Source organism: Schistocerca nitens, unplaced genomic scaffold (genome assembly GCF_023898315.1).
Source record: "Schistocerca nitens isolate TAMUIC-IGC-003100 unplaced genomic scaffold, iqSchNite1.1 HiC_scaffold_363, whole genome shotgun sequence".
NCBI classification, from domain to species: Eukaryota; Metazoa; Arthropoda; class Insecta; order Orthoptera; family Acrididae; genus Schistocerca; species Schistocerca nitens.
Genome location: NW_026045897.1, coordinates 7,243,628 through 7,387,806, shown reverse-complemented (window position 1 = coordinate 7,387,806; position 144,179 = coordinate 7,243,628).

Here is a 144,179-nt window from a genome sequence, read left to right as displayed (position 1 = left end):
AAAGTAAAACTGATGACACAGGAAACGCTCAAAGCATAGACTGTAGGAGACTTAGTCTTCCTGTACTTAAGTCGGCATTGTGTCTCTTATATCTAATTCCGAAGCAATTTCTGTGTTTCATCGTCAATGGGAAAGTCCAAGGGATACAATAAACCTGCAGAGGTGCATCGGAATGTAAAACTAGTGACGCAGGAAACGCTCGAAAACATAGACAGTAGGAAGACTCAGTCTTCCTGTACTTAAGTTGGCATTGAGTATCTTATATTTAATTCCGATGCAATTTCTGTGTTTCATCGTCAATGGGAAGGTCCAAGGGATACAGTAAACCTTCACAGGTGCATCGGAATGTAAAACTGGTGACACAGGAAACGCTCAAATCATAGACAGTAGGAAGACTCAGTCTTCCTGTACTTAAGTCGGCATTATGTCTCTTATGTTTATTTCGGATGAAATATCTGTGTTTCATCGTCAATGGGAAGGTCCAAGGTATATAGTTAACAAGCAGAGGTGCATCGGAAAGTAAAACTGATGACACAGGAAACGCTCAAAACATAGACAGTAGGAAGACTCAGTCTTCCTGTACTTAAGTCTGTATTGTGACTCTTATATTTAATTCCGATGGAATTTCTGTGATTCATCGTCACTGTGAAGGTCCAAGGGATACAGTAAACCTGCACAGGTGCATCGGAATGTAAAACTGTTGAAACGGGAAACGCTCAAAACATACACAGTAAGAAGACCCAGTCAACCGGTTCTTAAGTCGGCACTGTGTCTCTAATATTTAATTCCGATGCAATTTCTGTGTATCATCGTCAATGGGAAGGTCCAAGGGATACAGTAAACCTGCAGAGGTGCATCAGAATGTAAAACTGGTGACACAGGAAACGCTCAAAACATAGACAGTAGGAAGACTCAGTCTTCCTGTTCTTAAGTCGGCATTGTGTCTCTTATATTTAATTCCGATGCAATTTCTGTGTTTCATCGTCAATGGGAAGGTCCAAGGGATACAGTAAACCTGCAAGGGTGCATCGGAATGTAAAACTAGTGACACAGGAAACGCTCAAAACATAGACAGTAGGAAGACTCAGTCTTCCTGTTCTTAAGTCGGCATTGTGTCTCTTATATTTAATTCCGATGCTATTTCTGTGTTTCATCGTCACTGTGAAGGTCCAAAAGATACAGTAAACCTGCAGAGGTGCATCGGTATGTAAAACTGGTGACACAGGAAACGCTCAAAACATAGACAGTAGGAAGACTCAGTCTTCCTGTTCTTAAGTCGGCATTGTGTCTCTTATATTTAATTCCGATGCTATATCTGTGTTTCATCGTCACTGTGAAGGTCCAAAAGGTACAGTAAACCTGCAGAGGTGCATCGGAATGTAAATTTGTTGACACGGGAAGCGCTCAAAAGATACACAGTAAGAAGACCCAGTCATCCGGTTCTTAAGTCGGCACTGTGCCTCTAATATTTAATTCCGATGCAATTTCTGTGTTTCATCGTCAATGGGAAGTTCCAATGGATACAGTAAACCTGCAGAGGTGCATCGGAATTTAAACCTGGTGACACAGGAAACGCTGAAAACATAGACCGTAAGAAGACTCAGTTTTCATGTACTTAAGTCGGCGTTGTGTCTCTTATATATAATTCCGATGCAATTTCTGTGTTTCATCGACAATGGTAAGGTCCATAGGGTTACAGTTAACAGGCAGAGGTGCATCGGAATGTAAAACTGGTCACACAGGAAACGCTCAAAACATAGACAGTAGGAAGACTCAGTCTTCCTGTACTTAAGTCTGCATTGTGACTCTTATATTTAATTCCGATGCAATTTCTGTGATTCATCGTCCCTGTGAAGGTCCAAGGGATACAGTAAACCTGCACAGGTGCATCGGAATGTAAAACTGTTGACACGGGAAACGCTCAAAACATACACAGTAAGAAGACCCAGTCATCCGGTTCTTAAGTCGACACTGTGTCTCTAATATTTAATTCCGATGCAATTTCTGTGTTTCATCGTCAATGGGAAGTTCCAAGGGATACAGTAAACCTGCAGAAGTGCATCGGAATTTAAACCTGGTGACACAGGATACGCTCAAAACATAGACCGTAAGAAGACTCAGTTTTCATGTACTTAAGTCGGCGTTGTGTCTCTTGTATATAATTCGTATGCAATTTCTGATTTTCATCGTCAATGGGAAGGTCCAAGGGATACAGTAAACCTGCAGAGGTGCATCGGAATGTAAAACTAATGACACAGGAAACGCTCAAATCATAGACAGTAGGAAGACTCAGTCTTCCTGTACTCAAGTCGGCATTGTGTATCTTATATTTAATTCCGATGCAATTTTTGTGTTTCAACGTCAATGGGAATGTCCAAGGGATACAGTAAACCTGCAGAGGTGCATCGGAATGTAAATCTGGTGACACAGGGAACGCTCAAAACATAGACAGTAGGAAGACTCAGTCTTCCTGTACTTAAGTCGGCATTGTGTCTCTTATATTTAATTCCGATGCGATTTCTGTGTTTCATCGACAATGGGAAGGTCCAAGGGATACAGTAAACAGGCAGAGGTGCATCGGAATGTAAAACTGGTGACACACGAAACGCTCAAAACATAGACCGTAAGAAGACTCAGTTTTCTTGTACTTAAGTCGGCGTTGTGTCTCTTATATTTAATTCCGATGCGATTTCTGTGTTTCATCGTCAATGGGAAGGTCCTAGGGATACAGTAAAGCTGCAGAGGTGCATCGGAATGTAAAACTCGTGACACAGGAAACGCTCAAAGCATAGACAGTAGGAAGACTCAGTCTTCCTGTACTTAAGTCGGCATTGTGTCTCTTACATTTAATTCCGATGCGATTTCTGTGTTTCATCGACAATGGGAAGGTCCAACGGATACAGTAAACCTGCAGAGGTGCATCGGAATGTAAAACTCGTGACACAGGAAACGCTCAAATCATAGACAGTAGGAAGACTCAGTCTTCCTGTACTGAAGTCGGCATTGTGACTTTTATATTTATTTCCGATGAAATTTCTGTATTTCATCGTGAATGGGATGTCCAAGGGATATAGTAAACCTGCAGAGGTGCAACGGAAAGTAAAACTGATGACACAGGAATCGCTCAAAGCATAGACTGTAGGAGACTTAGTCTTCCTGTACTTAAGTCGGCATTGTGTCTCTTATATTTAATTCCGATGCAATTTCTGTGTTTCATCGTCTCTGTGAAGGTCCAAGGGATACAGTAAACCTGTAGAGGTGCATCGTAATGTAAAACTGGTGACACAGGAAACGCTCAAATTATAGACAGTAGGAAGACTCAGTCTTCCTGTACTTAAGTCGGCATTGTGTCTCTTATATTTAATTCCGATGCAATTTCTGTGTTTCATCGTCAATGGGAAGGTCCAAGGGATACAGTAAACCTGGAGAGGTGCATCAGAATGTAAAACTGGTGACACAGGAAAAGCTCAAAAAAAAAAAAAAACAGTAGGAAGACTCAGTCTTCCTGTACTTAAGTCGGCATTGTGTCTCTTATATATAATTCCGATGCAATTTCTGTGTTTCATCGTCAATGGAAAGGTCCAAGGGATACAGTAAACCTGCAGAGGTGCATCGTAATGTAAAACTAGTGACACAGGAAACGCTCAAACATTGACAGTAGGAAGAGTCAGTCTTCCTGTACTTAAGTCGGCATTGTGTCTCTTACATTTAATTCCGATGTAATTTCTGTGTTTCATCGTCAATGGGAAGGTCCAAAAGATACAGTAAACCTCCAGAGGTGCATCGGTATGTAAAACTGGTGACACAGGAAACGCTCAAAACATAGACAGTAGGAAGACTCAGTCTTCCTGTTCTTATGTCGGCATTATGCCTCTTATATTTAAAACCGATACAATTTCTGTGCTTCATCGTCAATGGGAAGGTCCAAGGGATACAGTAAACCTGCAGAAGTGCATCAGAATGTAAAACTGGTGACACAGGAAACGCTCAAAACATAGACAGTAGGAAGACTCAGTCTTCCTGTACTTAAGTCGGCATTGTGTCTCCTATATTTAATTCCGGTGCGATTTCTGTGTTTCATCGACAATGGGAAGGTCCAAGGGATACAGTAAACCGGCAGAGGTGCATCGGAATGTAAAACTGGTAACACAGGAAACGCTCAAAACATAGACCGTAAGAAGACTCAGTTTTCTTGTGCTTAAGTCGGCGTTGTGTCTCTTATATTTAATTCCGATGCAATTTCTGTGTTTCATCGTCAATGTGAAGGTCCAATGGATACAGTAAACCTGCAGAGGCAGATCGGAATGTAAAACTGGTGACACAGGAAACGCTCAAAACATAGACAGTTGGACGACTCAGTCTTCCTGTACTTAAGTCGGCATTGAGTGTCTTATATTTAATTCCGATGCAATTTCTGTGTTTCATCGTCAATGGGAAGGTCCAATGGATACAGTAAACCTGCAGAGGTGCATCAGAATGTAAAACTGGTGACACAGGAAACGCTCAAAACATAGACAGTAGGAAGACTCAGTCTTTCTGTACATAAGTCGGCATTGTGTCTCTTATATTTAATTCCGATGCGAATTCTGTGTATCATCGTCAATGGGAAGGTCCAAGGGATACAGTAAACCTGCAGAGGTGCATCAGAATGTAAAACTGGTGACACAGGAAACGCTCAAAAAATGGACAGTAGGAAGACTCAGTCTTCCTGTACTTAAGTCGGCATTGTGTCTCTTATATTTAATTCCGATGCAATTTCTGTGTTTCATCGTCAATGGGAAGGTCCAAGGGATACAGTAAACCTGCAAGGGTGCATCGGAATGTAAAACTAGTGACACAGGAAACGCTCAAAACATAGACAGTAGGAAGACTCAGCCTTCCTGTTCTTAAGTCGGCATTGTGTCTCTTATATTTAATTCCGATGCTATTTCTGTGTTTCATCGTCACTGTGAAGGTCCAAAAGATACAGTAAACCTGCAGAGGTGCATCGGTATGTAAAACTGGTGACACAGGAAACGCTCAAAAAATGGACAGTAGGAGGACTCAGTCTTCCTGTACTTAAGTCGGCATTGTGTCTCTTATATTTAAATCCGATGCAATTTCTGTGTTTCATCATCAATGGGATGGTCCAAGGGATACAACAAACCTGCAGAGGTGCATCGGAATGTAAAACTAGTGACGCAGGAAACGCTCAAAACATAGACAGTAGGAAGACTCAGTCTTCCTGTACTTAAGTCGGCATTGAGTCTCTTATATTTAATTCCGATGCAATTTCTGTGTTTCATCGTCAATGGGAAGGTCCAAGGGATACAGTAAACCTTCACAGGTGCATCGGAATGTAAAACTGGTGACACAGGAAACGCTCAAATCATAGACAGTAGGAAGACTCAGTCTTCCTGTACTTAAGTCGGCATTATGTCTCTTATGTTTATTTCCGATGAAATTTCTGTGTTTCATCGTCAATGGGAAGGTCCAAGGTATATAGTTAACAAGCAGAGGTGCATCGGAAAGTAAAACTGATGACACAGGAAACGCTCAAAACATAGACAGTAGGAAGACTCAGTCTCCCTGTACTTAAGTCTGCATTGTGACTCTTATATTTAATTCCGATGCAATTTCTGTGATTCATCGTCACTGTGAAGGTCCAAGGGATACAGTAAACCTGCACAGGTGCATCGGAATGTAAAACAGTTGACACGGGAAACGCTCAAAACATACACAGTAAGAAGACCCAGTCATCCGGTTCCTAAGTCGACACTGTGTCTCTAATATTTAATTCCGATGCAATTTCTGTGTTTCATCGTCAATGGGAAGTTCCAAGGGATACAGTAAACCTGCAGAAGTGCATCGGAATTTAAACCTGGTGACACAGGATACGCTCAAAACATAGACCGTAAGAAGACTCAGTTTTCATGTACTTAAGTCGGCGTTGTGTCTCTTATATATAATTCCGATGCAATTTCTGATTTTCATCGTCAATGGGAAGGTCCAAGGGATACATTAAACCTGCAGAGGTGCATCGGAATGTAAAACTGATGACACAGGAAACGCTCAAATCATAGACAGTAGGAAGACTCAGTCTTCCAGTACTCAAGTCGGCATTGTGTATCTTATATTTAATTCCGATGCAATTATTGTGTTTCAACGTCAATGGGAAGGTCCAAGGGATACAGTAAACCTGCAGAGGTGCATCGGAATGTAAAACTGGTGACACAGGGAACGCTCAAAACATAGACAGTAGGAAGACTCAGTCTTCCTGTACTTAAGTGGGCATTGTGTCTCTTATATTTAATTCCGATGCGATTTCTGTGTTTCATCGACAATGGGAAGGTCCAAGGGATACAGTAAACAGGCAGAGGTGCATCGGAATGTAAAACTGGTGACACACGAAACGCTCAAAACATAGACCGTAAGAAGACTCAGTTTTCTTGTACTTAAGTCGGCGTTGTGTCTCTTATATTTAATTCCGATGCGATTTCTGTGTTTCATCGTCAATGGGAAGGTCCTAGGGATACAGTAATGCTGCAGAGGTGCATCGGAATGTAAAACTCGTGACACAGGAAACGCTCGAAACATAGACAGTAGGAAGACTCAGTCTTCCAGTACTTAAGTCGGCATTGTGTCTCTGATATTTAATTCCGATGCGATTTCTGTGTTTCATCGACAATGGGAAGGTCCAAGGGATACAGTAAAGCTGCAGAGGTGCATCGGAATGTAAAACTCGTGACACAGGAATCGCTCAAAACATAGACAGTAGGAAGACTCAGTCTTCCTGTACTGAAGTCGGCATTGTGTCTCTTATATTTAATTCCGATGCAATTTCTGTGTTTCATCGTCAATGGGAAGGTCCAAGGGATACAGTAAACCTGGAGAGGTGCATCAGAATGTAAAACTGGTGACACAGGAATAGCTCAAAAAAAAAAAAAAAAAAAAAATGGAAGACTCAGTTTTCATGTACTTAAGTCGGCATTGTGTCTCTTATATATAATTCCGATGCAATTTCTGTGTTTCATCGTCAATGGGAAGGTCCAAGGGATACAGTAAACCTGCAGAGGTGCATCGGAATGTAAAACTAGTGACACAGGAAACGCTCAAACATAGACAGTAGGAAGACTCAGTCTTCCTGTACTTAAGTCGGCATTGTGTCTCTTATATTTAATTCCGATGTAATTTCTGTGTTTCATCGTCAATGGGAAGGTCCAAGGGATACAGTAAACCTGCAAAGGTGCATCGGAATGTAAAACTAGTGACACAGGAAACGCTCAAAACATAGACAGTAGGAAGACTCAGTCTTCCTGTTCTTAAATCGGCATTGTGTCTCTTATATTTAATTCCGATGCAATTTCTGTGTTTCATCGTCACTGTGAAGGTCCAAAAGATACAGTAAACCTGCAGAGGTGCATCGGTATGTAAAACTGGTGACACAGGAAACGCTCAAATCATAGACTGTAGGTAGACTCAGTCTTCCTGTACTTAAGTCGGCATTGTGTCTCCTATATTTAATTCCGGTGCGATTTCTGTGTTTCATCGACAATGGGAAGGTCCAAGGGATACAGTAAACCGGCAGAGGTGCATCGGAATGTAAAACTGGTAACACAGGAAACGCTCAAAACATAGACCGTAAGAAGACTCAGTTTTCTTGTGCTTAAGTCGGCGATGTGTCTCTTATATTTAATTCCGATGCAATTTCTGTGTTTCATCGTCAATGGGGAGGTCCAATGGATACAGTAAACCTGCAGAGGCAGATCGGAATGTAAAACTGGTGACACAGGAAACGCTCAAAACATAGACAGTAGGACGACTCAGTCTTCCTGTACTTAATTCGGCATTGAGTCTCTTATATTTAATTCCGATGCAATTTCTGTGTTTCATCGTCAATGGGAAGTTCCAATGGATACAGTAAACCTGCAGAGGTGCATCAGAATGTAAAACTGGTGACACAGGAAACGCTCAAAACATAGACAGTAGGAAGACTCAGTCTTCCTGTACTTAAGTCGGCATTGTGTCTCTTATATTTAATTCCGATGCAATTACTGTGTTTCATCGTCAATGGGAAGGTCCAAGGGATACAATAGACCTGCAGAAGTGCATCGGAATGTAAAACTAGTGACGCAGGAAACGCTCAAAACATAGACAGTAGGTAGACTCAGTCTTCCTGTACTTAAGTCTGCATTGTGACTCTTATATTTAATTCCGATGCAATTTCTGTGATTCATCGTCACTGTGAAGGTCCAAGGGATACAGTAAACCTGCACAGGTGCATCGGAATGTAAAACTGTTGACACGGGAAACGCTCAAAACATACACAGTAAGAAGACCCAGTCATCGGGTTCTTAAGTCGGCACTGTGTCTCTCATATTTAATTCCGATGCAATTTCTGTGTTTCATCGTCAATGGGTAGTTCCAAGGGATACAGTAAACCTGCAGAGGTGCATCGGAATTTAAACCTGGTGACACAGGATACGCTCAAAACATAGACCGTAAGAAGACTCAGTTTTCATGTACTTAAGTCGGCGTTGTGTCTCTTATATATAATTCCGATGCAATTTCTGATTTTCATCGTCAATGGGAAGGTCCAAGGGATACAGTAAACCTGCAGAGGTGCATCGGAATGTAAAACTGATGACACAGGAAACGCTCAAATCATAGATAGTAGGAAGACTCAGTCTTCCTGTACTCAAGTCGGCTTTGTGTATCTTATATTTAATTCCGATGCAATTTTTGTGTTTCAACGTCAATGGGAAGGTCCAAGGGATACAGTAAACCTGCAGAGGTGCATTGGAATGTAAAACTGGTGACACAGGGAACGCTCAAAACATAGACAGTAGGAAGACTCAGTCTTCCTGTACTGAAGTCGGCATTGTGTCTCTTATATTTATTTCCGATGAAATTTCTGTATTTCATCGTGAATGGGAAGTCCACGGGATATAGTAAACCTGCAGAGCTGCATCGGAAAGTAAAACTGATGACACAGGAAACGCTCAAAACATAGACTGTAGGAGACTTAGTCTTCCTGTACTTATGTCGGCATTGTGTCTCTTATATTTAATTCCGATGCAATTTCTGGGTTTCATCGTCACTGTGAAGGTCCAAGGGATACAGTAAACCTGTAGAGGTGCATCGTAATGTAAAACTGGTGACACAGGAAACGCTCAAATTATAGACAGTAGGAAGACTCAGTCTTCCTGTTCTTATGTCGGCATTGTGCCTCTTATATTTAATTCCGATACAATTTCTGTGTTTCATCGTCAATGGGAAGGTCCAAGGGATACAGTAAACCTGCAGAAGTGCATCAGAATGTAAAACTGGTGACACAGGAAACGCTCAAATCATAGACAGTAGGAAGACTCAGTCTTCCTGTACTTAAGTCGGCATTGTGTCTCCTATATTTAATTCCGGTGCGATTTCTGTGTTTCATCGATAATGGGAAGGACCAAGGGATACAGTAAACCGGCAGAGGTGCATCGGAATGTAAAACTGGTAACACAGGAAACGCTCAAAACATAGACCGTAAGAACACTCAGTTTTCTTGTGCTTAAGTCGGCGTTGTGTCTCTTATATTTAATTCCGATGCAATTTCTGTGTTTCATCGTCAATGTGAAGGTCCAAGGGATACAGTAAACCTGCAGAGGTGCATCAGAATGTAAAACTGGTGACACAGGAAAAGCTCAAAAAAAAAAAAAAAACAGTAGGAAGACTCAGTCTTCCTGTACTTAAGTCGGCATTGTGTCTCTTATATGTAATTCCGATGCAATTTCTGTGTTTCATCGTCAATGGGAAGGTCCAAGGGATACAGTAAACCTGCAGAAGTGCATCGGAATGTAAAACTAGTGACACAGGAAACGCTCATACATAGACAGTAGGAAGACTCAGTCTTCCTGTACTTAAGTCGGCATTGTGTCTCTTATATTTAATTCCGATGCAATTTCTGTGTTTCATCGTCAATGGGAAGGTCCAAGGGATACAGTAAACCTGCAAAGGTGCATCGGAATGTAAAACTAGTGACACAGGAAACGCTCAAAACATAGACAGTAGGAAGACTCAGTCTTCCTGTTCTTAAGTCGGCATTGTGTCTCTTATATTTAATTCCGATGCTATTTCTGTGTTTCATCGTCACTGTGAAGGTCCAAAAGATACAGTAAACCTGCAGAGGTGCATCGGTATGTAAAACTGGTGACACAGGAAACGCTCAAAACATAGACAGTAGGAGGACTCAGTCTTCCTGTTCTTATGTCGGCATTGTGCCTCTTATATTTAATTCCGATACAATTTCTGTGTTTCATCGTCAATGGGAAGGTCCAAGGGATACAGTAAACATGCAGAAGTGCATCAGAATGTAAAACTGGTGACACAGGAAACGCTCAAACATAGACAGTAGGAAGACTCAGTCTTCCTGTACTTAAGTCGGCATTGTGACTCCTATATTTAATTCCGGTGCGATTTCTGTGTTTCATCGACAATGGGAAGGTCCAAGGGATACAGTAAACCGGCAGAGGTGCATCGGAATGTAAAACTGGTAACACAGGAAACGCTCAAACATAGACCGTAAGAAGACTCAGTTTTCTTGTGCTTAAGTCGGCGTTGTGTCTCTTATATTTAATTCCGATGCAATTTCTGTGTTTCATCGTCAATGGGAAGGTCCAATGGATACAGTAAACCTGCAGAGGCAGATCGGAATGTAAAACTGGTGACACAGGAAACGCTCAAAACATAGACAGTAGGACGACTCAGTCTTCCTGTACTTAAGTCGGCATTGAGTCTCTTATATTTAATTCCGATGCAATTTCTGTTTTTCATCGTCAATGGGAAGGTCCAATGGATACAGTAAACCTGCAGAGGTGCATCAGAATGTAAAACTGGTGACACAGGAAACGCTCAAAACATAGACAGTAGGAAGACTCAGTCTTCCTGTACTTAAGTCGGCATTGTGTCTCTTATATTTAATTCCGATGCAATTTCTGTAGTTCATCGTCAATGGGAAGGTCCAAGGGATACAATAAAGCTGCAGAAGTGCATCGGAATGTAAAACTAGTGACGCAGGAAACGCTCAAAACATAGACAGTAGGAAGACTCAGTCTTCCTGTACTTAAGTTGGCATTGAGTCTCTTATATTTAATTCCGATGCAATTTCTGTGTTTCATCGTCAATGGGAAGGTCCAAGGGATACAGTAAACCTTCACAGGTGTATCGGAATGTAAAACTGGTGACACAGGAAACGCTCAAATCATAGACAGTAGGAAGACCAGTCTTCCTGTACTTAAGTCGGCATTATGACTCTTTTGTTTATTTCCGATGAAATATCTGTGTATCATCGTCAATGGGAAGGTCCAAGGTATATAGGTAACAAGCAGAGGTGCATCGGAAAGTAAAACTGATGACACAGGAAACGCTCAAAACATAGACAGTAGGAAGACTCAGTCTTCCTGTACTTAAGTCTGCATTGTGACTCTTATATTTAATTCCGATGCAATTTCTGTGATTCATCGTCACTGTGAAGGTCCAAGGGATACAGTAAACCTGCACAGGTGCATCGGAATGTAAAACTGTTGACACGGGAAACGCTCAAAACATACACAGAAAGAAGACCCAGTCATCCGGTTCTTAAGTCGGCACTGTGTCTCTAATATTTAATTCCGATGCAATTTCTGTGTTTCATCGTCAATGGGAAGTTCCAAGGGATACAGTAAACCTGCAGAGGTGCATCGGAATTTAAACCTGGTGACACAGGATACGCTCAAAACATAGACCGTAAGAAGACTCAGTTTTCATGTACTTAAGTCGGAGTTGTGTCTCTTATATATAATTCCGATGCAATTTCTGATTTTCATCGTCAATGGGAAGGTCCAAGGGATACAGTAAACCTGCAGAGGTGCATCGGAAAGTAAAACTGATGACACAGGAAACGCTCAAATCATAGACAGTAGGAAGACTCAGTCTTCCTGTACTCAAGTCGGCATTGTGTATCTTATATTTAATTCCGATGCAATTTCTGTGTTTCATCGTCACTGTGAAGGTCCAAAAGATACAGTAAACCTGCAGAGGTGCATCGGAAAGTAAAACTGATGACACAGGAAACGGTCAAACATAGACAGTAGGAAGACTCAGTCTTCCTGTACTTAAGTCGGCATTGTGTCTCTTATATTTAATTCCGATGCAATTTCTGTGTTTCATCGTCAATGGGAAGGTCCAAGGGATACAGTAAACCTGCAAAGGTGCATCGGAATGTAAAACTAGTGACACAGGAAACGCTCAAAACATAGACAGTAGGAAGACTCAGTCTTCCTGTTCTTAAATCGGCATTGTGTCTCTTATATTTAATTCCGATGCTATTTCTGTGTTTCATCGTCACTGTGAAGGTCCAAAAGATACAGTAAACCTTGCAGAGGTGCATCGGTATGTAAAACTGGTGACACAGGAAACGCTCAAAACATAGACAGTAGGAAGACTCAGTCTTCCTGTACTTAAGTCGGCATTGTGTCTCCTATATTTAATTCCGGTGCGATTTCTGTGTTTCATCGACAATGGGAAGGTCCAAGGGATACAGTAAACCGGCAGAGGTGCATCGGAATGTAAAACTGGTAACACAGGAAACGCTCAAAACATAGACCGTAAGAAGTCTCAGTTTTCTTGTGCTTAAGTCGGCGTTGTGTCTCTTATATTTAATTCCGATGCAATTTCTGTGTTTCATCGTCAATGGGAAGGTCCAATGGATACAGTAAACCTGCAGAGGCAGATCGGAATGTAAAACTGGTGACACAGGAAACGCTCAAAACATAGACAGTAGGACGACTCAGTCTTCCTGTACTTAAGTCGGCATTGAGTCTCTTATATTTAATTCCGATGCAATTTCTGTGTTTCATCGTCAATGGGAAGGTCCAATGGATACAGTAAACCTGCAGAGGTGCATCAGAATGTAAAACTGGTGACACAGAAAACGCTCAAAACATAGACAGTAGGAAGACTCAGTCTTCCTGTACTTAAGTCGGCATTGTGTCTCTTATATTTAATTCCGATGCAATTACTGTGTTTCATCGTCAATGGGAAGGTCCAAGGGATACAATAAACCTGCAGAAGTGCATCGGAATGTAAAACTAGTGACGCAGGAAACGCTCAAAACATAGACAGTAGGAAGACTCAGTCTTCCTGTACTTAAGTTGGCATTGAGTCTCTTATATTTAATTCCGATGCAATTTCTGTGTTACATCGTCAATGGGATGGTCCAAGGGATCCAGTAAACCTTCACAGGTGCATCGGAATGTAAAACTGGTGACCCAGGAAGCGCTCAAATCATAGACAGTAGGAAGACTCAGTCTTCCTGTACTTAAGTCGGCATTATGTCTCTTATGTTTATTTCCGATGAAATATCTGTGTTTCATCGTCAATGGGAAGGTCCAAGATATATAGTTAACAAGCAGAGGTGCATCGGAAAGTAAAACTGATGACACAGGAAACGCTCAAAACATAGACAGTAGGAAGACTCAGTCTTCCTGTACTTAATTCTGCATTTTGACTCTTATATTTAATTCCGATGCAATCTCTGTGATTCATCGTCACTGTGAAGGTCCAAGGGATACAGTAAACCTGCACAGGTGCATCGGAATGTAAAACTGTTGACACGGGAAACGCTCAAAACATACACAGTAAGAAGACCCAGTCATCGGGTCCTTAAGTCGGCACTGTGTCTCTAATATTTAATTCCGATGCAATTTCTGTGTTTCATCGTCAATGGGAAGTTCCAAGGGATACAGTAAACCTGCAGAGGTGCATCGGAATTTAAACCTGGTGACACAGGATACGCTCAAAACATAGACCGTAAGAAGACTCAGTTTTCATGTACTTAAGTCGGCGTTGTGTCTCTTATATATAATTCCGATGCAATTTCTGATTTTCATCGTCAATGGGAAGGTCCAAGGGATACAGTAAACCTGCAGAGGTGCATTGGAATGTAAAACTGGTGACACAGGGAACGCTCAAAGCATAGACAGTAGGAAGACTCAGTCTTCCTGTACTGAAGCCGGCATTGTGTCTCTTATATTTATTTCCGATGAAATTTCTGTATTCCATCGTGAATGGGAAGTCCACGGGATATAGTAAACCTGCAGAGCTGCATCGGAAAGTAAAACTGATGACACAGGAAACGCTCAAAACATAGACTGTAGGAGAGTTAGTCTTCCTGTACTTAAGTCGGCATTGTGCCTCTTATATTTAATTCCGATGCAATTTCTGTGTTTCATCGTCACTGTGAAGGTCCGAGGGATACAGTAAACCTGTAGAGGTGCATCGTAATGTAAAACTGGTGACACAGGAAACGCTCAAATTATAGACAGTAGGAAGACTCAGTCTTCCTGATCTTATGTCGGCATTGTGCCTCTTATATTTCATTCCGATACAATTTCTGTGTTTCATCGTCAATGGGAAGGTCCAAGGGATACAGTAAACCTGCAGAAGTGCATCAGTATGTAAAACTGGTGACACAGGAAACGCTCAAAACATAGACAGTAGGAAGACTCAGTCTTCCTGTACTTAAGGCGGCATTGTGTCTCCTATATTTAATTCCGGTGCGATTTCTGTGTTTCATCGATAATGGGAAGGTCCAAGGGATACAGTAAACCGGCAGAGGTGCATCGGAATGTAAAACTGGTAACACAGGAAACGCTCAAAACATAGACCGTAAGAAGACTCAGTTTTCTTGTGCTTAAGTCGGAGTTGTGTCTCTTATATTTAATTCCGATGCAATTTCTGTGTTTCATCGTCAATGGGAAGGTCCAAGGGATACAGTAAACGTGCAGAGGTGCATCAGAATGTAAAACTGGTGACACAGGAAAAGCTCAAAAAAAAAAAAAAAAAAAAAAACAGTAGGAAGACTCAGTCTTCCTGTACTTAAGTCGGCATTGTGTCTCTTATATATAATTCCGATGCAATTTCTGTGTTTCATCGTCAATGGGAAGGTCCAAGGGATACAGTAAACCTGCAGAGGTGCATCGGAATGTAAAACTAGTGACACAGGAGACGCTCAAACATAGACCGTAGGAAGACTCAGTCTTCCTGTACTTAAGTCGGCATTGTGTCTCTTATATTTAATTCCGATGCAATTTCTGTGTTTCATCGTCAATGGGAAGGTCCAAGGGATACAGTAAACCTGCAAAGGTGCATCGGAATGTAAAACTAGTGACACAGGATACGCTCAAAACATAGACAGTAGGAAGACTCAGTCTTCCTGTTCTTAAGTCGGCATTGTGTCTCTTATATTTAATTCCGATGCTATTTCTGTGTTTCATCGTCACTGTGCAGGTCCAAAAGATACAGTAAACCTGCAGAGGTGCATCGGTATGTAAAACTGGTGACACAGGAAACGCTCAAAACATAGACAGTAGGAGGACTCAGTCTTCCTGTTCTTATGTCGGCATTGTGCCTCTTATATTTAATTCCGATACAATTTCTGTGATTCATCGTCAATGGGAAGGTCCAAGGGATACAGTAAACTTGCAGAAGTGCATCAGAATGTAAAACTGGTGACAAAGGAAACCCTCAAAACATAGACAGTAGGAAGACTCAGTCTTCCTGTACTTAAGTCGGCATTGTGTCTCCTATATTTAATTCCGGTGCGATTTCTGTGTTTCATCGACAATGGGAAGGTCCAAGGGATACAGTAAACCGGCAGAGGTGCATCGGAATGTAAAACTGGTAACACAGGAAACGCTCAAAACATAGTTCGTAAGCAGACTCAGTTTTCTTGTGCTTAAGTCGGCGTTGTGTCTCTTATATTTAATTCCGATGCAATTTCTGTGTTTCATCGTCAATGGGAAGGTCCAATGGATACAGTAAACCTGTAGAGGCAGATCGGAATGTAAAACTGGTGACACAGGAAACGCTCAAAACATAGACAGTAGGACGACTCAGTCTTCCTGTACTTAAGTCGGCATTGAGTCTCTTATATTTAATTCCGATGCAATTTCTGTGTTTCATCGTCTATGGGAAGGTCCAATGGATACAGTAAACCTGCAGAGGTGCATCAGAATGTAAAACTGGTGACACAGGAAACGCTCAAAACATAGACAGTAGGAAGACTCAGTCTTCCTGTACTTAAGTCGGCATTGTGTCTCTTATATTTAATTCCGATGCAATTTCTGTGTTTCATCGTCAATGGGAAGGTCCAAGGGATACAATAAATCTGCAGAAGTGCATCGGAATGTAAAACTAGTGACGCAGGATACGCTCAAAACATAGACAGTAGGAAGACTCAGTCTTCCTGTACTTAAGTTGGCCATGAGTCTCTTATATTTAATTCCGATGCAATTTCTGTGTTTCATCGTCAATGGGAAGGTCCAAGGGATACAGTAAACCTTCACAGGTGTATCGGAATGTAAAACTGGTGACACAGGAAACGCTCAAATCATAGACAGTAGGAAGACTCAGTCTTCCTGTACTTAAGTCGGCATTATGTCTCTTATGTTTATTTCCGATGAAATATCTGTGTTTCATCGTCAATGGGAAGGTCCAAGGTATATAGTTAACAAGCAGAGGTGCATCGGAAAGTAAAACTGATGACACAGGAAACGCTCAAAACATAGACAGTAGGAAGACTCAGTCTTCCTGTACTTAAGTCTGCATTGTGACTCTTATATTTAATTCCGATGCAATTTCTGTGATTCATCGTCACTGTGAAGGTCCAAGGGATACAGTAAACCTGCACAGGTGCATCGGAATGTAAAACTGTTGACACGGGAAACGCTCAAAACATACACAGAAAGAAGACCCAGTCATCCGTTTCTTAAGTCGGCACTGTGTCTCTAATATTTAATTCCGATGCAATTTCTGTGTTTCATCGTCAATGGGAAGTTCCAAGGGATACAGTAAACCTGCAGAGGTGCATCGGAATTTAAACCTGGTGACACAGGATACGCTCAAAACATAGACCGTAAGAAGACTCAGTTTTCATGTACTTAAGTCGGCGTTGTGTCTCTTATATATAATTCCGATGCAATTTCTGATTTTCATCGTCAATGGGAAGGTCCAAGGGATACAGTAAACCAGCAGAGGTGCATCGGAAAGTAAAACTGATGACACAGGAAACGCTCAAATCATAGACAGTAGGAAGACTCAGTCTTCCTGTACTCAAGTCGGCATTGTGTATCTTATATTTAAATCCGATGCAATTTCTGTGTTTCATCGTCACTGTGAAGGTCCAAAAGATACAGTAAACCTGCAGCGGTGCATCGGAAAGTAAAACTGATGGCACAGGAAACGCTCAAACATAGACAGTAGGAAGACTCAGTCTTCCTGTACTTAAGTCGGCATTGTGTCTCTTATATTTAATTCCGATGCAATTTCTGTGTTTCATCGTCAATGGGAAGGTCCAAGGGATACAGTAAACCTGCAAAGGTGCATCGGAATGTAAAACTAGTGACACAGGAAACGCTCAAATCATAGACAGTAGGAAGACTCAGTCTTCCTGTTCTTAAGTCGGCATTGTGTCTCTTATATTTAATTCCGATGCTATTTCTGTGTTTCATCGTCACTGTGAAGGTCCAAAAGATACAGTAAACCTGCAGAGGTGCATCGGTATGTAAAACTGGTGACACAGGAAACGCTCAAAACATAGACAGTAGGAGGACTCAGTCTTCCTGTTCTTATGTCGGCATTGTGCCTCTTATATTTAATTCCGATACAATTTCTGTGTTTCATCGTCAATGGGAAGGTCCAAGGGATACAGTAAACTTGCAGAAGTGCATCAGAATGTAAAACTGGTGACACAGGAAACGCTCAAAACATAGACAGTAGGAAGACTCAGTCTTCCTGTACTTAAGTCGGCATTGTGTCTCCTATATTTAATTCCGGTGCGATTTCTGTGTTTCATCGACAATGGGAAGGTCCAAGGGATACAGTAAACCGGCAGAGGTGCATCGGAATGTAAAACTGGTAACACAGGAAACGCTCAAAACATAGACCGTAAGAAGACTCAGTTTTCTTGTGCTTAAGTCGGCGTTGTGTCTCTTATATTTAATTCCGATGCAATTTCTGTGTTTCATCGTCAATGGGAAGGTCCAATGGATACAGTAAACCTGCAGAGGCAGATCGGAATGTAAAACTGGTGACACAGGAAACGCTCAAAACATAGACAGTAGGACGACTCAGTCTTCCTGTACTTAAGTCTGCATTGAGTCGCTTATATTTAATTCCGATGCAATTTCTGTGTTTCATCGTCAATGGGAAGGTCCAATGGATACAGTAAACCTGCAGAGGTGCATCAGAATGTAAAACTGGTGACACAGGAAACGCTCAAAACGTAGACAGTAGGAAGACTCAGTCTTCCTGTACTTAAGTCGGCATTGTGTCTCTTATATTTAATTCCGATGCAATTTCTGTGTTTCATCGTCAATGGGAAGGTCCAAGAGATACAATAAAGCTGCAGAAGTGCATCGGAATGTAAAACTAGTGACGCAGGAAACGCTCAAAACATAGACAGTAGGAAGACTCAGTCTTCCTGTACTTAAGTTGGCATTGAGTCTCTTATATTTAATTCCGATGCAATTTCTGTGTTTCATCGTCAATGGGAAGGTCCAAGGGATACAGTAAACCTTCACAGGTGTATCGGAATGTAAAACTGGTGACACAGGAAACGCTCAAATCATAGACAGTAGGAAGACTCAGTCTTCCTGTACTTAAGTCGGCATTATGTCTCTTATGTTTATTTCCGATGAAATATCTGTGTTTCATCGTCAATGGGAAGGTCCAAGGTATATAGTTAACAAGCAGAGGTGCATCGGAAAGTAAAACTGATGACACAGGAAACGCTCAAAACATAGACAGTAGGAAGACTCAGTCTTCCTGTACTTAAGTCTGCATTGTGACTCTTATATTTAATTCCGATGCAATTTCTGTGATTCATCGTCACTGTGAAGGTCCAAGGGATACAGTAAACCTGCACAGGTGCATCGGAATGTAAAACTGTTGACACGGGGAAACGCTCAAAACATACACAGAAAGAAGACCCAGTCATCCGGTTCTTAAGTCGGCACTGTGTCTCTAATATTTAATTCCGATGCAATTTCTGTGTTTCATCGTCAATGGGAAGTTCCAAGGGATACAATAAACCTGCAGAGGTGCATCGGAATTTAAACCTGGTGACACAGGATACGCTCAAAACATAGACCGTAAGAAGACTCAGTTTTCATGTACTTAAGTCGGCGTTGTGTCTCTTATATATAATTCCGATGCAATTTCTGATTTTCATCGTCAATGGGAAGGTCCAAGGGATACAGTAAACCTGCAGAGGTGCATCGGAAAGTAAAACTGATGACACAGGGAACGCTCAAAACATAGACAGCAGGAAGACTCAGTCTTCCTGTACTGAAGTCGTCATTGTGTCTCCTATATTTATTTCCGATGAAATTTCTGTATTTCATCGTGAATGGGAAGTCCAAGGGATATAGTAAACCTGCAGAGGTGCATCGGAAAGTAAAACTGATGACACAGGAAACGCTCATAACATAGACTGTAGGAGACTTAGTCTTCCTGTACTTAAGTCGGCATTGTGTCTCTTATATTTAATTCCGATGCAATTTCTGTGTTTCATCGTCACTGTGAAGGTCCAAGGGATACAGTAAACCTGTAGAGGAGCATCGTAATGTAAAACTGGTGACACAGGAAACGCTCGAATTATAGACAGTAGGAAGACTCAGTCTTCCTGTACTTAAGTCGGCATTGTGTCTCTTATATTTAATTCCGATGCAATTTCTGTGTTTCATCGTCAATGGGAAGGTCCAAGGGATACAGTAAACCTGCAGAGGTGCATCAGAATGTAAAACTGGTGACACAGGAAAAGCTCAAAAAAAAAAAAAAAAAACAGTAGGAAGACTCAGTCTTCCTGTACTTAAGTCGGCATTGTGTCTCTTATATATAATTCCAATGCAATTTCTGTGTTTCATCGTCAATGGGAAGGTCCAAGGGATACAGTAAACCTGCAGAGGTGCATCGGAATGTAAAACTAGTGACAATGGAAACGCTCAAACATAGACAGTAGGAAGACTCAGTCTTCCTGTACTTAAGTCGGCATTGTGTCTCTTATATTTAATTCCGATGCAAATTCTGTGTTTCATCGTCAATGGGAAGGTCCAAGGGATACAGTAAACCAGCAAAGGTGCATCGGAATGTAAAACTAGTGACACAGGAAACGCCTAAAACATAGACAGTAGGAAGACTCAGTCTTCCTGTTCTTAAGTCGGCATTGTGTCTCTTATATTTAATTCCGATGCTATTTCTGTGTTTCATCGTCACTGTGAAGGTCCAAAAGATTCAGTAAACCTGCAGAGGTGCACCGGTATGTAAAACTTGTGACACAGGAAACGCTCAAAACATAGACAGTAGGAAGACTCAGTCTTCCTGTTCTTATGTCGGCATTGTGCCTCTTATATTTAATTCCGATACAATTTCTGTGTTTTATCGTCAATGGGAAGGTCCAAGGGATACAGTAAACCTGCAGAGGTGCATCAGAATGTAAAACTGGTGACACAGGAAACGCTCAAAACATAGACATTAGGAAGACTCAGTCTTCCTGTACTTAAGTCGGCATTGTGTCTCCTATATTTAATTCCGGTGCGATTTCTGTCTTTCATCGACAATGGGAGGGTCCAAGGGATACAGTAAACCGGCAGAGGTGCATCGGAATGTAAAACTGGTGACACAGGAAACGCTCAAAACATAGACCGTAAGAAGACTCAGTTTTCTTCTGCTTAAGTCGGCGTTGTGTCTCTTATATTTAATTCCGATGCAATTTCTGTGTTTCATCGTCAATGGGAAAGTCCAATGGATACAGTAAACCTGCAGAGGCAGATCGGAATGTAAAACTGGTGACACAGGAAACGCTCAAAACATAGACAGTAGGACGACTCATTCTTCCTGTACTTAAGTCGGCATTGAGTCTCTTATATTTAATTCCGATGCAATTTCTGTGTTTCATCGTCAATGGGAAGGTCCAATGGATACAGTAAACCTGCAGAGGTGCATCAGAATGTAAAACTGGTGACACAGGAAACGCTCAAAACATAGACAGTAGGAAGATTAAGTCTTTCTGTACATAAGTCGGTATTGTGTCTCTTATATTAAATTCCGATGCGAATTCTGTGTTTCATCGTCAATGGGAAGGTCCAAGGGATACAGTAAACCTGCAGAGGTGCATCAGAATGTAAAACTGGTGACACAGGAAACGCTCAAAAAATGGACAGTAGGAAGACTCAGTCTTCCTGTACTTAAGTCGGCATTGTGTCTCTTATATTTAATTCCGATGCAATTTCTGTGTTTCATCGTCAATGGGAAGGTCCAAGGGATACAATAAACCTGCAGAGGTGCTTCGGTATGTAAAACTAGTGACGCAGGAAACGCTCAAAACATAGACAGTAGGAAGACTCAGTCTTCCTGTAATTAAGTCGGCATTGAGTCTCTTATATTTAATTCCGATGCAATTTCTGTGTTTCATCGTCAATGGGAAGGTCCAAGGGATACAGTAAACCTTCACAGGTGCATCGGAATGTAAAACTGGTGACACAGGAAACGCTCAAATCATAGACAGTAGGAAGACTCTGTCTTCCTGTACTTAAGTCGGCATTATGTCTCTTATATTTATTTCCGATGAAATTTCTGTGTTTCATCGTCAATGGGAAGGTCCAAGGGATATAGTTAACAAGCAGAGGTGCATCAGAAAGTAAAACTGATGACACAGGAAACGCTCAAAACATAGACAGTAGGAAGACTCAGTCTTCCTGTACTTAAGTCTGCATTGTGACTCTTATATTTAATTCCGATGCAATTTCTGTGATTCATCGTCACTGTGAAGGTCCAAGGGATACAGTAAACCTGCACAGGTGCATCGGAATGTAAATTTGTTGACACGGGAAACGCTCAAAACATACACAGTAAGAAGACCCAGTCATCCGGTTCTTAAGTCGGCACTGTGTCTCTAATATTTAATTCCGATGCAATATCTTTGTTTCATCGTCAATGGGAAGTTCCAAGGGATACAGTAAACCTGCAAAGGTGCATCGGAATTTAAACCTGGTGACACAGGAATCGCTGAAAACATAGACCGTAAGAAGACTCAGTTTTCATGTACTTAAGTCGGCGTTGTGTCTCTTAAATATAATTCCGATGCAATTTCTGATTTTCATCGTCAATGGGAAGGTCCAAGGGATACAGTAAACCTGCAGAGGTGCATCGGAATGTAAAACTGATGACACAGGAAACGCTCAAATGATAGAGAGTAGGAAGACTCAGTCTTCCTGTACTCAAGTAGGCATTGTGTATCTTATATTTAATTCCGATGCAATTTTTGTGTTTCAACGTCAATGGGAAGGTCCAAGGGATACAGTGAACCTGCAGAGGTGCATCGGAATGTAAAACTGGTGACACAGGGAACGCTCAAAACATAGACAGTAGGAAGACTCAGTCTTCCTATACTTAAGTCGGCATTGTGTCTCTTATATTTAATTCCGATGCGATTTCTGTGTTTCATCGACAATGGGAAGGTCCAAGGGATACAGTAAACCTGCAAAGGTGCATCGGAATGTAAAAGTGGTGACACAGGAAACGCTCAAAACATAGACCGTAAGAAGACTCAGTTTTCTTGTACTTAAGTCGGCGTTGTGTCTCTTATATTTAATTCCGATGCAATTTCTGATTTTCATCGTCAATGGGAAGGTCCAAGGGATACAGTAAACCTGCAGAGGTGCATCGGAAAGTAAAACTGATGACACAGGGAACGCTCAAAACATAGACAGTAGGAAGACTCAGTCTTCCTGTACTGAAGTCGTCATTGTGTCTCCTATATTTACTTCTGATGAAATTTCTGAATTTCATCGTGAATGGGAAGTCCAAGGGATATAGTAAACCTGCAGAGGTGCAACGGAAAGTAAAACTGATGACACAGGAAACGCTCAAAACATAGACTGCAGGAGACTTAGTCTTCCTGTACTTAAGTCGGCATTGTGTGTCTTATATTTAATTCCGATGCAATTTCTGTGTTTCATCGTCAATGGGAAGTTCCAAGGGATACAGTAAACCTGCAGAGGTGCATCGGAATTTAAACCTGGTGACACAGGATACGCTCAAAACATAGACCGTAAGAAGACTCAGTTTTCATGTACTTAAGTCGGCGTTGTGTCTCTTATATATAATTCCGATGCAATTTCTGATTTTCATCGTCAATGGGAAGGTCCAAGGGATACAGTAAACCTGCAGAGGTGCATCGGAAAGTAAAACTGATGACACAGGGAACGCTCAAAACATAGACAGTAGGAAGACTCAGTCTTCCTGTACTGAAGTCGTCATTGTGTCTCCTATATTTATTTCCGATGAAATTTCTGTATTTCATCGTGAATGGGAAGTCCAAGGGATATAGTAAACCTGCAGAGGTGCATCGGAAAGTAAAACTGATGACACAGGAAACGCTCATAACATAGACTGTAGGAGACTTAGTCTTCCTGTACTTAAGTCGGCATTGTGTCTCTTATATTTAATTCCGATGCAATTTCTGTGTTTCATCGTCACTGTGAAGGTCCAAGGGATACAGTAAACCTGTAGAGGAGCATCGTAATGTAAAACTGGTGACACAGGAAACGCTCAAATTATAGACAGTAGGAAGACTCAGTCTTCCTGTACTTAAGTCGGCATTGTGTCTCTTATATTTAATTCCGATGCAATTTCTGTGTTTCATCGTCAATGGGAAGGTCCAAGGGATACAGTAAACCTGCAGAGGTGCATCAGAATGTAAAACTGGTGACACAGGAAAAGCTCAAAAAAAAAAAAAACAGTGGGAAGACTCAGTCTTCCTGTACTTAAGTCGGCATTGTGTCTCTTATATATAATTCCAATGCAATTTCTGTGTTTCATCGTCAATGGGAAGGTCCAAGGGATACAGTAAACCTGCAGAGGTGCATCGGAATGTAAAACTAGTGACAATGGAAACGCTCAAACATAGACAGTAGGAAGACTCAGTCTTCCTGTACTTAAGTCGGCATTGTGTCTCTTATATTTAATTCCGATGCAAATTCTGTGTTTCATCGTCAATGGGAAGGTCCAAGGGATACAGTAAACCAGCAAAGATGCATCGGAATGTAAAACTAGTGACACAGGAAACGCCTAAAACATAGACAGTAGGAAGACTCAGTCTTCCTGTTCTTAAGTCGGCATTGTGTCTCTTATATTTAATTCCGATGCTATTTCTGTGTTTCATCGTCACTGTGAAGGTCCAAAAGATTCAGTAAACCTGCAGAGGTGCACCGGTATGTAAAACTTGTGACACAGGAAACGCTCAAAACATAGACAGTAGGAAGACTCAGTCTTCCTGTTCTTATGTCGGCATTGTGCCTCTTATATTTAATTCCGATACAATTTCTGTGTTTTATCGTCAATGGGAAGGTCCAAGGGATACAGTAAACCTGCAGAGGTGCATCAGAATGTAAAACTGGTGACACAGGAAACGCTCAAAACATAGACATTAGGAAGACTCAGTCTTCCTGTACTTAAGTCGGCATTGTGTCTCCTATATTTAATTCCGGTGCGATTTCTGTGTTTCATCGACAATGGGAGGGTCCAAGGGATACAGTAAACCGGCAGAGGTGCATCGGAATGTAAAACTGGTGACACAGGAAACGCTCAAAACATAGACCGTAAGAAGACTCAGTTTTCTTGTGCTTAAGTCGGCGTTGTGTCTCTTATATTTAATTCCGATGCAATTTCTGTGTTTCATCGTCAATGGGTAAGTCCAATGGATACAGTAAACCTGCAGAGGCAGATCGGAATGTAAAACTGGTGACACAGGAAACGCTCAAAACATAGACAGTAGGACGACTCATTCTTCCTGTACTTAAGTCGGCATTGAGTCTCTTATATTTAATTCCGATGCAATTTCTGTGTTTTATCGTCAATGGGAAGGTCCAAGGGATACAGTAAACCTGCAGAGGTGCATCAGAATGTAAAACTGGTGACACAGGAAACGCTCAAAACATAGACAGTAGGAAGATTAAGTCTTTCTGTACATAAGTCGGTATTGTGTCTCTTATATTTAATTCCGATGCGAATTCTGTGTTTCATCGTCAATGGGAAGGTCCAAGGGATACAGTAAACCTGCAGAGGTGCATCAGAATGTAAAACTGGTGACACAGGAAACGCTCAAAAAATGGACAGTAGGAAGACTCAGTCTTCCTGTACTTAAGTCGGCATTGTGTCTCTTATATTTAATTCCGATGCAATTTCTGTGTTTCATCGTCAATGGGAAGGTCCAAGGGATACAATAAACCTGCAGAGGTGCTTCGGTATGTAAAACTAGTGACGCAGGAAACGCTCAAAACATAGACAGTAGAAAGACTCAGTCTTCCTGTAATTAAGTCGGCATTGAGTCTCTTATATTTAATTCCGATGCAATTTCTGTGTTTCATCGTCAATGGGAAGGTCCAAGGGATACAGTAAACCTTCACAGGTGCATCGGAATGTAAAACTGGTGACACAGGAAACGCTCAAATCATAGACAGTAGGAAGACTCTGTCTTCCTGTACTTAAGTCGGCATTATGTCTCTTATATTTATTTCCGATGAAATTTCTGTGTTTCATCGTCAATGGGAAGGTCCAAGGGATATAGTTAACAAGCAGAGGTGCATCAGAAAGTAAAACTGATGACACAGGAAACGCTCAAAACATAGACAGTAGGAAGACTCAGTCTTCCTGTACTTAAGTCTGCATTGTGACTCTTATATTTAATTCCGATGCAATTTCTGTGATTCATCGTCACTGTGAAGGTCCAAGGGATACAGTAAACCTGCACAGGTGCATCGGAATGTAAATTTGTTGACACGGGAAACGCTCAAAACATACACAGTAAGAAGACCCAGTCATCCGGTTCTTAAGTCGGCACTGTGTCTCTAATATTTAATTCCGATGCAATTTCTTTGTTTCATCGTCAATGGGAAGTTCCAAGGGATACAGTAAACCTGCAAAGGTGCATCGGAATTTAAACCTGGTGACACAGGAATCGCTGAAAACATAGACCGTAAGAAGACTCAGTTTTCATGTACTTAAGTCGGCGTTGTGTCTCTTAAATATAATTCCGATGCAATTTCTGATTTTCATCGTCAATGGGAAGGTCCAAGGGATACAGTAAACCTGCAGAGGTGCATCGGAATGTAAAACTGATGACACAGGAAACGCTCAAATGATAGAGAGTAGGAAGACTCAGTCTTCCTGTACTCAAGTAGGCATTGTGTATCTTATATTTAATTCCGATGCAATTTTTGTGTTTCAACGTCAATGGGAAGGTCCAAGGGATACAGTGAACCTGCAGAGGTGCATCGGAATGTAAAACTGGTGACACAGGGAACGCTCAAAACATAGACAGTAGGAAGACTCAGTCTTCCTATACTTAAGTCGGCATTGTGTCTCTTATATTTAATTCCGATGCGATTTCTGTGTTTCATCGACAATGGGAAGGTCCAAGGGATACAGTAAACCTGCAAAGGTGCATCGGCATTGTAAAAGTGGTGACACAGGAAACGCTCAAAACATAGACCGTAAGAAGACTCAGTTTTCTTGTACTTAAGTCGGCGTTGTGTCTCTTATATTTAATTCGGATGCAATTTCTGTGTTTCATCATCAATGGGAGGGTCCAAGGGATACAGTAAACCTGCAGAGGTGCATCGGAATGTAAAACTCGTGACACAGGAAACGCTCAAAACATAGACAGTAGGAAGACTTAGTCTTCCTGTACTGAAGTCGGCATTGTGTCTCTTATATTTACTTCCGATGAAATTTCTGAATTTCATCGTGAATGGGAAGTCCAAGGGATATAGTAAACCTGCAGAGGTGCAACGGAAAGTAAAACTGATGACACAGGAAACGCTCAAAACATAGACTGTAGGAGACTTAGTCTTCCTGTACTTAAGTCGGCATTGTGTGTCTTATATTTAATTCCGATGCAATTTCTGTGTTTCATCGTCAATGGGAAGTTCCAAGGGATACAGTAAACCTGCAGAGGTGCATCGGAATTTAAACCTGGTGACACAGGATACGCTCAAAACATAGACCGTAAGAAGACTCAGTTTTCATGTACTTAAGTCGGCGTTGTGTCTCTTATATATAATTCCGATGCAATTTCTGATTTTCATCGTCAATGGGAAGGTCCAAGGGATACAGTAAACCTGCAGAGGTGCATCGGAAAGTAAAACTGATGACACAGGGAACGCTCAAAACATAGACAGTAGGAAGACTCAGTCTTCCTGTACTGAAGTCGTCATTGTGTGTCCTATATTTATTTCCGATGAAATTTCTGTATTTCATCGTGAATGGGAAGTCCAAGGGATATAGTAAACCTGCAGAGGTGCATCGGAAAGTAAAACTGATGACACAGGAAACGCTCATAACATAGACTGTAGGAGACTTAGTCTTCCTGTACTTAAGTCGGCATTGTGTCTCTTATATTTAATTCCGATGCAATTTCTGTGTTTCATCGTCACTGTGAAGGTCCAAGGGATACAGTAAACCTGTAGAGGAGCATCGTAATGTAAAACTGGTGACACAGGAAACGCTCAAATTATAGACAGTAGGAAGACTCAGTCTTCCTGTACTTAAGTCGGCATTGTGTCTCTTATATTTAATTCCGATGCAATTTCTGTGTTTCATCGTCAATGGGAAGGTCCAAGGGATACAGTAAACCTGCAGAGGTGCATCAGAATGTAAAACTGGTGACACAGGAAAAGCTCAAAAAAAAAAAACAGTGGGAAGACTCAGTCTTCCTGTACTTAAGTCGGCATTGTGTCTCTTATATATAATTCCAATGCAATTTCTGTGTTTCATCGTCAATGGGAAGGTCCAAGGGATACAGTAAACCTGCAGAGGTGCATCGGAATGTAAAACTAGTGACAATGGAAACGCTCAAACATAGACAGTAGGAAGACTCAGTCTTCCTGTACTTAAGTCGGCATTGTGTCTCTTATATTTAATTCCGATGCAAATTCTGTGTTTCATCGTCAATGGGAAGGTCCAAGGGATACAGTAAACCAGCAAAGGTGCATCGGAATGTAAAACTAGTGACACAGGAAACGCCTAAAACATAGACAGTAGGAAGACTCAGTCTTCCTGTTCTTAAGTCGGCATTGTGTCTCTTATATTTAATTCCGATGCTATTTCTGTGTTTCATCGTCACTGTGAAGGTCCAAAAGATTCAGTAAACCTGCAGAGGTGCACCGGTATGTAAAACTTGTGACACAGGAAACGCTCAAAACATAGACAGTAGGAAGACTCAGTCTTCCTGTTCTTATGTCGGCATTGTGCCTCTTATATTTAATTCCGATACAATTTCTGTGTTTTATCGTCAATGGGAAGGTCCAAGGGATACAGTAAACCTGCAGAGGTGCATCAGAATGTAAAACTGGTGACACAGGAAACGCTCAAAACATAGACATTAGGAAGACTCAGTCTTCCTGTACTTAAGTCGGCATTGTGTCTCCTATATTTAATTCCGGTGCGATTTCTGTGTTTCATCGACAATGGGAGGGTCCAAGGGATACAGTAAACCGGCAGAGGTGCATCGGAATGTAAAACTGGTGACACAGGAAACGCTCAAAACATAGACCGTAAGAAGACTCAGTTTTCTTGTGCTTAAGTCGGCGTTGTGTCTCTTATATTTAATTCCGATGCAATTTCTGTGTTTCATCGTCAATGGGTAAGTCCAATGGATACAGTAAACCTGCAGAGGCAGATCGGAATGTAAAACTGGTGACACAGGAAACGCTCAAAACATAGACAGTAGGACGACTCATTCTTCCTGTACTTAAGTCGGCATTGAGTCTCTTATATTTAATTCCGATGCAATTTCTGTGTTTCATCGTCAATGGGAAGGTCCAATGGATACAGTAAACCTGCAGAGGTGCATCAGAATGTAAAACTGGTGACACAGGAAACGCTCAAAACATAGACAGTAGGAAGATTAAGTCTTTCTGTACATAAGTCGGTATTGTGTCTCTTATATTTAATTCCGATGCGAATTCTGTGTTTCATCGTCAATGGGAAGGTCCAAGGGATACAGTAAACCTGCAGAGGTGCATCAGAATGTAAAACTGGTGACACAGGAAACGCTCAAAAAATGGACAGTAGGAAGACTCAGTCTTCCTGTACTTAAGTCGGCATTGTGTCTCTTATATTTAATTCCGATGCAATTTCTGTGTTTCATCGTCAATGGGAAGGTCCAAGGGATACAATAAACCTGCAGAGGTGCTTCGGTATGTAAAACTAGTGACGCAGGAAACGCTCAAAACATAGACAGTAGGAAGACTCAGTCTTCCTGTAATTAAGTCGGCATTGAGTCTCTTATATTTAATTCCGATGCAATTTCTGTGTTTCATCGTCAATGGGAAGGTCCAAGGGATACAGTAAACCTTCACAGGTGCATCGGAATGTAAAACTGGTGACACAGGAAACGCTCAAATCATAGACAGTAGGAAGACTCTGTCTTCCTGTACTTAAGTCGGCATTATGTCTCTTATATTTATTTCCGATGAAATTTCTGTGTTTCATCGTCAATGGGAAGGTCCAAGGGATATAGTTAACAAGCAGAGGTGCATCAGAAAGTAAAACTGATGACACAGGAAACGCTCAAAACATAGACAGTAGGAAGACTCAGTCTTCCTGTACTTAAGTCTGCATTGTGACTCTTATATTTAATTCCGATGCAATTTCTGTGACTCGTCGTCACTGTGAAGGTCCAAGGGATACAGTAAACCTGCACAGGTGCATCGGAATGTAAATTTGTTGACACGGGAAACGCTCAAAACATACACAGTAAGAAGACCCAGTCATCCGGTTCTTAAGTCGGCACTGTGTCTCTGATATTTAATTCCGATGCAATTTCTTTGTTTCATCGTCAATGGGAAGTTCCAAGGGATACAGTAAACCTGCAAAGGTGCATCGGAATTTAAACCTGGTGACACAGGAATCGCTGAAAACATAGACCGTAAGAAGACTCAGTTTTCATGTACTTAAGTCGGCGTTGTGTCTCTTAAATATAATTCCGATGCAATTTCTGATTTTCATCGTCAATGGGAAGGTCCAAGGGATACAGTAAACCTGCAGAGGTGCATCGGAATGTAAAACTGATGACACAGGAAACGCTCAAATGATTGAGAGTAGGAAGACTCAGTCTTCCTGTACTCAAGTAGGCATTGTGTATCTTATATTTAATTCCGATGCAATTTTTGTGTTTCAACGTCAATGGGAAGGTCCAAGGGATACAGTGAACCTGCAGAGGTGCATCGGAATGTAAAACTGGTGACACAGGGAACGCTCAAAACATAGACAGTAGGAAGACTCAGTCTTCCTATACTTAAGTCGGCATTGTGTCTCTTATATTTAATTCCGATGCGATTTCTGTGTTTCATCGACAATGGGAAGGTCCAAGGGATACAGTAAACCTGCAGAGGTGCATCGGAATGTAAAACTCGTGACACAGGAAACGCTCAAAACATAGACAGTAGGAAGACTTAGTCTTCCTGTACTGAAGTCGGCATTGTGTCTCTTATATTTACTTCCGATGAAATTTCTGAATTTCATCGTGAATGGGAAGTCCAAGGGATATAGTAAACCTGCAGAGGTGCAACGGAAAGTAAAACTGATGACACAGGAAACGCTCAAAACATAGACTGTTGGAGACTTAGTCTTCCTGTACTTAAGTCGGCATTGTGTGTCTTATATTTAATTCCGATGCAATTTCTGTGTTTCATCGTCACTGTGAAGGTCCAAGGGATACAGTAAACCTGTAGAGGTGCATCGTAATGTAAAACTGGTGACACAGGAAACGCTCAAATTATAAACAGTAGGAAGACTCAGTCTTCCTGTACTTAAGTCGGCATTGTGTCTCTTATATTTAATTCCGATGCAATTTCTGTGTTTCATCGTCAATGGGAAGGTCCAAGGGATACAGTAAACCTGCAGAGGTGCACCAGAATGTAAAACTGGTGACACAGGAAAAGCTCAAAAAAAATCAGTAAGAAGACTCAGTCTTCCGGTACTTAAGTCGGCATTGTGTCTCTTATATATAATTCCGATGCAATTTCTGTGTTTCATCGTCAATGGGAAGGTCCAAGGGATACAGTAAACCTGCAGAGGTGCATCGGAATGTAAAACTATTTACACAGGAAACGCTCAAACATAGACAGTAGGAAGACTCAGTCTTCCTGTACTTAAGTCGGCATTGTGTCTCTTATATTTAATTCCGGTGCAATTTCTGTGATTCATCGTCAATGGGAAGGTCCAAGGGATACAGTAAACCTGCAAACGTGCATCGGAATGTAAAACTAGTGACACAGGAAACGCTCAAAACATAGACAGTAGGAAGACGCAGTCTTCCTGTTCTTAAGTCGGCATTGTGTCTCTTATATTTAATTCCGATGCTATTTCTGTGTTTCATCGTCACTGTGAAGGTCCAAAAGATACAGTAAACCTGCAGAGGTGCATCGGTATGTAAAACTGGTGACACAGGAAACGCTCAAAACATAGACAGTAGGAAGACTCAGTCTTCCTGTACTTAAGTCTGCATTGTGACTCTTATATTTAATTCCGATGCAATTTCTGTGATTCATCGTCACTGTGAAGGTCCAAGGGATACAGTAAACCTGCACAGGTGCATCGGAATGTAAAACTGTTGACACGGGGAACGCTCAAAACATACACAGAAAGAAGACCCAGTCATCCGGTTCTTAAGTCGGCACTGTGTCTCTAATATTTAATTCCGATGCAATTTCTGTGTTTCATCGTCAATGGGAAGTTCCAAGGGATACAGTAAACCTGCAGAGGTGCATCGGAATTTAAACCTGGTGACACAGGATACGCTCAAAACATAGACCGTAAGAAGACTCAGTTTTCATGTACTTAAGTCGGCGTTGTGTCTCTTATATATAATTCCGATGCAATTTCTGATTTTCATCGTCAATGGGAAGGTCCAAGGGATACAGTAAACCTGCAGAGGTGCATCGGAAAGTAAAACTGATACACAGGAAACGCTCAAATCATAGACAGTAGGAAGACTCAGTCTTCCTGTACTCAAGTCGGCATTGTGTATCTTATATTTAATTCCGATGCAATTTTTGTGTTTCAACGTCAATGGGAAGGTCCAAGGGATACAGTAAACCTGCAGAAGTGCATCGGAATGTAAAACTGGTGACACAGGGAACGCTCAAAGCATAGACAGTAGGAAGACTCAGTCTTCCTGTACTGAAGTCGGCATTGTGTCTCCTATATTTATTTCCGATGAAATTTCTGTATTTCATCGTGAATGGGAAGTCCAAGGGATATAGTAAACCTGCAGAGGTGCATCGGAAAGTAAAACAGATGACACAGGAAACGCTCAAAACATAGACTGTAGGAGACTTAGTCTTCCTGTACTTAAGTCGGCATTGTGTCTCTTATATTTAATTCCGATGCAATTTCTGTGTTTCATCGTCACTGTGAAGGTCCAAGGGATACAGTAAACCTGTAGAGGAGCATCGTAATGTAAAACTGGTGACACAGGAAACGCTCAAATTATAGACAGTAGGAAGACTCAGTCTTCCTGTACTTAAGTCGGCATTGTGTCTCTTATATTTAATCCCGATGCAATTTCTGTGTTTCATCGTCAATGGGAAGGTCCAAGGGATACAGTAAACCTGCAGAGGTGCATCAGAATGTAAAACTGGTGACACAGGAAAATCTCAAAAAAAAAAACGGTAGGAAGACTCAGTCTTCCTGTACTTAAGTAGGCATTGTGTCTCTTATATATAATTCCGATGCAATTTCTGTGTTTCATCGTCAATGGGAAGGTCCAAGGGATACAGTAAACCTGCAGAGGTGCATCGGAATGTAAAACTAGTGACACAGGAAACGCTCAAACATAGACAGTAGGAAGACTCAGTCTTCCTGTACTTAAGTCGGCATTGTGTCTCTTATATTTAATTCCGATGCAATTTCTGTGTTTCATCGTCAATGGGAAGGTCCAAGGGATACAGTAAACCTGCGAAGGTGCATCGGAATGTAAAACTAGTGACACAGGAAACGCCTAAAACATAGACAGTAGGAAGACTCAGTCTTCCTGTTCTTATGTCGGCATTGTGTCTCTTATATTTAATTCCGATGCTATTTCTGTGTTTCATCGTCACTGTGAAGGTCCAAAAGATTCAGAAAACCTGCAGAGGTGCACCGGTATGTAAAACTTGTGACACAGGAAACGCTCAAAACATAGACAGTAGGAAGACTCAGTCTTCCTGTCCTTATGTTGGCATTGTGCCTCTTATATTTAATTCCGGTGCGATTTCTGTGTTTCATCGACAATGGGAAGGTCCAAGGGATACAGTAAACCGGCAGAGGTGCATCGGAATGTAAAACTGGTGACACAGGAAACGCTCAAAACATAGACCGTAAGAAGACTCAGTTTTCTTGTGCTTAAGTCGGCGTTGTGTCTCTTATATTTAATTCCGATGCAATTTCTGTGTTTCATCGTCAATGGGAAAGTCCAATGGATACAGTAAACCTGCAGAGGCAGATCGGAATGTAAAACTGGTGACACAGGAAACGCTCAAAACATAGACAGTTGGACGACTCATTCTTCCTGTACTTAAGTCGGCATTGAGTCTCTTATATTTAATTCCGATGCAATTTCTGTGTTTCATCGTCAATGGGAAGGTCCAATGGATACAGTAAACCTGCAGAGGTGCATCAGAATGTAAAACTGGTGACACAGGAAACGCTCAAAACATAGACAGTAGGAAGATTAAGTCTTTCTGTACATAAGTCGGCATTGTGTCTCTTATATTTACTTTCGATGCGAATTCTGTGTTTCATCGTCAATGGGAAGGTCCAAGGGATACAGTAAACCTGCAGAGGTGCATCAGAATGTAAAACTGGTGACACAGGAAACGCTCAAAAAATGGACAGTAGGAAGACTCAGTCTTCCTGTACATAAGTCGGCATTGTGTCTCTTATATTTAATTCCGATGCAATTTCTGTGTTTCATCGTCAATGGGAAGGTCCAAGGGATACAATAAACCTGCAGAGGTGCATCGGAATGTAAAACTAGTGACGCAGGAAACGCTCAAAACATAGACAGTAGGAAGACTCAGTCTTCCTGTACTTAAGTCGGCATTGAGTCTCTTATATTTAATTCCGATGCAATTTCTGTGTTTCATCGTCAATGGGAAGGTCCAAGGGATACAGTAAACCTTCACAGGTGCATCGGAATGTAAAACTGGTGACACAGGAAACGCTCAAATCATAGGCAGTAGGAAGACTCTGTCTTCCTGTACTTAAGTCGGCATTATGTCTCTTATATTTATTTCTGATGAAATTTCTGTGTTTCATCGTCAATGGGAAGGTCCAAGGGATATAGTTAACAAGCAGAGGTGCATCGGAAAGTAAAACTGATGACACAGGAAACGCTCAAAACATAGACAGTAGGAAGACTCAGTCTTCCTGTACTTAAGTCTGCATTGTGACTCTTATATTTAATTCCGATGCAATTTCTGTGATTCATCGTCACTGTGAAGGTCCAGGGGATACAGTAAACCTGCACAGGTGCATCGGAATGTAAATTTGTTGACACGGGAAACGTTCAAAACATACACAGTAAGAAGACCCAGTCATCCGGTTCTTAAGTCGGCACTGTGTCTCTAATATTTAATTCCGATGCAATTTCTTTGTTTCATCGTCAATGGGAAGTTCCAAGGGATACAGTAAACCTGCAAAGGTGCATCGGAATTTAAACCTGGTGACACAGGAATCGCTGAAAACATAGACCGTAAGAAGACTCAGTTTTCATGTACTTAAGTCGGCGTTGTGTCTCTTAAATATAATTCCGATGCAATTTCTGATTTTCATCGTCAATGGGAAGGTCCAAGGGATACAGTAAACCTGCAGAGGTGCATCGGAATGTAAAACTGATGACACAGGAAACGCTCAAATCATAGAGAGTAGGAACACTCAGTCTTCCTGTACTCAAGTAGGCATTGTGTATCTTATATTTAATTCCGATGCAATTTTTGTGTTTCAACGTCAATGGGAAGGTCCAAGGGATACAGTGAACCTGCTGAGGTGCATCGGAATGTAAAACTGGTGACACAGGGAACGCTCAAAACATAGACAGTAGGAAGACTCAGTCTTCCTATACTTAAGTCGGCATTGTGTCTCTTATATTTAATTCCGATGCGATTTCTGTGTTTCATCGACAATGGGAAGGTCCAAGGGATACAGTAAACAGGCAGAGGTGCATCGGAATGTAAAAGTGGTGACACAGGAAACGCTCAAAACATAGACCGTAAGAAGACTCAGTTTTCTTGTACTTAAGTCGCCGTTGTGTCTCTTATATTTAATTCCGATGCAATTTCTGTGTTTCATCGTCAATGGGAAGGTCCAAGGGATACAGTAAACCTGCAGAGGTGCACCAGAATGTAAAACTGGTGACACAGGAAAAGCTCAAAAAAAATCAGTAAGAAGACTCAGTCTTCCGGTACTTAAGTCGGCATTGTGTCTCTTATATATAATTCCGATGCAATTTCTGTGTTTCATCGTCAATGGGAAGGTCCAAGGGATACAGTAAACCTGCAGAGGTGCATCGGAATGTAAAACTATTTACACAGGAAACGCTCAAACATAGACAGTAGGAAGACTCAGTCTTCCTGTACTTAAGTCGGCATTGTGTCTCTTATATTTAATTCCGGTGCAATTTCTGTGATTCATCGTCAATGGGAAGGTCCAAGGGATACAGTAAACCTGCAAACGTGCATCGGAATGTAAAACTAGTGACACAGGAAACGCTCAAAACATAGACAGTAGGAAGACGCAGTCTTCCTGTTCTTAAGTCGGCATTGTGTCTCTTATATTTAATTCCGATGCTATTTCTGTGTTTCATCGTCACTGTGAAGGTCCAAAAGATACAGTAAACCTGCAGAGGTGCATCGGTATGTAAAACTGGTGACACAGGAAACGCTCAAAACATAGACAGTAGGAAGACTCAGTCTTCCTGTACTTAAGTCTGCATTGTGACTCTTATATTTAATTCCGATGCAATTTCTGTGATTCATCGTCACTGTGAAGGTCCAAGGGATACAGTAAACCTGCACAGGTGCATCGGAATGTAAAACTGTTGACACGGGGAACGCTCAAAACATACACAGAAAGAAGACCCAGTCATCCGGTTCTTAAGTCGGCACTGTGTCTCTAATATTTAATTCCGATGCAATTTCTGTGTTTCATCGTCAATGGGAAGTTCCAAGGGATACAGTAAACCTGCAGAGGTGCATCGGAATTTAAACCTGGTGACACAGGATACGCTCAAAACATAGACCGTAAGAAGACTCAGTTTTCATGTACTTAAGTCGGCGTTGTGTCTCTTATATATAATTCCGATGCAATTTCTGATTTTCATCGTCAATGGGAAGGTCCAAGGGATACAGTAAACCTGCAGAGGTGCATCGGAAAGTAAAACTGATACACAGGAAACGCTCAAATCATAGACAGTAGGAAGACTCAGTCTTCCTGTACTCAAGTCGGCATTGTGTATCTTATATTTAATTCCGATGCAATTTTTGTGTTTCAACGTCAATGGGAAGGTCCAAGGGATACAGTAAACCTGCAGAAGTGCATCGGAATGTAAAACTGGTGACACAGGGAACGCTCAAAGCATAGACAGTAGGAAGACTCAGTCTTCCTGTACTGAAGTCGGCATTGTGTCTCCTATATTTATTTCCGATGAAATTTCTGTATTTCATCGTGAATGGGAAGTCCAAGGGATATAGTAAACCTGCAGAGGTGCATCGGAAAGTAAAACAGATGACACAGGAAACGCTCAAAACATAGACTGTAGGAGACTTAGTCTTCCTGTACTTAAGTCGGCATTGTGTCTCTTATATTTAATTCCGATGCAATTTCTGTGTTTCATCGTCACTGTGAAGGTCCAAGGGATACAGTAAACCTGTAGAGGAGCATCGTAATGTAAAACTGGTGACACAGGAAACGCTCAAATTATAGACAGTAGGAAGACTCAGTCTTCCTGTACTTAAGTCGGCATTATGTCTCTTATATTTAATCCCGATGCAATTTCTGTGTTTCATCGTCAATGGGAAGGTCCAAGGGATACAGTAAACCTGCAGAGGTGCATCAGAATGTAAAACTGGTGACACAGGAAAATCTCAAAAAAAAAACGGTAGGAAGACTCAGTCTTCCTGTACTTAAGTAGGCATTGTGTCTCTTATATATAATTCCGATGCAATTTCTGTGTTTCATCGTCAATGGGAAGGTCCAAGGGATACAGTAAACCTGCAGAGGTGCATCGGAATGTAAAACTAGTGACACAGGAAACGCTCAAACATAGACAGTAGGAAGACTCAGTCTTCCTGTACTTAAGTCGGCATTGTGTCTCTTATATTTAATTCCGATGCAATTTCTGTGTTTCATCGTCAATGGGAAGGTCCAAGGGATACAGTAAACCTGCGAAGGTGCATCGGAATGTAAAACTAGTGACACAGGAAACGCCTAAAACATAGACAGTAGGAAGACTCAGTCTTCCTGTTCTTATGTCGGCATTGTGTCTCTTATATTTAATTCCGATGCTATTTCTGTGTTTCATCGTAACTGTGAAGGTCCAAAAGATTCAGAAAACCTGCAGAGGTGCACCGGTATGTAAAACTTGTGACACAGGAAACGCTCAAAACATAGACAGTAGGAAGACTCAGTCTTCCTGTCCTTATGTTGGCATTGTGCCTCTTATATTTAATTCCGGTGCGATTTCTGTGTTTCATCGACAATGGGAAGGTCCAAGGGATACAGTAAACCGGCAGAGGTGCATCGGAATGTAAAACTGGTGACACAGGAAACGCTCAAAACATAGACCGTAAGAAGACTCAGTTTTCTTGTGCTTAAGTCGGCGTTGTGTCTCTTATATTTAATTCCGATGCAATTTCTGTGTTTCATCGTCAATGGGAAAGTCCAATGGATACAGTAAACCTGCAGAGGCAGATCGGAATGTAAAACTGGTGACACAGGAAACGCTCAAAACATAGACAGTTGGACGACTCATTCTTCCTGTACTTAAGTCGGCATTGAGTCTCTTATATTTAATTCCGATGCAATTTCTGTGTTTCATCGTCAATGGGAAGGTCCAATGGATACAGTAAACCTGCAGAGGTGCATCAGAATGTAAAACTGGTGACACAGGAAACGCTCAAAACATAGACAGTAGGAAGATTAAGTCTTTCTGTACATAAGTCGGCATTGTGTCTCTTATATTTACTTTCGATGCGAATTCTGTGTTTCATCGTCAATGGGAAGGTCCAAGGGATACAGTAAACCTGCAGAGGTGCATCAGAATGTAAAACTGGTGACACAGGAAACGCTCAAAAAATGGACAGTAGGAAGACTCAGTCTTCCTGTACATAAGTCGGCATTGTGTCTCTTATATTTAATTCCGATGCAATTTCTGTGTTTCATCGTCAATGGGAAGGTCCAAGGGATACAATAAACCTGCAGAGGTGCATCGGAATGTAAAACTAGTGACGCAGGAAACGCTCAAAACATAGACAGTAGGAAGACTCAGTCTTCCTGTACTTAAGTCGGCATTGAGTCTCTTATATTTAATTCCGATGCAATTTCTGTGTTTCATCGTCAATGGGAAGGTCCAAGGGATACAGTAAACCTTCACAGGTGCATCGGAATGTAAAACTGGTGACACAGGAAACGCTCAAATCATAGGCAGTAGGAAGACTCTGTCTTCCTGTACTTAAGTCGGCATTATGTCTCTTATATTTATTTCTGATGAAATTTCTGTGTTTCATCGTCAATGGGAAGGTCCAAGGGATATAGTTAACAAGCAGAGGTGCATCGGAAAGTAAAACTGATGACACAGGAAACGCTCAAAACATAGACAGTAGGAAGACTCAGTCTTCCTGTACTTAAGTCTGCATTGTGACTCTTATATTTAATTCCGATGCAATTTCTGTGATTCATCGTCACTGTGAAGGTCCAGGGGATACAGTAAACCTGCACAGGTGCATCGGAATGTAAATTTGTTGACACGGGAAACGTTCAAAACATACACAGTAAGAAGACCCAGTCATCCGGTTCTTAAGTCGGCACTGTGTCTCTAATATTTAATTCCGATGCAATTTCTTTGTTTCATCGTCAATGGGAAGTTCCAAGGGATACAGTAAACCTGCAAAGGTGCATCGGAATTTAAACCTGGTGACACAGGAATCGCTGAAAACATAGACCGTAAGAAGACTCAGTTTTCATGTACTTAAGTCGGCGTTGTGTCTCTTAAATATAATTCCGATGCAATTTCTGATTTTCATCGTCAATGGGAAGGTCCAAGGGATACAGTAAACCTGCAGAGGTGCATCGGAATGTAAAACTGATGACACAGGAAACGCTCAAATCATAGAGAGTAGGAACACTCAGTCTTCCTGTACTCAAGTAGGCATTGTGTATCTTATATTTAATTCCGATGCAATTTTTGTGTTTCAACGTCAATGGGAAGGTCCAAGGGATACAGTGAACCTGCTGAGGTGCATCGGAATGTAAAACTGGTGACACAGGGAACGCTCAAAACATAGACAGTAGGAAGACTCAGTCTTCCTATACTTAAGTCGGCATTGTGTCTCTTATATTTAATTCCGATGCGATTTCTGTGTTTCATCGACAATGGGAAGGTCCAAGGGATACAGTAAACAGGCAGAGGTGCATCGGAATGTAAAAGTGGTGACACAGGAAACGCTCAAAACATAGACCGTAAGAAGACTCAGTTTTCTTGTACTTAAGTCGCCGTTGTGTCTCTTATATTTAATTCCGATGCAATTTCTGTGTTTCATCGTCAATGGGAAGGTCCAAGGGATACAGTAAACCTGCAGAGGTGCATCGGAATGTAAAACTATTTACACAGGAAACGCTCAAACATAGACAGTAGGAAGACTCAGTCTTCCTGTACTTAAGTCGGCATTGTGTCTCTTATATTTATTTCCGATGAAATTTCTGTATTTCATCGTGAATGGGAAGTCCAAGGGATATAGTAAACCTGCAGAGGTGCAACGGAAAGTAAAACTGATGACACAGGAAACGCTCAAAACATAGACTGTAGGAGACTTAGTCTTCCTGTACTTAAGTCGGCATTGTGTGTCTTATATTTAATTCCGATGCAATTTCTGTGTTTCATCGTCACTGTGAAGGTCCAAGGGATACAGTAAACCTGTAGAGGTGCATCGTAATGTAAAACTGGTGACACAGGAAACGCTCAAATTATAAACAGTAGGAAGACTCAGTCTTCCTGTACTTAAGTCGGCATTGTGTCTCTTATATTTAATTCCGATGCAATTTCTGTGTTTCATCGTCAATGGGAAGGTCCAAGGGATACAGTAAACCTGCAGAGGTGCACCAGAATGTAAAACTGGTGACACAGGAAAAGCTCAAAAAAAAAAAACAGTAAGATAACTCAGTCTTCCGGTACTTAAGTCGGCATTGTGTCTCTTATATATAATTCCGATGCAATTTCTGTGTTTCATCGTCAATGGGAAGGTCCAAGGGATACAGTAAACCTGCAGAGGTGCATCGGAATGTAAAACTATTTACACAGGAAACGCTCAAACATAGACAGTAGGAAGACTCAGTCTTCCTGTACTTAGGTCGGCATTGTGTCTCTTATATTTAATTCCGGTGCAATTTCTGTGATTCATCGTCAATGGGAAGGTCCAAGGGATACAGTAAACCTGCAAAGGTGCATCGGAATGTAAAACTAGTGACACAGGAAACGCTCAAAACATAGACAGTAGGAAGACGCAGTCTTCCTGTTCTTATGTCGGCATTGTGTCTCTTATATTTAATTCCGATGCTATTTCTGTGTTTCATGGTCACTGTGAAGGTCCAAAAGATACAGTAAACCTGCAGAGGTGCATCGGTATGTAAAACTGGTGACACAGGAAACGCTCAAAACATAGACAGTAGGAAGACTCAGTCTTCCTGTACTTAAGTCGGCATTGTGTCTCCTATACTTAATTCCGGTGCGATTTCTGTGTTTCATCGACAATGGGAAGGTCCAAGGGATACAGTAAACCGGCAGAGGTGCATCGGAATGTCAAACTGGTGACACAGGAGACGCTCAAAACATAGACCGTAAGAAGACTCAGTTTTCTTGTGCTTAAGTCGGCGTTGTGTCTCTTATATTTAATTCCGATGCAATTTCTGTGTTTCATCGTCAATGGGAAGGTGCAATGGATACAGTAAACCTGCAGCGGCAGATCGGAATGTAAAACTGGTGACACAGGAAACGCTCAAAACATAGACAGTAGGAAGACTCAGTCTTCCTGTACTTAAGTCGGCATTGTGTCTCTTATATTTAATTCCGATGCGAATTCTGTGTATCATCGTCAATGGGAAGGTCCAAGGGATACAGTAAACCTGCAGAGGTGCATCGGAATGTAAAACTCGTGACACAGGAAACGCTCAAAACATAGACAGAAGGAAGACTAAGTCTTCCTGTACTGAAGTCGGCATTGTGTCTCTTATATTTATTTCCGATGAAATTTCTGTATTTCATCGTGAATGGGAAGTCCAAGTGATATAGTAAACCTGCAGAGGTGCAACGGAAAGTAAAACTGATGACACAGGAAACGCTCAAAACATAGACTGTAGGAGACTTAGTCTTCCTGTACTTAAGTCGGCATTGTGTCTCTTATATTTAATTCCGATGCAATTTCTGTGTTTCATCGTCACTGTGAAGGTCCAAGGGATACAGTGAACCTGTAGAGGTGCATCGTAATGTAAAACTTGTGACACAGGAAACGCTCAAATTATAGACAGTAGGAAGACTCAGTCTTCCTGTACTTAAGTCGGCATTGTTTCTCTTATATTTAATTCCGATGCAATTTCTGTGTTTCATCGTCAATGGGAAGGTCCAAGGGATACAGTAAACCTGCAGAGGTGCATCGGAATGTAAAACTGGTGACACAGGAAACGCTCAAAACATAGACAGTAGGAAGACTCAGTCTTCCTGTACTTAAGTCGGCATTGTGTCTCCTATATTTAATTCCGGTGCGATTTCTGTGTTTCATCGACAATGGGAAGGTCCAAGGGATACAGTAAACCGGCAGAGGTGCATCGGAATGTCAAACTGGTGACACAGGAGACGCTCAAAACATAGACCGTAAGAAGACTCAGTTTTCTTGTGCTTAAGTCGGCGTTGTGTCTCTTATATTTAATTCCGATGCAATTTCTGTGTTTCATCGTCAATGGGAAGGTCCAATGGATACAGTAAACCTGCAGAGGCAGATCGGAATGTAAAACTGGTGACACAGGAAACGCTCAAAACATAGACAGTAGGAAGACTCAGTCTTCCTGTACTTAAGTCGGCATTGTGTCTCTTATATTTAATTCCGATGCGAATTCTGTGTTTCATCGTCAATGGGAAGGTCCAAGGGATACAGTAAACCTTCAGGGATGCATCGAAATGTAAAACTGGTGGCACAGGAAACGCTCAAATCATAGACAGTAGGAAGACTCAGTCTTCCTGTACTTAAGTCGGCGTTGTGTCTCTTATATTTAATTCCGATGCAATTTCTGTGTTTCATCGTCAATGTGGAAGGTCCAAGGGATACGTAAACCTGCAGAGGTGCATCGGAATGTAAAACTCGTGACACAGGAAACGCTCAAAACATAGACAGTAGGAAGACTCAGTCTTCCTGTACTGAAGTCGGCATTGTGTCTCTTATATTTATTTCCGATGAAATTTCTGTATTTCATCGTGAATGGGAAGTCCAAGGGATATAGTAAACCTGCAGAGGTGCAACGGAAAGTAAAACTGATGACACAGGAAACGCTCAAAACATAGACTGTAGGAGACTTAGTCTTCCTGTACTTAAGTCGGCATTGTGTCTCTTATATTTAATTCCGATGCAATTTTTGTGTTTCATCGTCACTGTGAAGGTCCAAGGGATACAGTAAACCTGTAGAGGTGCATCGGAATGTAAAACTGGTGACACAGGAAACGCTCAAATTATAGACAGTAGGAAGACTCAGTCTTCCTGTACTTAAGTCGGCATTGTGTCCCTTATACTTATTTCCAATGCAATTTCTGTGTTTCATCGTCAATGGGAAGGTCCAAGGGATACAGTAAACCTGCAGAGGTGCATCAGAATGTAAAACTGGTGACACAGGAAAAGCTCAAAAAAAAAAAAAAACTGTAGGAAGACTCAGTCTTCCTGTACTTAAGTCGGCATTGTGTCTCTTATATATAATTCCGATGCAATTTCTGTGTTTCATCGTCAATGGGAAGGTCTAAGGGATACAGTAAACCTGCAGAGGTGCATCGGAATGTAAAACTAGTGACACAGGAAACGCTCAATCATAGACAGTAAGAAGACTCAGTCTTCCTGTACTTAAGTCGGCATTGTGTTTCTTATATTTAATTCCGATGCAATTTCTGTGTTTCATCGTCAATGGGAAGGTCCAAGGGATACAGTAAACCTGCAAAGGGGCATCGGAATGTAAAACTAGTGACACAGGAAACGCTCAAAACATAGACAGTAGGAAGACTCAGTCTTCCTGTTCTTAAGTCGGCATTGTGTCTCTTATATTTAATTCCGGTGCAATTTCTGTGATTCATCGTCAATGGGAAGGTCCAAGGGATACAGTAAACCTGCAAAGGTGCATCGGAATGTAAAACTAGTGACACAGGAAACGCTCAAAACATAGACAGTAGGAAGACTCAGTCTTCCTGTTCTTAAGTCGGCATTGTGTCTCTTATATTTAATTCCGGTGCAATTTCTGTGATTCATCGTCAATGGGAAGGTCCAAGGGATACAGTAAACCTGCAAAGGTGCATCGGAATGTAAAACTAGTGACACAGGAAACGCTCAAAACATAGACAGTAGGACGACGCAGTCTTCCTGTTCTTATGTCGGCATTGTGTCTCTTATATTTAATTCCGGTGCAATTTCTGTGATTCATCGTCAATGGGAAGGTCCAAGGGATACAGTAAACCTGCAAAGGTGCATCGGAATGTAAAACTAGTGACACAGGAAACGCTCAAAACATAGACAGTAGGAAGACGCAGTCTTCCTGTTCTTATGTCGGCATTGTGTCTCTTATATTTAATTCCGGTGCAATTTCTGTGATTCATCGTCAATGGGAAGGTCCATGGGATACAGTAAACCTGCAAAGGGGCATCGGAATGTAAAACTAGTGACACAGGAAACGCTCAAACATAGACAGTAGGAAGACTCAGTCTTCCTGTACTTAAGTCGGCATTGTGTTTCTTATATTTAATTCCGATGCAATTTCTGTGTTTCATCGTCAATGGGAAGGTCCAAGGGATACAGTAAACCTGCAAAGGGGCATCGGAATGTATAACTAGTGACACAGGAAACGCTCAAAACATAGACAGTAGGAAGACTCAGTCTTCCTGTTCTTAAGTCGGCATTGTGTCTCTTATATTTAATTCCGGTGCAATTTCTGTGATTCATCGTCAATGGGAAGGTCCAAGGGATACAGTAAACCTGCAAAGGTGCATCGGAATGTAAAACTAGTGACACAGGAAACGCTCAAAACATAGACAGTAGGAAGACGCAGTCTTCCTGTTCTTATGTCGGCATTGTGTCTCTTATATTTAATTCCGATGCTATTTCTGTGTTTCATCGTCACTGTGAAGTTCCAAAAGATACAGTAAACCTGCAGAGGTGCATCGGTATGTAAAACTGGTGACACAGGAAACGCTCAAAACATAGACAGTAGGAAGACTCAGTCTTCCTGTTCTTATGTCGGCATTGTGCCTCTTATATTTAATTCCGATACAATTTCTGTATTTCATCGTCAATGGGAAGGTGCAAGGGATACAGTAAACCTGCAGAGGTGCATCAGAATGTAAAACTGGTGACACAGGAAACGCTCAAAACATAGACAGTAGGAAGACTCAGTCTTCCTGTACTTAAGTCGGCATTGTCTCTCCTATATTTAATTCCGGTGCGATTTCTGTGTTTCATCGACAATGGGAAGGTCCAAGGGATACAGTAAACCGGCAGAGGTGCATCGGAATGTCAAACTGGTGACACAGGAGACACTCAAAACATAGACCGTAAGAAGACTCAGTTTTCTTGTGCTTAAGTCGGCGTTGTGTCTCTTATATTTAATTCCGATGCAATTTCTGTGTTTCATCGTCAATGGGAAGGTCCAATGGATACAGTAAACCTGCAGAGGCAGATCGGAATGTAAAACTGGTGACACAGGAAACGCTCAAAACATAGACAGTAGGAAGACTCAGTCTTCCTGTACTTAAGTCGGCATTGTGTCTCTTATATTTAATTCCGATGCGAATTCTGTGTTTCATCGTCAATGGGAAGGTCCAAGGGATACAGTAAACCTTCAGGGATGCATCGAAATGTAAAACTGGTGGCACAGGAAACGCTCAAATCATAGACAGTAGGAAGACTCAGTCTTCCTGTACTTAAGTCGGCGTTGTGTCTCTTATATTTAATTCCGATGCAATTTCTGTGTTTCATCGTCAATGTGGAAGGTCCAAGGGATACGTAAACCTGCAGAGGTGCATCGGAATGTAAAACTCGTGACACAGGAAACGCTCAAAACATAGACAGTAGGAAGACTCAGTCTTCCTGTACTGAAGTCGGCATTGTGTCTCTTATATTTATTTCCGATGAACTTTCTGTATTTCATCGTGAATGGGAAGTCCAAGGGATATAGTAAACCTGCAGAGGTGCAACGGAAAGTAAAACTGATGACACAGGAAACGCTCAAAACATAGACTGTAGGAGACTTAGTCTTCCTGTACTTAAGTCGGCATTGTGTCTCTTATATTTAATTCCGATGCAATTTTTGTGTTTCATCGTCACTGTGAAGGTCCAAGGGATACAGTAAACCTGTAGAGGTGCATCGGAATGTAAAACTGGTGACACAGGAAACGCTCAAATTATAGACAGTAGGAAGACTCAGTCTTCCTGTACTTAAGTCGGCATTGTGTCCCTTATACTTATTTCCAATGCAATTTCTGTGTTTCATCGTCGATGGGAAGGTCCAAGGGATACAGTAAACCTGCAGAGGTGCATCAGAATGTAAAACTGGTGACACAGGAAAAGCTCAAAAAAAAAAAACTGTAGGAAGACTCAGTCTTCCTGTACTTAAGTCGGCATTGTGTCTCTTATATATAATTCCGATGCAATTTCTGTGTTTCATCGTCAATGGGAAGGTCCAAGGGATACAGTAAACCTGCAAAGGTGCATCGGAATGTAAAACTAGTGACACAGGAAACGCTCAAAACATAGACAGTAGGAAGACGCAGTCTTCCTGTTCTTATGTCGGCATTGTGTCTCTTATATTTAATTCCGATGCTATTTCTGTGTTTCATCGTCACTGTGAAGGTCCAAAAGATACAGTAAACCTGCAGAGGTGCATCGGTATGTAAAACTGGTGACACAGGAAACGCTCAAAACATAGACAGTAGGAAGACTCAGTCTTCCTGTTCTTATGTCGGCATTGTGCCTCTTATATTTAAATCCGATACAATTTCTGTATTTCATCGTCAATGGGAAGGTGCAAGGGATACAGTAAACCTGCAGAGGTGCATCAGAATGTAAAACTGGTGACACAGGAAACGCTCAAAACATAGACAGTAGGAAGACTCAGTCTTCCTGTACTTAAGTCGGCATTGTGTCTCCTATATTTAATTCCGGTGCGATTTCTGTGTTTCATCGACAATGGCAAGGTCCAAGGGATACAGTAAACCGGCAGAGGTGCATCGGAATGTCAAACTGGTGACACAGGAGACGCTCAAAACATAGACCGTAAGAAGACTCAGTTTTCTTGTGCTTAAGTCGGTGTTGTGTCTCTTATATTTAATTCCGATGCAATTTCTGTGTTTCATCGTCAATGGGAAGGTCCAATTGATACTGTAAACCTGCAGAGGCAGATCGGAATGTAAAACTGGTGACACAGGAAACGCTCAAAACATAGACAGTAGGAAGACTCAGTCTTCCTGTACTTAAGTCGGCATTGTGTCTCTTATATTTATTTCCGATGCAATTTCTGTGTTTCATCGTCACTGTGAAGGTCCAAGGGATACAGTAAACCTGTAGAGGTGCATCGTAATGTAAAACTTGTGACACAGGAAACGCTCAAATTATAGACAGTAGGAAGACTCAGTCTTCCTGTACTTAAGTCGGCATTGTGTCTCTTATATTTAATTCCGATGCAATTTCTGTGTTTCATCGTCAATGGGAAGGTCCAAGGGATACAGTAAACCTGCAGAGGTGCATCGGAATGTAAAACTGGTGACACAGGAAACGCTCAAAACATAGACAGTAGGAAGACTCAGTCTTCCTGTACTAAAGTCGGCATTGTGTCTCCTATATTTAATTCCGGTGCGATTTCTGTGTTTCATCGACAATGGGAAGGTCCAAGGGATACAGTAAACCTGCAGAGGTGCATCGGAATGTAAAACTGGTGACACAGGAAACGCTCAAAACATAGACAGTAGGAAGACTCAGTCTTCCTGTACTTAAGTCTGCATTGTGTCTCTTATATTTAATTCCGATGCGAATTCTGTGTTTCATCGTCAATGGGAAGGTCCAAGGCATACAGTAAACCTTCAGGGATGCATCGAAATGTAAAACTGGTGGCACAGGAAACGCTCAAATCATAGACAGTAGGAAGACTCAGTCTTCCTGTACTTAAGTCGGCGTTGTGTCTCTTATATTTAATTCCGATGCGATTTTGTGTTTCATCGTCAATGTGGAAGGTCCAAGGGATACGTAAACCTGCAGAGGTGCATCGGAATGTAAAACTCGTGACACAGGAAACGCTCAAAACATAGACAGTAGGAAGACTCAGTCTTCCTGTACTGAAGTCGGCATTGTGTCTCTTATATTTATTTCCGATGAAATTTCTGTATTTCATCGTGAATGGGAAGTCCAAGGGATATAGTAAACCTGCAGAGGTGCAACGGAAAGTAAAACTGATGACACAGGAAACGCTCAAAACATAGACTGTAGGAGACTTAGTCTTCCTGTACTTAAGTCGGCATTGTGTCTCTTATATTTAATTCCGATGCAATTTTTGTGTTTCATCGTCACTGTGAAGGTCCAAGGGATACAGTAAACCTGTAGAGGTGCATCGGAATGTAAAACTGGTGACACAGGAAACGCTCAAATTATAGACCGTAGGAAGACTCAGTCTTCCTGTACTTAAGTCGGCATTGTGACTCTTATACTTAATTCCAATGCAATTTCTGAGTTTCTTCGTCAATGGCAAGGTCCAAGGGATACAGTAAACCTGCAGAGGTGCATCAGAATGTAAAACTGGTGACACAGGAAAAGCTCAAAAAAAAAAAAAAAAGAAACAGTAGGAAGACTCAGTCTTCCTGTACTTAAGTCGGCATTGTGTCTCTTATATATAATTCCGATGCAATTTCTGTGTTTCATCGTCAATGGGAAGGTCTAAGGGATACAGTAAACCTGCAGAGGTGCATCGGAATATAAAACTAGTGACACAGGAAACGCTCAAACATAGACAGTAGGAAGACTCAGTCTTCCTGTACTTAAGTCGGCATTGTGTTTCTTATATTTAATTCCGATGCAATTTCTGTGTTTCATCGTCAATGGGAAGGTCCAAGGGATACAGTAAACCTGCAAAGGGGAATCGGAATGTAAAACTAGTGACACAGGAAACGCTCAAAACATAGACAGTAGGAAGACTCAGTCTTCCTGTTCTTAAGTCGGCATTGTGTCTCTTATATTTAATTCCGATGCTATTACTGTGTTTCATCGTCACTGTGAAGGTCCAAAAGATACAGTAAACCTGCAGAGGTGCATCGGTATGTAAAACTGGTGACACAGGAAACGCTCAAAACATAGACAGTAGGAAGACTCAGTCTTCCTGTTCTTAAGTCGGCATTGTGCCTCTTATATTTAATTCCGATACAATTTCTGTGTTTCATCGTCAATGGGAAGGTCCAAGGGATACTTTAAACCTGCAGAGGTGCATCAGAATGTAAATCTGGTGACACAGGAAACGCTCAAATCATAGACAGTAGGAAGACTCAGTCTTCCTGTACTTAAGTCGGCATTGTGTCTCCTATATTTAATTCCGGGGCGATTTCTGTGCTTCATCGACAATGGGAAGGTCCAAGGGATACAGTAAACCGGCAGAGGTGCATCGGAATGTAAAACTGGTGACACAGGAAACGCTCAAAACATAGACCGTAGGAAGACTCAGTTTACTTGTGCTTAAGTCGGCGTTGTGTCTCTTATATTTAATTCCGATGCAATTTCTGTGTTTCATCGTCAATGGGAAGGTCCAAGGGATACAGTAAACCTGCAGAGGTGCATCGGAATGTAAAACTATTTACACAGGAAACGCTGAAACATAGACTGTAGGAAGACTCAGTCTTCCTGTACTTAAGTCGGCATTGTGTCTCTTATATTTAATTCCGGTGCAATTTCTGTGATTCATCGTCAATGGGAAGGTCCAAGGGATACAGTAAACCTGCAAAGGTGCATCGGAATGTAAAACTAGTGACACAGGAAACGCTCAAAACATAGACAGTAGGAAGACGCAGTCTTCCTGTTCTTAAGTCGGCATTGTGTCTCTTATATTTAATTCCGATGCTATTTCTGTGTTTCATCGTCACTGTGAAGGTCCAAAAGATACAGTAAACCTGCAGAGGTGCATCGGTATGTAAAACTGGTGACACAGGAGACGCTCAAAACATAGACCGTAAGAAGACTCAGTTTTCTTGTACTTAAGTCGGCGTTGTGTCTCTTATATTTAATTCCGATGCAATTTCTGTGTTTCATCGTCAATGGGAAGGTCCAAAGGATACAGTAAACCTGCAGAGGCAGATCGGAATGTAAAACTGGTGACACAGGAAACGCTCAAAACATAGACAGTAGGAAGACTCAGTCTTCCTGTACTTAAGTCGGCATTGTGTCTCTTATATTTAATTCCGATGCGAATTCTGTGTTTCATCGTCAATGGGAAGGTCCAAGGGATACAGTAAACCTGAAGAGGTGCATCGGAATGTAAAACTCGTGACACAGGAAACGCTCAAAACATAGACAGAAGGAAGACTCAGTCTTCCTGTACTGAAGTCGGCATTGTGTCTCTTATATTTATTTCCGATGAAATTTCTGTATTTCATCGTGAATGGGAAGTCCAAGGGATATAGTAAACCTGCAGAGGTGCAACGGAAAGTAAAACTGATGACACAGGAAACGCTCAAAACATAGACTGTAGGAAACTTAGTCTTCCTGTACTTAAGTCGGCATTGTGTCTCTTATATTTAATTCCGATGCAATTTCTGTGTTTCATCGTCACTGTGAAGGTCCAAGGGATACAGTGAACCTGTAGAGGTGCATCGTAATGTAAAACTTGTGACACAGGAAACGCTGAAATTATAGACAGTAGGAAGACTCAGTCTTCCTGTACTTAAGTCGGCATTGTTTCTCTTATATTTAATTCCGATGCAATTTCTGTGTTTCATCGTCAATGGGAAGGTCCAAGGGATACAGTAAACCTGCAGAGGTGCATCGGAATGTAAAACTGGTGACACAGGAAACGCTCAAAACATAGACAGTAGGAAGACTCAGTCTTCCTGTACTTAAGTCGGCATTGTGTCTCCTATATTTAATTCCGGTGCGATTTCTGTGTTTCATCGACAATGGGAAGGTCCAAGGGATACAGTAAACCGGCAGAGGTGCATCGGAATGTCAAACTGGTGACACAGGAGACGCTCAAAACATAGACCGTAAGAAGACTCAGTTTTCTTCTGCTTAAGTCGACGTTGTGTCTCTTATATTTAATTCCGATGCAATTTCTGTGTTTCATCGTCAATGGGAAGGTCCAATGGATACAGTAAACCTGCAGAGGCAGATCGGAATGTAAAACTGGTGACACAGGAAACGCTCAAAACATAGACAGTAGGAAGACTCAGTCTTCCTGTACTTAAGTCGGCATTGTGTCTCTTATATTTAATTCCGATGCGAATTCTGTGTTTCATCGTCAATGGGAACGTCCAAGGGATACAGTAAACCTTCAGGGATGCATCGAAATGTAAAACTGGTGGCACAGGAAACGCTCAAATCATAGACAGTAGGAAGACTCAGTCTTCCTGTACTTAAGTCGGCGTTGTGTCTCTTATATTTAATTCCGACGCAATTTCTGTGTTTCATCGTCAATGTGGAAGGTCCAAGGGATACGTAAACCTGCAGAGGTGCATCGGAATGTAAAACTCGTGACACAGGAAACGCTCAAAACATAGACAGTAGGAAGACTCAGTCTTCCTGTACTGAAGTCGGCATTGTGTCTCTTATATTTATTTCCGATGAAATTTCTGTATTTCATCGTGAATGGGAAGTCCAAGGGATATAGTAATCCTGCAGAGGTGCAACGGAAAGTAAAACTGATGACACAGGAAACGCTCAAAACATAGACTGTAGGAGACTTAGTCTTCCTGTACTTAAGTCGGCATTGTGTCTCTTATATTTCATTCCGAAGCAATTTTTGTGTTTCATCGTCACTTTGAAGGTCCAAGGGATACAGTAAACCTGTAGAGGTGCATCGGAATGTAAAACTGGTGACACAGGAAACGCTCAAATTATAGACAGTAGGAAGACTCAGTCTTCCTGTACTTAAGTCGGCATTGTGTCCCTTATACTTAATTCCAATGCAATTTCTGTGTTTCATCGTCAATGGGAAGGTCCAAGGGATACAGTAAACCTGCAGAGGTGCATCAGAATGTAAAACTGGTGACACAGGAAAAGCTCAAAAAGAAAAAACTGTAGGAAGACTCAGTCTTCCTGTACTTAAGTCGGCATTGTGTCTCTTATATATAATTCCGATGCAATTTCTGTGTTTCATCGTCAATGGGAAGGTCTAAGGGATACAGTAAACCTGCAGAGGTGCATCGGAATGTAAAACTAGTGACACAGGAAACGCTCAAACATAGACAGTAGGAAGACTCAGTCTTCCTGTACTTAAGTCGGCATTGTGTTTCTTATATTTAATTCCGATGCAATTTCTGTGTTTCATCGTCAATGGGAAGGTCCAAGGGATACAGTAAACCTGCAAAGGGGCATCGGAATGTGAAAATAGTGACACAGGAAACGCTCAAAACATAGACAGTAGGAAGACTCAGTCTTCCTGTTCTTAAGTCGGCATTGTGTCTCTTATATTTAATTCCGGTGCAATTTCTGTGATTCATCGTCAATGGGAAGGTCCAAGGGATACAGTAAACCTGCAAAGGGGCATCGGAATGTAAAACTAGTGACACAGGAAACGCTCAAAACATAGACAGTAGGAAGACGCAGTCTTCCTGTTCTTATGTCGGCATTGTGTCTCTTATATTTAATTCCGATGCTATTTCTGTGTTTCATCGTCACTGTGAAGGTCCAAAAGATACAGTAAACCTGCAGAGGTGCATCGGTATGTAAAACTGGTGACACAGGAAACGCTCAAAACATAGACAGTAGGAAGACTCAGTCTTCCTGTTCTTATGTCGGCATTGTGCCTCTTATATTTAATTCCGATACAATTTCTGTATTTCATTGTCAATGGGAAGGTGCAAGGGATACAGTAAACCTGCAGAGGTGCATCAGAATGTAAAACTGGTGACACAGGAGACGCTCAAAACATAGACCGTAAGAAGACTCAGTTTTCTTGTGCTTAAGTCGGCGTTGTGTCTCTTATATTTAATTCCGATGCAATTTCTGTGTTTCATCGTCAATGGGAAGGTCCAATGGATACAGTAAACCTGCAGAGGCAGATCGGAATGTAAAACTGGTGACACAGGAAACGCTCAAAACATAGACAGTAGGAAGACTCAGTCTTCCTGTACTTAAGTCGGCATTGTGTCTCTTATATTTAATTACGATGCGAATTCTGTGTTTCATCGTCAATGGGAAGGTCCAAGGGATACAGTAAACCTGCAGAGGTGCATCGTAATGTAAAACTTGTGACACAGGAAACGCTCAAATTATAGACAGTAGGAAGACTCAGTCTTCCTGTACTTAAGTCGGCATTGTGTCTCTTATATTTAATTCCGATGCAATTTCTGTGTTTCATCGTCAATGGGAAGGTCCAAGGGATACAGTAAACCTGCAGAGGTGCATCGGAATGTAAAACTGGTGACACAGGAAACGCTCAAAACATAGACAGTAGGAAGACTCAGTCTTCCTGTACTAAAGTCGGCATTGTGTCTCCTATATTTAATTCCGGTGCGATTTCTGTGTTTCATCGACAATGGGAATGTCCAAGGGATACAGTAAACCTGCAGAGGTGCATCGGAATGTAAAACTGGTGACACAGGAAACGCTCAAAGCATAGACAGTAGGAAGACTCAGTCTTCCTGTACTTAAGTCGGCATTGTGTCTCTTATATTTAATTCCGATGCGAATTCTGTGTTTCATCGTCAATGGGAAGGTCCAAGGCATACAGTAAACCTTCAGGGATGCATCGAAATGTAAAACTGGTGGCACAGGAAACGCTCAAATCATAGACAGTAGGAAGACTCAGTCTTCCTGTACTTAAGTCGGCGTTGTGTCTCTTATATTTAATTCCGATGCAATTTCTGTGTTTCATCGTCAATGTGGAAGGTCCAAGGGATACGTAAACCTGCAGAGGTGCATCGGAATGTAAAACTCGTGACACAGGAAACGCTCAAAACATAGACAGTAGGAAGACTCAGTCTTCCTGTACTGAAGTCGGCATTGTGTCTCTTATATTTATTTCCGATAAAATTTCTGTATTTCATCGTGAATGGGAAGTCCAAGGGATATATTAAACCTGCAGAGGTGCAACGGAAAGTAAAACTGATGACACAGGAAACGCTCAAAACATAGACTGTAGGAGACTTAGTCTTCCTGTATTTAAGTCGGCATTGTGTCTCTTATATTTAATTCCGATGCAATTTTTGTGTTTCATCGTCACTGTGAAGGTCCAAGGGATACAGTAAACCTGTAGAGGTGCATCGGAATGTAAAACTGGTGACACAGGAAACGCTCAAATTATAGACTGTAGGAAGACTCAGTCTTCCTGTACTTAAGTCGGCATTGTGTCTCTTATACTTAATTCCAATGCAATTTCTGTGTTTCATCGTCAATGGCAAGGTCCAAGGGATACTGTAAACCTGCAGAGGCGCATCAGAATGTAAAACTGGTGACACAGGAAAAGCTCAAAAAAAAAAAAAAAAAAAACAGTAGGAAGACTCAGTCTTCCTGTACTTAAGTCGGCATTGTGTCTCTTATATATAATTCCGATGCAATTTCTGTATTTCATCGTCAATGGGAAGGTCTAAGGGATACAGTAAACCTGCAGAGGTGCATCGGAATATAAAACTAGTGACACAGGAAACGCTCAAACGTAGACAGTAGGAAGACTCAGTCTTCCTGTACTTAAGTCGGCATTGTGTTTCTTATACTTAATTCCGATGCAATTTCTGTGTTTCATCGTCAATGGGAAGGTCCAAGAGATACAGTAAACCTGCAAAGGGGCATCGGAATGTAAAACTAGTGACACAGGAAACGCTCATAACATAGACAGTAGGAAGACTCAGTCTTCCTGTTCTTAAGTCGGCATTGTGTCTCTTATATTTAATTCCGATGCAATTTCTGTGTTTCATCGTCAATGGGAAGGTCCAAGGGATACAGTAAACCTGCAAAGGGGCATCGGAATGTAAAACTAGTGACACAGGTAACGCTCAAAACATAGACAGTAGGAAGACTCAGTCTTCCTGTTCTTAAGTCGGCATTGTGTCTCTTATATTTAATTCCGATGCTATTACTGTGTTTCATCGTCACTGTGAAGGTCCAAAAGATACAGTAAACCTGCAGAGGTTCATCGGTACGTAAAACTGGTGACACAGGAAACGCTCAAAACATAGACAGTAGGAAGACTCAGTCTTCCTGTACTTAAGTCGGCATTGTGTCTCCTATATTTAATTCCGGTGCGGTTTCTGTGTTTTATCGACAATGGGAAGGTCCAAGGGATACAGTAAACCGGCAGAGGTGCATCGGAATGTAAAACTGGTGACACAGGAAACGCTCAAAACATAGACCGTAGGAAGACTCAGTTTTCTTGTGCTTAAGTCGGCGTTGTGTCTCTTATATTTAATTCCGATGCAATTTCTGTGTTTCATCGTCAATGGGAAGGTCCAATGGATACAGTAAACCTGCAAAGGCAGATCGGAATGTAAAACTGGTGACACAGGAAACGCTCAAAACATAGACAGTAGGAAGACTCAGTCTTCCTGTACTTAAGTCGGCATTTTGTCTCTTATATTTAATTCCGATGCAATTTCTGTGTTTCATCGTCAATGGGAAGGTCCAGTGGATACAGTAAACCTGCAGAGGTGCATCAGAATGTAAAACTGGTGACACAGGAAACGCTCAAAACATAGACAGTAGGAAGACTCAGTCTTTCTGTACATAAGTCGGCATTGTGTCTCTTATATTTAATTCCGATGCGAATTCTGTGTTTCATCGTCAAAGGGAAGGTCCAAGGGATACAGTAAACCTGCAGAGGTGCATCAGAATGTAAAACTGGTGACACAGGAAACGCTCAAAACATAGACAGTAGGAAGACTAAGTCTTCCTGTACTTAAGTCGGCATTGAGTCTCTTATATTTAATTCCGATGCAATTTCTGTGTTTCATCGTCAATGGGAAGGTTCAAGGGATACAGTAAACCTTCAGGGGTGCATCGGAATGAAAAACTGGTGACACAGGAAAAGCTCAAATCATAGACAGTAGGAAGACTCAGTCTTCCTGTACTTAAGTCGGCATTATGTCTCTTATATTTATTTCCGATGAAATTTCTGTGTTTCATCGTGAATGGGAAGTCCAAGGGATATAGTAAACCTGCAGAGGTGCAACGGAAAGTAAAACTGATGACACAGGAAACGCTCAAAACATAGACTGTAGGAGACTTAGTCTTCCTGTACTTAAGTCGGCATTGTGTCTCTTATATTTAATTCCGATGCAATTTTTGTGTTTCATCGTCACTGTGAAGGTCCAAGGGATACAGTAAACCTGTAGAGGTGCATCGGAATGTAAAACTGGTGACACAGGAAACGCTCAAATTATAGACAGTAGGAAGACTCAGTCTTCCTGTACTTAAGTCGGCATTGTGTCCCTTATACTTAATTCCAATGCAATTTCTGTGTTTCATTGTCAATGGGAAGGTCCAAGGGATACAGTAAACCTGCAGAGGTGCATCAGAATGTAAAACTGGTGACACAGGAAAAGCTCAAAAAGAAAAAACTGTAGGAAGACTCAGTCTTCCTGTACTTAAGTCGGCATTGTGTCTCTTATATATAATTCCGATGCAATTTCTGTGTTTCATCGTCAATGGGAAGGTCTAAGGGATACAGCAAACCTGCAGAGGTGCATCGGAATGTAAAACTAGTGACACAGGAAACGCTCAAACATAGACAGTAGGAAGACACAGTCTTCCTGTACTTAAGTCGGCATTGTGTTTCTTATATTTAATTCCGATGCAATTTCTGTGTTTCATCGTCAATGGGAAGGTCCAAGGGATACAGTAAACCAGCAAAGGGGCATCGGAATGTAAAACTAGTGACACATGAAACGCTCAAAACATAGACAGTAGGAAGACTCAGTCTTCCTGTTCTTAAGTCGGCATTGTGTCTCTTATATTTAATTCCGGTGCAATTTCTGTGATTCATCGTCAATGGGAAGGTCCAAGGGATACAGTAAACCTGCAAAGGGGCATCGGAATGTAAAACTAGTGACACAGGAAACGCTCAAAACATAGACAGTAGGAAGACGCAGTCTTCCTGTTCTTATGTCGGCATTGTGTCTCTTATATTTAATTCCGATGCTACTTCTGTGTTTCATCGTCACTGTGAAGGTCCAAAAGATACAGTAAACCTGCAGAGGTGCATCGGTATGTAAAACTGGTGACACAGGAAACGCTCAAAACATAGACAGTAGGAAGACTCAGTCTTCCTGTTCTTATGTCGGCATTGTGCCTCTTATATTTAATTCCGATACAATTTCTGTATTTCATCGTCAATGGGAAGGTGCAAGGGATACAGTAAACCTGCAGAGGTGCATCAGAATGTAAAACTGGTGACACAGGAAACGCTCAAAACATAGACAGTAGGAAGACTCAGTCTTCCTGTACGTAAGTCGGCATTGTGTCTCCTATATTTAATTCCGGTGCGATTTCTGTGTTTCATCGACAATGGGAAGGTCCAAGGGATACAGTAAACCGGCAGAGGTGCATCGGAATGTAAAACTGGTGACACAGGAAACGCTCAAAACATAGACCGTAGGAAGACTCAGTTTTCTTGTGCTTAAGTCGGCGTTGTGTCTCTTATATTTAATTCCGATGCAATTTCTGTGTTTCATCGTCAATGGGAAGGTCCAATGGATACAGTAAACCTGCAAAGGCAGATCGGAATGTAAAACTGGTGACACAGGAAACGCTCAAAACATAGACAGTAGGAAGACTCAGTCTTCCTGTACTTAAGTCGGCATTTTGTCTCTTATATTTAATTCCGATGCAATTTCTGTGTTTCATCGTCAATGGGAAGGTCCAGTGGATACAGTAAACCTGCAGAGGTGCATCAGAATGTAAAACTGGTGACACAGGAAACGCTCAAAACATAGACAGTAGGAAGACTCAGTCTTTCTGTACATAAGTCGGCATTGTGTCTCTTATATTTAATTCCGATGCGAATTCTGTGTTTCATCGTCAAAGGGAAGGTCCAAGGGATACAGTAAACCTTCAGAGGTGCATCAGAATGTAAAACTGGTGACACAGGAAACGCTCAAAACATAGACAGTAGGAAGACTAAGTCTTCCTGTACTTAAGTCGGCATTGAGTCTCTTATATTTAATTCCGATGCAATTTCTGTGTTTCATCGTCAATGGGAAGGTTCAAGGGATACAGTAAACCTTCAGGGGTGCATCGGAATGAAAAACTGGTGACACAGGAAAAGCTCAAATCATAGACAGTAGGAAGACTCAGTCTTCCTGTACTTAAGTCGGCATTATGTCTCTTATATTTATTTCCGATGAAATTTCTGTGTTTCATCGTGAATGGGAAGTCCAAGGGATATAGTAAACCTGCAGAGGTGCAACGGAAAGTAAAACTGATGACACAGGAAACGCTCAAAACATAGACTGTAGGAGACTTAGTCTTCCTGTACTTAAGTCGGCATTGTGTCTCTTATATTTAATTCCGATGCAATTTTTGTGTTTCATCGTCACTGTGAAGGTCCAAGGGATACAGTAAACCTGTAGAGGTGCATCGGAATGTAAAACTGGTGACACAGGAAACGCTCAAATTATAGACAGTAGGAAGACTCAGTCTTCCTGTACTTAAGTCGGCATTGTGTCCCTTATACTTAATTCCAATGCAATTTCTGTGTTTCATCGTCAATGGGAAGGTCCAAGGGATACAGTAAACCTGCAGAGGTGCATCAGAATGTAAAACTGGTGACACAGGAAAAGCTCAAAAAGAAAAAACTGTAGGAAGACTCAGTCTTCCTGTACTTAAGTCGGCATTGTGTCTCTTATATATAATTCCGATGCAATTTCTGTGTTTCATCGTCAATGGGAAGGTCTAAGGGATACAGCAAACCTGCAGAGGTGCATCGGAATGTAAAACTAGTGACACAGGAAACGCTCAAACATAGACAGTAGGAAGACACAGTCTTCCTGTACTTAAGTCGGCATTGTGTTTCTTATATTTAATTCCGATGCAATTTCTGTGTTTCATCGTCAATGGGAAGGTCCAAGGGATACAGTAAACCAGCAAAGGGGCATCGGAATGTAAAACTAGTGACACAGGAAACGCTCAAAACATAGACAGTAGGAAGACTCAGTCTTCCTGTTCTTAAGTCGGCATTGTGTCTCTTATATTTAATTCCGGTGCAATTTCTGTGATTCATCGTCAATGGGAAGGTCCAAGGGATACAGTAAACCTGCAAAGGGGCATCGGAATGTAAAACTAGTGACACAGGAAACGCTCAAAACATAGACAGTAGGAAGACGCAGTCTTCCTGTTCTTATGTCGGCATTGTGTCTCTTATATTTAATTCCGATGCTACTTCTGTGTTTCATCGTCACTGTGAAGGTCCAAAAGATACAGTAAACCTGCAGAGGTGCATCGGTATGTAAAACTGGTGACACAGGAAACGCTCAAAACATAGACAGTAGGAAGACTCAGTCTTCCTGTTCTTATGTCGGCATTGTGCCTCTTATATTTAATTCCGATACAATTTCTGTATTTCATCGTCAATGGGAAGGTGCAAGGGATACAGTAAACCTGCAGAGGTGCATCAGAATGTAAAACTGGTGACACAGGAAACGCTCAAAACATAGACAGTAGGAAGACTCAGTCTTCCTGTACGTAAGTCGGCATTGTGTCTCCTATATTTAATTCCGGTGCGATTTCTGTGTTTCATCGACAATGGGAAGGTCCAAGGGATACAGTAAACCGGCAGAGGTGCATCGGAATGTAAAACTGGTGACACAGGAAACGCTCAAAACATAGACCGTAGGAAGACTCAGTTTTCTTGTGCTTAAGTCGGCGTTGTGTCTCTTATATTTAATTCCGATGCAATTTCTGTGTTTCATCGTCAATGGGAAGGTCCAATGGATACAGTAAACTTGCAAAGGCAGATCGGAATGTAAAACTGGTGACACAGGAAACGCTCAAAACATAGACAGTAGGAAGACTCAGTCTTCCTGTACTTAAGTCGGCATTTTGTCTCTTATATTTAATTCCGATGCAATTTCTGTGTTTCATCGTCAATGGGAAGGTCCAGTGGATACAGTAAACCTGCAGAGGTGCATCAGAATGTAAAACTGGTGACACAGGAAACGCTCAAAACATAGACAGTAGGAAGACTCAGTCTTTCTGTACATAAGTCGGCATTGTGTCTCTTATATTTAATTCCGATGCGAATTCTGTGTTTCATCGTCAAAGGGAAGGTCCAAGGGATACAGTAAACCTTCAGAGGTGCATCAGAATGTAAAACTGGTGACACAGGAAACGCTCAAAACATAGACAGTAGGAAGACTAAGTCTTCCTGTACTTAAGTCGGCATTGAGTCTCTTATATTTAATTCCGATGCAATTTCTGTGTTTCATCGTCAATGGGAAGGTTCAAGGGATACAGTAAACCTTCAGGGGTGCATCGGAATGAAAAACTGGTGACACAGGAAAAGCTCAAATCATAGACAGTAGGAAGACTCAGTCTTCCTGTACTTAAGTCGGCATTATGTCTCTTATATTTATTTCCGATGAAATTTCTGTGTTTCATCGTGAATGGGAAGTCCAAGGGATATAGTAAACCTGCAGAGGTGCAACGGAAAGTAAAACTGATGACACAGGAAACGCTCAAAACATAGACTGTAGGAGACTTAGTCTTCCTGTACTTAAGTCGGCATTGTGTCTCTTATATTTAATTCCGATGCAATTTTTGTGTTTCATCGTCACTGTGAAGGTCCAAGGGATACAGTAAACCTGTAGAGGTGCATCGGAATGTAAAACTGGTGACACAGGAAACGCTCAAATTATAGACAGTAGGAAGACTCAGTCTTCCTGTACTTAAGTCGGCATTGTGTCCCTTATACTTAATTCCAATGCAATTTCTGTGTTTCATCGTCAATGGGAAGGTCCAAGGGATACAGTAAACCTGCAGAGGTGCATCAGAATGTAAAACTGGTGACACAGGAAAAGCTCAAAAAGAAAAAACTGTAGGAAGACTCAGTCTTCCTGTACTTAAGTCGGCATTGTGTCTCTTATATATAATTCCGATGCAATTTCTGTGTTTCATCGTCAATGGGAAGGTCTAAGGGATACAGCAAACCTGCAGAGGTGCATCGGAATGTAAAACTAGTGACACAGGAAACGCTCAAACATAGACAGTAGGAAGACACAGTCTTCCTGTACTTAAGTCGGCATTGTGTTTCTTATATTTAATTCCGATGCAATTTCTGTGTTTCATCGTCAATGGGAAGGTCCAAGGGATACAGTAAACCTGCAAAGGGGCATCGGAATGTAAAACTAGTGACACAGGAAACGCTCAAAACATAGACAGTAGGAAGACGCAGTCTTCCTGTTCTTATGTCGGCATTGTGTCTGTTATATTTAATTCCGATGCTACTTCTGTGTTTCATCGTCACTGTGAAGGTCCAAAAGATACAGTAAACCTGCAGAGGTGCATCGGTATGTAAAACTGGTGACACAGGAAACGCTCAAAACATAGACAGTAGGAAGACTCAGTCTTCCTGTTCTTATGTCGGCATTGTGCCTCTTATATTTAATTCCGATACAATTTCTGTATTTCATCGTCAATGGGAAGGTGCAAGGGATACAGTAAACCTGCAGAGACGCATCAGAATGTAAAACTGGTGACACAGGAAACGCTCAAAACATAGACAGTAGGAAGACTCAGTCTTCCTGTACGTAAGTCGGCATTGTGTCTCCTATATTTAATTCCGGTGCGATTTCTGTGTTTCATCGACAATGGGAAGGTCCAAGGGATACAGTAAACCGGCAGAGGTGCATCGGAATGTCAAACTGGTGACACAGGAGACGCTCAAAACATAGACCGTAAGAAGACTCAGTTTTCTTGTGCTTAAGTCGGCGTTGTGTCTCTTATATTTAATTCCGATGCAATTTCTGTGTTTCATCGTCAATGGGAAGGTCCAATGGATACAGTAAACCTGCAGAGGCAGATCGGAATGTAAAACTGGTGACACAGGAAACGCTCAAAACATAGACAGTAGGAAGACTCAGTCTTCCTGTACTTAAGTCGGCATTGTGTCTCTTATATTTAATTACGATGCGTATTCTGTGTTTCATCGTCAATGGGAAGGTCCAAGGGATACAGTAAACCTGCAGAGGTGCATCGGAATGTAAAACTCGTGACACAGGAAACGCTCAAAACATAGACAGAAGGAAGACTCAGTCTTCCTGTACTGAAGTCGGCATTGTGTCTCTTATATTTATTTCCGATGAAATTTCTGTATTTCATCGTGAATGGGAAGTCCAAGGGATATAGTAAACCTGCAGAGGTGCAACGGAAAGTAAAACTGATGACACAGGACACGCTCAAAACATAGACTGTAGGAGACTTAGTCTTCCTGTACTTAAGTCGGCATTGTGTCTCTTATATTTATTTCCGATGCAATTTCTGTGTTTCATCGTCACTGTGAAGGTCCAAGGGATACAGTAAACCTGTAGAGGTGCATCGTAATGTAAAACTTGTGACACAGGAAACGCTCAAATTATAGACAGTAGGAAGACTCAGTCTTCCTGTACTTAAGTCGGCATTGTGTCTCTTATATTTAATTCCGATGCAATTTCTGTGTTTCATCGTCAATGGGAAGGTCCAAGGGATACAGTAAACCTGCAGAGGTGCATCGGAATGTAAAACTGGTGACACAGGAAACGCTCAAAACATAGACAGTAGGAAGACTCAGTCTTCCTGTACTAAAGTCGGCATTGTGTCTCCTATATTTAATTCCGGTGCGATTTCTGTGTTTCATCGACAATGGGAAGGTCCAAGGGATACAGTAAACCTGCAGAGGTGCATCGGAATGTAAAACTGGTGACACAGGAAACGCTCAAAGCATAGACAGTAGGAAGACTCAGTCTTCCTGTACTTAAGTCGGCATTGTGTCTCTTATATTTAATTCCGATGCGAATTCTGTGTTTCATCGTCAATGGGAAGGTCCAAGGCATACAGTAAACCTTCAGGGATGCATCGAAATGTAAAACTGGTGGCACAGGAAACGCTCAAATCATAGACAGTAGGAAGACTCAGTCTTCCTGTACTTAAGTCGGCGTTGTGTCTCTTATATTTAATTCCGATGCAATTTCTGTGTTTCATCGTCAATGTGGAAGGTCCAAGGGATACGTAAACCTGCAGAGGTGCATCGGAATGTAAAACTCGTGACACAGGAAACGCTCAAAACATAGACAGTAGGAAGACTCAGTCTTCCTGTACTGAAGTCGGCATTGTGTCTCTTATATTTATTTCCGATAAAATTTCTGTATTTCATCGTGAATGGGAAGTCCAAGGGATATAGTAAACCTGCAGAGGTGCAACGGAAAGTAAAACTGATGACACAGGAAACGCTCAAAACATAGACTGTAGGAGACTTAGTCTTCCTGTACTTAAGTCGGCATTGTGTCTCTTATATTTAATTCCGATGCAATTTTTGTGTTTCATCGTCACTGTGAAGGTCCAAGGGATACAGTAAACCTGTAGAGGTGCATCGGAATGTAAAACTGGTGACACAGGAAACGCTCAAATTATAGACTGTAGGAAGACTCAGTCTTCCTGTACTTAAGTCGGCATTGTGTCTCTTATACTTAATTCCAATGCAATTTCTGTGTTTCATCGTCAATGGCAAGGTCCAAGGGATACAGTAAACCTGCAGAGGTGCATCAGAATGTAAAACTGGTGACACAGGAAAAGCTCAAAAAAAAAAAAAAAAAACAGTAGGAAGACTCAGTCTTCCTGTACTTATGTCGGCATTGTGTCTCTTATATATAATTCCGATGCAATTTCTGTATTTCATCGTCAATGGGAAGGTCTAAGGGATACAGTAAACCTGCAGAGGTGCATCGGAATATAAAACTAGTGACACAGGAAACGCTCAAACGTAGACAGTAGGAAGACTCAGTCTTCCTGTACTTAAGTCGGCATTGTGTTTCTTATACTTAATTCCGATGCAATTTCTGTGTTTCATCGTCAATGGGAAGGTCCAAGAGATACAGTAAACCTGCAAAGGGCCATCGGAATGTAAAACTAGTGACACAGGAAACGGTCAAAACATAGACAGTAGGAAGACTCAGTCTTCCTGTTCTTAAGTCGGCATTGTGTCTCTTATATTTAATTCCGATGCAATTTCTGTGTTTCATCGTCAATGGGAAGGTCCAAGGGATACAGTAAACCTGCAAAGGGGCATCGGAATGTAAAACTAGTGACTCAGGAAACGCTCAAAACATAGACAGTAGGAAGACTCAGTCTTCCTGTTCTTAAGTCGGCATTGTGTCTCTTATATTTAATTCCGATGCTATTACTGTGTTTCATCGTCACTGTGAAGGTCCAAAAGATACAGTAAACCTGCAGAGGTTCATCGGTACGTAAAACTGGTGACACAGGAAACGCTCAAAACATAGACAGTAGGAAGACTCAGTCTTCCTGTACTTAAGTCGGCATTGTGTCTCCTATATTTAATTCCGGTGCGGTTTCTGTGTTTCATCGACAATGGGAAGGTCCAAGGGATACAGTAAACCGGCAGAGGTGCATCGGAATGTAAAACTGGTGACACAGGAAACGCTCAAAACATAGACCGTAGGAAGACTCAGTTTTCTTGTGCTTAAGTCGGCGTTGTGTCTGTTATATTTAATTCCGATGCAATTTCTGTGTTTCATCGTCAATGGGAAGGTCCAATGGATACAGTAAACCTGCAAAGGCAGATCGGAATGTAAAACTGGTGACACAGGAAACGCTCAAAACATAGACAGTAGGAAGACTCAGTCTTCCTGTACTTAAGTCGGCATTTTGTCTCTTATATTTAATTCCGATGCAATTTCTGTGTTTCATCGTCAATGGGAAGGTCCAGTGGATACAGTAAACCTGCAGAGGTGCATCAGAATGTAAAACTGGTGACACAGGAAACGCTCAAAACATAGACAGTAGGAAGACTCAGTCTTTCTGTACATAAGTCGGCATTGTGTCTCTTATATTTAATTCCGATGCGAATTCTGTGTTTCATCGTCAAAGGGAAGGTAAAAGGGATACAGTAAACCTGCAGAGGTGCATCAGAATGTAAAACTGGTGACACAGGAAACGCTCAAAACATAGACAGTAGGAAGACTAAGTCTTCCTGTACTTAAGTCGGCAGTGAGTCTCTTATATTTAATTCCGATGCAATTTCTGTGTTTCATCGTCAATGGGAAGGTTCAAGGGATACAGTAAACCTTCAGGGGTGCATCGGAATGAAAAACTGGTGACACAGGAAAAGCTCAAATCATAGACAGTAGGAAGACTCAGTCTTCCTGTACTTAAGTCGGCATTATGTCTCTTATATTTATTTCCGATGAAATTTCTGTGTTTCATCGTCAATGGGAAGGTCCAAGGGATATAGTTAACAAGCAGAGTTGCATCGGAAAGTAAAACTGATGACACAGGAAACGCTCAAATCATAGACAGTAGGAAGACTCAGTCTTCCTGTACTTAAGTCGGCATTGTGTCTCCTATATTTAATTCCGGTGCGATTTCTGTGTGTCATCGACAATGGGAAGGTCTAAGGGATACAGTAAACCGGCAGAGGTGCATCTGAATGTAAAACTGGTGACACAGGAAACGCTCAAAACATAGACCGTAAGAAGACACAGTTTTCTTGTACTTAAGTCGGCGTTGTGTCTCTTATATTTAATTCAGATGCAATTTCTGTGTTTCATCGTCAATGGGAAGGTCCAATGGATACAGTAAACCTGCAGATGCAGATCGGAATGTAAAACTGGTGACACAGGAAACGCTCAAAACATAGAGAGTACGAAGACTCAGTCTTCCTGTACTTAAGTCGGCATTGTGTCTCTTATATTTAATTCCGATGCAATTACTGTGTTTCATCGTCAATGGGAAGGTCCAATGGATACAGTAAACCTGCAGGGGTGCATCGGAATGTAAAACTGGTGACACAGGATACGCTCAAAACATACACAGTAGGAAGACTCAGTCTTTCTGTACATAAGTCGGCATTCTGTCTCTTATATTTAATTCCGATGCGAATTCTGTGTTTCATCGTCAATGGGAAGGTCCAAGGGATACAGTAAACCTGCAGAGGTGCACCAGAATGTAAAACTGGTGACACAGGAAACGCTCAAATCATAGACAGTAGGAAGACTCAGTCTTCCTGTACTTAAGTCGGCATTATGTCTCTTATATTTATTTCCGATGGAATTTCTGTGTTTCATCGTCAATGGGGAGGTCCAAGGGATATAGTTAACAAGCAGAGGTGCATCGGAAAGTAAAACTGATGACACAGGAAACGCTCAAAACATAGTCAGTAGGAAGACTCAGTCTTCCTGTACTTAAGTCTGCATTGTGACTCTTATATTTAATTCCGATGCAATTTCTGTGATTCATCGTCACTGTGAAGGTCCAAGGGATACAGTAACCTGCACAGGTGCATCGGAATGTAAAGCTGTTGACACGGGAAACGCTCAAAACATACACAGTAAGAAGACCCAGTCATCCGGTTCTTAAGTCGGCACTGTGTCTCTAATATTTAATTCCGATGCAATTTCTGTGTTTCATCGTCAATGGGAAGTTCCAAGGGATACAGTAAACCTGCAGAGGTGCATCGGAATTTAAACCTAGTGACACAGGAAACGCTCAAAACATAGACCATAACAAGACTCAGTTTTCATGAACTTAAGTCGGCGTTGTGTCTCTTATATATAATTCCGATGCAATTTCTGATTTTCATCGTCAATGGGAAGGTCCGAGGGATACAGTAAACCTGCAGAGGTGCATCGGAATGTAAAACTGATGACACAGGAAACGCTCAAATCATAGACAGTAGGAAGACTCAGTCTTCCTGTACTTAAGTCGGCATTGTGTATCTTATATTTAATTCCGATGCAATTTTTGGGTTTCATCGTCAATGAGAAGGTCCAAGGGATACATTAAACCTGCAGAGGTGCATCGGAATGTAAAACTGGTGACACAGGGAACGCTCAAAACATAGACCGTAAGAAGACTCAGTTTTCTTGTACTTAAGTCGGCGTTGTGTCTCTTATATTTAATTCCGATGCAATTTCTGTGTTTCATCGTCAATGGGAAGGTCCAAGGAATACAGTAAACCTGCAGAGGTCCATCGGAATGTAAAACTGGTGACACAGGAAACGCTCAAAACATAGACAGTTGGAAGACTCAGTCTTCCTGTACTTAAGTCGGCATTGTGTTTCTTATATTTAATTTCGATGCAATTTGTGTGTTTCATCGCCAATGGGAAGGTCCAAGGGATACAGCAAACCTGCAGAGGTTCATCGGAATGTAAAACTGGTGACACAGGAAACGCTCAAAGCATGACTGTAAGAAGTGTGTTTTCTTGTACTTATGTCGGCATTGTGTCTCTTATATTTAATTCCGATGCAATTTCTGTGTTTCATCGTCACTGTGAAGGTCCAAGGGATACAGTAAACCTGTAGAAGTGCATCGGAATGTAAAACTGGTGACACAGGAAACGCTCAAATTATAGACTGTAGGAAGACTCAGTCTTCCTGTACTTAAGTCGGCATTGTGACTCTTATACTTAATTCCAATGCAATTTCTGTGTTTCTTCGTCAATGGCAAGGTCCAAGGGATACAGTAAACCTGCAGAGGTGCATCAGAATGTAAAACTGGTGACACAGGAAAAGCTCAGAAAAAAAAAAAAGAAACAGTAGGAAGACTCAGTCTTCCTGTACTTAAGTCGGCATTGTGTCTCTTATATATAATTCCGATGCAATTTCTGTGTTTCATCGTCAATGGGAAGGTCTAAGGGATACAGTAAACCTGCAGAGGTGCATCGGAATATAAAACTAGTGAAACAGGAAACGCTCAAACATAGACAGTGGGAAGACTCAGTCTTCCTGTACTTAAGTCGGCATTGTGTTTCTTATACTTAATTCCGATGCAATTTCTGTGTTTCATCGTCAATGGGAAGGTCCAAGGGATACAGTAAACCTGCAAAGGGGCATCGGAATGTAAAACTAGTGACACAGGAAACGCTCAAAACATAGACAGTAGGAAGACTCAGTCTTCCTGTTCTTAAGTCGGCATTGTGTCTCTTATATTTAATTCCGATGCAAATTCTGTGTTTCATCGTCAATGGGAAGGTCCAAGGGATACAGTAAACCTGCAAAGGGGCATCGGAATGTAAAACTAGTGACACAGGAAACGCTCAAAACATAGACAGTAGGAAGACTCAGTCTTCCTGTTCTTAAGTCGGCATTGTGTCTCTTATATTTAATTCCGATGCTATTACTGTGTTTCATCGTCACTGTGAAGGTCCAAAAGATACAGTAAACCTGCAGAGGTGCATCGGTATGTAAAACTGGTGACACAGGAAACGCTCAAAACATAGACAGTAGGAAGACTCAGTCTTCCTGTTCTTAAGTCGGCATTGTGCCTCTTATATTTAATTCCGATACAATTTCTGTGTTTCATCGTCAATGGGAAGGTCCAAGGGATACAGTAAACCTGCAGAGGTGCATCAGAATGTAAATCTGGTGACACAGGAAACGCTCAAATCATAGACAGTAGGAAGACTCAGTCTTCCTGTACTTAAGTCGGCATTGTGTCTCCTATATTTAATTCCGGTGCGATTTCTGTGTTTCATCGACAATGGGAAGGTCCAAGGGATACAGTAAACCGGCAGAGGTGCATCGGAATGTAAAACTGGTGACACAGGAAACGCTCAAAACATAGACCGTAGGAAGACTCAGTTTTCTTGTGCTTAAGTCGGCGTTGTGTCTCTTATATTTAATTCCGATGCAATTTCTGTGTTTCATCGTCAATGGGAAGGTCCAAGGGATACAGTAAACCTGCAGAGGTGCATCGGAATGTAAAACTATTTACACAGGAAACGCTGAAACATAGACAGTAGGAAGACTCAGTCTTCCTGTACTTAAGTCGGCATTGTGTCTCTTATATTTAATTCCGGTGCAATTTCGGTGATTCATCGTCAATGGGAAGGTCCAAGGGATACAGTAAACCTGCAAAGGTGCATCGGAATGTAAAACTAGTGACACAGGAAACGCTCAAAACATAGACAGTAGGAAGACGCAGTCTTCCTGTTCTTAAGTCGGCATTGTGTCTCTTATATTTCATTCCGATGCTATTTCTGTGTTTCATCGTCACTGTGAAGGTCCAAAAGATACAGTAAACCTGCAGAGGTGCATCGGTATGTAAAACTGGTGACACAGGAAACGCTCAAAACATAGACAGTAGGAAGACTCAGTCTTCCTGTCCTTATGTCGGCATTGTGCCTCTTATATTTAATTCCGATACAATTTCTGTGTTTCATTGTCAATGGGAAGGTGCAAGGGATACAGTAAACCTGCAGAGGTGCATCAGAATGTAAAACTGGTGACACAGGAAACGCTCAAAACATAGACAGTAGGAAGACTCAGTCTTCCTGTACTTAAGTCGGCATTGCGTCTCCTATACTTAATTCCGGTGCGATTTCTGTGTTTCATCGACAATGGGAAGGTCCTAGGGATACAGTAAACCGGCAGAGGTACATCGGAATGTCAAACTGGTGACACAGGAGACGCTCAAAACATAGACCGTAAGAAGACTCAGTTTTCTTGTACTTAAGTCGGCGTTGTGTCTCTTATATTTAATTCCGATGCAATTTCTGTGTTTCATCGTCAATGGGAACGTCCAATGGATACAGTAAACCTGCAGAGGCAGATCGGAATGTAAAACTGGTGACACAGGAAACGCTCAAAACATAGACAGTAGGAAGACTCAGTCTTCCTGTACTTACGTCGGCATTGTGTCTCTTATATTTAATTCCGATGCGAATTCTGTGTTTCATCGTCAATGGGAAGGTCCAAGGGATACAGTAAACCTGAAGAGGTGCATCAGAATGTAAAACTGGTGACACAGGAAACGCTCAAAACATAGACAGAAGGAAGACTCAGTCTTCCTGTACTGAAGTCGGCATTGTGTCTCTTATATTTATTTCCGATGAAATTTCTGTATTTCATCGTGAATGGGAAGTCCAAGGGATATAGTAAACCTGCAGAGGTGCAACGGAAAGTAAAACTTATGACACAGGAAACGCTCAAAACATAGACTGTAGGAGACTTAGTCTTCCTGTACTTAAGTCGGCATTGTGTCTCTTATATTTAATTCCGATGCAATTTCTGTGTTTCATCGTCACTGTGAAGGTCCAAGGGATACAGTGAACCTGTAGAGGTGCATCGTAATGTAAAACTTGTGACACAGGAAACGCTCAAATTATAGACAGTAGGAAGACTCAGTCTTCCTGTACTTAAGTCGGCATTGTTTCTCTTATATTTAATTCCGATGCAATTTCTGTGTTTCATCGTCAATGGGTACGTCCAAGGGATACAGTAAACCTTCAGGGATGCATCGAAATGTAAAACTGGTGGCACAGGAAACGCTCAAATCATAGACAGTAGGAAGACTCAGTCTTCCTGTACTTAAGTCGGCGTTGTGTCTCTTATATTTAATTCCGTCGCAATTTCTGTGTTTCATCGTCAATGTGGAAGGTCCAAGGGATACGTAAACCTGCAGAGGTGCATCGGAATGTAAAACTCGTGACACAGGAAACGCTCAAAACATAGACAGTAGGAAGACTCAGTCTTCCTGTACTGAAGTCGGCATTGTGTCTCGTATATTTATTTCCGATGAAATTTCTGTATTTCATCGTGAATGGGAAGTCCAAGGGATATAGTAAACCTGCAGAGGTGCAACGGAAAGTAAAACTGATGACACAGGAAACGCTCAAAACATAGACTGTAGGAGACTTAGTCTTCCTGTACTTAAGTCGGCATTGTGTCTCTTATATTTAATTCCGATGCAATTTTTGTGTTTCATCGTCACTGTGAAGGTCCAAGGGATACAGTAAACCTGTAGAGGTGCATCGGAATGTAAAACTGGTGACACAGGAAACGCTCAAATCATAGACAGTAGGAAGACTCAGTCTTCCTGTACTTAAGTCGGCATTGTGTCCCTTATACTTAATTCCAATGCAATTTCTGTGTTTCATCGTCAATGGGAAGGTCCAAGGGATACAGTAAACCTGCAGAGGTGCATCAGAATGTAAAACTGGTGACACAGGAAAAGCTCAAAAAGAAAAAACTGTAGGAAGACTCAGTCTTCCTGTACTTAAGTCGGCATTGTGTCTCTTATATATAATTCCGATGCAATTTCTGTGTTTCATCGTCAATGGGAAGGTCTAAGGGATACAGTAAACCTGCAGAGGTGCATCGGAATGTAAAACTAGTGACACAGGAAACGCTCAAACATAGACAGTAGGAAGACTCAGTCTTCCTGTACTTAAGTCGGCATTGTGTTTCTTATATTTAATTCCGATGCAATTTCTGTGTTTCATCGTCAATGGGAAGGTCCAAGGGATACAGTAAACCTGCAAAGGGGCATCGGAATGTAAAACTAGTGACACAGGAAACGCTCAAAACATAGACAGTAGGAAGACTCAGTCTTCCTGTTCTTATGTCGGCATTGTGCCTCTTATATTTAATTCCGATACAATTTCTGTATTTCATCGTCAATGGGAAGGTGCAAGGGATACAGTAAACCTGCAGAGGTGCATCAGAATGTAAAACTGGTGACACAGGAAACGCTCAAAACATAGACAGTAGGAAGACTCAGTCTTCCTGTACGTAAGTCGGCATTGTGTCTCCTATATTTAATTCCGGTGCGATTTCTGTGTTTCATCGACAATGGGAAGGTCCAAGGGATACAGTAAACCGGCAGAGGTGCATCGGAATGTCAAACTGGTGACACAGGAGACGCTCAAAACATAGACCGCAAGAAGACTCAGTTTTCTTGTGCTTAAGTCGGCGTTGTGTCTCTTATATTTAATTCCCATGCAATTTCTGTGTTTCATCGTCAATGGGAAGGTCCAATGGATACAGTAAACCTGCAGAGGCAGATCGGAATGTAAAACTGGTGACACAGGAAACGCTCAAAACATAGACAGTAGGAAGACTCAGTCTTCCTGTACTTAAGTCGGCATTGTGTCTCTTATATTTAATTACGATGCGAATTCTGTGTTTCATCGTCAATGGGAAGGTCCAAGGGATACAGTAAACCTGCAGAGGTGCATCGGAATGTAAAACTCGTGACACAGGAAACGCTCAAAACATAGACAGAAGGAAGACTCAGTCTTCCTGTACTGAAGTCGGCATTGTGTCTCTTATATTTATTTCCGATGAAATTTCTGTATTTCATCGTGAATGGGAAGTCCAAGGGATATAGTAAACCTGCAGAGGTGCAACGGAAAGTAAAACTGATGACACAGGACACGCTCAAAACATAGACTGTAGGAGACTTAGTCTTCCTGTACTTAAGTCGGCATTGTGTCTCTTATATTTATTTCCGATGCAATTTCTGTGTTTCATCGTCACTGTGAAGGTCCAAGGGATACAGTAAACCTGTAGAGGTGCATCGTAATGTAAAACTTGTGACACAGGAAACGCTCAAATTATAGACAGTAGGAAGACTCAGTCTTCCTGTACTTAAGTCGGCATTGTGTCTCTTATATTTAATTCCGATGCAATTTCTGTGTTTCATCGTCAATGGGAAGGTCCAAGGGATACAGTAAACCTGCAGAGGTGCATCGGAATGTAAAACTGGTGACACAGGAAACGCTCAAAACATAGACAGTAGGAAGACTCGGTCTTCCTGTACTAAAGTCGGCATTGTGTCTCCTATATTTAATTCCGGTGCGATTTCTGTGTTTCATCGACAATGGGAAGGTCCAAGGGATACAGTAAACCTGCAGAGGTGCATCGGAATGTAAAACTGGTGACACAGGAAACGCTCAAACCATAGACAGTAGGAAGACTCAGTCTTCCTGTACTTAAGTCGGCATTGTGTCTCTTATACTTAATTCCAATGCAATTTCTGTGTTTCATCGTCAATGGCAAGGTCCAAGGGATACAGTAAACCTGCAGAGGTGCATCAGAATGTAAAACTGGTGACACAGGAAAAGCTCAAAAAAAAAAAAAAAACAGTAGGAAGACTCAGTCTTCCTGTACTTAAGTCGGCATTGTGTCTCTTATATATAATTCCGATGCAATTTCTGTATTTCATCGTCAATGGGAAGGTCTAAGGGATACAGTAAACCTGCAGAGGTGCATCGGAATATAAAACTAGTGACACAGGAAACGCTCAAACGTAGACAGTAGGAAGACTCAGTCTTCCTGTACTTAAGTCGGCATTGTGTTTCTTATACTTAATTCCGATGCAATTTCTGTGTTTCATCGTCAATGGGAAGGTCCAAGAGATACAGTAAACCTGCAAAGGGGCATCGGAATGTAAAACTAGTGACACAGGAAACGCTCAAAACATAGACAGTAGGAGGACTCAGTCTTCCTGTTCTTAAGTCGGCATTGTGTCTCTTATATTTAATTCCGATGCAATTTCTGTGTTTCATCGTCAATGGGAAGGTCCAAGGGATACAGTAAACCTGCAAAGGGGCATCGGAATGTAAAACTAGTGACACAGGAAACGCTCAAAACATAGACAGTAGGAAGACTCAGTCTTCCTGTTCTTAAGTCGGCATTGTGTCTCTTATATTTAATTCCGATGCTATTACTGTGTTTCATCGTCACTGTGAAGGTCCAAAAGATACAGTAAACCTGTAGAGGTTCATCGGTACGTAAAACTGGTGACACAGGAAACGCTCAAAACATAGACAGTAGGAAGACTCAGTTTTCCTGTACTTAAGTCGGCATTGTGTCTCCTATATTTAATTCCGGTGCGGTTTCTGTGTTTCATCGACAATGGGAAGGTCCAAGGGATACAGTAAACCGGCAGAGGTGCATCGGAATGTAAAACTGGTGACACAGGAAACGCTCAAAACATAGACCGTAGGAAGACTCAGTTTTCTTGTGCTTAAGTCGGCGTTGTGTCTCTTATATTTAATTCCGATGCAATTTCTGTGTTTCATCGTCAATGGGAAGGTCCAATGGATACAGTAAACCTGCAAAGGCAGATCGGAATGTAAAACTGGTGACACAGGAAACGCTCAAAACATAGACAGTAGGAAGACTCAGTCTTCCTGTACTTAAGTCGGCATTTTGTCTCTTATATTTAATTCCGATGCAATTTCTGTGTTTCATCGTCAATGGGAAGGTCCAGTGGATACAGTAAACCTGCAGAGGTGCATCAGAATGTAAAACTGGTGACACAGGAAACGCTCAAAACATAGACAGTAGGAAGACTCAGTCTTTCTGTACATAAGTCGGCATTGTGTCTCTTATATTTAATTCCGATGCGAATTCTGTGTTTCATCGTCAAAGGGAAGGTCCAAGGGATACAGTAAACCTGCAGAGGTGCATCAGAATGTAAAACTGGTGACACAGGAAACGCTCAAAACATAGACAGTAGGAAGACTAAGTCTTCCTGTACTTAAGTCGGCATTGAGTCTCTTATATTTAATTCCGATGCAATTTCTGTGTTTCATCGTCAATGGGAAGGTTCAAGGGATACAGTAAACCTTCAGGGGTGCATCGGAATGAAAAACTGGTGACACAGGAAAAGCTCAAATCATAGACAGTAGGAAGACTCAGTCTTCCTGTACTTAAGTCGGCATTATGTCTCTTATATTTATTTCCGATGAAATTTCTGTGTTTCATCGTCAATGGGAAGGTCCAAGGGATATAGTTAACAAGCAGAGTTGCATCGGAAAGTAAAACTGATGACACAGGAAACGCTCAAATCATAGACAGTAGGAAGACTCAGTCTTCCTGTACTTAAGTCGGCATTGTGTCTCCTATATTTAATTCTGGTGCGATTTCTGTGTTTCATCGACAATGGGAAGGTCCAAGGGATACAGTAAACCGGCAGAGGTGCATCGGAATGTAAAACTGGTGACACAGGAAACGCTCAAAACATAGACCGTAAGAAGACACAGTTTTCTTGTACTTAAGTCGGCGTTGTGTCTCTTATATTTAATTCAGATGCAATTTCTGTGTTTCATCGTCAATGGGAAGGTCCAATGGATACAGTAAACCTGCAGATGCAGATCGGAATGTAAAACTGGTGACACAGGAAACGCTCAAAACATAGAGAGTACGAAGACTCAGTCTTCCTGTACTTAAGTCGGCATTGTGTCTCTTATATTTAATTCCGATGCAATTTCTGTGTTTCATCGTCAATGGGAAGGTCCAATGGATACAGTAAACCTGCAGGGGTGCATCGGAATGTAAAACTGGTGACACAGGATACGCTCAAAACATACACAGTAGGAAGACTCAGTCTTTCTGTACATAAGTCGGCATTCTGTCTCTTATATTTAATTCCGATGCGAATTCTGTGTTTCATCGTCAATGGGAAGGTCCAAGGGATACAGTAAACCTGCAGAGGTGCACCAGAATGTAAAACTGGTGACACAGGAAACGCTCAAATCATAGACAGTAGGAAGACTCAGTCTTCCTGTACTTAAGTCGGCATTATGTCTCTTATATTTATTTCCGATGGAATTTCTGTGTTTCATCGTCAATGGGGAGGTCCAAGGGATATAGTTAACAAGCAGAGGTGCATCGGAAAGTAAAACTGATGACACAGGAAACGCTCAAAACATAGTCAGTAGGAAGACTCAGTCTTCCTGTACTTAAGTCTGCATTGTGACTCTTATATTTAATTCCGATGCAATTTCTGTGATTCATCGTCACTGTGAAGGTCCAAGGGATACAGTAACCTGCACAGGTGCATCGGAATGTAAAGCTGTTGACACGCGAAACGCTCAAAACATACACAGTAAGAAGACCCAGTCAGCCGGTTCTTAAGTCGGCACTGTGTCTCTAATATTTAATTCCGATGCAATTTCTGTGTTTCATCGTCAATGGGAAGTTCCAAGGGATACAGTAAACCTGCAGAGGTGCATCGGAATTTAAACCTAGTGACACAGGAAACGCTCAAAACATAGACCGTAACAAGACTCAGTTTTCATGAACTTAAGTCGGCGTTGTGTCTCTTATATATAATTCCGATGCAATTTCTGATTTTCATCGTCAATGGGAAGGTCCGAGGGATACAGTAAACCTGCAGAGGTGCATCGGAATGTAAAACTGATGACACAGGAAACGCTCAAATCATAGACAGTAGGAAGACTCAGTCTTCCTGTACTTAAGTCGGCATTGTGTATCTTATATTTAATTCCGATGCAATTTTTGGGTTTCATCGTCAATGAGAAGGTCCAAGGGATACATTAAACCTGCAGAGGTGCATCGGAATGTAAAACTGGTGACACAGGGAACGCTCAAAACATAGACCGTAAGAAGACTCAGTTTTCTTGTACTTAAGTCGGCGTTGTGTCTCTTATATTTAATTCCGATGCAATTTCTGTGTTTCATCGTCAATGGGAAGGTCCAAGGAATACAGTAAACCTGCAGAGGTCCATCGGAATGTAAAACTGGTGACACAGGAAACGCTCAAAACATAGACAGTTGGAAGACTCAGTCTTCCTGTACTTAAGTCGGCATTGTGTTTCTTATATTTAATTTCGATGCAATTTGTGTGTTTCATCGAAAATGGGAAGGTCCAAGGGATACAGCAAACCTGCAGAGGTTCATCGGAATGTAAAACTGGTGACACAGGAAACGCCCAAAGCATTGACTGTAAGAAGTGTGTTTTCTTGTACTTATGTCGGCATTGTGTCTCTTATATTTAATTCCGATGCAATTTCTGTGTTTCATCGTCACTGTGAAGGTCCAAGGGATACAGTAAACCTGTAGAAGTGCATCGGAATGTAAAACTGGTGACACAGGAAACGCTCAAATTATAGGCAGTAGGAAGACCCAGTCATCCGGTTCTTAAGTCGGCGTTGTGCCTCTTAAATTTAATTCCGATGCAATTTCTGTATTTCATCATCAATGGGTAGGTCCAAGGGATACAGTAAACCTGCAGAGGTCCATCGGAATGTAAAACTTGTGACACAGGAAACGATCAAAACATAGACAGTAGGAAGTCTCAGTCTTCCTGTACTTAAGTCGGCATTGTGTCTCTTATATTTAATTTCGATGCAATTTGTGTGTTTCATCGCCAATGGGAAGGTACAGGGGATGCAGTAAATCTGCAGGGGTGCATCGGAATGTAAAACTGGTGACACAGGAAACGCTCAATTTATAGACAGTAGTATGACTCATTCTTCCTGTACTTAAGTCGGCATTGTGTCTCTTATATTTAATTCCGATGCAATTTCTGTGTTTCATCGTCAATGGGAAGGTCCAAGGGATACAGTAAACCTGCAGAGGTGCATCAGAATGTAAAACTGGTGACACAGGAAACGCTCAAAACATAGACAGTAGGAAGACTCAGTCTTCCTGTACCTAAGTCGGCATTGTGTCTCTTATATTTAATTCCGATGCAATATCTGTGTTTCATCGTCAATGGCAAAGTCCAAGGGGTACAGTAAACCTGCAGAGGTGCATTTGAGTGTAAAACTGGAGACACAGGAAACGCTCAAAACATAGACGGTAGGAAGACTCATTCTTCCTGTACTTAAATCGGCATTGTGTCTCTTATATTTATTTCCGATGAAATTTCTGTGTTTCATCGTGAATGGGAAGGTCCAAGGGATACAGTGAACCTGCAGAGGTGCATCGGAAAGTAAAACTGATGACACAGGACACGCTCATAACATAGACAGTAGGAAGACTTAGTCTTCCTGTACTTAAGTCGGCATTGTGTCTCTTATATTTAATTCCGATGCAATTTTTGTGTTTCATCGTCACTGTGAAGGTCCAAGGGATACAGTAAACCTGTAGAGGTGCATCGGAATGTAAAACTGGTGACACAGGAAACGCTCAAATTATAGACAGTAGGAAGACTCAGTCTTCCTGTACTTAAGTCGGCATTGTGTCTCTTATACTTAATTCCAATGCAATTTCTGTGTTTCATCGTCAATGGGAACGTCCAAGGGATACAGTAAACCTGCAGAGATGCATCAGAATGTAAAACTGGTCACACAGGAAAAGCTCAAAAAAAAAAGAAACAGTAGGAAGACTCAGTCTTCCTGTACTTAAGTCGGCATTGTCTCTCTTATATATAATTCCGATGCAATTTCTGTGTTTCATCTTCAATGGGAAGGTCTAAGGGATACAGTAAACCTGCAGATGTGCATCGGAATGTGAAACTAGTGACACAGGAAACGCTCAAACATAGACAGTAGGAAGACTTAGTCTTCCTGTACTTAAGTCGGCATTGTGTCTCTTATATTTAATTCCGATGCAATTTCTGTGTTTCATCGTCCATGGGAAGGATCAAGGGATACAGTAAACCTTCAGGGGTGCATCGGAATGTAAAACTGGTGACACAGGAAACGCTCAAATCATAGACAGTAGGAAGACTCAGTCTTCCAGTACTTAAGTCGGCATTATGTCTCTTACATTTATTTCCGATGGAATTTCTGTGTTTCATCGTCAATGGGAAGGTCCAAGGGATATAGTTAACAAGCAGAGGTGCATCGGAAAGTAAAACTGATGACACAGGAAACGCTCAAAACATAGTCAGTAGGAAGACTCAGTCTTCCTGTACTTAAGTCTGCATTGTGACTCTTATATTTAATTCCGATGCAATTTCTGTGATTCATCGTCACTGTGAAGGTCCAAGGGATACAGTAAACCTGCACAGGTGCATCGGAATGTAAAACTGTTGACACGGGAAACGCTCAAAACATACACAGTAAGAAGACCCAGTCATCCGGTTCTTAAGTCGGCACTGTGTCTCTAATATTTAATTCCGATGCAATTTCTGTGTTTCATCGTCAATGGGAAGGTCCAAGGGATACAGTAAACCTGCAGAGGTGCATCGGAATTTAAACCTAGTGACACAGGAAACGCTCAAAACATAGACCGTAACAAGACTCAGTTTTCATGTACTTAAGTCGGCGTTGTGTCTCTTATATATAATTCCGAAGCAATTTCTGATTTTCATCGTCAATGGGAAGGTCCAAGGGATACAGTAAACCTGCAGAGGTGCATCGGAATGTAAAACTGATGACACAGGGATCGCTCAAATCATAGACAGTAGGAAGACTCAGTCTTCCTGTACTTAAGTCGGCATTGTGTATCTTATATTTAATTCCGATGCAATTTTTGTGTTTCATCGTCAATGAGAAGGTCCAAGGGATACATTAAACCTGCAGAGGTGCATCGGAATGTAAAACTGGTGGCACAGGGAACGCTCAAAACATAGACAGTAGGAAGACTCAGTCTTCCTGTACTTAAGTCGGCATTGTGTCTCTTATATTTAATTCCGAAGCGATTTCTGTGTTTCATCGACAATGGGAAGGTCCAAGGGATACAGTAAACAGGCAGAGGTGCATCGGAATGTAAAACTGGTGACACAGGAAACGCTCAAAACATAGACCGTAAGAAGACTCAGTTTTCTTGTACTTAAGTCGGCGTTGTGTCTCTTATATTTAATTCCGATGCAATTTCTGTGTTTCATCGTCAATGGGAAGGTCCAAGGGATACAGTAAACCTGCAAAGGGGCATCGGAATGTAAAACTAGAGGCACAGGAAACGCTCAAAACATAGACAGTATGAAGACTCAGTCTTCCTGTTCTTAAGTCGGCATTGTGTCTCTTATATTTAATTCCGATGCTATTACTGTGTTTCATCGTCACTCTGAAGGTCCAAAAGATACAGTAAACCTGCAGAGGTGCATCGGTATGTAAAACTGGTGACACAGGAAACGCTCAAAACATTGACAGTAGGAAGACTCAGTCTTCCTGTTCTTAAGTCGGCATTGTGCCTCTTATATTTAATTCCGATACAATTTCTGTGTTTCATCGTCAATGGGAAGGTCCAAGGGATACTTTAAACCTGCAGAGGTGCATCAGAATGTAAATCTGGTGACACAGGAGACGCTCAAACCATAGACAGTAGGAAGACTCAGTCTTCCTGTACTTAAGTCGGCATTGTGTCTCTTATATTTAATTCCGATGCAATTTCTGTGTTTCATCGTCAATGGGAAGGTCCAAGGGATACTTTAAACCTGCAGAGGTGCATCAGAATGTAAAACTGGTGACACAGGAAACGCTCAAAACATAGACAGTAGGAAGACTCAGTCTTCCTGTACTTAAGTCGGCATTGAGTCTCTTATATTTAATTCCGATGCAATTTCTGTGTTTCATCGTCAATGGGAAGGTTCAAGGGATACAGTAAACCTTCAGGGGTGCATCGGAATGAAAAACTGGTGACACAGGAAACGCTCAAATCATAGACAGTAGGAAGACTCAGTCTTCCTGTACTTAAGTCGGCATTATGTCTCTTATATTTATTTCCGATGAAATTTCTGTGTTTCATCGTCAATGGGAAGGTCCAAGGGATATAGTAAGCCTGCAGAGGTGCATCGGAAAGTAAAACTGATGACACAGGAGACGCTCAAAACATAGACAGTAGGAAGACTCAGTCTTCCTGTACTTAAGTCGGCATTGTGTCTCCTATATTTAATTCCGGTTCGATTTCTGTGTTTCATCGACAATGGGAAGGTCCAAGGGATACAGTAAACCGGCAGAGGTGCATCGGAATGTAAAACTGGTGACACAGGAAACGCTCAAAACATAGACCGTAAGAAGACTCAGTTTTCTTGTCCTTAAGTCGGCGTTGTGTCTCTTATATTTCATTCAGATGCAATTTCAGTGTTTCATCGTCAATGGGAAGGTCCAATGGATACAGTAAACCTGCAGAGGCAGATCGGAATGTAAAACTCGTGACACAGGAAACCCTCAAAACATAGAGAGTACGAAGACTGAGTCTTCCTGTACTTAAGTCGGCATTGTGTCTCTTATATTTAATTCCGATGCAATTTCTGTGTTTCATCGTCAATGGGAAGGTCCAATGGATACAGTAAACCTGCAGAGGTGCATCAGAATGTAAAACTGGTGACACAGGTAACGCTCAAAACATAGACAGTAGGAAGACTCAGTCTTTCTGTACATAAGTCGGCATTATGTCTCTTATATTTAATTCCGATGCGAATTCTGTGTTTCATCGTCAATGGGAAGGTCCAAGGGATACAGTAAACCTGCAGAGGTGCACCAGAATGTAAAACTGGTGACACAGAAACGCTCAAATCATAGACAGTAGGAAGGCTCAGTCTTCCTGTACTGAAGTCGGCATTGAGTCTCTTATATTTAATTCCGATGCAATTTCTGTGTTTCATCGTCCATGGGAAGGATCAAGGGATACAGTAAACCTTCAGGGGTGCATCGGAATGTAAAACTGGTGACACAGGAAACGCTCAAATCATAGACAGTAGGAAGACTCAGTCTTCCAGTACTTAAGTCTGCATTATGTCTCTTATATTTATTTCCGATGGAATTTCTGTGTTTCATCGTCAATGGGAAGGTCCAAGGGATATAGTTAACAAGCAGAGGTGCATCGGAAAGTAAAACTGATGACACAGGAAACGCTCAAAACATAGTCAGTAGGAAGACTCAGTCTTCCTGTACTTAAGTCTGCATTGTGACCCTTATATTTAATTCCGATGCAATTTCTGTGATTCATCGTCACTGTGAAGGTCCAAGGGATACAGTAAACCTGCACAGGTGCATCGGAATGTAAAACTGTTGACACGGGAAACGCTCAAAACATACACAGTAAGAAGACCCAGTCATCCGGTTCTTAAGTCGGCACTGTGTCTCTAATATTTAATTCCGATGCAATTTCTGTGTTTCATCGTCAATGGGAAGTTCCAAGGGATACAGTAAACCTGCAGAGGTGCATCGGAATTTAAACCTAGTGACACAGGAAACGCTCAAAACATAGACCGTAACAAGACTCAGTTTTCATGTACTTAAGTCGGCGTTGTGTCTCTTATATATAATTCCGATGCAATTTCTGATTTTCATCGTCAATGGGAAGGTCCAAGGGATACAGTAAACCTGCAGAGGTGCATCGGAATGTAAAACTGATGACACAGGGATCGCTCAAATCATAGACAGTAGGAAGACTCAGTCTTCCTGTACTTATGTCGGCATTGTGTATCTTATATTTAATTCCGATGCAATTTTTGTGTTTCATCGTCAATGAGAAGGTCCAAGGGATACATTAAACCTGCAGAGGTGCATCGGAATGTAAAACTGGTGACACAGGGAACGCTCAAAACATAGACAGTAGGAAGACTCAGTCTTCCTGTACTTAAGTCGGCATTGTGTCTCTTATATTTAATTCCGATGCGATTTCTGTGTTTCATCGACAATGGGAAGGTCCAAGGGATACAGTAAACAGGCAGAGGTGCATCGGAATGTAAAACTGGTGACACAGGAAACGCTCAAAACATAGACCGTAAGAAGACTCAGTTTTCTTGTACTTAAGTCGGCGTTGTGTCTCTTATATTTAATTCCGATGCAATTTCTGTGTTTCATCGTCAATGGGAAGGTCCAAGGGATACAGTAAACCTGCAGAGGTCCATCGGAATGTAAAACTGGTGACACAGGAAACGCTCAAAACATAGACAGTAGGAAGACTCAGTCTTCCTGTACTTAAGTCGGCATTGTGTTTCTTATATTTAATTTCGATGCAATTTGTGTGTTTCATCGCCAATGGGAAGGTCCAAGGGATAAAGCAAACCTGCAGAGGTTCATCGGAATGTAAAACTGGTGACACAGGAAACGCTCAAAGCATTGACTGTAAGAAGTGTGTTTTCTTGTACTTATGTCGGCACTGTGTCTGTTATATTTAATTCCGATGCAATTTCTGTGTTTCGTCGTCACTGTGAAGGTCCAAGGGATACAGTAAACCTGTAGAGGTGCATCGGAATGTAAAACTGGTGACACAGGAAACGCTCAAATTATAGACAGTAGGAAGACCCAGTCATCCGGTTCTTAAGTCGGCATTGTGTCTCTTATATTTAATTTCGATGCAATTTCTGTATTTCATCATCAATGGGTAGGACCAAGGGATACAGTAAACCTGCAGAGGTCCATCGGAATGTAAAACTTGTGACACAGGAAACGATCAAAACATAGACAGTAGGAAGTCTCAGTCTTCCTGTACTTAAGTCGGCATTGTGTCTCTTATATTTAATTTCGATTTAATTTGTGTGTTTCATCGCCAATGGGAAGGTACAGGGGATGCAGTAAATCTGCAGGGGTGCATCGGAATGTAAAACTGGTGACACAGGAAACGCTCAAATCATTGACTGTAAGAAGACTGTTTTCTTGTACTTAAGTCGGCAATGTGTCTCTTATATTTGATTCGGATGCAATTTCTGTGTTTCATCGTCACTGTGAAGGTCAAAGGGATACAGTAAACCTGTAGAGGTGCATCGGAATGTAAAACTGGTTACACAGGAAACGCTCAATTTATAGACAGTAGTATGACTCATTCTTCCTGTACTTAAGTCGGCATTGTGTCTCTTATATTTAATTCCGATGCAATTTCTGTGTTTCATCGTCAATGGGAAGGTCCAAGGGATACAGTAAACCTGCAGAGGTGCATCAGAATGTAAATCTGGTGACACAGGAGACGCTCAAACCATAGACAGTAGGAAGACTCAGTCTTCCTGTACTTAAGTCGGCATTGTGTCTGTTATATTTAATTCCGATGCTATTACTGTGTTTCATCGTCACTCTGAAGGTCCAAAAGATACAGTAAACCTGCAGAGGTGCATCGGTATGTAAAACTGGTGACACAGGAAACGCTCAAAACATTGACAGTAGGAAGACTCAGTCTTCCTGTTCTTAAGTCGGCATTGTGCCTCTTATATTTAATTCCGATACAATTTCTGTGTTTCATCGTCAATGGGAAGGTCCAAGGGATACTTTAAACCTGCAGAGGTGCATCAGAATGTAAATCTGGTGACACAGGAGACGCTCAAACCATAGACAGTAGGAAGACTCAGTCTTCCTGTACTTAAGTCGGCATTGTGTCTCTTATATTTAATTCCGATGCAATTTCTGTGTTTCATCGTCAATGGGAAGGTCCAAGGGATACTTTAAACCTGCAGAGGTGCATCAGAATGTAAAACTGGTGACACAGGAAACGCTCAAAACATAGACAGTAGGAAGACTCAGTCTTCCTGTACTTAAGTCGGCATTGAGTCTCTTATATTTAATTCCGATGCAATTTCTGTGTTTCATCGTCAATGGGAAGGTTCAAGGGATACAGTAAACCTTCAGGGGTGCATCGGAATGAAAAACTGGTGACACAGGAAACGCTCAAATCATAGACAGTAGGAAGACTCAGTCTTCCTGTACTTAAGTCGGCATTATGTCTCTTATATTTATTTCCGATGAAATTTCTGTGTTTCATCGTCACTGTGAAGGTCCAAGGGATATAGTAAGCCTGCAGAGGTGCATCGGAAAGTAAAACTGATGACACAGGAGACGCTCAAAACATAGACAGTAGGAAGACTCAGTCTTCCTGTACTTAAGTCGGCATTGTGTCTCCTATATTTAATTCCGGTTCGATTTCTGTGTTTCATCGACAATGGGAAGGTCCAAGGGATACAGTAAACCGGCAGAGGTGCATCGGAATGTAAAACTGGTGACACAGGAAACGCTCAAAACATAGACCGTAAGAAGACTCAGTTTTCTTGTCCTTAAGTCGGCGTTGTGTCTCTTATATTTCATTCAGATGCAATTTCAGTGTTTCATCGTCAATGGGAAGGTCCAATGGATACAGTAAACCTGCAGAGGCAGATCGGAATGTAAAACTCGTGACACAGGAAACCCTCAAAACATAGAGAGTACGAAGACTGAGTCTTCCTGTACTTAAGTCGGCATTGTGTCTCTTATATTTAATTCCGATGCAATTTCTGTGTTTCATCGTCAATGGGAAGGTCCAATGGATACAGTAAACCTGCAGAGGTGCATCAGAATGTAAAACTGGTGACACAGGTAACGCTCAAAACATAGACAGTAGGAAGACTCAGTCTTTCTGTACATAAGTCGGCATTATGTCTCTTATATTTAATTCCGATGCGAATTCTGTGTTTCATCGTCAATGGGAAGGTCCAAGGGATACAGTAAACCTGCAGAGGTGCACCAGAATGTAAAACTGGTGACACAGAAACGCTCAAATCATAGACAGTAGGAAGGCTCAGTCTTCCTGTACTGAAGTCGGCATTGAGTCTCTTATATTTAATTCCGATGCAATTTCTGTGTTTCATCGTCCATGGGAAGGATCAAGGGATACAGTAAACCTTCAGGGGTGCATCGGAATGTAAAACTGGTGACACAGGAAACGCTCAAATCATAGACAGTAGGAAGACTCAGTCTTCCAGTACTTAAGTCGGCATTATGTCTCTTATATTTATTTCCGATGGAATTTCTGTGTTTCATCGTCAATGGGAAGGTCCAAGGGATATAGTTAACAAGCAGAGGTGCATCGGAAAGTAAAACTGATGACACAGGAAACGCTCAAAACATAGTCAGTAGGAAGACTCAGTCTTCCTGTACTTAAGTCTGCATTGTGACCCTTATATTTAATTCCGATGCAATTTCTGTGATTCATCGTCACTGTGAAGGTCCAAGGGATACAGTAAACCTGCACAGGTGCATCGGAATGTAAAACTGTTGACACGTGAAACGCTCAAAACATACACAGTAAGAAGACCCAGTCATCCGGTTCTTAAGTCGGCACTGTGTCTCTAATATTTAATTCCGATGCAATTTCTGTGTTTCATCGTCAATGGGAAGTTCCAAGGGATACAGTAAACCTGCAGAGGTGCATCGGAATTTAAACCTAGTGACACAGGAAACGCTCAAAACATAGACCGTAACAAGACTCAGTTTTCATGTACTTAAGTCGGCGTTGTGTCTCTTATATATAATTCCGATGTAATTTCTGATTTTCATCGTCAATGGGAAGGTCCAAGGGATACAGTAAACCTGCAGAGGTGCATCGGAATGTAAAACTGATGACACAGGGATCGCTCAAATCATAGACAGTAGGAAGACTCAGTCTTCCTGTACTTAAGTCGGCATTGTGTATCTTATATTTAATTCCGATGCAATTTTTGTGTTTCATCGTCAATGAGAAGGTCCAAGGGATACATTAAACCTGCAGAGGTGCATCGGAATGTAAAACTGGTGACACAGGGAACGCTCAAAACATAGACAGTAGGAAGACTCAGTCTTCCTGTACTTAAGTCGGCATTGTGTCTCTTATATTTAATTCCGATGCGATTTCTGTGTTTCATCGACAATGGGAAGGTCCAAGGGATACAGTAAACAGGCAGAGGTGCATCGGAATGTAAAACTGGTGACACAGGAAACGCTCAAAACATAGACCGTAAGAAGACTCAGTTTTCTTGTACTTAAGTCGGCGTTGTGTCTCTTATATTTAATTCCGATGCAATTTCTGTGTTTCATCGTCAATGGGAAGGTCCAAGGGATACAGTAAACCTGCAGAGGTCCATCGGAATGTAAAACTGGTGACACAGGAAACGCTCAAAACATAGACAGTAGGAAGACTCAGTCTTCCTGTACTTAAGTCGGCATTGTGTTTCTTATATTTAATTTCGATGCAATTTGTGTGTTTCATCGCCAATGGGAAGGTCCAAGGGATAAAGCAAACCTGCAGAGGTTCATCGGAATGTAAAACTGGTGACACAGGAAACGCTCAAAGCATTGACTGTAAGAAGTGTGTTTTCTTGTACTTATGTCGGCACTGTGTCTGTTATATTTAATTCCGATGCAATTTCTGTGTTTCATCGTCACTGTGAAGGTCCAAGGGATACAGTAAACCTGTAGAGGTGCATCGGAATGTAAAACTGGTGACACAGGAAACGCTCAAATTATAGACAGTAGGAAGACCCAGTCATCCGGTTCTTAAGTCGGCATTGTGTCTCTTATATTTAATTTCGATGCAATTTCTGTATTTCATCATCAATGGGTAGGACCAAGGGATACAGTAAACCTGCAGAGGTCCATCGGAATGTAAAACTTGTGACACAGGAAACGATCAAAACATAGACAGTAGGAAGTCTCAGTCTTCCTGTACTTAAGTCGGCATTGTGTCTCTTATATTTAATTTCGATTTAATTTGTGTGTTTCATCGCCAATGGGAAGGTACAGGGGATGCAGTAAATCTGCAGGGGTGCATCGGAATGTAAAACTGGTGACACAGGAAACGCTCAAATCATTGACTGTAAGAAGACTGTTTTCTTGTACTTAAGTCGGCAATGTGTCTCTTATATTTGATTCGGATGCAATTTCTGTGTTTCATCGTCAATGGGAAGGTCCAATGGATACAGTAAACCTGCAAAGGCAGATCGGAATGTAAAACTGGTGACACAGGAAACGCTCAAAACATAGACAGTAGGAAGACTCAGTCTTCCAGTACTTAAGTCGGCATTATGTCTCTTATATTTATTTCCGATGGAATTTCTGTGTTTCATCGTCAATGGGAAGGTCCAAGGGATATAGTTAACAAGCAGAGGTGCATCGGAAAGTAAAACTGATGACACAGGAAACGCTCAAAACATAGTCAGTAGGAAGACTCAGTCTTCCTGTACTTAAGTCTGCATTGTGACTCTTATATTTAATTCCGATGCAATTTCTGTGATTCATCGTCACTGTGTAGGTCCAAGGGATACAGTAAACCTGCACAGGTGCATCGGAATGTAAAACTGTTGACACGGGAAACGCTCAAAACATACACAGTAAGAAGACCCAGTCATCCGGTTCTTAAGTCGGCACTGTGTCTCTAATATTTAATTCCGATGCAATTTCTGTGTTGCATCGTCAATGGGAAGTTCCAAGGGATACAGTAAACCTGCAGAGGTGCATCGGAATTTAAACCTAGTGACACAGGAAACGCTCAAAACATAGACCGTAACAAGACTCAGTTTTCATGTACTTAAGTCGGCGTTGTGTCTCTTATATATAATTCCGATGCAATTTCTGATTTTCATCGTCAATGGGAAGGTCCAAGGGATACAGTAAACCTGCAGAGGTGCATCGGAATGTAAAACTGATGACACAGGGATCGCTCAAATCATAGACAGTAGGAAGACTCAGTCTTCCTGTACTTAAGTCGGCATTGTGCCTCTTATATTTAATTCCGATACAATTTCTGTGTTTCATCGTCAATGGGAAGGTCCAAGGGATACTTTAAACCTGCAGAGGTGCATCAGAATGTAAATCTGGTGACACAGGAGACGCTCAAACCATAGACAGTAGGAAGACTCAGTCTTCCTGTACTTAAGTCGGCATTGTGTCTCTTATATTTAATTCCGATGCAATTTCTGTGTTTCATCGTCAATGGGAAGGTCCAAGGGATACTTTAAACCTGCAGAGGTGCATCAGAATGTAAAACTGGTGACACAGGAAACGCTCAAAACATAGACAGTAGGAAGACTCAGTCTTCCTGTACTTAAGTCGGCATTGAGTCTCTTATATTTAATTCCGATGCAATTTCTGTGTTTCATCGTCAATGGGAAGGTTCAAGGGATACAGTAAACCTTCAGGGGTGCATCGGAATGAAAAACTGGTGACACAGGAAACGCTCAAATCATAGACAGTAGGAAGACTCAGTCTTCCTGTACTTAAGTCGGCATTATGTCTCTTATATTTATTTCCGATGAAATTTCTGTGTTTCATCGTCAATGGGAAGGTCCAAGGGATATAGTAAGCCTGCAGAGGTGCATCGGAAAGTAAAACTGATGACACAGGAGACGCTCAAAACATAGACAGTAGGAAGACTCAGTCTTCCTGTACTTAAGTCGGCATTGTGTCTCCTATATTTAATTCCGGTTCGATTTCTGTGTTTCATCGACAATGGGAAGGTCCAAGGGATACAGTAAACCGGCAGAGGTGCATCGGAATGTAAAACTGGTGACACAGGAAACGCTCAAAACATAGACCGTAAGAAGACTCAGTTTTCTTGTCCTTAAGTCGGCGTTGTGTCTCTTATATTTCATTCAGATGCAATTTCAGTGTTTCATCGTCAATGGGAAGGTCCAATGGATACAGTAAACCTGCAGAGGCAGATCGGAATGTAAAACTCGTGACACAGGAAACCCTCAAAACATAGAGAGTACGAAGACTGAGTCTTCCTGTACTTAAGTCGGCATTGTGTCTCTTATATTTAATTCCGATGCAATTTCTGTGTTTCATCGTCAATGGGAAGGTCCAATGGATACAGTAAACCTGCAGAGGTGCATCAGAATGTAAAACTGGTGACACAGGTAACGCTCAAAACATAGACAGTAGGAAGACTCAGTCTTTCTGTACATAAGTCGGCATTATGTCTCTTATATTTAATTCCGATGCGAATTCTGTGTTTCATCGTCAATGGGAAGGTCCAAGGGATACAGTAAACCTGCAGAGGTGCACCAGAATGTAAAACTGGTGACACAGAAACGCTCAAATCATAGACAGTAGGAAGGCTCAGTCTTCCTGTACTGAAGTCGGCATTGAGTCTCTTATATTTAATTCCGATGCAATTTCTGTGTTTCATCGTCCATGGGAAGGATCAAGGGATACAGTAAACCTTCAGGGGTGCATCGGAATGTAAAACTGGTGACACAGGAAACGCTCAAATCATAGACAGTAGGAAGACTCAGTCTTCCAGTACTTAAGTCTGCATTATGTCTCTTATATTTATTTCCGATGGAATTTCTGTGTTTCATCGTCAATGGGAAGGTCCAAGGGATATAGTTAACAAGCAGAGGTGCATCGGAAAGTAAAACTGATGACACAGGAAACGCTCAAAACATAGTCAGTAGGAAGACTCAGTCTTCCTGTACTTAAGTCTGCATTGTGACCCTTATATTTAATTCCGATGCAATTTCTGTGATTCATCGTCACTGTGAAGGTCCAAGGGATACAGTAAACCTGCACAGGTGCATCGGAATGTAAAACTGTTGACACGGGAAACGCTCAAAACATACACAGTAAGAAGACCCAGTCATCCGGTTCTTAAGTCGGCACTGTGTCTCTAATATTTAATTCCGATGCAATTTCTGTGTTTCATCGTCAATGGGAAGTTCCAAGGGATACAGTAAACCTGCAGAGGTGCATCGGAATTTAAACCTAGTGACACAGGAAACGCTCAAAACATAGACCGTAACAAGACTCAGTTTTCATGTACTTAAGTCGGCGTTGTGTCTCTTATATATAATTCCGATGCAATTTCTGATTTTCATCGTCAATGGGAAGGTCCAAGGGATACAGTAAACCTGCAGAGGTGCATCGGAATGTAAAACTGATGACACAGGGATCGCTCAAATCATAGACAGTAGGAAGACTCAGTCTTCCTGTACTTATGTCGGCATTGTGTATCTTATATTTAATTCCGATGCAATTTTTGTGTTTCATCGTCAATGAGAAGGTCCAAGGGATACATTAAACCTGCAGAGGTGCATCGGAATGTAAAACTGGTGACACAGGGAACGCTCAAAACATAGACAGTAGGAAGACTCAGTCTTCCTGTACTTAAGTCGGCATTGTGTCTCTTATATTTAATTCCGATGCGATTTCTGTGTTTCATCGACAATGGGAAGGTCCAAGGGATACAGTAAACAGGCAGAGGTGCATCGGAATGTAAAACTGGTGACACAGGAAACGCTCAAAACATAGACCGTAAGAAGACTCAGTTTTCTTGTACTTAAGTCGGCGTTGTGTCTCTTATATTTAATTCCGATGCAATTTCTGTGTTTCATCGTCAATGGGAAGGTCCAAGGGATACAGTAAACCTGCAGAGGTCCATCGGAATGTAAAACTGGTGACACAGGAAACGCTCAAAACATAGACAGTAGGAAGACTCAGTCTTCCTGTACTTAAGTCGGCATTGTGTTTCTTATATTTAATTTCGATGCAATTTGTGTGTTTCATCGCCAATGGGAAGGTCCAAGGGATAAAGCAAACCTGCAGAGGTTCATCGGAATGTAAAACTGGTGACACAGGAAACGCTCAAAGCATTGACTGTAAGAAGTGTGTTTTCTTGTACTTATGTCGGCACTGTGTCTGTTATATTTAATTCCGATGCAATTTCTGTGTTTCGTCGTCACTGTGAAGGTCCAAGGGATACAGTAAACCTGTAGAGGTGCATCGGAATGTAAAACTGGTGACACAGGAAACGCTCAAATTATAGACAGTAGGAAGACCCAGTCATCCGGTTCTTAAGTCGGCATTGTGTCTCTTATATTTAATTTCGATGCAATTTCTGTATTTCATCATCAATGGGTAGGACCAAGGGATACAGTAAACCTGCAGAGGTCCATCGGAATGTAAAACTTGTGACACAGGAAACGATCAAAACATAGACAGTAGGAAGTCTCAGTCTTCCTGTACTTAAGTCGGCATTGTGTCTCTTATATTTAATTTCGATTTAATTTGTGTGTTTCATCGCCAATGGGAAGGTACAGGGGATGCAGTAAATCTGCAGGGGTGCATCGGAATGTAAAACTGGTGACACAGGAAACGCTCAAATCATTGACTGTAAGAAGACTGTTTTCTTGTACTTAAGTCGGCAATGTGTCTCTTATATTTGATTCGGATGCAATTTCTGTGTTTCATCGTCACTGTGAAGGTCAAAGGGATACAGTAAACCTGTAGAGGTGCATCGGAATGTAAAACTGGTTACACAGGAAACGCTCAATTTATAGACAGTAGTATGACTCATTCTTCCTGTACTTAAGTCGGCATTGTGTCTCTTATATTTAATTCCGATGCAATTTCTGTGTTTCATCGTCAATGGGAAGGTCCAAGGGATACAGTAAACCTGCAGAGGTGCATCAGAATGTAAATCTGGTGACACAGGAGACGCTCAAACCATAGACAGTAGGAAGACTCAGTCTTCCTGTACTTAAGTCGGCATTGTGTCTGTTATATTTAATTCCGATGCTATTACTGTGTTTCATCGTCACTCTGAAGGTCCAAAAGATACAGTAAACCTGCAGAGGTGCATCGGTATGTAAAACTGGTGACACAGGAAACGCTCAAAACATTGACAGTAGGAAGACTCAGTCTTCCTGTTCTTAAGTCGGCATTGTGCCTCTTATATTTAATTCCGATACAATTTCTGTGTTTCATCGTCAATGGGAAGGTCCAAGGGATACTTTAAACCTGCAGAGGTGCATCAGAATGTAAATCTGGTGACACAGGAGACGCTCAAACCATAGACAGTAGGAAGACTCAGTCTTCCTGTACTTAAGTCGGCATTGTGTCTCTTATATTTAATTCCGATGCAATTTCTGTGTTTCATCGTCAATGGGAAGGTCCAAGGGATACTTTAAACCTGCAGAGGTGCATCAGAATGTAAAACTGGTGACACAGGAAACGCTCAAAACATAGACAGTAGGAAGACTCAGTCTTCCTGTACTTAAGTCGGCATTGAGTCTCTTATATTTAATTCCGATGCAATTTCTGTGTTTCATCGTCAATGGGAAGGTTCAAGGGATACAGTAAACCTTCAGGGGTGCATCGGAATGAAAAACTGGTGACACAGGAAACGCTCAAATCATAGACAGTAGGAAGACTCAGTCTTCCTGTACTTAAGTCGGCATTATGTCTCTTATATTTATTTCCGATGAAATTTCTGTGTTTCATCGTCACTGTGAAGGTCCAAGGGATATAGTAAGCCTGCAGAGGTGCATCGGAAAGTAAAACTGATGACACAGGAGACGCTCAAAACATAGACAGTAGGAAGACTCAGTCTTCCTGTACTTAAGTCGGCATTGTGTCTCCTATATTTAATTCCGGTTCGATTTCTGTGTTTCATCGACAATGGGAAGGTCCAAGGGATACAGTAAACCGGCAGAGGTGCATCGGAATGTAAAACTGGTGACACAGGAAACGCTCAAAACATAGACCGTAAGAAGACTCAGTTTTCTTGTCCTTAAGTCGGCGTTGTGTCTCTTATATTTCATTCAGATGCAATTTCAGTGTTTCATCGTCAATGGGAAGGTCCAATGGATACAGTAAACCTGCAGAGGCAGATCGGAATGTAAAACTCGTGACACAGGAAACCCTCAAAACATAGAGAGTACGAAGACTGAGTCTTCCTGTACTTAAGTCGGCATTGTGTCTCTTATATTTAATTCCGATGCAATTTCTGTGTTTCATCGTCAATGGGAAGGTCCAATGGATACAGTAAACCTGCAGAGGTGCATCAGAATGTAAAACTGGTGACACAGGTAACGCTCAAAACATAGACAGTAGGAAGACTCAGTCTTTCTGTACATAAGTCGGCATTATGTCTCTTATATTTAATTCCGATGCGAATTCTGTGTTTCATCGTCAATGGGAAGGTCCAAGGGATACAGTAAACCTGCAGAGGTGCACCAGAATGTAAAACTGGTGACACAGAAACGCTCAAATCATAGACAGTAGGAAGGCTCAGTCTTCCTGTACTGAAGTCGGCATTGAGTCTCTTATATTTAATTCCGATGCAATTTCTGTGTTTCATCGTCCATGGGAAGGATCAAGGGATACAGTAAACCTTCAGGGGTGCATCGGAATGTAAAACTGGTGACACAGGAAACGCTCAAATCATAGACAGTAGGAAGACTCAGTCTTCCAGTACTTAAGTCGGCATTATGTCTCTTATATTTATTTCCGATGGAATTTCTGTGTTTCATCGTCAATGGGAAGGTCCAAGGGATATAGTTAACAAGCAGAGGTGCATCGGAAAGTAAAACTGATGACACAGGAAACGCTCAAAACATAGTCAGTAGGAAGACTCAGTCTTCCTGTACTTAAGTCTGCATTGTGACCCTTATATTTAATTCCGATGCAATTTCTGTGATTCATCGTCACTGTGAAGGTCCAAGGGATACAGTAAACCTGCACAGGTGCATCGGAATGTAAAACTGTTGACACGTGAAACGCTCAAAACATACACAGTAAGAAGACCCAGTCATCCGGTTCTTAAGTCGGCACTGTGTCTCTAATATTTAATTCCGATGCAATTTCTGTGTTTCATCGTCAATGGGAAGTTCCAAGGGATACAGTAAACCTGCAGAGGTGCATCGGAATTTAAACCTAGTGACACAGGAAACGCTCAAAACATAGACCGTAACAAGACTCAGTTTTCATGTACTTAAGTCGGCGTTGTGTCTCTTATATATAATTCCGATGTAATTTCTGATTTTCATCGTCAATGGGAAGGTCCAAGGGATACAGTAAACCTGCAGAGGTGCATCGGAATGTAAAACTGATGACACAGGGATCGCTCAAATCATAGACAGTAGGAAGACTCAGTCTTCCTGTACTTAAGTCGGCATTGTGTATCTTATATTTAATTCCGATGCAATTTTTGTGTTTCATCGTCAATGAGAAGGTCCAAGGGATACATTAAACCTGCAGAGGTGCATCGGAATGTAAAACTGGTGACACAGGGAACGCTCAAAACATAGACAGTAGGAAGACTCAGTCTTCCTGTACTTAAGTCGGCATTGTGTCTCTTATATTTAATTCCGATGCGATTTCTGTGTTTCATCGACAATGGGAAGGTCCAAGGGATACAGTAAACAGGCAGAGGTGCATCGGAATGTAAAACTGGTGACACAGGAAACGCTCAAAACATAGACCGTAAGAAGACTCAGTTTTCTTGTACTTAAGTCGGCGTTGTGTCTCTTATATTTAATTCCGATGCAATTTCTGTGTTTCATCGTCAATGGGATGGTCCAAGGGATACAGTAAACCTGCAGAGGTCCATCGGAATGTAAAACTGGTGACACAGGAAACGCTCAAAACATAGACAGTAGGAAGACTCAGTCTTCCTGTACTTAAGTCGGCATTGTGTTTCTTATATTTAATTTCGATGCAATTTGTGTGTTTCATCGCCAATGGGAAGGTCCAAGGGATAAAGCAAACCTGCAGAGGTTCATCGGAATGTAAAACTGGTGACACAGGAAACGCTCAAAGCATTGACTGTAAGAAGTGTGTTTTCTTGTACTTATGTCGGCACTGTGTCTGTTATATTTAATTCCGATGCAATTTCTGTGTTTCATCGTCACTGTGAAGGTCCAAGGGATACAGTAAACCTGTAGAGGTGCATCGGAATGTAAAACTGGTGACACAGGAAACGCTCAAATTATAGACAGTAGGAAGACCCAGTCATCCGGTTCTTAAGTCGGCATTGTGTCTCTTATATTTAATTTCGATGCAATTTCTGTATTTCATCATCAATGGGTAGGACCAAGGGATACAGTAAACCTGCAGAGGTCCATCGGAATGTAAAACTTGTGACACAGGAAACGATCAAAACATAGACAGTAGGAAGTCTCAGTCTTCCTGTACTTAAGTCGGCATTGTGTCTCTTATATTTAATTTCGATTTAATTTGTGTGTTTCATCGCCAATGGGAAGGTACAGGGGATGCAGTAAATCTGCAGGGGTGCATCGGAATGTAAAACTGGTGACACAGGAAACGCTCAAATCATTGACTGTAAGAAGACTGTTTTCTTGTACTTAAGTCGGCAATGTGTCTCTTATATTTGATTCGGATGCAATTTCTGTGTTTCATCGTCAATGGGAAGGTCCAATGGATACAGTAAACCTGCAAAGGCAGATCGGAATGTAAAACTGGTGACACAGGAAACGCTCAAAACATAGACAGTAGGAAGACTCAGTCTTCCAGTACTTAAGTCGGCATTATGTCTCTTATATTTATTTCCGATGGAATTTCTGTGTTTCATCGTCAATGGGAAGGTCCAAGGGATATAGTTAACAAGCAGAGGTGCATCGGAAAGTAAAACTGATGACACAGGAAACGCTCAAAACATAGTCAGTAGGAAGACTCAGTCTTCCTGTACTTAAGTCTGCATTGTGACTCTTATATTTAATTCCGATGCAATTTCTGTGATTCATCGTCACTGTGTAGGTCCAAGGGATACAGTAAACCTGCACAGGTGCATCGGAATGTAAAACTGTTGACACGGGAAACGCTCAAAACATACACAGTAAGAAGACCCAGTCATCCGGTTCTTAAGTCGGCACTGTGTCTCTAATATTTAATTCCGATGCAATTTCTGTGTTGCATCGTCAATGGGAAGTTCCAAGGGATACAGTAAACCTGCAGAGGTGCATCGGAATTTAAACCTAGTGACACAGGAAACGCTCAAAACATAGACCGTAACAAGACTCAGTTTTCATGTACTTAAGTCGGCGTTGTGTCTCTTATATATAATTCCGATGCAATTTCTGATTTTCATCGTCAATGGGAAGGTCCAAGGGATACAGTAAACCTGCAGAGGTGCATCGGAATGTAAAACTGATGACACAGGGATCGCTCAAATCATAGACAGTAGGAAGACTCAGTCTTCCTGTACTTAAGTCGGCATTGTGTATCTTATATTTAATTCCGATGCAATTTTTGTGTTTCATCGTCAATGAGAAGGTCCAAGGGATACATTAAACCTGCAGAGGTGCATCGGAATGTAAAACTGGTGACACAGGGAACGCTCAAATCATAGACAGTAGGAAGGCTCAGTCTTCCTGTACTGAAGTCGGCATTGAGTCTCTTATATTTAATTCCGATGCAATTTCTGTGTTTCATCGTCCATGGGAAGGATCAAGGGATACAGTAAACCTTCAGGGGTGCATCGGAATGTAAAACTGGTGACACAGGAAACGCTCAAATCATAGACAGTAGGAAGACTCAGTCTTCCAGTACTTAAGTCGGCATTATGTCTCTTATATTTATTTCCGATGGAATTTCTGTGTTTCATCGTCAATGGGAAGGTCCAAGGGATATAGTTAACAAGCAGAGGTGCATCGGAAAGTAAAACTGATGACACAGGAAACGCTCAAAACATAGTCAGTAGGAAGACTCAGTCTTCCTGTACTTAAGTCTGCATTGTGACTCTTATATTTAATTCCGATGCAATTTCTGTGATTCATCGTCACTGTGTAGGTCCAAGGGATACAGTAAACCTGCACAGTTGCATCGGAATGTAAAACTGTTGACACGGGAAACGCTCAAAACATACACAGTAAGAAGACCCAGTCATCCGGTTCTTAAGTCGGCACTGTGTCTCTAATATTTAATTCCGATGCAATTTCTGTGTTGCATCGTCAATGGGAAGTTCCAAGGGATACAGTAAACCTGCAGAGGTGCATCGGAATTTAAACCTAGTGACACAGGAAACGCTCAAAACATAGACCGTAACAAGACTCAGTTTTCATGTACTTAAGTCGGCGTTGTGTCTCTTATATATAATTCCGATGCAATTTCTGATATTCATCGTCAATGGGAAGGTCCAAGGGATACAGTAAACCTGCAGAGGTGCATCGGAATGTAAAACTGATGACACAGGGATCGCTCAAATCATAGACAGTAGGAAGACTCAGTCTTCCTGTACTTAAGTCGGCATTGTGTATCTTATATTTAATTCCGATGCAATTTTTGTGTTTCATCGTCAATGAGAAGGTCCAAGGGATACATTAAACCTGCAGAGGTGCATCGGAATGTAAAACTGGTGACACAGGGAACGCTCAAAACATAGACAGTAGGAAGACTCAGTCTTCCTGTACTTAAGTCGGCATTGTGTCTCTTATATTTAATTCCGATGTGATTTCTGTGTTTCATCGACAATGGGAAGGACCAAGGGATACAGTAAACAGGCAGAGGTGCATCGGAATGTAACACTGGTGACACAGGAAACGCTCAAAACATAGACCGTAAGAAGACTCAGTTTTCTTGTACTTAAGTCGGCGTTGTGTCTCTTATATTTAATTCCGATGCAATTTCTGTGTTTCATCGTCAATGGGAAGGTCCAAGGGATACAGTAAACCTGCAGAGGTCCATCGGAATATAAAACTGGTGACACAGGAAACGCTCAAAACATAGACAGTAGGAAGACTCAGTCTTCCTGTACTTAAGTCGGCATTGTGTTTCTTATATTTAATTTCGATGCAATTTGTGTGTTTCATCGCCAATGGGAAGGTCCAAGGGATAAAGCAAACCTGCAGAGGTTCATCGGAATGTAAAACTGGTGACACAGGAAACGCTCAAAGCATTGACTGTAAGAAGTGTGTTTTCTTGTACTTATGTCGGCACTGTGTCTGTTATATTTAATTCCGATGCAATTTCTGTGTTTCGTCGTCACTGTGAAGGTCCAAGGGATACAGTAAACCTGTAGAGGTGCATCGGAATGTAAAACTGGTGACACAGGAAACGCTCAAATTATAGACAGTAGGAAGACCCAGTCATCCGGTTCTTAAGTCGGCATTGTGTCTCTTATATTTAATTTCGATGCAATTTCTGTATTTCATCATCAATGGGTAGGACCAAGGGATACAGTAAACCTGCAGAGGTCCATCGGAATGTAAAACTTGTGACACAGGAAACGATCAAAACATAGACAGTAGGAAGTCTCAGTCTTCCTGTACTTAAGTCGGCATTGTGTCTCTTATATTTAATTTCGATTTAATTTGTGTGTTTCATCGCCAATGGGAAGGTACAGGGGATGCAGTAAATCTGCAGGGGTGCATCGGAATGTAAAACTGGTGACACAGGAAACGCTCAAATCATTGACTGTAAGAAGACTGTTTTCTTGTACTTAAGTCGGCAATGTGTCTCTTATATTTGATTCGGATGCAATTTCTGTGTTTCATCGTCACTGTGAAGGTCAAAGGGATACAGTAAACCTGTAGAGGTGCATCGGAATGTAAAACTGGTTACACAGGAAACGCTCAATTTATAGACAGTAGTATGACTCATTCTTCCTGTACTTAAGTCGGCATTGTGTCTCTTATATTTAATTCCGATGCAATTTCTGTGTTTCATCGTCAATGGGAAATTCCAAGGGATACAGTAAACCTGCAGAGGTGCATCAGAATGTAAAACTGGTGGCACAGGAAACGCTCAAAACATAGACAGTAGGAAGACTCAGTCTTCCTGTACTTAAGTCGGCATTGTGTCTCTTATATTTAATTCCGATGCAATTTCTGTGTTTCATCGTCAATGGGAAGGTCCAAGGGGTACAGTTAACCTGCAGAAGTACATCGGAATGTAAAACTAGTGACACAGGAAACGCTCAAAACATAGACAGTAGGAAGGCTCAGTCTTCCTGTACTTAAGTCGGCATTGCGTCTCTTACATTTAATTCCGATGCAATTTCTGTGTTTCATCGTCAATGGGAAAGTCCAAGGGATACAGTAAACCTGCAGAGGTGCATCTGAATGTAAAACTGGAGACACAGGAAACGCTCAAAACATAGACGGTAGGAAGACTCATTCTTCCTGTACTTAAATCGGCATTGTGTCTCTTATATTTATTTCCGATGAAATTTCTGTGTTTCATCGTGAATGGGAAGGTCCAAGGGATACAGTAAACCAGCAGAGGTGCATCGGAAAGTAAAACTGATGACAAAGGACACGCTCAAAACATAGACAGTAGGAAGACTTAGTCTTCCTGTACTTAAGTCGGCATTGTGTCTCTTACATTTAATTCCGATGCAATTTTTGTGTTTCATCGTCACTGTGAAGGTCCAAGGGATACAGTAAACCTGTAGAGGTGCCTCGGAATGTAAAACTGGTGACACAGGAAACGCTCAAATTATAGACAGTAGGAAGACTCAGTCTTCCTGTACTTAAGTCGGCATTGTGTCTCTTATATTTAATTCCGATGCAATTTCTGTGTTTCATCGTCAATGGGAAGGTCCAAGGGGTACAGTTAACCTGCAGAAGTACATCGGAATGTAAAACTAGTGACACAGGAAACGCTCAAAACATAGACAGTAGGAAGGCTCAGTCTTCCTGTACTTAAGTCGGCATTGCGTCTCTTACATTTAATTCCGATGCAATTTCTGTGTTTCATCGTCAATGGGAAAGTCCAAGGGATACAGTAAACCTGCAGAGGTGCATCTGAATGTAAAACTGGAGACACAGGAAACGCTCAAAACATAGACGGTAGGAAGACTCATTCTTCCTGTACTTAAATCGGCATTGTGTCTCTTATATTTATTTCCGATGAAATTTCTGTGTTTCATCGTGAATGGGAAGGTCCAAGGGATACAGTAAACCAGCAGAGGTGCATCGGAAAGTAAAACTGATGACAAAGGACACGCTCAAAACATAGACAGTAGGAAGACTTAGTCTTCCTGTACTTAAGTCGGCATTGTGTCTCTTACATTTAATTCCGATGCAATTTTTGTGTTTCATCGTCACTGTGAAGGTCCAAGGGATACAGTAAACCTGTAGAGGTGCCTCGGAATGTAAAACTGGTGACACAGGAAACGCTCAAATTATAGACAGTAGGAAGACTCAGTCTTCCTGTACTTAAGTCGGCATTGTGTCTCTTATACTTAATTCCAATGCAATTTCTGTGTTTCATCGTCAATGGGAAGGTCCAAGGGATACAGTAAACCTGCAGAGGTGCATCAGAATGTAAAACTGGTGACACAGGAAAAGCTCAAAAAAAAAAAACGGTAGGAAGACTCAGTCTTCCTGTACTTAAGTCGGCATTGTGTCTCTTATATATAATTCCGATGCAATTTCTGTGTTTCATCGTCAATGGGAAGGTCTAAGGGATACAGTAAACCTGCAGAGGTGCATCGGAATGTGAAACTAGTGACACAGGAAACGCTCAAACATAGACAGTAGGAAGACTCAGTCTTCCTGTACTTAAGTCGGCATTGTGTTTCTTATATTTAATTCCGATGCAATTTCTGTGTTTCATCGTCAATGGGAAGGTCCAAGGGATACAGTAAACCTGCAAAGGGGCATCGGAATGTAAAACTAGTGACACAGGAAACGCTCAAAACATAGACAGTAGGAAGACTCAGTCTTCCTGTTCTTAAGTCGGCATTGTGTCTCTTATATTTAATTCCGATGCAATTTCTGTGTTTCATCGTCAATGGGAAGGTCCAAGGGATACAGTAAACCTGCAAAGGGGCATCGGAATGTAAAACTAGTGACACAGGAAACGCTCAAAACATAGACAGTAGGAAGACTCAGTCTTCCTGTACTTAAGTCGGCATTGTGTCTCCTATATTTAATTCCGGTGCGATTTCTGTGTTTCATCGACAATGGGAAGGTCCAAGGGATACAGTAAACCGGCAGAAGTGCATCGGAATGTAAAACTGGTGACACAGGAAACGCTCAAAACATAGACCGTAGGAAGACTCAGTTTTCTTGTGCTTAAGTCGGCGTTGTGTCTCTTATATTTAATTCCGATGCAATTTCTGTGTTTCATCCTCAATGGGAAGGTCCAATGGATACAGTAAACCTGCAGAGGCAGATCGGAATGTAAAACTGGTGACACAGGAAACGCTCAAAACATAGACAGTAGGAATACTCAGTCTTCCTGTACTTAAGTCGGCATTGTGTCTCTTATATTTAATTCCGATGCAATTTCTGTGTTTCATCGTCAATGGGAAGGTCCAGTGGATGCAGTAAACCTGCAGAGGTGCATCAGAATGTAAAACTGGTGACACAGGAAACGCTCAAAACATAGACAGTAGGAAGACTCAGTCTTTCTGTACATAAGTCGGCATTGTGTCTCTTATATTTAATTCCGATGCGAATTCTGTGTTTCATCGTCAATGGGAAGGTCCAAGGGATACAGTAAACCTGCAGAAGTGCATCAGAATGTAAAACTGGTGACACAGGAAACGCTCAAAACATAGACAGTAGGAAGACTCAGTCTTCCTGTACTTAAGTCGGCATTGAGTCTCTTATATTTAAATCCGATGCAATCTCTGTGTTTCATCGTCAATGGGAAGGTTCAAGGGATACAGTAAACCTTCAGGGGTGCATCGGAATGAAAAACTGGTGACACAGGAAACGCTCAAATCATAGACAGTAGGAAGACTCAGTCTTCCTGTACTTAAGTTGGCATTATGTCTCTTATATTTATTTCCGATGAAATTTCTGTGTTTCATCGTCAATGGGAAGGTCCAAGGGATATAGTTAACAAGCAGAGGTGCATCGGAAAGTAAAACTGATGACACAGGAAACGCTCAAAACATAGACAGTAGGAAGACTCAGTCTTCCTGTACTTAAGTCGGCATTGTGTCTCCTATATTTAATTCCGGTGCGATTTCTGTGCTTCATCGACAATGCGAAGGTCCAAGGGATACAGTAAACCGGCAGAGGTGCATCGGAATGTAAAACTGGTGACACAGGAAACGCTCAAAACATAGACCGTAAGAAGACTCAGTTTTCTTGTGCTTAAGTCGGCGTTGTGTCTCTTGTATTTAATTCAGATGCAATTTCTGTGTTTCATCGTCAATGGGAAGGTCCAATGGATACAGTAAACCTGCAGAGGCAGATCGGAATGTAAAACTGGTGACACAGGAAACGCTCAAAACATAGAGAATACGAAGACTCAGTCTTCCTGTACTTAAGTCGGCATTGTGTCTCTTATATTTAATTCCGATGCAATTTCTGTGTTTCATCGTCAATGGGAAGGTCCAATGGATACAGTAAACCTGCAGAGGTGCATCAGATTGTAAAACTGGTGACACAGGAAACGCTCAAAACATAGACAGTAGGAAGACTCAGTCTTTCTGTACATAAGTCGGCATTGTGTCTCTTATATTTAATTCCGATGCGAATTCTGTGTTTCATCGTCAATGGGAAGGTCCACGGGATACAGTAAACCTGCAGAGGTGCACCAGAATGTAAAACTGGTGACACAGAAACGCTCAAATCATAGACAGTAGGAAGACTCAGTCTTCCTGTACTGAAGTCGGCATTGAGTCTCTTATATTTAATTCCGATGCAATTTCTGTGTTTCATCGTCAATGGGAAGGTTCAAGGTATACTCTAAACCTTCAGGGGTGCATCGGAATGTAAAACTGGTGACATAGGAAACGCTCAAATCATAGACAGTAGGAAGACTCAGTCTTCCTGTACTTAAGTCGGCATTATGTCTCTTATATTTATTTCCGATGGAATTTCTGTGATTCATCGACAATGGGAAGGTCCAAGGGATATAGTTAACAAGCACAGGTGCATCGGAAAGTAAAACTGATGACACAGGAAACGCTCAAAACATAGTCAGTAGGAAGACTCAGTCTTCCTGTACTTAAGTCTGCATTGTGACTCTTATATTTAATTCCGATGCAATTTCTGTGATTCATCGTCACTGTGAAGGTCCAAGGGATACAGTAAACCTGCACAGGTGCATCGGAATGTAAAACTGTTGACACGGGAAACGCTCAAATCATACACAGTTAGAAGACCCAGTCATCCGGTTCTTAAGTCGGCACTGTGACTCTAATATTTAATTCCGATGCAATTTCTGTGTTTCATCGTCAATGGGAAGTTCCAAGGGATACAGTAAACCTGCAGAGGTGCATCAGAATTTAAACCTAGTGATACAGGAAACGCTCAAAACATAGACCGTAAGAAGACTCAGTTTTCATGTACTTAAGTCGGCGTTGTGTCTCTTATATATAATTCCGATGCAATTTCTGATTTTCACCGTCAATGGGAAGGTCCAAGGGATACAGTAAACCTGCAGAGGTGCATCGGAATGTAAAACTGATGACACAGGAAACGCTCAAATCATAGACAGTAGGAAGACTCAGTCTTCCGGCACTTAAGTCGGCATTGTGTATCTTATATTTAATTCCGATGCAATTTTTGTGTTTCATCGTCAATGAGAAGGTCCAAGGGATACAGTAAACCTGCACAGGTGCATCGGAATGTAAAACTGTTGACACGGGAAACGCTCAAAACATACACAGTTAGAAGACCCAGTCATCCGGTTCTTAAGTCGGCACTGTGACTCTAATATTTAATTCCGATGCAATTTCTGTGTTTCATCGACAATGGGAAGGTCCAAGGGATACAGTAAACAGGCAGAGGTGCATCGGAATGTAAAACTGGTGACACAGGAAACGCTCAAAACATAGATCGTAAGAAGACTCAGTTTTCTTGTACTTAAGTCGGCGTTGTGTCTCTTATATTTAATTCCGATGCAATTTCTGTGTTTCATCGTCAATGGGAAGGTCCAAGGGATACAGTAAACCTGCAGAGGTCCATCGGAATGTAAAACTGGTGACACAGGAAACGCTCAAAACATAGACAGTAGGAAGACTCAGTCTTCCTGTACTTAAGTCGGCATTGTGTTTCTTATATTTAATTTCGATGCAATTTGTGTGTTTCATCGCCAATGGGAAGGTACAAGGGATACAGCAAACCTGCAGAGGTTCATCGGAATGTAAAACTGGTGACACAGGAAACGCTCAAATCATTGACTGTAAGAAGTGTGTTTTCTTGTACTTAAGTCGTCATTGTGTCTCTTATATTTAATTCCGATGCAATTTCTGTGTTTCATCGTCACTGTGAAGGTCCAAGGGATACAGTAAACCTGTAGAGGTGCATCGGAATGTAAAACTGGTGACACAGGAAACGCTCAAATTATAGACAGTAGGAAGACCCAGTCATCCGGGTCTTAAGTCGGCGTTGTGTCTCTTAAATTTAATTCCGATGCAATCTCTGTATTTCATCATCAATGGGTAGGTCCAAGGGATACAGTAAACCTGCAGAGGTCCATCGGAATGTAAAACTTGTGACACAGGAAACGATCAAAACATAGACAGTAGGAAGTCTCAGTCTTCCTGTACTTAAGTCGGCATTGTGTCTCTTATATTTAATTTCGATGCAATTTGTGTGTTTCAACGCCAATGGGAAGGTACAGGGGATGCAGTAAATCTGCAGGGGTGCATCGGAATGTAAAACTGGTGACACAGGAAACGCTCAAATCATTGACTGTAAGAAGACTGTTTTCTTGTACTTAAGTCGGCAATGTGTCTCTTATATTTAATTCGGATGCAATTTCTGTGTTTCATCGTCACTGTGAAGGTCAAAGGGATACAGTAAACCTGTAGAGGTGCATCGGAATGTAAAACTGGTGACACAGGAAACGCTCAATTTATAGACAGTAGTATGACTCATTCTTCCTGTACTTAAGTCGGCATTGTGTCTCTTATATTTAATTCCGATGCAATTTCTGTGTTTCATCGTCAATGGGAAGGTCCAAGGGATACAGTAAACCTGCAGAGGTGCATCAGAATGTAAAACTGGTGACACAGGAAACGCTCAAAACATAGACAGTAGGAAGACTCAGTTTTCCTGTACTTAAGTCGGCATTGTGTCTCTTATATTTAATTCCGATGCAATTTCTGTGTTTCATCGTCAATGGGAAGGTCCAAGGGGTACAGTTAACCTGCAGAAGTACATCGGAATGTAAAACTAGTGACACAGGAAACGCTCAAAACATAGACAGTAGGAAGGCTCAGTCCTCCTGTACTTAAGTCGGCATTGCGTCTCTTACATTTAATTCCGATGCACTTTCTGTGTTTCATCGTCAATGGGAAAGTCCAAGGGATACAGTAAACCTGCAGAGGTGCATCTGAATGTAAAACTGGAGACACAGGAAACGCTCAAAACATAGACGGTAGGAAGACTCATTCTTCCTGTACTTAAATCGGCATTGTGTCTCTTATATTTATTTCCGATGAAATTTCTGTGTTTCATCGTGAATGGGACGTTCAAGGGATACAGTAAACCTGCAGAGGTGCATCGGAAAGTAAAACTGATGACACAGGACACGCTCATAACATAGACAGTAGGAAGACTTAGTCTTCCTGTACTTAAGTCGGCATTGTGTCTCTTATATTTAATTCCGATGCAATTTCTGTGTTTCATCGTCACTGTGAATGTCCGAGGGATACAGTCAACCGGCAGAGGTGCATCGGAATGTAAAAGTGGTGGTACAGGAAACGCTTTAAATATGGAAAGTAGGAAGACTCAATCTTCCTGTACTTAAGTCGACATTGTGTCTCTTATATTTAATTCCGATGCAATTTCTGTGTTTCATCGTCAATGGGAAGGTCCAAGGGATACAGTAAACCTGCAGAGGTGCATCAGAATGTAAAACTGGTGACACAGAAAACGCTGAAAACGTAGACAGTAGGAAGACTCAGTGTTCCTGTACTTAAGTCGGCATTGTGTCTCTTATATTTAATTCCGATGCAATTCCTGTGTTTCATCGTCAATGGGAAGATCCAAGGGAAACAGTAAACCTGCAGAGGTGCATCGGAATGTAAAACTGGTGACACAGGAAACGCTCAAATCATTGACTGTAAGAAGACTGTTTTGTTGTACTTAAGTCGTCATTGTGTCCCTTATATTTAATTCCGATGTATTTTCTGTGTTTCATCGTAACTGTGAAGGTCCAAGGGATAAGGTAAACCTGTAGAGGTGCATCGGAATGTAAAACTGGTGACACAGGAAACGCTCAAATTATAGACAGTAGGAAGACTCAGTCATACTGTACTTAAGTCGGCATTGTGTCTCTTCTATTTAATTCCGATGCAATTTCTGTGTTTCATCGTCAATGGGAAGGTCCAAGGGATACAATAAACATGCAGAGGTGCATCAGAAAGTAAAACTGGTGACACAGGAAACCCTCAAAACATAGACAGTAGGAAGACTCAGTCTTCCTGTACTTAAGTCGGCATTATGTCTCTTATATTTAATTCCGATAGAATTTCTGTGTTTCATCGGCAATGGTAAGGTCCAAGGGATACAGTAAACCTTGCAGAGGCACATTGGAATGTAAACTAGTGACACAGGAAACGCTCAAAACATAGACAGTAGGAAGACCCAGTCTTCCTGTACTTAAATCGGCATTGTGTCTCTTATATTTAATTCCGATGCAATTTCTGTGTTTCATCGTCAATTGGAAGGTCCAAGGGATACAGTAAACCTGCAGAGGTGCCTCGGAATGTAAAACTCGTGACACAGGAAACGCCCAAACATAGACAGTAGGAAGACTCAGTCTTCCTGTACTGAAGTCGGCATTGTATCTCTTATATTTATTTCCGATGAAATTTCTGAGTTTCATCGTGAATGGGAAGGTCCAAGGGATATAGTAAACCTGCAGAGGTGCAAAGGAAAGTAAAACTGATGACACAGGAAACGCTCAAAACATAGACAGTAGGAGGAGTTAGTCTTCCTGTACTTATGTCGGCATTGTGTATCTTATATTTAATTCCGATGCTATTTCTGTGTTTCATCGTCACTGTGAAGGTCCAAGGGATACAGTAAACCTGTAGAGGTGCATCGGAATGTAAAACTGGTGACACAGGAAACGCTCAAATTATAGACAGTAGGAAGACTCAGTCTTCCTGTACTTAAGTCGCCATTGTGTCTCTTATATTTAATTCCGATGCAATTTCGGTGTTTCATCGTCAATGGGAAGGTCCAAGGGATACAGTAAACCTGCAGAGGTGCATCAGAACGTAAAACTGGTGACAAAGGAAACGCACAAAACATAGACAGTAGGAAGACTCAGTCTTCCTGTTCTTAAGTCGGCATTGTGTCTCTTATATTTAATTCCGATGCAATTTGTGTGTTTCATCGCCAATGGGAAGGTCCAAGGGATACAGAAAACCTGCAGGAGTGCATCGGAATGTAAAACTAGGGACACAGGAAACGCTCAAAACATAGACAGTCGGAAGACTCAGTCTTCCTGTACTTAAATCGTCATTGTGTCTCTTATATTTATTTCCGATGAAATTTTTGTGTTTCATCGTGAATGGGAAGGTCCTAGGAATATAGTAAACCTGCAGTATTGCATCGGAAAGTAAAACTGATGACACAGGACAAGCTCATAGCATAGACAGTAGGAAGACTTAGTCTTCCTGTACTTAAGTCAGCATTGTGCCTCTTATATTTAATTCCGATGCAATTTCTGTGTTTCATCGTCAATGGGAAGGTCCAAGGGATACAGGAAACCTGCAGAGGTGCATCAGAATGTACAACTGGTGACACATGAAACGCTCAAAACATAGACAGTAGGAAGACTCAGTCTTCCTGTACTTAAGTCGGCATTATGTCTCTTATATTTAATTCCGATACAATTTCTGTGATTTATCGTCAATGGTAAGGTCCAAGGGATACAGTAAACCTGCAGAGGTGCATCGGAATGTAAAACTAGTGACACAGGAAACGCTCAAAACATAGACAGTAGGAAGTCCCAGTCTTCCTGTACTTAAGTCGGCATTGTGTCTCTTATATTTAATTCCGATGCAATTTCTGTGTTTCATCGTCAATGGGAAGGTCGAAGGGATACAGTAAACCTGCAGAGGTGCATCAGAATGTAAAACTGGTGACACAGGAAACGCTAAAACCATTGACTGTAAGAAGACTGTTTTCTTGTACTTAAGTCGTCACTGTGTCTCTTATATTTAATTCCGATGTAATTTCTGTGTTTCATCGTAACTGTGAAGGTCCAAGGGATACAGTAATCCTGTAGAGGTGTATCAGAATGTAAAACTGGTGACACAGGAAACGCTCAAAACATAGACAGTCGAAGACTCAGTGTTCCTGTACTTAAGTCGGCATTGTGTCTCTTATATTTAATTCCGATGCAATTTCTGAGTTTCATCGTCAATGGGAGGATCCAAGGGATACAGTAAACCTGCAGAGGTGCATCGGAATGTAAAACTGGTGACACAGGAAACGCTCAAATTATAGACAGTAGGAAGACTCAGCCTTCCTGTACTTATGTCGGCATTGTGTCTCTTATATTTAATTCCGATGCAATTTCTGTGTTTCATCGTCACTGACACAATGCCGAGGGATACAGTCAACCTGTAGAGGTGCATCGCAATGTAAAACTGGTGACACAAGAAACGCTCAAATTATAGACAGTAGGAAGACTCAGTCTTCCTGTACTTAAATCGGCATTTTGGCTCTTATATTTAATTCCGATGCAATTTCTGTGTTTCATCGTCAATGGGAAGGTCGAAGGGATACAGTAAACCTGCAGAGGTGCATCGGTATGTAAAACTAGTGACACAGGAAACGCTCAAAACATAGACAGTAGGAAGACTCAGTCTTCCTGTACTTAAGTCGGCATTGTGTCTCTTATATTTAATTCCGATGGAAATTGTGTGTTTCATCGCCAATGGGAAGGTCCAAGGGATACAGTAAACCTGCAGAGGTGCATCGGAATGTAAAACTAGAGACACAGGAAACGCTCAAAACATAGACAGTAGGAAGACTCAGTCTTCCTGTACTTAAATCGTCATTGTGTCTCTTATATTTATTTCCGATGAAATTTTTGTGTTTCATCGTGAATGGGAAGGTCCAAGGGATATAGTAAACCTGCAGAGGTGCATCGGAAAGTAAAACTGATGACACAGGAAACGCTCAAAACATAGACAGTAGGAGGAGTTAGTCTTCCTGTACTTAAGTCGGCATTGTGTCTCTTATATTTAATTCCGATGCAATGTCTGTGTTTCATCGTCAATGGGAAGGTCCAAGGGATACAGTAAACCTGCAGAGGTGCATCAGAATGTAAAACTGGTGACAAAGGAAACGCACAAATCATAGACAGTAGGAAGACTCAGTCTTCCTGTTCTTCAGTCGGCATTGTGTCTCTTATATATAATTCCGATGCAATTTCTGTGTTTCATCGTCAATGGGAAGGTCGAAGGGATACAGTAAACCTGCAGAGGTGCATCTGAATGTAAAACTAGTGACACAGGAAACGCTCAAACATAGTAGGAAGACTCAGTCTTCCTGTACTTAAGTCGGCATTGTGTCTCTTATATTTAATTCCGATGCAATTTGTGTGTTTCATCGCCAATGGGAAGGTCCAAGGGATACAGTAAACCTGCAGAGGTGCATCGGAATGTAAAACTAGTGACAGAGGAAACGCTCAAAACATAGACAGTAGGAAGACTCAGTCTTCCTGTACTTAAATCGTCATCGTGCCTCATATATTTATTTCCGATGAAATTTTTGTGTTTCATTGTGAATGGGAAGGTCCAAGGGATATAGTAAACCTGCAGAATTGCATCGGAAAGTAAAACTGATGACACAGGACACGCTCATAACATAGACAGTAGGAAGACTTAGTCTTCCTGTACTTAAGTCAGCAGTGTGTCTCTTATATTTAATTCCGATGCAATTTCTGTGTTTCTTCGTCACTGTGAAGGTCCGAGGGATACAGTCAACCTGTAGAGGTGCATCGGAATGTAAAACTGGTGACACAGGAAACGCTTTAAATATGGAAAGTAGGAAGACTCAGTCTTCCTGTACTTAAGGCAGCATTGTGCCTCTTATATTTAATTCCGATGCAATTTCTGTGTTTCATCGTCAATGGGATGGTCCATGGGATACACTAAACCTGCACAGGTGCATCGGAATGTAAAACTAGTAACACAGTAAACGCTCAAAACATAGACAGTAGGAAGACTCAGTCTTCCTGTACTTAAATCGGCATTGTGGCTCTTATATTTAATTCCGATGCAATTTCTGTGTTTCATCGTCAATGGGAAGGTCGAAGGGATACAGTAAACCTGCAGAGGTGCATCTGAATGTAAAACTAGTGACACAGGAAACGCTCAAACATAGACAGTAGGAAGACTCAGTCTTCCTGTACTTAAGTCGGCATTGTGTCTCTTATATTTAATTCCGATGCAATATCTGTGTTTCATCGTCACTGACACAATGCCGAGTGATACAGTCAACCTGTAGAGGTGCATAGGAATGTAAAACTGGTGACACAGGAAACGCTCAAATTATAGACAGTAGGAAGACTCAGTCTTCCTGTACTTAAATCGGCATTGTGGCTCTTATATTTAATTCCGATGCAATTTCTGTGTTTCATCGTCAATGGGAAGGTCGAAGGGATACAGTAAACCTGCAGAGGTGCATCTGAATGTAAAACTAGTGACACAGGAAACGCTCAAACATAGTAGGAAGACTCAGTCTTCCTGTACTTAAATCGGCATTGTGTCTCTTATATTTAATTCCGATGCAATTTCTGTGTTTCATCGTCAATGGGAAGGTCGAAGGGATACATTAAACCTGCAGAGGTGCATCTGAATGTAAAACTAGTGACACAGGAAACGCTCAGATATAGACAGTAGGAAGACTCAGTCTTCCTGTACTTAAATCGTCATTGTGTCTCTTATATTTATTTCCGATGAAATTTTTGTGTTTCATCGTGAATGGGAAGGTCCAAGGGATATAGTAAACCTGCAGAGGTGCATCGGAAAGTAAAACTGATGACACAGGACACGCTCATAACATAGACAGTAGGAAGACTTAATCTTCCTGTACTTAAGTCAGCGTTGTGTCTCTTATATTTAATTCCGATGCAATTTCTGTGTTTCATCGTCACTGTGAACGTCCGAGGGATACAGTCAACCTGTAGAGGTGCATCGGAATGTAAAACTGGTGACACAGGAAACGCTTTAAATATGGAAAGTAGGAAGACTCAGTCTTCCTGTACTTAAGTCGGCATTGTGTCTCTTATATTTAATTCCGATGCAATTTCTGTGTTTCATCGTCAATGGGAAGGTCCAAGGGATACAGTAAACCTGCAGAGGTGCATCAGAATGTAAAACTGGTGACGAAGGAAACGCTCAAAACATAGACAGTAGGAAGACTCAGTTTTCCTGTACTTAAGTCGGCATTGTGTCTCTTATATATAATTCCGATGCAATTTCTGTGTTTCATCGTCAATGGCAAGGTCGAAAGGATACAGTAAACGTGCAGAGGTGCATCTGAATGTAAAACTAGTGACACAGGAAACGCTCAAACATAGACAGTAGGAAGACTCAGTCTTCCTGTACTTCAGTCGTCATTGTGTCTCTTATATTTAATTCCGTTGCAATTTGTGTGTTTCATCGTCAATGGGAGGATCCAAGGCATACAGTAAACCTGCAGAGGTGCAACGGAATGTAAAACTAGTGACACAGGAAACGCTCAAACATAGACCGTAAAAAGACTCAGTTTTCTTGTGCTTAAGTCGGCGTTGTGTCTCTTATATTTAATTCCGATGCAATTTCTGTATTTCATCGTGAATGGGAAGTCCAAGGGATATAGTAAACCTGCAGAGGTGCATCGGAATGTAAAACTGGTGACACAGAAAGCGCTAAAACCATTGACTGTAAGAAGACTGTTTTCTTGTACTTAAGTCGTCACTGTGTCTTTTATATTTAATTCCGATGTAATTTCTGTGTTTCATCGTAACTATGAAGGTCCAAGGGATACAGTTATCCTGTAGAGAAGCATCAGAATGTAAAACCGGTGACAGAGGAAACGCTCAAAACATAGACAGTAGGAAGACTCAGTGTTCCTGTACTTAAGTCGGCATTGTGTCTCTTATATTTAATTCCGATGCTATTTCTGTGTTTCATCGTCACTGTGAAGGTCCAAGGGATACAGTAAACCTGTAGAGGTGCATCGGAATGTAAAACTGGTGACACAGGAAACGCTCAAATTATAGACAGTAGGAAGACTCAGTCTTCCTGTACTTAAGTCGGCATTGTGTCTCTTATAGATAATTCCGATGCAATTTCTTTGTTTCATCGTCAATGGGAAGGTCGAAAGGATACAGTAAACCTGCAGAGGTGCATCTGAATGTAAAACTAGTGACACAGGAAACGCTCAAACATAGACAATAGGAAGACTCAGTCTTCCTGTACTTCAGTCGTCATTGTGTCTCTTATATTTAATTCCGATGCAATTTGTGTTTTTCATCGACAATGGGAAGGTCCAAGGGATACAGTAAACCTGCACAGGTGCATCGGAATGTAAAACTAGTGACACAGGAAACGCTCAAAACATAGACAGTAGTAAGACTCAGTCTTCCTGTACTTAAGTCGGCATTGTGTCTCTTACGTTTAATTCCGATGCAATTTCTGTGTTTCATCGTCAATGGGAAAGTCCAAGGGATACAGTAAACCTGCATAGGTGCATCGGAATGTAAAACTGGTGACACAGGAAACGCTCAAAGCATAGACAGTAGGCAGACTCAGTCTTCCTGTACTTAAGTCGGCATTTTGTCTCTTACATTTATTTCCGATGAAATTTCTGTGTTTCATTGTAAATGGGAAGGTCCAAGGGATATAGTAAACCTGCAGAGGTGCATCGGAAAGTAAAACTGATGACACAGGACACGCTCAAAACATAGACAGTAGGAAGACTTAGTCATCCTGTACTTAAGTCGGCATTGTGTCTCTTATATTTAATTCCGATGCAATTTCTGTGTTTCATCGTCACTGACCCATGCCGAGGAATACAGTCAACCTGTAGAGGTGCATCGGAATGTAAAACTGGTGACACAGGAAACGCTCAAATTATAGACAGTAGGATGACTCAGTCTTCCTGTACTTAAATCGGCATTGTGTCTCTTATATTTAATTCCGATGCAATTTCTGTGTTTCATCGTCAATGGGAAGGTCGAAGGGATACATTAAACCTGCAGAGGTGCATCTGAATGTAAAACTAGTGACACAGGAAACGCTCAAACATAGACAGTAGGAAGACTCAGTCTTCCTGTACTTAAGTCGGCATTGTGTCTCTTATATTTAATTCCGATGAAATTTGTGTGTTTCATCGCCAATGGGAAGGTCCAAGGGATACAGTAAACCTGCAGAGGTGCATCGGAATGTAAAACTAGTGACACAGGAAACGCTCAAAGCATAGACAGTAGGAAGACTCAGTCTTCCTGTACTTAAATCGTCATTGTGTCTCTTATATTTATTTCCGATGAAATTTTTGTGGTTCATCGTGAATGGGAAGGTCCAAGGGATATAGTAAACCTGCAGAGGTGCATCGGAAAGTAAAACTGATGACACAGGACACGCTCATAACATAGACAGTAGGAAGACTTAATCTTCCTGTACTTAAGTCAGCGTTGTGTCTCATATATTTAATTCCGATGCAATTTCTGTGTTTCATCGTCACTGTGAACGTCCGAGGGATACAGTCAACCTGTAGAGGTGCATCGGAATGTAAAACTGGTGACACAGGAAACGCTTTAAATATGGAAAGTAGGAAGACTCAGTCTTCCTGTACTCAAGTCGGCATTGTGTCTCTTATATTTAATTCCGATGCAATTTCTGTGTTTCATCGTCAATGGGAAGGTCCAAGGGATACAGTAAACCTGCAGAGTTGCATCAGAATGTAAAACTGGTGACACAGGAAACGCTCAAAACATAGACAGTAGGAAGACTCAGTGTTCCTGTACTTAAGTCGGCATTGTGTCTCTTATATTTAATTCCGATGCAATTTCTGTGTTTCATCGTCAATGGGAGGATCCAAGGGATACAGTAAACCTGCAGAGGTGCAACGGAATGTAAAACTAGTGCCACAGGAAACGCTCAAACATAGACAGTAGGAAGACTCAGTCTTCCTGTACTTAAGTCGGCATTGTGTCTCTTATATTTAATTTCGATGCAATTTGTGTCTTTCATCGCCAATGGGAAGGTCCAAGGGATACACTAAACATGCAGAGGTGCTACGGAATGTAAAACTGGTGACACAGCAAACGCTCAAAACATTGACTGTAAGAAGACTGTTTTCTTGTACTTAAGTCGTCACTGTGTCTCTTATATTTAATTCCGATGTAATTTCTGTGTTTCATCGTAACTGTGAAGGTCCAAGGGATACAGTAATCCTGTAGAGGTGCATCAGAATGTAAAACTGGTGACACAGGAAACGCTCAAATTATAGACAGTAGGAAGACTCAGTCTTCCTGTACTTAAGTCGGCATTGTGTCTCTTATATTTAATTTCGATGCAATTTGTGTCTTTCATCGCCAATGGGAAGGTCCAAGGGATACACTAAACATGCAGAGGTGCTACGGAATGTAAAACTGGTGACACAGCAAACGCTCAAAACATTGACTGTAAGAAGACTGTTTTCTTGTACTTAAGTCGTCACTGTGTCTCTTATATTTAATTCCGATGTAATTTCTGTGTTTCATCGTAACTGTGAAGGTCCAAGGGATACAGTAAACCTGTAGAGGTGCATCGGAATGTAAAACTGGTGACACAGGAAACGCTCAAATTATAGACAGTAGGAAGACTCAGTCTTCCTGTACTTAAGTCGGCATTGTGTCTCTTATATATAATTCCGATGCAATTTCTGTGTTTCATCGTCAATGGGAAAGTCCAAGGGATACAGTAAACCTGCACAGGTGCATCAGAATGTAAAACTGGTGACACACTAAACGCTCAAAACATAGACAGTAGGAGACTCAGTGTTCCTGTACTTAAGTCGGCATTGTGTCTCTTATACTTAATTCCGATGCAATTTCTGTGTTTCATCGTCAATGGGAGGATCCAAGGGATACAGTAAACCTGCAGAGGTGCAAAGGAATGTAAAACTAGTGACACAGGAAACGCTCAAAACATAGACAGTAGGAAGACCCAGTCTTCCTGTACTTAAGTCGGCATTGTGTCTCTTATATTTATTTCCGATGCAATTTCTGTATTTCATCATGAATGGGAAGTCAGAGGGATATGGTAAACCTGCAGAGGTGCCTCGGAATGTAAAACTGGTGACACAGGAAACGCTCAAACCATTGACTGTAAGAAGACTGTTTTCTTGTACTTAAGTCGTCACTGTGTCTCTTATATTTAATTCCGATGTAATTTCTGTGTTTCATCGTAACTGTGAAGGTCCAAGGGATACAGTAATCCTGTAGAGGTGCATCAGAATGTAAAACTGGTGACACAGGAAACGCTCAAAACATAGACAGTAGGAAGACTCAGTGTTCCTGTACTTAAGTCGGCATTGTGTCTCTTATATTTAATTCCGATGCAATTTCTGTGTTTCATCGTCAATGGGAGGATCCAAGGGATACAGTAAACCTGCAGAGGTGCATCAGAATGTAAAACTAGTGACACAGGAAACGCTCAAAACATAGACAGTAGGAAGACTCAGTCTTCATGTACTTAAGTCGGCATTGTGTCTCTTATATTTATTTCCGATTAAATTTCTGTATTTCATCGTGAATGGGAAGTCCAAGGGATATAGTAAACCTGCAGAGGTGCAACGGAAGGTAAAACTGATGACACAGGAAACGCTCAAAACATGGACAGTAGGAGGAGTTAGTCTTCCTGTGCCTTAGTCGGCATTGTGTCTCTTATATTTAATTCCGATGCTATTTGTGTGTTTCATCGTCACTGTGAAGGTCCAAGGGATACAGTAAACCTCTAGAGGCGCATCGGAATGTAAAACTGGTGACACAGGAAACGCTCAAATTATAGACAGTAGGAAGACTCAGTCTTCCTGTACTTAAGTCGGCATTGTGTCTCTTATATTTAATTCCGATGCAATTTCTGTGTTTCATCGTCAATGGGAGGGTCCAATGGTTACAGTAAACCTGCAGAGGTGCATCAGAATGTAAAACTGGTGACAAAGGAAACGCTCAAAACATAGACAGTAGGAAGACTCAGTCTTCCTGTACTTAAGTCGGCATTGTGTCTCTTACGTTTAATTCCATTGCAATTTCTGTGTTTCATCGTCAATGGGAAAGTCCAAGGGATACAGTAAACCTGCAGAGGTGCATCGGAATGTAAAACTGGTGACACAGGAAACGCTCAAAACATAGACAGTAGGCAGACTCAGTCTTCTTGTACTTAAATCGGCAATGTGTCTCTTATATTTAATTCCGATGCAATTTCTGTGTTTCATCGTCCATGGGAGGGTCGAAGGGATACAGTAAACCTGCAGAGGTGCATCGGAAAGTAAAACTGATGACACAGGACACGCTCATAAAATAGACAGTAGGAAGACTTAATCTTCCTGTACTTAAGTCAGCATTGTGTCTCTTATATTTAATTCCGATGCAATTTCTGTGTTTCATCGTCACTGTGAACGTCCGAGGGATACAGTCAACCTGGAGAGGTGCATCGGAATGTAAAACTGGTGACACAGGAAACGCTTTAAATATGGAAAGTAGGAAGACTCAGTCTTCCTGTACTTAAGTCGGCATTGTGTCTCTTATATTTAATTCCGATGCAATTTATGTGTTTCATCGTCAATGGGAGGATCCAAGGGATACAGTAAACCTGCAGAGGTGCAACGGAATGTAAAACTAGTGACACAGGAAACGCTCAAAACATAGACAGTAGCAAGATTTAGTCTTCCTGCACTTAAGTCGGCATTATGTCTCTTATATTTAATTTCGATGCAATTTGTGTGTTTCATCGCCAATGGGAATGTCCAAGGGATACACTAGACATGCAGAGGTGCTACGGAATGTAAAACTGGTGACACAGGAAACGCTCAAAGCATTGACTGTAAGAAGACTGTTTTCTTGTACTTAAGTCGTCATTGTGTCTCTTATATTTAATTCCGATGTAATTTCTGTGTTTCATCGTAACTGTGAAGGTCCAAGGGATACAGAAAACCTGTAGAGGTGCATCGGAATGAAAAACTGGTGACACAGGAAACGCTCAAAACATAGACAGTAGGATGACTCAGTATTCCTGTACTTAAGTCGGCATTATGTCTCTTATATTTAATTCCGATACAATTTCTGTGATTCATCGTCAATGGTAAGGTCCAAGAGATACAGTAAACCTGCAGAGGTGCATCAGAATGTAAAACTGGTGACACACGAAACGCTCAAAACATAGACAGTAGGAGACTCAGTGGTCCTGTACTTAAGTCGGCATTGTGTCTCTTATATTTAATTCCGATGCAATTTCTGTGTTTCATCGTCAATGGGAGGATCCAAGGGATACAGTAAACCTGCAGAGGTGCAACGGAATGTAAAACTAGTGACACAGGAAACGCTCAAAACATAGACAGTAGGAAGACCCAGTCTTCCTGTACTTAAGTTGGCATTGTGTCTCTTATATTTAATTCCGATGCAATTTCTGTATTTCATCGTGAATGGGAAGTCCAAGGGATATGGTAAACCTGCAGAGGTGCATCGGAATGTAAAACTGGTGACACCGGAAACGCTCAAACCATTGACTGTATGAAGACTGTTTTCTTGTACTTAAGTCATCACTGTGTCTCTTATATTTAATTCCGATGTAATTCCTGTGTTTCATCGTAACTGTGAAGGTCCAAGGGATACAGTAATCCTGTAGAGGTGCATCAGAATGTAAAACTGGTGACACAGGAAACGCTCAAAACATAGACAGTAGGAAGACTCAGTGTTCCTGTACTTAAGTCGGCATTGTGTCTCTTATATTTAATTCCGATGCAATTTCTGTGTTTCATCGTCAATGGGAGGATCCAAGGGATACAGTAAACCTGCAGAGGTGCATCAGAATGTAAAACTAGTGACACAGGAAACGCTCAAAACATAGACAGTAGGAAGACTCAGTCTTCTTGTACTTAAGTCGGCATTGTGTCTCTTATATTTATTTCCGATGAAATTTCTGTATTTCATCGTGAATGGGAAGTCCAAGGGATATAGTAAACCTGCAGAGGTGCAACGGAAAGTAAAACTGATGACACAGGAAACGCTCAAAACATGGACAGTAGGAGGAGTTAGTCTTCCTGTACCTTAGTCGGCATTGTGTCTCTTATATTTAATTCCGATGCTATTTCTGTGTTTCATCGTCACTGTGAAGGTCCAAGGGATACAGTAAACCTGTAGAGGTGCATCGGAATGTAAAACTGGTGACACAGGAAACGATCAAATTATAGGCAGTAGGGAGACTCAGTCTTCCTGTACTTAAGTCGGCATTGTGTCTCTTATATTTAATTCCGATGCAATTTCTGTGTTTCATCGTCAATTGGAAGGTCCAAGGGATACAGTAAACCTGAAGAGGTGCATCAGAATGTAAAACTGGTGACAAAGGAAACGCTCAAAACATAGACAGTAGGAAGACTCAGTCTTCCTGTACTTAAGTCGGCATTGTGTCTCTTATATATAATTCCGATGCAATTTCTGTGTTTCATCGTCAATGGGAAGGTCGAAGGGATACAGTAAACCTGCAGAGGTGCATCTGAATGTAAAACTAGTGACACAGGAAACGCTCAAACATAGACAGTAGCAAGATTTAGTCTTCCTGTACTTAAGTCGGCATAGTGTCTCTTATATTTAATTTCGATGTAATTTCTGTGTTTCATCGTAACTGTGAAGGTCCAAGGGACACAGTAATCCTGTAGAGGTGCATCAGAATGTAAAACTGGTGACACAGGAACGCTCAAAACATAGACAGTAGGAGGAGTTAGTCTCCCTGTACTTCACCCGGCATTGTGTCGCTTATATTTAATTTCGAAGCAATTTGTGTGTTTCATCGCCAATGGGAAGGTCCAAGGGATACAGTAAACATGCAGAGGTGCATCGGAATGTAAAACTGGTGACACAGGAAACGATCAAAACATTGACTGTAAGAAGACTGTTTTCTTGTACTTAAGTCGGCATTGTGTCTCTTATATTTAATTCCGATGCAATTTCTGTGTTTCATCGTTACTGTGAAGGTCCAAGGGATACAGTAAACCTGTAGAGGTGCATCGGAATGTAAAACTGGTGACACAGGAAGCGCTCAAATTATAGACAGTAGGAAGACTCAGTCTTCCTGTACTTAAGTCGGCATTGTTTCTCTTATATTTAATTCCTATGCAATTTCTGTGTTTCATCGTCAATGGGAAGGTCCAAGGGATACAGTAAACCTGCAGAGGTGCATCAGAATGTAAAACTGGTGACACAGGAAACGCACAAAACATAGACAGTAGGAAGACTCAGTCTTCCTGTACTTAAGTCGGCATTGTGACTCTTATATTTAATTCCGATGCAATTTCTATGTTTCATCGTCAATGGGAAAGTCCAAGGGATACAGTAAACCTGCAGAGGTTAATCGGAATGTAAAACTAGTGACACAGGAAACGCTCGAACATAGACAGTAGGAAGACTCAGTCGTCCCGTACTTAAGACGGCATTGTGTCTCTTATATATAATTCCGATGCAATTTCTGTGTTTCATCGTCAATGGGAAGGTCCAAGGGATACAGTATACCTGCAGAGGTGCATCGGAATGTAAAACTAGTGACACAGGAAACGCTCAAAACATAGACAGCAGGAACACTCAGTCTTCCTGTACTTAAGTCGGCATTGTTTCTCTTATATTTAATTCCGATGCAATTTCTGTGTTTCATCGTCAATGGGAAAGTCCAAGGGATACAGTAAACCTGCAGAGGTGCATCGGAATGTAAAACTGGTGACACAGGAAACGCTCAAAACATAGACAGTAGGAAGACTCAGTCTTTCTGTACTTAAGTAGGCATAGTGTCTCTTATATTTAATTCCGATGCAATTTCTGTGTTTCATCGTCAATGGGAAGGGCCAAGGGGTACAGTAAACCTGCAGAGGTGCATCAGAATGTAAAAATGGTGACACAGGAAACGCTCACAACATAGACAGTAGGAAGACTCAGTCTTCCTGTACTTAAGTCGGCCATGTGTCTCTTATATTTAATTAGGATGCAATTTCTGTGTTTCATCGTGAATGGGAAGGTCGAAGGGATACAGTAAACCTGCAGAGGTGCAACGGAATGTAAAACTAGTGACACAGGAAACGCTCAAAACATAGACAGTAGGAAAACTCAGTCTTCCTGTACATAAGTCGGCATTGTGTCTCTTATGTTTATTTCCGATGAATTTTCTGTGTTTCATCGTGAATGGGACGGTCCACGGGATATATTAAACCTGTAGAGGTGCATCGGAAAGTAAAACTGATGACACAGGATACGCTCAAAACATAGACAGTAGCAGGATTTAGTCTTCCTGTACTTAAGTCGGCATTGTGTCTCTTATATTTAATTTCGATGCAATTTGTGTGTTTCATCGCCAATGGGAAGCTCCAAGGGATACTGTAAACATGCAGAGGTGCATCGGAATGTAAAACTGGTGACACAGGAAACGCTCAAATCATAGACAGTAGGAAGACTCAGTCTTCCTGTACTTAAGTCGGCATTATGTCTCTTATATTTAATTCCGATGTAATTTCTGTGTTTCATCGTAACTGTGAAGGTCCAAGGGATACAGTAAAACTGTAGAGGTGCATCGGAATGTAAAACTGGTGACACAGGAAACGCTCAAATTATAGTCAGTAGGAAGACTCAGTCTTCCTGTACTTAAGTCGGCATTGTGTCTCTTATATTTAATTCCGATGCAATTTCTGTGTTTCATCGTCAATGAGAAGGTCCAAGGGATACAGTAAACCTGCAGAGGTGCATCGGAATGTAAATCTCGTGACACAGGAAACGCTCAAAACATAGACAGTAGGAAGACTCAGTCTTCCTGTACTTAAGTCTGCATTGTGTCTCTTATATTTATTTCCGATGAAATTTCTGTGTTTCAACGTGAATGGGTAGGTCCAAGGGATATAGTAAACCTGCAGAGGTGCATCGGAAAGTAAAACTGACGACACAGGAAACGCTCAAAGCATAGACAGTAGGAAGACATAGTCTTCCTGTACTTAAGTCAGCATTGTGTCTCTTATATTTAATTCCGATGCTATTTCTGTGTTTCATCGTCACTGTGAAGGTCCAAGGGATACAGTAAACCTGTAGAGGTGCATCGGAATGTAAAACTGGTGACACAGGAAACGCACAAAACATAGACAGTAGGAAGACTCAGTCTTCCTGTACTTAAGTCGGCATTGTGTCTCTTATATTTAATTCCGATGCAATTTCTATGTTTCATCGTCAATGGGAAAGTCCAAGGGATACAGTAAACCTGCAGAGGTTAATCGGAATGTAAAACTAGTGACACAGGAAACGCTCGAACATAGACAGTAGGAAGACTCAGTCGTCCCGTACTTAAGACGGCATTGTGTCTCTTATATATAATTCCGATGCAATTTCTGTGTTTCATCGTCAATGGGAAGGTCCAAGGGATACAGTATACCTGCAGAGGTGCATCGGAATGTAAAACTAGTGACACAGGAAACGCTCAAAACATAGACAGCAGGAACACTCAGTCTTCCTGTACTTAAGTCGGCATTGTTTCTCTTATATTTAATTCCGATGCAATTTCTGTGTTTCATCGTCAATGGGAAAGTCCAAGGGATACAGTAAACCTGCAGAGGTGCATCGGAATGTAAAACTGGTGACACAGGAAACGCTCAAAACATAGACAGTAGGAAGACTCAGTCTTTCTGTACTTAAGTAGGCATAGTGTCTCTTATATTTAATTCCGATGCAATTTCTGTGTTTCATCGTCAATGGGAAGGGCCAAGGGGTACAGTAAACCTGCAGAGGTGCATCAGAATGTAAAAATGGTGACACAGGAAACACTCACAACATAGACAGTAGGAAGACTCAGTCTTCCTGTACTTAAGTCGGCCATGTGTCTCTTATATTTAATTAGGATGCAATTTCTGTGTTTCATCGTGAATGGGAAGGTCGAAGGGATACAGTAAACCTGCAGAGGTGCAACGGAATGTAAAACTAGTGACACAGGAAACGCTCAAAACATAGACAGTAGGAAAACTCAGTCTTCCTGTACATAAGTCGGCATTGTGTCTCTTATGTTTATTTCCGATGAATTTTCTGTGTTTCATCGTGAATGGGACGGTCCACGGGATATATTAAACCTGTAGAGGTGCATCGGAAAGTAAAACTGATGACACAGGATACGCTCAAAACATAGACAGTAGCAGGATTTAGTCTTCCTGTACTTAAGTCGGCATTGTGTCTCTTATATTTAATTTCGATGCAATTTGTGTGTTTCATCGCCAATGGGAAGCTCCAAGGGATACTGTAACCATGCAGAGGTGCATCGGAATGTAAAACTGGTGACACAGGAAACGCTCAAAACATTGACTGTAAGAAGAGTGTTTTCTTGTACTTAAGTCGTCATTGTGTCTCTTATATTTAATTCCGATGTAATTTCTGTGTTTCATCGTAACTGTGAAGGTCCAAGGGATACAGTAAAACTGTAGAGGTGCATCGGAATGTAAAACTGGTGACACAGGAAACGCTCAAATTATAGTCAGTAGGAAGACTCAGTCATCCTGTACTTAAGTCGGCATTGTGTCTCTTATATTTAATTCCGATGCAATTTCTGTGTTTCATCGTCAATGAGAAGGTCCAAGGGATACAGTAAACCTGCAGAGGTGCATCGGAATGTAAAACTGGTGACACAGGAAACGCTCAAAACATAGACAGTAGGAAGACTCAGTCTTCCTGTACTTAAGTCTGCATTGTGTCTCTTATATTTATTTCCGATGAAATTTCTGTGTTTCAACGTGAATGGGTAGGTCCAAGGGATATAGTAAACCTGCAGAGGTGCATCGGAAAGTAAAACTGACGACACAGGAAACGCTCAAAGCATAGACAGTAGGAAGACATAGTCTTCCTGTACTTAAGTCAGCATTGTGTCTCTTATATTTAATTCCGATGCTATTTCTGTGTTTCATCGTCACTGTGAAGGTCCAAGGGATACAGTAAACCTGTAGAGGTGCATCGGAATGTAAAACTGGTGACACAGGAAACGCTCAAATTATAGACAGTAGGAAGACTCAGTCTTCCTGTACTTAAGTCGGCATTGTTTCTCTTATATTTAATTCCGATGCAATTTCTGTGTATCATCGTCAATGGGAAGGTCCAAGGGATACAGTAAACCTGCAGAGGTGCATCAGAATGTAAAACTGGTGACACAGGAAACGCTCAAAACATAGACAGTAGGAAGACTCAGTCTTCCTGTACTTAAGTCGGCATTGTGTCTCTTATATATAATTCCGATGCAATTTCTGTGTCTCATCGTCAATGGGAAGGTCGAAGGGATACAGTAAACCTGCAGAGGTGCATCTGAATGTAAAACTAGTGACACAGGAAACGCTGAAACATAGACAGTAGGAAGACTCAGTCTTCCTGTACTTAAGTTGTCATTGTGTCTCATATATTTAATTCCGATGCAATTTCTGTGTTTCATCGTCAATGGGAAGGTCCAAGGGATACAGTAAACCTGTAGAAGTGCATCGGAATGTAAAACTGATGACACAGGAAACGCTCAAACCATAGACAGTAGGAAGACGCAGTCTTCCTGTACTTAAGTCGGCATTGTGTCTCTCATATATAATTCCGATGCAATTTCTGTGTCTCATCGTCAATGGGAAGGTCGAAGGGATACAGTAAACCTGCAGAGGTGCATCTGAATGTAAAACTAGTGACACAGGAAACGCTGAAACATAGACAGTAGGAAGACTCAGTCTTCCTGTACTTAAGTTGTCATTGTGTCTCCCATATTTAATTCCGATGCAATTTGTGTGTTTCATCGCCAATGGGAAGGTCGAAGGGATACAGTAAACCTGCAGAGGTGCATCGGAATGTAAAACTAGTGACACAGCAAACGCTCAAAACATATACAGTAGGAAGACTCAGTCTTCCTGTACTTAAGTCGGCATTTTGTCTCTTATATTTATTTCCGATGAAATTTCTGTGTTTCATCGTAAATGGGAAGGTCCAAGGGATATAGTAAAACTGCAGAGGTGCATCGGAAACTAAAACTGATGACACAGGACACGCTCAAAACATAGACAGCAGGAAGACTTAGTCATCCAGTACTTAAGTCGGCATTGTGTCTCTTATATTTAATTTCGATGCAATTTGTGTGTTTCATCGCCAATGGGAAGGTCCAAGGGATACAGTAAACATGCTGAGGTGCATCGGAATGTAAAACTGGTGACACAGGAAACGCTCAAAACATTGACTGTAAGAAGAGTGTTTTCTTGTACTTAAGTCGTCATTGTGTCTCTTATATTTAATTCCGATGTAATTTCTGTGTTTTATCGTAACTGTGAAGGTCCAAGAAATACAGAAAACCTGTAGAGGTGCATCGGAATGTAAAACTGGTGACACAGGAAACGCTCAAATTATAGACAGTAGGAAGACTCAGTCATCCTGTACTTAAGTCGGCATTGTGTCTCTTATATTTAATTCCGATGCAATTTCTGTGTTTCATCCTCACTGTGAAGGTCCAAGGGATACAGTAAACCTGTAGAGGTGCATCGGAATGTAAAACTGGTGACACAGGAAACGCTCAAATTATAGACAGTAGGAAGACTCAGTCTTCCTGTACTTAAGTCGCCATTGTTTCTCTTATATTTAATTCCGATGCAATTTCTGTGTTTCATCGTCAATGGGAAGGTCCAAGGGATATAGTAAACATGCAGAGGTGCATCGGAATGTAAAACTGGTGACACAGGAAACGCTCAAAACATTGACTGTAAGAAGACTGTTGTACTTAAGCCGGCATTGTGTCTCTTATATTTAATTCCGATGCAATTTCTGTGTTTCATCGTCAATGGGAAGGTCCGAGGGATACAGTAAACCTGCAGAGGTGCATCAGAATGTAAAACTAGTGACACAGGAAACGCTCAAAACATAGACAGTAGGAAGACTCAGACTTCCTGTACTTAAGTCGGCATTGTGTCTCTTATATTTAATTCCGATGTAATTTCTGTGTTTCATCGTCAATGGGAAGGTCCAAGGGATACAGTAAACCTGCAGAGGTGCATTGGAATGTAAAACTCGTGACACAGGAAACGCTCAAAACATGGACAGTAGGAAGAATCAGTCTTCCTGTACTTAAGTCTGCATTGTGTCTCTTATATTTATTTCCGATGAAATTTCTGTGTTTCATCGTCAATGGGAAGGTCCAAGGGATATAGTAAACCTGCAGAGGTGCAACGGAAAGTAAAACTGATGACACAGGAAACGCTCAAATCATAGACAGTAGGAAGACTTAGTCTTCCTGTACTTAAGTCGGCATTGTGTCTCTTATATTTAATTCCGATGCTATTTCTGTGTTTCATCGTCACTGTGAAGGTCCAAGGGATACAGTAAACCTGTAGAGGTGCATCGGAATGTAAAACTGGTGACAAAGGAAACGCTCAAATTATAGACAGTGGGAAGACTCAGTCTTCCTGTACTTAAGTCGGCACTGTGTCTCTTATATTTAATTCCGATGCAATTTCTGTGTTTCATCGTGAATGGGAAGGTCCAAGGGATATTGTAAACCTGCAGAGGTGCATCAGAATGTAAAACTGGTGACACAGGAAACGCTCAAACATAGACAGTAGGAAGACTCCGTCTTCCTGTACTTAAGTCGGCATTGTGTCTCTTATATTTAATTCCGATGCAATTTCTGTGTTTCATCGTCAATGGGAAGGTCCAAGGGATACAGTAAACCTGCAGAGGTGCAAAGGAATGTATAACTAGTGACACAGGAAACGCTCAAAACATAGACAGTACAAAGACTCAGTCTTCCTGTACATAAGTCGGCATTGTGTCTCTTATATTTATTTCCGATGAAATTACTGTGTTTCATCGAAATGGGAAGGTCCAAGGGATATAGTAAGCTGCAGAGGTGCATCGGAAAGTAAAACTAATGGCACAGGATACGCTCAAAGCATAGACAGTAGCAGGATTTAGACTTCCTGTACTTAAGTCGGCATTGTGTATCTTATATTTCCGATGCAATTTGTGTGTTTCATCGCCAATGGGAAGGTCCAAGGGGTATAGTAAACCTGCAGAGGTGCATCAGAATGTAAAACTGGTGACACAGGAAACGCTCAAAACATAGACAGTAGGAAGACTCAGTCTTCCTGTACTTAAGTCGGCATTGTGGCTCTTATATTTAATTCCGATGCAATTTCTGTGTTTCATCGTCAATGGGAGGGTCCAAGGGGTACAGTAAACCTGCAGAGGTGCATCAGAATGTAAAAATGGTGACACAGGAAACGCTCACAACATAGACAGTAGGAAGACTCAGTCGTCCCGTACTTAAGACGGCATTGTGTCTCTTATATATAATTCCGATGCAATTTCTGTGTTTCATCGTCAATGGGAAGGTCCAAGGGATACAGTATACCTGCAGAGGTGCATCGGAATGTAAAACTAGTGACACAGGAAACGCTCAAAACATAGACAGCAGGAACACTCAGTCTTCCTGTACTTAAGTCGGCATTGTTTCTCTTATATTTAATTCCGATGCAATTTCTGTGTTTCATCGTCAATGGGAAAGTCCAAGGGATACAGTAAACCTGCAGAGGTGCATCGGAATGTAAAACTGGTGACACAGGAAACGCTCAAAACATAGACAGTAGGAAGACTCAGTCTTTCTGTACTTAAGTAGGCATAGTGTCTCTTATATTTAATTCCGATGCAATTTCTGTGTTTCATCGTCAATGGGAAGGGCCAAGGGGTACAGTAAACCTGCAGAGGTGCATCAGAATGTAAAAATGGTGACACAGGAAACACTCACAACATAGACAGTAGGAAGACTCAGTCTTCCTGTACTTAAGTCGGCCATGTGTCTCTTATATTTAATTAGGATGCAATTTCTGTGTTTCATCGTGAATGGGAAGGTCGAAGGGATACAGTAAACCTGCAGAGGTGCAACGGAATGTAAAACTAGTGACACAGGAAACGCTCAAAACATAGACAGTAGGAAAACTCAGTCTTCCTGTACATAAGTCGGCATTGTGTCTCTTATGTTTATTTCCGATGAATTTTCTGTGTTTCATCGTGAATGGGACGGTCCACGGGATATATTAAACCTGTAGAGGTGCATCGGAAAGTAAAACTGATGACACAGGATACGCTCAAAACATAGACAGTAGCAGGATTTAGTCTTCCTGTACTTAAGTCGGCATTGTGTCTCTTATATTTAATTTCGATGCAATTTGTGTGTTTCATCGCCAATGGGAAGCTCCAAGGGATACTGTAACCATGCAGAGGTGCATCGGAATGTAAAACTGGTGACACAGGAAACGCTCAAAACATTGACTGTAAGAAGAGTGTTTTCTTGTACTTAAGTCGTCATTGTGTCTCTTATATTTAATTCCGATGTAATTTCTGTGTTTCATCGTAACTGTGAAGGTCCAAGGGATACAGTAAAACTGTAGAGGTGCATCGGAATGTAAAACTGGTGACACAGGAAACGCTCAAATTATAGTCAGTAGGAAGACTCAGTCATCCTGTACTTAAGTCGGCATTGTGTCTCTTATATTTAATTCCGATGCAATTTCTGTGTTTCATCGTCAATGAGAAGGTCCAAGGGATACAGTAAACCTGCAGAGGTGCATCGGAATGTAAAACTCGTGACACAGGAAACGCTCAAAACATAGACAGTAGGAAGACTCAGTCTTCCTGTACTTAAGTCTGCATTGTGTCTCTTATATTTATTTCCGATGAAATTTCTGTGTTTCAACGTGAATGGGTAGGTCCAAGGGATACAGTAAACCTGTAGAAGTGCATCGGAATGTAAAACTGATGACACAGGAAACGCTCAAACCATAGACAGTAGGAAGACGCAGTCTTCCTGTACTTAAGTCGGAATTGTGTCTCTTATATTTAATTCCGATGCAATTTCTGTGTTCATCGTCAATGGGAAATTCCAAGGGATACAGTAAACCTGCAGAGGTGCATCGGAATGTAAAACTGGTGACACATGAAACGCTCAAAACATAGACAGTAGGAAGACTCAGTCTTCCTGTACTTAAGTCGGCATTGTGTCTCTTATATTTAGTTCCGATGCGATTTCTGTGTTTCATCGACAATGGGAAGGTCCAAGGGATACAGTAATCAGGCAGAGGTGCATCGGAATGTAAAACGGGTGACACAGGAAACGCTCAAACATAGACCGTAAGAAGAGTGTTTTCTTGTACTTAAGTCGGCATTATGTCTCTTATATTTAATTCCGATGCAATATCTGTGTTTCATCGTCAATGGGAAGGTCCAAGGGATACAGTAAACCTGCAGAGGTACAACGGAATGTATAACTAGTGACACAGGAAACGTTCAATACATAGACAGTACGAAGACTCAGTCTTCCTGTACATAAGTCGGCATTGTGTCTCTTATATTTATTTCCGATGAAATTTCTGTGTTTCATCGTGAATGGGAAGGTCCAAGGGATATAGTAAACCTGCAGAGGTGCATCGTAAAGTAAAACTGATGACACAGGATACGCTCAAAACATAGACAGTAGGAAGACTCAGTATTCCTGTACCTAAGTCGGCATTGTGTCTCCTATATTTAATTCCGGTGCGATTTCTGTGTTTCATCGACAATGGGAAGGTCCAAGGGATACAGTAAATCGACAGAGGTGCATCGGAATGTAAAACTGGTGACACAGGAATCGCTCAAAACATAGACCGTAAGAAGACTCAGTTTTCTTGTGCTTAAGTCGGCGTTGTGTCTCTTATATTTAATTCCGATGCAATTTCTGTGTTTCATCGTCAATGGGAAGGTCCAATGGATACAGTAAACCTGCAGAGGCACATTGGAATGTAAAACTGGCGACACAGGAAACGCTCAAAACATAGACAGTAGGAAGACTCAGTCTTCCTGTACTTAAGTCGGCATTTTGTCTCTTATATTTAATTCCGATGCAATTTCTGTGTTTAATCGTCAATGGGAAGGTCCAAGGGATGCAGTAAACCAGCAGAGGTGCATCGGAATGTAAAACTAGTGACACAGGAAACGCTCAAAACATAGACAGTAGGAAGACTCAGTCTTCATGTACTTAAGTCGGCATTGTGTCTCTTATATTTAATTCCGATGAAATTTCTGTGTTTCATCGTGAATGGGAAGGTCCAAGGGATATATTAAACCTGCAGAGGTGCATCGGAAAGTAAAACTGATGACACAGGAAACGCTCAAAACATAGACAGTAGGAAGACTTAGTCTTCCTGTACTTATGTCGGCATTGTGTCTCTTATATTTATTTCCGATGAAATTTCTGTGTTTCATCGTGAATGCGAAGGTCCAAGGGATATAGTAAACCTGCAGAGGTGCAACGGAAAGTAAAACTGATGACACAGGAAACGCTCAAAACATAGACAGTAGGGAGACTTAGTCTTCCTGTACTTAAGTCGGCATTGTGTCTCTTATATATAATTCTGATGCTATTTCTGTGTTTCATCGTCACTGTGAAGGTCCAAGGGATACAGTAAACCTGTAGAGGTGCATCGGAATGTAAAAATGGTGACAAAGGAAACGCTCAAATTATAGACAGTAGGAAGACTCAGTCTTCCTGTACTTAAGTCGGCATTGTGTCTCTTATATATAATTCCGATTCACTTTCTGATTTTCATCGTCAATGGGAAGGTCCAAGGGATACAGTAAACCTGTAGAAGTGCATCGGAATGTAAAACTGATGACACAGGAAACGCTCAAACCATAGACAGTAGGAAGACGCAGTCTTCCTGTACTTAAGTCGGAATTGTGTCTCTTATATTTAATTCCGATGCAATTTCTGTGTTCATCGTCAATGGGAAATTCCAAGGGATACAGTAAACCTGCAGAGGTGCATCGGAATGTAAAACTGGTGACACATGAAACGCTCAAAACATAGACAGTAGGAAGACTCAGTCTTCCTGTACTTAAGTCGGCATTGTGTCTCTTATATTTAGTTCCGATGCGATTTCTGTGTTTCATCGACAATGGGAAGGTCCAAGGGATACAGTAATCAGGCAGAGGTGCATCGGAATGTAAAACGGGTGACACAGGAAACGCTCAAACATAGACCGTAAGAAGAGTGTTTTCTTGTACTTAAGTCGGCATTATGTCTCTTATATTTAATTCCGATGCAATATCTGTGTTTCATCGTCAATGGGAAGGTCCAAGGGATACAGTAAACCTGCAGAGGTACAACGGAATGTATAACTAGTGACACAGGAAACGCTCAATACATAGACAGTACGAAGACTCAGTCTTCCTGTACATAAGTCGGCATTGTGTCTCTTATATTTATTTCCGATGAAATTTCTGTGTTTCATCGTGAATGGGAAGGTCCAAGGGATATAGTAAACCTGCAGAGGTGCATCGGAGAGTAAAACTGATGACACAGGACACGCTCAAAACATAGATAGTAGGAGGACTCAGTATTCCTGTACCTAAGTCGGCATTGTGTCTCCTATATTTAATTCCGGTGCGATTTCTGTGTTTCATCGACAATGGGAAGGTCCAAGGGATACAGTAAACCGACAGAGGTGCATCGGAATGTAAAACTGGTGACACAGGAAACGCTCAAAACATAGACCGTAAGAAGACTCAGTTTTCTTGTGCTTAAGTCGGCGTTGTGTCTCTTATATTTAATTCCGATGCAATTTCTGTGTTTCATCGTCAATGGGAAGGTCCAATGGATACAGTAAACCTGCAGAGGCACATTGGAATGTAAAACTGGCGACACAGGAAACGCTCAAAACATAGACAGTAGGAAGACTCAGTCTTCCTGTACTTAAGTCGGCATTGTGTCTCTTATATATAATTCCGATGCAATCTCTGTGTCTCATCGTCAATGGGAAGGTCGAAGGGATACAGTAAACCTGCAGAGGTGCATCTGAATGTAAAACTAGTGACACAGGAAACGCTGAAACATAGACAGTAGGAAGACTCAGTCTTCCTGTACTTAAGTTGTCATTGTGTCTCTCATATTTAATTCCGATGCAATTTGTGTGTTTCATCGCCAATGGGAAGGTCGAAGGGATACAGTAAACCTGCAGAGGTGCATCGGAATGTAAAACTAGTGACACAGTAAACGCTCAAAACATAGACAGTAGGAAGACTCAGTCTTCCTGTACTTAAGTCGGCATTTTGTCTCTTATATTTATTTCCGATGAAATTTCTGTGTTTCATCGTAAATGGGAAGGTCCAAGGGATATAGTAAAACTGCAGAGGTGCATCGGAAACTAAAACTGATGACACAGGACACGCTCAAAACATAGACAGCAGGAAGACTTAGTCATCCAGTACTTAAGTCGGCATTGTGTCTCTTATATTTAATTCCGATGCAATTTCTGTGTTTCATCGTCAATGGGAAGGTCCAAGGGATACAGTAAACCTGCAGAGGTTAATCGGAATGTAAAACTAGTGACACAGGAAACGCTCAAACATAGACAGTAGAAAGACTCAGTCGCCCCGTACTTAAGCCGGCATTGTGTCTCTTATATATAATTACGATGCAATTTCTGTGTTTCATCGTCAATGGGAAGGTCCAAGGGATACAGTAAAGCTGCAGAGGTGCATCGGAATGTAAAACTAGTGACACAGGAAACACTCATAACATAGACAGCAGGAAGACTCAGACTTCCTGTACTTAAGTCGGCATTGTGTCTCTTACATTTAATTCCGATGCAATTTCTGTGTTTCATCGTAACTGTGAAGGTCCAAGAAATACAGAAAACCTGTAGAGGTGCATCGGAATGTAAAACTGGTGACACAGGAAACGCTCAAATTATAGACAGTAGGAAGACTCAGTCTTTCTGTACTTAAGTAGGCATAGTGTCTCTTATATTTAATTCCGATGCAATTTCTGTGTTTCATCGTCAATGGGAAGGGCCAAGGGTACAGTAAACCTGCAGAGGTGCATCAGAATGTAAAAATGGTGACACAGAAATGGTTCAAATGGCTCTGAGCACTATGGGACTCAACTGCTGTGGTCATAAGTCCCCTAGAACTTAGAACTACTTAAACCTAACTAACCTAAGGACAGCACACAACACCCAGCCATCACGAGGCAGAGAAAATCCCTGACCCCGCCGGGAATCGAACCCGGGAATGCGGGCGTGGGAAGCGAGAACGCTACCGCACGACCACGAGATGCGGGCTGGTGACACAGGAAACGCTCACAACATAGACAGTAGGAAGACTCAGTCTTCCTGTACTTAAGTCGGCATTGTGTCTCTTATATTTAATTAGGATGCAATTTCTGTGTTTCAACGTCAATGGGAAGGCCCAAGGGATACAGTAAACCTGCAGAGGTGCAACGGAATGTATAACTAGTGACACAGGAAACGCTCAAAACATAGACAGTAGGAAAACTCAGTCTTCCTGTACATAAGTCGGCATTGTGTCTCTTATATTTATTTCCGATGAAATTTCTGTGTTTCATCGTGAATGGGACGGTCCAAGGGATATATTAAACCTGCAGAGGTGCATCGGAAAGTAAAACTGATGACACAGGATACGCTCAAAACATAGACAGTAGCAGGATTTAGTCTTCCTGTACTTAAGTCGGCATTGTGTCTAATATATTTAATTTCGATGCAATTTGTGTGTTTCATCGCCTAGGGGAAGGTCCAAGGGATACAGTAAACATGCAGAGGTGCATCGGAATGTAAAACTGGTGACACAGGAAACGCTCAAAACATTGACTGTAAGAAGAGTGTTTTCTTGTACTTAAGTCGTCATTGTGTCTCTTATATTTAATTCCGATGTAATTTCTGTGTTTCATCGTAACTGTGAAGGTCCAAGAAATACAGAAAACCTGTAGAGGTGCATCGGAATGTAAAACTGGTGACACAGGAAACGCTCAAATTATAGACAGTAGGAAGACTCAGTCATCCTGTACTTAAGTCGGCATTGTGTCTCTTATATTTAATTCAGATGCAATTTCTGTGTTTCATCGTCAATGGGAAATTCCAAGGGATACAATAAACCTGCAGAGGTGCATCGGAATGTAAAACTCGTGACACAGGAAACGCTCAAAACATAGACAGTAGGAAGACTCAGTCTTCCTTTACTTAAGTCTGCATTGTGTCTCTTATATTTATTACCGATGAAATTTCTGTGTTTCATCGTGAATGGGAAGGTCCAAGGGATATAGTAAACCTGCAGAGGTGCATCGAAAAGTAAAACTGATGACACAGGAAACGCTCAAAACATAGACAGTAGGAAGACATAGTTTTTCTGTACTTAAGTCGGCATTGTGTCTCTTATATTTAATTCCGATGCAATTTCTGTGTTTCATCGTCAATGGGAAGTTCCGAGGGATACAGTAAACCTGCAGAGGTGCATCAGAATGTAAAACTAGTGACACAGGAAACGCTCAAAACATAGACAGTAGGAAGACTCAGACTTCCTGTACTTAAGTCGGCATTGTGTCTCTTATATTTAATTCCGATGCAATTTCTGTGTTTCATCGAAAATGGGAAGGTCCTAGGGATGCAGTAAACCTGCAGATGTGCATCGGAATGTAAAACTAGTGACACAGGAAACGCTCAAAACATAGACAGTAGGAAGACTCAGTCTTCCTGTACTTAAGTCGGCATTGTGGCTCTTATATTTAATTCCGATGCAATTTCTGTGTTTCATCGTCAATGGGAAGGTCCAAGGGATACAGTAAACCTGCAGAGGTGCATTGGAATGTAAAACTCGTGACACAGGAAACGCTCAAAACATGGACAGTGGGAAGACTCAGTCTTCCTGTACTTAAGTCTGCATTGTGTCTCTTATATTTAATCCGATGAAATTTCTGTGTTTCATCGTGAATGGGAAGGTCCAAGGGATATAGTAAACCTGCAGAGGTGCAACGGAAAGTAAAACTGATGACACAGGAAACGCTCAAATCATAGACAGTAGGAAGACTTAGTCTTCCTGTACTTAAGTCGGCATTGTGTCTCTTATATATAATTCCGATGCTATTTCTGTGTTTCATCGTCACTGTGAAGGTCTAAGGGATACAGTAAACCTGTAGAGGTGCATCGGAATGTAAAACTGGTGACAAAGGAAACGCTCAAATTATAGACAGTGGGAAGACTCAGTCTTCCTGTACTTAAGTCGGCACTGTGTCTCTTATATTTAATTCCGATGCAATTTCTGTGTTTCATCGTGAATGGGAAGGTCCAAGGGAAATAGTAAACCTGCAGAGGTGCATCAGAATGTAAAACTGGTGACACAGGAAACGCTCAAAACATAGACAGTAGGAAGACTCAGTCTTCCTGTACTTAAGTCGGCATTGTGACTCTTATATGTAATTCCGATGTTATTTCTGTGTTTCATCGTCAATGGGAAGGTCGAAGGGATACAGTAAACCTGCAGAGGTGCATCGGAATGTTAAACTAGTGACACAGGAAACGCTCAAACATAGACAGTAGGAAGACTCAGTCTTCCTGTACATAAGTCGGCATTGTGTCTCTTATATTTAATTCCGATGCAATTTCTGTCTTTCATCGTCAATGGGAAGGTCCAAGGGATACAGTAAACCTGCAGAGGTGCAAAGGAATGTATAACTAGTGACACAGGAAACGCTCAAAACATAGACAGTACGAAGACTCAGTCTTCCTGTACATAAGTCGGCATTGTGTCTCTTATATTTATTTCCAATGAAATTACTGTGTTTCATCGTGAATGGGAAGGTCCAAGGGATATAGTAAGCCTGCAGAGGTGCATCGGAAAGTAAAACTAATGGCACAGGATACGCTCAAAACATAGACAGTAGCAGGATTTAGACTTCCTGTACTTAAGTCGGCATTGTGTATCTTATATTTCCGATGCAATTTGTGTGTTTCATCGCCAATGGGAAGGTCCAAGGGGTATAGTAAACCTGCAGAGGTGCATCAGAATGCAAAACTGGTGACACAGGAAACGCTCAAAACATTGACAGTAGGAAGACTCAGTCTTCCTGTACTTAGTCGGCATTGTGGCTCTTATATTTAATTCCGATGCAATTTCTGTGTTTCATCGTCAATGGGAGGGTCCAAGGGGTACAGTAAACCGACAGAGGTGCATCGGAATGTAAAACTGGTGACACAGGAAACGCTCAAAACATAGACCGTAAGAAGACTCAGTTTCCTTGTGCTTAAGTCGGCGTTGTGTCTCTTATATTTAATTCCGATGCAATTTCTGTGTTTCATCGTCAATGGGAAGGTCCAATGGATACAGTAAACCTGCAGAGGTGCATCAGAATGTAAAACTGGAGACACAGGAAACGCTCAAATCATAGACAGTAGGAAGACTCAGTCTTCGTGTACTTAAGTCGGCATTGTGTCTCTTATATATAATTCCGATGCAATTTCTGTGTTTCATCGTCAATGGGAAGGTCGAAGGGATACAGTAAACCTGCAGAGGTGCATCGGAATGTAAAACTGGTGACAGACGAAACGCTCAAACATAGACAGTAGGAAGACTCAGTCTTCCGGTACTTAAGTCGGCATTGTGTCTCTCATATGTAATTCCGATGCAATTTCTGTGTTTCATCGTCAATGGGAAGGTCCAAGGGATACAGTAAACCTGCAAAGGTGCATCGGTATGTAAAACTAGTGACACAGGAAACGCTCAAAACATAGACAGTAGGAAGACTCAGTCTTCCTGTACTTAAGTCAGCATTGTGTCTCTTACATTTAATTCCGATGCTATTTCTGTGCTTCATCGTCGCTGTGAGGGTCCAAGGGATACAGTAAACCTGCAGAGGTGCATCGGTATGTAAAACTGGTGACACAGGTAACGCTCAAAACATAGACAGTAAGAAGATCCAGTCATCCTGTCCTTATGTCGGCACTGTGTCTCTAATATTTAATTCCGATGCAATTACTGTGTTTCATCGTCAATGGGAAGTTCCAAGGGATACAGTAAACCTACAGAGGTGCATCGGAATTTAAACCTGGTGACACAGGAAACGCTCAAAACACAGACCGTAAGAAGACTCAGTTTTCATGTACTTAAATCGGCATTGTGTCTCTTATATTTAGTTCCGATGCGATTTCTGTGTTTCATCGACAATGGGAAGGTCCAAGGGATACAGTAATCAGGCAGAGGTGCATCGGAATGTAAAACGGGTGACACAGGAAACGCTCAAACATAGACCGTAAGAAGAGTGTTTTCTTGTACTTAAGTCGGCATTATGTCTCTTATATTTAATTCCGATGCAATATCTGTGTTTCATCGTCAATGGGAAGGTCCAAGGGATACAGTAAACCTGCAGAGGTACAACGGAATGTATAACTAGTGACACAGGAAACGCTCAATACATAGACAGTACGAAGACTCAGTCTTCCTGTACATAAGTCGGCATTGTGACTCTTATATTTATTTCCGATGAAATTTCTGTGTTTCATCGTGAATGGGAAGGTCCAAGGGATATAGTAAACCTGCAGAGGTGCATCGGAAAGTAAAACTGATGACACAGGATACGCTCAAAACATAGATAGTAGGAATACTCAGTATTCCTGTACCTAAGTCGGCATTGTGTCTCCTATATTTAATTCCGGTGCGATTTCTGTGTTTCATCGACAATGGGAAGGTCCAAGGGATACAGTAAACCGACAGAGGTGCATCGGAATGTAAAACTGGTAACACAGGAAACGCTCAAAACATAGACCGTAAGAAGACTCAGTTTCCTTGTGCTTAAGTCGGCGTTGTGTCTCTTATATTTAATTCCGATGCAATTTCTGTGTTTCATCGTCAATGGGAAGGTCCAATGGATACAGTAAACCTGCAGAGGCACATTGGAATGTAAAACTGGCGACACAGGAAACGCTCAAAACATAGACAGTAGGAAGACTCAGTCTTCCTGTACTTAAGTCGGTATTGTGTCTCTTATATTTAATTCCGATGCAATTTCTGTGTTTAATCGTCAATGGGAAGGTCCAAGGGATGCAGTAAACCAGCAGAGGTGCATCGGAATGTAAAACTAGTGACACAGGAAACGCTCAAAACATAGACAGTAGGAAGACTCAGTCTTCCTGTACTTAAGTCGGCATTGTGTCTCTTATATTTAATTCCGATGAAATTTCTGTGTTTCATCGTGAATGGGAAGGTCCAAGGGATATATTAAACCTGCAGAGGTGCATCGGAAAGTAAAACTGATGACACAGGAAACGCTCAAAACATAGACAGTAGGAAGACTTAGTCTTCCTGTACTTATGTCGGCATTGTGTCTCTTATATTTATTTCCGATGAAATTTCTGTGTTTCATCGTGAATGGGAAGGTCCAAGGGATATAGTAGACCTGCAGAGGTGCAACGGAAAGTAAAACTGATGACACAGGAAACGCTCAAAACATAGAGTGTAGGGAGACTTAGTCTTCCTGTACTTAAGTCGGCGTTGTGTCTCTTATATATAATTCCGATGCTATTTCTGTGTTTCATCGTCACTGTGAAGGTCCAAGGGATACAGTAAACCTGTAGAGGTGCATCGGAATGTAAAAATGGTGACAAAGGAAACGCTCAAATTATAGACAGTAGGAAGCCTCAGTCTTCCTGTACTTAAGTCGGCATTGTGTCTCTTATATTTAATTCCGATGCAATTTCTGTGTTTCATCGTCAATGGGAAGGTCCAAGGGATACAGTAAACCTGCAGAGGTGCATCAGAATGTAAAACTGGAGACACAGGAAACGCTCAAATCATAGACAGTAGGAAGACTCAGTCTTCCTGTACTTAAGTCGGCATCGTGTCTCTTATATATAATTCCGATGCAATTTCTGTGTTTCATCGTCAATGGGAAGGTCGAAGGGATACAGTAAACCTGCAGAGGTGCATCGGAATGTAAAACTGGTGACAGACGAAACGCTCAAACATAGACAGTAGGAAGACTCAGTCTTCCGGTACTTAAGTCGGCATTGTGTCTCTTATATGTAATTCCGATGCAATTTCTGTGTTTCATCGTCAATGGGAAGGTCCAATGGATACAGTAAACCTGCAAAGGTGCATCGGTATGTAAAACTAGTGACACAGGAAACGCTCAAAACATAGACAGTAGGAAGACTCAGTCTTCCTGTACTTATGTCAGCATTGTGTCTCTTATATTTAATTCCGATGCTATTTCTGTGCTTCATCGTCGCTGTGAGGGTCCAAGGGATACAGTAAACCTGCAGAGGTGCATCGGTATGTAAAACTGGTAACACAGGTAACGCTCAAAACATAGACAGTAAGAAGATCCAGTCATCCTGTTCTTATGTCGGCACTGTGTCTCTAATATTTAATTCCGATGCAATTACTGTGTTTCATCGTCAATGGGAAGTTCCAAGGGATACAGTAAACCTACAGAGGTGCATCGGAATTTTAACCTGGTGACACAGGAAACGCTAAAAACATAGACCGTAAGAAGACTCAGTTTTCATGTACTTAAGTCGGCATTGTGTCTCTTATATATAATTCCGATTCACTTTCTGATTTTCATCGTCAATGGGAAGGTCCAAGGGATACAGTAAACCTGTAGAAGTGCATCGGAATGTAAAACTGATGACACAGGAAACGCTCAAACCATAGACAGTAGGAAGACGCATTCTTCCTGTACTTAAGTCGGAATTGTGTCTCTTATATTTAATTCCGATGCAATTTCTGTGTTCATGGTCAATGGGAAATTTCAAGGGATACAGTAAACCTGCAGAGGTGCATCGGAATGTAAAACTGGTGACACATGAAACGCTCAAAACATAGACAGTAGGAAGACTCAGTCTTCCTGTACTTAAGTCGGCATTGTGTCTCTTATATTCAGTTCCGATGCGATTTCTGTGTTTCATCGACAATGGGAAGGTCCAAGGGATACAGTAATCAGGCAGAGGTGCATCGGAATGTAAAACGGGTGACACAGGAAACGCTCAAACAGATACCGTAAGAAGAGTGTTTTCTTGTACTTAAGTCGGCATTATGTCTCTTATATTTAATTCCGATACATTTTCTGTGTTTCATCGTCAATGGTAAGGTCCAAGGGATACAGTAGACCTGCAGAGGTGCATCGGAATGTAAAACTAGTGACACAGGAAACGCTCAAAACATAGACAGTAGGAAGCCCCAGTCTTCCTGAACTTAAGTCGGCATTGTGTCTCTTATATTTAATTCCGATGCAATTTCTGTGTTTCATCGTCAATGGGAAGGTCCAAGGGATACAGTAAACCTGCAGAGGTGCATGGGAATGTAAAACTCGTGACACAGGAAACGCTCAAATCATAGACAGTAGGAAGACTCAGTCTTCCTGTACTTAAGTCGGCATTGTGTCTCTTATATTTAATTCCGATTAAATTTCTGTGTTTCATCGTGAATGGGAAGGTCCAAGGGATATAGTAAACCTGCAGAGGTGCATCGGAAAGTAAAACTAATGACACAGGATACGCTCAAAACATAGACAGTAGCAGGATTTAGACTTTCTGTACTTAAGTCGGCATTGTGTATCTTATATTTAATTTCGATGCAATTTGTGTGTTTCATCGCCAATGGGAAGTTCCAAGGGGTACAGTAAACATGCAGAGGTGCATCAGAATGTAAAACTGGTGACACAGGAAACGCTCAAAACATAGACAGTAGGAAGACTCAGTCTTCCTGTACTTAAGTCGGCATTGTGCCTCTTATATTTAATTCCGATGCAATTTCTGTGTTTCATCGTCACTGGGAGGGTCCAAGGGGTACAGTAAACCTGCAGAGGTGCACCAGATTGTAAAAATGGTGACACAGGAAACGCTCACAACATAGACAGTAGGAAGACTCAGTCTTCCTGTACATAAGTCGGCATTGTGTCTCTTATATTTAATTCCGATGCAATTTCTGTGTTTCATCGTCAATGGGAAGGTCCAAGGGATACAGTAAACCTGCAGAGGTACAACGGAATGTATAACTAGTGACACAGGAAACGCTCAAAACATAGACAGTACGAAGACTCAGTCTTCCTGTACATAAGTCGGCATTTTGTCTCTTATATTTATTTCCGATGAAATTTCTGTGTTTCATCGTGAATGGGAAGGTCCAAGGGATATAGTAAACCGGCAGAGGTGCATCGGAAAGTAAAACTGATGACACAGGATACGCTCAAATCATAGACAGTAGGAAGACTCAGTATTCCTGTACCTAAGTCGGCATTGTGTCTCCTATATTTAATTCCGGTGCGATTTCTGTGTTTCATCGACAATGGGAGGGTCCAAGGGATACAGTAAACCGGCAGAGGTGCATCGGAATGTAAAACTGGTGACACACGAAACGCTCAAAACATAGACCGTAAGAAGACTCAGTTTTCTTGTGCTTAAGTCGGCGTTGTGTCTCTTGTATTTAATTCCGATGCAATTTCTGTGATTCATCGTCAATGGGAAGGTCCAATGGATACAGTAAACCTGCAGAGGCACATTGGAATGTAAAACTGGTGACACATGAAACGCTCAAAACATAGACAGTAGGAAGACTCAGTCTTCCTGTACTTAAGTCGGCATTGTGTCTCTTATATTTAATTCCGATGCAATTTCTGTGTTTCATGGTCAATGCGAAGGTCCAAGGGATACAGTAAACCTGCAGATGTGCATCGGAATGTAAAACTCGTGACACAGGAAGCGCTCAAAACATAGACAGTAGGAAGACTCAGTCTTCCTGTACTTAAGTCGGCATTGTGTCTCTTATATTTAATTCCGATGCAATTTCTGTGTTTCATCGTCAATGCGAAGGTCCAAGGGATACAGTAAACCTGCAGATGTGCATCGGAATGTAAAACTCGTGACACAGGAAGCGCTCAAAACATAGACAGTAGGAAGACTCAGTCTTCCTGTACTTAAGTCTGCATTGTGTCTCTTATATTTATTTCCGATGAAATTTCTGTGTTTCATCGTGAATGGGATGGTCCAAGGGATATATTAAACCTGCAGAGGTGCATCGGAAAGTAAAACTGATGACACAGGAAACGCTCAAAACATAGACAGTAGGAAGACTCAGTCTTCCAGTACTTAAGTCGGCATTGTGTCTCTTATATTTAATTCCGATGAAATTTCTGTGTTTCATCGTCAATGGGAAGGTCCAAGTGATACAGTAAACCTGCAGAGGTGCATCAGAATGTAAAACTGGTGACACAGGAAACGCTCAAAACATAGACAGTAGGAAGACTCAGTCTTCCTGTACTTAAGTCGGCATTGTGTCTCTTATATATAATTCCGATGCAATATCTGTGTTTCATCGTCAATGGGAAGGTCGAAGGGATACAGTAAACCTGCAGAGGTGCATCGGAATGTAAAACTGGTGACAGAGGAAACGCTCAAACATAGACAGTAGGAAGACTCAGTCTTCCTGAACTTAAGTCGGCATTGTGACTCTTATATGTAATTCCGATGCAATTTCTGTGTTTCATCGTCAATGGGAAGCTCCAAGGGATACAGTAAACCTGCAGAGGTGCATCGGAATGTAAAACTGTTGACAAGGGAAACGCTCAAAACATAGACAGTAAGAAGATCCAGTCATCCTGTTCTTATGTCGGCACTGTGTCTCTAATATTTAATTCCGATGCAATTACTGTGTTTCATCGTCAATGGGAAGTTCCAAGGGATACAGTAAACCTACAGAGGTGCATCGGAATTTAAACCTGGTGACACAGGAAACGCTCAAAACATAGACCGTAAGAAGACTCAGTTTTCATGTACTTAAGTCGGCGTTGTGTCTCTTATATATAATTCCGATGCACTTTCTGATTTTCATCGTAACTGTGAAGGTGCAACGGATACAGTAAACCTGTAGAGGTGCATCGGAATGTAAAACTGGTGACACAGGAAACGCTCAAATTATAGACAGTAGGAAGACTCAGTCATCCTGTACTTAAGTCGGCATTGTGTCTCTTCTATTTGATTCCGATGCAATTTCTGTGTTTCATCGTCAATGGGAAGGTCCAAGGGATACAGTAAACCTGCAGAGGTGCATCAGAATGTAAAACGGGTTACACAGGAAACGCTCAAAACATAGACTGTAGGAAGACTCAGTCTTCCTGTACTTAAGTCGGCATTGTGTCTCTTATCTTTAATTCCGATGCAATTTCTGTGTTTCATCGTCAATGGGAAGGTCCAATGGATACAGTAAACCTGCAGACGTGCAACGGAATGTAAAACTAGTGACACCGGAAGCGCTCAAAACATAGACAGTAGGAAGACCCAGTCTTCCTGTACTTAAGTCGGCATTGTGTCTCTTATATTTATTTCCGATGAAATTTCTGTGTTTCATCGTGAATGGGAAGGTCCAAGGGATATAGTAAACCTGCAGAGGTGCATCGGAAAGTAAAACTGATGACACAGGATACCCTCAAAACATAGACAGTAGCAAGAGTTAGTCTTCCTGTACTTAAGTCGGCATAGTGTCTCTTATATTTAATTTCGATGCAATTTGTGTGGTTCATCGCCAATGGGAAGGTCCAAGGGATACAGTAAACATGCAGAGGTGCATCGGATTGTAAAACTGGGGACACAGGAAACGCTCAAAACAATGACTGTAAGAAGATTGTTTTCTTGTACTTAAGTCGGCATTGTGTCTCTTATATTTAATTCCGATGGAGTTTCTGTGTTTCATCGTAACTGTGAAGGTCCAAGGGATACAGTAAACCTGTAGAGGTGCATTGGAATGTAAAACTGGTGACACAGGAAACGCTCAAAACATAGACAGTAGGAAGACTCAGTCTTCCTGTACTTAAGTCGGCATTGTGTCTCTTTTATTTAATTCCGATGCAATTTCTGTGTTTCATCGTCAATGGGAAGATCCAAGGGATACAGTAAACCTGCAGAGGTGCATCGGAATGTAAAACTAGTGACACAGGAAACGCTCAAAGCATGGACAGTAGGTAGACTAAGACTTCCTGTACTGAAGTCGGCACTGTGTCTCTTATATTTATTTCCGATGAAATTTCTTTGTTTCATCGTGAATGGGAAGGTCCAAGGGATATAGTAAACCTGCAGAGGTGCATCGGAAAGTAAAACTGATGACACAGGAAACGCTCAAAACATAGTCAGTAGGAAGACTTAGTCTTCCTGTACTTAAATCGGCATTGTGTCTCTTATATTTAATTCCGATGCAATTTCTGTGTTTCATCGTCACTGTGAAGGTCCAATGGATACAGTAAACCTGTAGAGGAGCATCGGAATGTAAAACTGGTGACACAGGAAACGCTCAAATTAAAGACAGTAGGAAGACTCAGTCTTCCTGTACTTAAGTCGGCATTGTTTCTCTTATATTTAATTCCGATGCAATTTCTGTGTTTCATCGTCAATAGGAAGGTCCAAGGGATACAGTAAACCTGCAGAGGTGCATCAGAATGTAAAACTGGTGACACAGGAAACGCACAAAACATAGACAGTAGGAAGACTCAGTCTTCCTGTACTTAAGTCGGCATTGTGTCTCTTATATTTAATTCCGACGCAATTTCGGTGTTTCATCGTCAATGGGAAGGTCCAAGGGATAGAGTAAACCTGCAGAGGTTAATCGGAATGTAAAACTAGTGACACAGGAAACGCTCAAACATAGACAGTAGGAAGACTCAGTCGTCCTGTACTTAAGTCGGCATTGTGTCTCTTATATATAATTCCGATGCAATTTCTGTGTTTCATCGTCAATGGGAAGGTTCAAGGGATACTGTAAACCTGCAGAGGTGAATCGGAATGTAAAACTAGTGACACAGGAAACGCTCAAAACATAGACAGCAGGAAGACTCAGTCTTCCTGTACTTAAGTCGGCATTGTGTCTCTTACATTTAATTCCGATGCAATTTCTGTGTTTCATTTGTCAATGGGAAAGTCCAAGGGATACAGTAAACCTGCAGAGGTGCATCGGAATGTAAAACTGGTGACACAGGAAACGCTCAAAACATAGACAGTAAGAAGACTCAGTCTTCCTGTACTTAAGTCGGCGTTGTGTCTTTTATATTTAATTCCGATGCAATTTCTGTGTTTCATCGTCAATGGGAAGGTCCAAGGGGTACAGTAAACCTGCAGAGGTGCATCAGAATGTAAAAATGGTGACACAGGAAACGCTCACAACATAGACAGTAGGAAGACTCAGTCTTCCTGTACTTAAGTCGGCATCGTGTCTCTTATATTTAATTCCGATGCAATTTCTGTGTTTCATCGTCAATGGGAAGGTCCAAGGGTTACAGTAAACCTGCAGATGTGCATCGGAATGTAAAACTCGTGACACAGGAAACGCTCAAAACTTAGACAGTACGAAAACTCAGTCTTCCTGTACTGAAGTCGGCACTGTGTCTCATATTTATTTCCGAT